Source organism: Erythrolamprus reginae, chromosome 12, assembly GCF_031021105.1.
Source record: "Erythrolamprus reginae isolate rEryReg1 chromosome 12, rEryReg1.hap1, whole genome shotgun sequence".
Lineage (NCBI taxonomy): Eukaryota > Metazoa > Chordata > Lepidosauria > Squamata > Dipsadidae > Erythrolamprus > Erythrolamprus reginae.
This window is the reverse complement of record NC_091961.1, coordinates 16567478-16695799: the sequence shown is the minus strand read 5'-3', so window position 1 is coordinate 16695799 and position 128322 is coordinate 16567478. Positions and strand designations below refer to the sequence as shown.

Below are 128322 nucleotides of genomic sequence, written 5' to 3'. Positions count from 1 at the left end.
AATAATTAACAACATTAATCTCCCCAACAATTCTAAATTCAATTCCATTTATGCATTAATCCAAATCAGTATCACCTACTACATATCTTATTATAATCAATACTTCTAACTTTATTGTAACAGATCAGAAATTCCTAAATTCATATATCTAAATATAAAAAATTATTAAAGTTAAAAAAGAGCAAACAAAACAATACTCCAAGTGTAATCAACCTGTCAAGCTTCCAGTCAGAATGTAGACAAATAAAACTCAAAGTCCTTTTTATAAAAGTTCAAAAGTGAATTTATCAAAATCAGAGCTAGAAGCATCGAAGGAAAGCAAAGTCAGATTTACATCTCCACCCCTTGTCCAGTCAGTGAAGCAGTGGAAGTAATGTGCCAGTGCCTGGAGGCTGGTGGGGTCTGGATGGGTGTCAACAGACTCAAACTCAACCCTGATAAGACGGAGTGGCTGTAGGTTTTGCCTCCCAAGGACAATTCCATCTGTCCATCCATTACCCTGGGGGAGGAATCACTAAGCCCCTCAGAGAGGGTCCGCAACTTGGGCATCCTCCTCGATCCACAGCTCACATTGGAGAAACATCTTTCAGCTGTGGTGAGGGGGGCGTTTGCCCAGGTTCGCCTGGTGCACCAGTTGCGGCCCTATTTGGACCAGGAGTCACTGCTCACAGTCACTCATGCCCTCATCACCTTGAGGCTTGACTACTGTAATGCTCTCTACATGGGGCTACCTTTGAAAAATGTTCGGAAACTTCAGATCATGCAGAATGCAGCTGTGAGAGCAATCATGGGCTTCCCTAAGTATGCCCATGTCACACCAACACTCCGCAGTCTGCATTGGTTGCCGATCAGTTTCCGGTCACAATTCAAAGTGTTGGTTATGACCTATAAAGCCCTTCATGGCATCGGACCAGAATATCTCCGGGACCGCCTTCTGCCGCACGAATCCCAGCGACCAGTTAGGTCCCACAGAGTTGGCCTTCTCCGGGTCCCGTTGACTAAATAATGCCGTCTGGTGGGACCCAGGGGAAGATCCTTCTCTGTGGCGGCCCTGATCCTCTGGAACCAACTCCCCCCAGAGTTGTCCCCACCCTCCTTGCCTTTCGTAAGCTCCTTAAAACCCACCTCTATCGTCAGGCATGGGGGAATTGAGATATCCCCTCCCCATAGGCTTATAAAATTTATGCATGGTATGTCTGTGTGTGTGATTAGTTTCTTAAATAAGGGTTTTTAAAATTAACTTAAATATTAGATTTGTTCATATTGTTTCACTATTGTTGTTAGCCGCCCCGAGTCTAGGGAAAGGGGCGGCATACAAATCAAAGAAAACAAGAAAGAAAGAAAGAAAGAAAGAAAGAAAGAAAGAAAGAAAGAAAGAAAGTCTGAGAAAATGGCACGATACATGCATATATCAAACCCCCTTTTCCAACCCCCTTGGGCAAATGCCCAATCCCTATTGTTCATTACCATCAGGTGGATTCATCTTCACCCTCACGTCACTCTTCTGGAATTTTCCTCCTGGTACCTAGGAAAACGAAACCTATATCTCCTCCCGTGCGCTTCCCTCCCACACCCCTTATCTCTAACCCACCCCGTAACTATTGACAACCAAGTGAAAAAAATGCTGCAGCATAAGCGAAGGTTCACAAACTCCAATTTCTTTAATCTGAGCAAAACCTTGAATCAAACCCTTTTCTTTTTAATTTTTTTGTATCCCCTGCTGGTTGCAGTTCATCATCTCATAATTAAATAATGATGTAATTAGGTCCTCCATATTTTCATTGTATTGTAAATCTTTGCATTGTTTAACATACTGTTTGTTTCTGAAAAGATAGCATATGTATTGGGCAGAACTGAGTTAATTATATTAGTCCGGCCCTCTAAAACCATCCAAATTTCTCATCTGGCCCCATCGCAAAATTAATTGCTCGCCCCTGCCCTAGAGGATAGGGTCAAAATACTGAAAGACTTAGATAAACACTGTGGGCCCAAACTAATAAAACGATGTTCAACGTCGATGTTCACCTAGGTAAAAAAAAACCTAGACACATATACAGATTGGAAGAAACCTCACTTAGCAGTAGTGACTGTGAAAGAGATCTCGGAGTCTTGGTGGATAACCAACTAAATATGAGCCATCAATGTGCAGCAGCGGCTAAAAAAGCCAACACAATCTTAAGATTGTGGGATAAACTAGGAGACTAGGGAGGTATTAATACCACTCTATAACGCCATGGTCAGACCACACCTGAGTATTGCATTCAGTTCTGGTCACCACATTTCAAAAGAGACATAGAAACTCTGGAAAAGGTACAGAAGAGAGCAACCAAAATGATAAGGGGACTAAAAACCAAGACATACGAAGAGAGGTTGCTGGAACTGGGAATGGATAGCTTAGTGAAAAGAAGGGCCAGGGGGGGCATGATAGCAGTATACAGGTACTTGAGGGGTTGCCACAGAGAGAAGGGGATCACACTATTTTCCAGGGCACCAGAGGGCCAGACAAGGAACAACAGATGGAAGCTGACCAAGGAAAGATTCAACCTAAAAATAAGGAAGAACTTCCTGATGGTCAGCAATTAACCAGTGGAACGGCCTGCCAGCCAAGGTTGTGAACACCCCAACTCTCGACATATTCAAGAGGAGATTGGACTGCCATCTGGCTTGGGAGGTATAGGGTTTCCTGCTAGAGCAGGGGGTTGGATTTGTTGACCTGCAGGGTTCCTTTCAACTCTAATAAATAAATAAAGTAAGAGTGGGCCTTCTCCGGGTCCCGTCAACTAAACAATGTTGGTTGGCAGGCCCCAGGGGAAGAGCCTTCTCTGTGGCGGCCCCGGCCCTCTGGAACCAACTCCCCCCGGAGATTAGAACTGCCCCTACTCTCCTTGCCTTTCGTAAGCTCCTTAAGACCCACCTTTGTCGTCAGGCATGGGGGAACTGAGACATCTCCCCCGGGCATATACAATTTATTAATGGTATGTTTGTATGTATGTGTGTTTAGAAAATGGGGTTTTTAAATATTTTTAAACAGTAATTTAGATTTGTTGTAAATTGTTTTCACTTTGTTGTGAGCCGCCCCGAGTCTGCGGAGAGGGGCGGCATACAAATCTAAATAATAAATAAATAAATAAATAAATAAAAGCTAATTCATACCTCTCATTACTCCAATATCAGTAACTTTAACCATAGATGAAAAACAAACCTTCAAAATAATGCTGGAAAAAAATAGCATCAACCTTCAAGTCTTGTGCAATGTGTGCAAATGCAATCCTGATTTTGCCTCCTGATTATCAAGTAGGAAGACCAAGAGATTCCAAGTGAACAACAATCTTTGATATAGGCATTGTTTCCATGGATATGGAACTTCCAATTGAAGGCAATTTCTTTCTCCAAAAGTGACAAGCCATGAAATCATAAATGCAGTAAAGGCAAGCCTTCTGAGAGGGGAGTTACAAGTCAATTTCACCCTTAGGTTTACTATACTAGTCCTCCACTTAGAACCCTTCATTTAGTGACCATTTCATTTAGTGACCATTTAGTGACCATTCATTTTTGCTCTGTTAGGTCTTTCAGTCGATTTTTTTCCCTTTTCTGATGCGCCCGCTCTCCCCTCCCTTCTCCTTGGCTGAGTTACTTCCAAATCGATCTGCCGCCAAACTCTTGGTAAGTGGCAGAAATCAAGAGGGAGGGGCGAAGGGCGAGAATTCAGGGTGGTGTCCCGAGTCCAGCCCAAGCCTCGGGGCTTTGACGTCATGGGCTGAGGTCGCCTGAAGGGGGCAACAGCGGCAGCGGTGGAGTCGTGGCCATCTTGTGCGCTCAAGGGACGACCGGCCAGCCAGAGCCCTCCCCGCTTCTCCCTCCCGGCCATTGCCCACTTGATGGAGCCTGACACCTCCCCCCCAGCGCTTCAGGATCCCGGCCAGCAACTTCAAGAGGGCTCTGGCCGGAAGGGGGAGGAGGTTAGGGCTCTGGCAGGCCGGTCATCTTTTCAGCGCACAAGATGGCCATGACCCGTTCGCCACTGCTCCAGGTGACCCCAGCTCATGACGTCAAAGCCTCACCCTGGGAATCCCAGCATGGGCGGCAAGCAAATGGGATTCCCCACCTCCTTTTGTTTGCAGCGCCATTCCTGAGGCGGGGAAATCCCATCAATCCTGGGCAGCCCACCTTCTTGCCGGGGGGGGGGGGAGGTGGGAAACAAAGCCTAAGCGGGGGAGCTGCGGCATGCACCAGGGCAGGTATTTTGGGCTCGGAGGCGGCGCGGCTCTTCCCTCCTGTTGCGCCCATTGGCCAGGGCAGCCTGCGACCTCCTGTCTCCTTTTATTTCTTACGGAAAAGCTGCGGCTGTGGTGTCCCAACCTTTTCCGCAAGAAATAAAAGGAGCCAGGCAGCTGCGGGCTGCTTTTGCGGATGACGGGAGGGCGGGGCCAGTAGTGTTGGGATTGGGGTTCGGGTTCAGGTTCGGCGAACTTACCCAAACTCCGCCACCAAGTTCATTCGAACCCACCAAACCCGAACTTCGTTGGGTTCGCCCAACACTAATTATAACCAAGTAAGGATCCCATTCTGGAATGGGAAAATCCTACTCAGAAACAAAAGATTTAACTTCCTTCCTCTGCTTTGGCCCAAGAGAAAGCAAGGAACTTTTTCTGTACTACAACTTGGTGCTCTTTACTACTGGTATTCACCCCATAATTTTCTCTGACTCACATTTTTAAGCCAGAAAAAAGAAGTCATTGATAGCTACCTTGATCTCTTGTATTCAAGGGCTCTTTAGACAGGAGTTTCAAGGATAGTTTTTCTGAAAACAATGCTCTTTTTCCCATCTAGTTTTATTTTTTATTTTGAAAAAAATAGGCTTAGGTGATTTCCACCTAAGAAGGAGTTGGACCCTTCTTATTTATTCTCTTTGCAAGAAATTCCACATTTTTACCTTGTGAATAGTTGGTCTGTGTTAATTTAGCTTGTAATTCTATACATGTGGTTGTGGCCTTTGTCAGTTCTCCTCCTTTCACAAATAAATGCATCTGTTTTGGAATCTGAAACTTCCTATTGAAAACAGATATTTCTTATTAAAGCCTTGCACCTAACAATCTGGGTCCTCATTTAACTGACCTTGGAAGGATGGAAGGCTGAGTCAACCAAAGATGCTTTGCCTCTTGAAGCAGCACCTCTAGGACTCATTTCTCTTACCTGCCCAAACTCATCCTGTAGTCTGGGCAGTGCAGAGAACTCAGTGTAGTTCCCAAACTGTAGGTCAGCTTTCTGGAAAACACTGCAGATCATGGTGTGCTCCAGGCACGATATGATCCAGACCCAACCAGCTCTTTGAAAAGTTGATTGCTTTCCAAATGCAACCCATGTAAGATACATTTCAGTAGGTAGACAGAAATGAGAGAGACCTGGAGGGAGAGAATGAGAGAGAGGGTGAAAGAGAGAAAAGAGAGAGGGAGAGAAAGAAAGAAAAGGGAAAGAGAGGGAGGGAAAGAGAAGTAAAGAGGAAGGAAGGAAGGAGGGAGGGAGGGTGGGAGGGAGGAAGAAAGGAAGGAAGCGGTTATGACCTTCACAGCAGCCCCACAATCAAAACCTGGCCACTGTTTCATATTTATGACCGTTGCTGTGTCCTGAGGTCACGTGACCCCCCTTTTCTGACTGTCTCACAAGCAAAGACAATGGGGGAGGGTGGGAGAAGCCAGATTCACTTAACAACCATGTTTCCAACCGATCCATGCCCAGGCATGAAAGTGTGCCGCTCAGACATTATACTTTTCTGCTCACACCAAAAAAAAATTAGAGGGAACATTGTCCATTGTGGGAATAAGTAACAAAAAACTTGGTTACGTGAAAGTGTCCCCAATCAGTCTTGAAACTGAAACTGCTTCTGGTAGCTCTGAACACCTCTGAATATTTTGGATCTCATTGTGATCATTTATTCCCTGCTGAAATGATGCCAGTGGAGGGAAAAGGATCTGCTGCTTCTCAAGAATCTAGACTAGGGGGTCAGCAACCTTAAACACTCAAAGAACCATTTGGATTCATTTCCTGCAGAAAACACCAGGAGCCACAAAACCCTTTTCACACATAAAATGAAGGTAACACTGCATATGTTGTTTTTTACCTTTATGCTATGTATCGAAGAACTATAATGCGTTGCATTTATGAAAACAATGACCTGCTACAGAGAAAACACATTTTTATTTCTGCATGCAACAAAAATATTTTGAACTTCCCCCACCAAAAGATGGGTCAAAAAGCTCAATAAATCATATGCTGGCGGGTGTCACACATTGGTGGTTGTAACACATATTTTGAGCAATAGGGAGCAGCAGCAGGGAAATGAAAGAGCCACATGCGGCCCCAGAGCTGCAGGTTGCCGTCCCCTAATCTAGATTTTCTTTAGACCTGTATAGATCTGTCCTCCCTCTCCATTTCTATATCACCTCCTAGGCCAGGGTTCCCCAACCTGTGGGCCACTACCAACCAGGACCCACTTGCATTTGCATCACAGGTGCTTGTGGATCCATACCTACCAGTAAATGAATGTCAAAAGCTAAAAACCAAACCCACCAATCACCAAATGGGAGAAATAAATACAAGCCATGCTCCTATTTTATCGAGAGAGCAAAAATGTCTTGCTTGTCCTAAATGTCTTTGGATATTCTCAGTCATCCAGGTCATGGTTGTCCCAAAAATGCTTTTTCAAGAGGCAACTGGACTTTGTTTTTTCTGGAGGACATTTTGCTTCTCATCCAAGAAGCTTCTTCAGCTCTTGTTTGACTAGAGTCACTTAGTGACACTCAAGAGCTAATACTCAGGTGAAATAAAATGTAGCTTAAGAAATTACCATAGGTGTTCAGCTATCAATAAAAAGAAATCCAAGGCTTGGTTTTTTACCTATGCTGTTTAGAAATAGTGAGAATTGAAGTCCAACACACTGACGAGCATAGGATGAAATTGATCTGAATCACATTTCCATTTAAATATTGAATGATCCCTGAATGAGATACTGGTGTTGTTGTTTTTTTGTTCATTTGCTTGTTTGTTTTAAATAATGAAATTATTTTGGTACATCCAGGGCTTATTTCCCTGCAAGCTGGCTAGAGGTCAAATACTGCTGTTCCCTCTGTTCTTCAAGGATTCTTCAGTTGGGTTTGAAAAAACAAAAATTCAAGAAGAGAAATTAGCTCTTCTCCCATCATAGAAATATAGAAGATTGACGGCAGAAAAAGACCTCATGGTCCATCTAGTCTGCCCTTATACCATCAAATTGTCAAGGCAGTAATCCAATGTGGTAGCATGTAATCTTTGTGGAAAGGTTTCCCAACATTCTTGAAACAGAGTTTGCTCATTTATCCCATAAGGGTTTCACAGGTAGCAGACGGGCTCCTTCTTGTTTTATTTAGTGTGAAGTTCCTTTTTGTGCTGAGTGATTAGATGGAGGAGATTGTATGTATAGGCATAAGGCAGCATCTGCCATAAATCAGGAACCTGAGCAATCAAAGTATGGGGCAGGAAGAGAAGGAGGAGGAAGGGGAGGAGAGCAGGGGGAGGGAGAGGAGAAGGAGATATTTAATGCTCGTCACTTTCAATCTTATTATAAGAACTTGCTAGACTCATACTGTAGTTTCCTTTCCCAAAGCCATATTGTCTTGCTAGGTTTTCCTTTTCCATGGGAGATCACACTTAACATGTTAGTTCCTGTTTCTTCATGGCTTCCTTGTCCTTCACGCTCTCATGTGGAAGATGAGATAATTAGGAAAACAGATTATCCTGGCATATAAGGATAGCGTCTATTCCAATTCAATGGATGGAACACAAGACCTTTCCAACAGCTTGACTTGGATTTTTACAAATTTATTTATACATAAAAAACATAGAGTCCATTTACATTGCTCACCAGATATTACACTTTAATACATGAAAATCGAGCAAGAGCTATATTGAAGAAAAGACAGTGTAATGGGAAGAGCAGTACTGTGTATAGCCCAAATGATGACTTCTCCCACATACAGTGGGACAAGGCAAGCAAATGACATGCTGGCAATACATACCGTCACAAATCAAACACAATATTTGTGCAAAGATGGCAGTCATTGTCATATTAAATGGGAAGGAGGCAATTTGGCTCTTGAGATGGCCCCTCTAATGCTTCAGAGGACTGGAACCAAGTCATGGAAAGCTCAGTGGCTTTCTTGAGAGCCACAATGGTGAATTATTTGACTTTAGTAGCATGCAATCTCCCAGGTAAGGAAGCAAAACAAGGGGCAGATGGAGATGTCATTGGACACCCCTGGAGTCCATGATCTATGGAAGGTCCATGGTCAATTTTGGAGCTTTCTGGTCATCCTATTTGTCTGCCACTGGGCATCATTGGTCGCTTGCTACATTCAAGCAAATTATCTCTGCATATTTTGTTGCTTCTATCCAGATCAGCGGTCCCCAATCTTTGCACCTTGGCAGCCTGGCTGGGGATGAGGGAAGAGGGGAACTGGGCCATGCAAAGAGTGGACCAGCACAAGTGTAGCTTGATTTGCATGAGCAGTGGCCCTGTGTGAGCAGCTCAACTTGTGCAAGATCTAGTTCAATGGCCCCCAACCTTTTGAGCACCAGGGACCAATTCTGTGGAGAGATACTGCAGGGAGTATGATTTTGTGTGCTGCCTCCATCCTGTGGATGGGGCTTCATTTTCCACAGCCTAGTTTTTGGCATGCCATGGACCAGTGCCGGTTCAGAGACCGGGATTTGGGTATCCCTAGTTTAGATTACATAGATCAGATCCAGATCGAAAAAAGAGCAATCTTGCTAAATGAGATGAACTAGACCACAGCAAGCCATAATATGGCTTGCCCATTTTTTGCAAACAGGTTGCATGAATCCAGCCGCTGTGATTTGTATTGCAGGGGAGCCCAACTAATGTGGTTACGTAACAAATCCTAGTCTTAGTGTGTTATATGACTCAGTTCTGCAACTGTTAACAAAGCATGTTTAAAATAAATTACAGTATAGCAAAATTGTATAAGCTTATTTTGTTGCTGAGAAAGATGATGGATGAGTGGATAGATGGATAAGATTAGAGAAAGAAAGGAAGGGAGGGAAGGAAGGAAGGAAGGAAGGAAAACTGTGGTTCAAAGAAGTGGTAGAATGGAACGTGGATTCCAAAATCATTGATAGAATAATCTATTTTGTACAAACACTATTCCTTAGCTTCAATTTTAAATCAAAATAAAAGGGGGGGGACCCACAATATCACCAGAGACAACTTGCTCTGGAAGTTATTCCAATGCCAGGAATCAATTATCCAGCTTCAGGTGAATATATATGGTCCCAAAGCTATTCATAATATCATTAGTGAAGCAGGAAAAATTGTTCAAGGAACAAGTTAATGCTGCATCAATTTAAGGGGAGTGATGAGATGGGATCACTGGTTTGCTAACCAGATTCTGGAATCATTATATAACATCCAAAGAAAGAGGCTCAATTGACTCCACGATCCAGAATGCGTCATTGTGATGTTTGTCTGAATAATAATAATTAGTTATGCATCCAGATGAAGAAGCCAATAGATAGGTAGATCTCTCTCTCTCGCTCGCTCTCTAATTTGTGGACCATGCTAATGCAAATGTGGGAAACTACCAAAATTCCAGTCTGGGACTTGGGACAAGAATGATACAAAGAAACTAGAGGATAGGATTTGTAGAGTATTGGAGGATAAGGAAAGGGTTCAGTTCTGTTTGTAGTGGCCTCAGCAATTGGTAGCTACAAAATTAGGGGTTCATGTAGCAATCTCAACAGTATAAAGTTGAAAGGCAATTCCACTCTACTTGGCCAATGACTTTCATATCATATCAAGAAAAGATCATGGATATGTCCTTGTATGTCTTCAGGCATTGAGTTTACATATTGTATATTGTATTAGCACCATGAAGCAAACAGCGATCTAGAATCTCTAATAGACATTGATTTTCAAAATTCTCATTCACTTATCACCTTTTAGTGTCTATTAGCACCCTTTTTTCCACCTTTAAGGTCAAGGTTTACTGAGATACTTTTTTCAAAATCCGGGCTGCATTGTATCTCAAGGTTTTGCAGAGTTCATAACATAAACAAATTTGACAAATTCAATTTGCTAAGCCATCACCACATATATGTGACTAAGTTTAAATTTAACCAAGTGTACTGTGCTGTGCAAATATAACAATTAAATATTTATCTGAACCAGTTCAAATCTATGGTTTAGTGTATGGTACAAACCTAGTAAATTGATTAACTCAGTAAATATTTTTACTGTGCTGTATGAAGTAGCCATTATATTTAAGGATATGACTTGTTAGTATTTACAGTGATCCCTCGATTAGCGCGGGGGTTACGTTCCAAGACCTCCCGCGCTAATCGATTTTCCGTGTTATAGTGGTGCGGAAGTAAAAACACCATCTGCGCATGCGCGCCCTTTTTTTTCCATGGCCGCACATGCGCAGATGGTGGAGTTTGCGTGTGGGCAGCGGGGAAGACACAGGGAAGGTTCCTTTGGCTGCCCAACAGCTGATCTGCTCCGCAGCGCGGAAGCAGCGAGGAGCCGAAGATGGCGTTTCCCCGTTGCCCAGGCAAAGGGGAAACCCCATCTTCGGCTCCTCGCTGCTGCCGCGCTGCGGAGCAGATCAGCTGTTGGGCGGCCAAAGGAACCTTCCCTGGGTCTTCCTGCTGCCCAGGCAAAGGGGAAACCCCAAGAGAGCCAAAAGAGCACCGGGCCGGTTGGTTCCCAACCAAAAGAGTTTACCCCGATTGTCCTCGGTGGGGGAAAACAGCGCGTCGCCAGGCTCCCCATCTTCAAGAGAGGCGCGACGGCTAGCCAGGATCCACGCAGGGGAGAAAAGGCGCGCGCTCCCAGCTGCTGCGCCCCGCTTGGAGAGCAGCGGCGAGCAGAGCACAGAAGACGACGAGGCTTTCGAGGGCTCCAAGGCGGGCGGTGGCGCATCCTTCGAGCACGCCGGCGGCGACCCCAAGCTGAAGGCGGCCACCACACACACACACGCCGCCGCCGCCATCCACCCCGCCGGTTTCCCCGCTTGCTACCTCTTCGCCTTCTCCCGCCTCCGAGGCCGACCAGCCCAAGCCGCAACAGACACACACACACATACACGCACTCCCTCTCTCGCGCTCACACAGACGCACTCAGACAGAAAAGAAAAAAAAATCCCCAAAAGAGAGGGACAAGAGGCAGGCACAAAGCGGGGGCACAAGGGGAGCTGCCCGGCAGAGGTTGCTTTTTTTCTTCTCGTGGGCAAGTGGAGGGGGGAGAGAGAAGGAAAGAGAGAGAAGGAAAGAAAGAGATGAGAGAGGGAGGAAGAGAGTGTGAGAGAGGAAGAAAGAGAGAGAGAAATGATAGAAAAAAGGGGAGAAAAAAAGAGAAATGAGAAAATGATTGAAGCAGAGAATGACAGGAAAGAAAGAGAAAGAGACAGAGAAGTGACTCTTGGTGATGACGTATGACGTCATCGGGTGGGAAAAACCGTGGTATAGCAAAAAAACCGTGGAGTATTTTTTAATTAATATTTTTTGAAAAACCGTGTTGTAGCGTTTCGCACTAATCGAGACCGTGCTAATCGAGGGATCACTGTATTTGTTTGTTCAATTTTTATGCTGCCCTGCTCCTTAAACTCAGAGTGGTTACATTTTAACAATAGCACTTTTTAACAGAGCCAGCATATTGCCCCCACAATCCGAGTCCTTATTTTACCCACCTCAGAAGGATGGAAGGCTGAGTCAACCTTGAGCCCATGATGAGATTTTAACCGCTGGCCTGCAGTACAGCACTCTACCTGCTGCGCCACCCCGGCTCTATAATATAGTAGAATGCTTCAAAGTCAAAGTAAGTTCCCACATCTGTATTGAAGCAGTCTACAGAATGTAAAAAGTGAACAGACAACTGTTTTGACCAAATGAACCAGATTTTTTTCTGGAGAAAGTAGTCATTGATGCAGAAAACACCTCTTGATAGACAAATACACAGAGTTTGCTGGTCTGGTGAGGACCAGTTGACCTAATTGCCAGTGCCGGTGATGGGAAACAAAATGTGATTTCTCACAATTTGGATTGCTCTACTTTATTTTGGGCCAGCACAAAAGAGCCATCCCAATTGAATGTCTACCTATATCTAAGGCATATCAGTTATAATTCCCTTAACATATTTGTCTATGGTTATTCATGGTTTATTGACTTAGAATTCAAGTACTCCTCCATATCATGCAGCTGAAGAAGTTTTGTTCATAACATTGGTTTGCACCAGGACAATCAGAGCAGTGGTGGGATTCAAAAATGTTTATTATCAGTTCTCCGAACTGCTCAAAAATTTCCACTACTGGTTCTCCGGACTACTCAAAATTCCTGCTACTGGTTCTCCAGAGCGGGTCAGAAACTGCTGATAACCCACTTTTGAATCAGGGGTGGGCCCCTTCTCATAAACACCAGTCTTAAAGATGTATGGCTGATCCCATCTTCTCCAATGAGAATTGAAGACATGCCAAAGGAATTATACATCTCAATTGCTCAATTATAGGTCTCAGTCTGTTCAGTTTTGAAAATATGAATTTTGCTTCAAGTTTTGTTTACTTTCTTTTAGATGTATTGATAGCAGTGTTAGATTGAAAGTATTTTAAGGGTGTGTGGTGGGAATTATATATTGCTCTAGAATGCTTCACAAAGAAGAACAATCCAAAAGTAAGTCACTATCCCAATTTACTGAGTATACACAAATCACTGTAGTGTTGAAGAGTAATGACAGTCTAGCTCTATATACCAGACTAGGTTAAAATATGACAGGCAAATTTATACTATTTCTTGGGTCATACAAACTGACATATTAAGGTCTGTCTTGTTTAGAGATAAGTAATTCGTTCTTACCAGAAGAAGGAAAATCCACAGGAGAAATGAATGTTATATAGCTGCAGTCCATACAGCTCCCCCCCTTTTTTGCAAAACCCACTAAATAACCCACTCCCTTCCTTAATAAAGTTGTATACTCTGTTTTACAACTTAACAAAGATTAAGAGACAATATGTTCCCCAAATAGCAGGATCTGGAGAATAAAGCCTTGAGTTTGTTGACAGAATTTGAAGACAGAGGCAAGAGAGTAAACTTTATTGGCTTCATGAAGATTTTCTAAATTTGGATCTATGCTAAAGGCTTCAATATATGTTTACTGACAAAATCAGACTGGAGGGCAGGATACCAATACTTCTTACAATTAAAAGTTATATCCAATTTTTCTTCACTATCTCCAAACAATTCACCACAGAAGGGGGAGAAACAGATTATTTTTGCAAACAATTCCTCCTTTTAATTGTGCCTGCCAACAGCTGGGTTCCTGCCCTGATGCAAAATGAGTGGAAGAGCAAACAGAATGGTGGAGAAGAACTTTTATCAGCTCAGCAGGAAAATGACTACTATCATCCAGACTCCCTCTTCTTCAGAGATAATTAGCTCCCTGGGCACAACTGGGTGTTTCATCAGGGACAGGGCTGGTGTCTAAAACTGCAATTAACAATGCAAATTTTGCTAATCAGAAGCATATGTGCACAAACCCAATTAGCTGATTGGCAGACAGAGGGTGACAAATGCTGTTAGACTTAATATTCAGTGACACAAGAGTGTTTCGTAGTTTGTAACGACATAGAGAAACAGGATTGTTAGCCACTTAGGCAAGTCCCAAGGATGCTGGTTGCATGAAGAACAAAAGATTTGCAAAAACAAATGCAAGATACAATACATTATCTCTGAATGGAAGAAAGTGGATGTTGGTTCTTACCTGATACATAATTTCTCATGTGGATCAACGTGGGAGTCCAGGATGGATCATCTCTAATCCTCTAGCTCTATGCATACACATTGCTAACCTTCAGTCTTGAAAGACTATGGTATCATACTCTGGAAAGAGCTCCTAGAACAACATCTAATGTGGCTGAAAAAGCCAATCAAAAGTAGCAATCCCTTCCACACTGAGGGCAGATCCATTCAGTCCCCTGCCCAGCACCGATTTTTCTGGTTCCAGGACTGCCTCTTTGCCACCGCCTGCTGAACACGTATTTCATCGAAAAGGAGGAGGCCATGCTGCGTCTTTAGCCTCCAAGCTGAACAATCAGTGGTCAAGGTTTTCCAGCTGTTAATGTCCATTCCAAAGGCCTTTTAAACCTTCTTACAGATATCTTTATATCACAGCTGTGATCTCCATCTAGTGCACTTTCCCTGCACTAGTTCATCATACAGTTCTTTCAGAATCCACCCATCATCCATTCTTACAACATGCCCAAGCCAACGACGATGTCACTGTTTCAATAGTGTATACATGCTAGAAATTCCAGCACATTCCAAGACTGCGCTATTTGGAACTCTGTCATGCCAGCTGATGCCAAGGATACTTTGGAGAAGTATGGAAGGTATTCAACTTTCTCTCTTGCCATGCATAAAGGGTCCAAGACTTGCTGCAATACAAGAATGTGCTCAGGATACAGACTCTATAAGCCTGGATCTTTATATGTTCTGCCAGCTTCTTATTAAGTCATATTCTCTTTAAGTCTGGAGAATGTGGTGGCTGCTTTACTAATTTATTCAGCTCAGTATCTAGAGAGAGAGTGTTGGCAATGGTTGAGCCAAGATACACAAAGTCATGGACGACCTCCAATTCTTATGCAGATTGTAATATGGTGAGGTGAATCCAAGTCCTGACCCATGATTTGCGTTTTTTCAGGCTGATTGTTCATCCAAAATCTTGGCAGGCCTTGCTAAAACAATGAGTCGTTGAAGGTTTTCGGCAGAATGAGGGAGAAAAGCTCCTCCCTCCGAGCCTTTGAAAGAGCTGGCACCACAGCCACGGTTAGTCAGCAAAGCACTGATCACCAGCCAGCAATTCAGCAAAGCCTTGACTGCTCACCAGCCAGTGAGGTGGCCAGCGGAGGGCACTGTGAGGTCATGAGTTCGTCCAATTCAAAATGCTCCCTTTCTGCTTCATTAAAATAAACTGTGATTGAGGGGAGACGGGAAGAAAGTACCAGGAAATAAATCACACTAATCACAGTAGCTTCGATTTCAGGAACCAAACAAAGCACATCCAAGAGCTGAGACTGCATTGAAAAACTGGAGACCATGATCAGAGAGGCATGTCTTCAGTTATTCAATATAGTCATAGAGCTAGAGAACTAGAGATGACCCATCCTGGACTCCCCCATCGATCAGAGCATGGAGAATCATACATTCTGACATTTTGGAAATCCCCCAACATTTTGGAACTTGGAGCTTCTCCAAGTTCAGAAAGTGCTGAGAACAAAGAGAAAAATGCTTTTGGCCTTGTTCACCCAGAACAATGTTAGTTAAGGCAAGATTTAGAGAATGTGAGTATCTCCTGAATATGGATAGAATTGGGATGCTGCTGTTTGCATCATATAAGGTTCTCCTATTTCACAGGAACAGTAGTAGAAAAGAGTTGTGTAGTCAACCAATGTTTTGAAATCACTGTAAAAAAGAATGCTTATTGGGTTTCCTCACTATACAAACACAGGAAGATAGACAAGCTAAACTATGTCCCACAAAATTATCTATTAAAATACCAGGAATTGAATTTGAAGCTTGAGACCTTCCTACATGAATAGCATCTGTTCTGCCAATGATTATAACCTTTGAAATGTGGCTTTGAAGTACACATTTTTTCAGAATCAAAGAACTCAACCATGCAGGTGGCAGTAAAAAAGCTATTATTATTTAAGTTCTAAACTTCGTTAATTTCTTTTTGTTTGAAACCAGATTTTTCTTTTCCATTTTTTGCATTTCTATTTTTGATATGACATTTTATTATACATGATGTTGCTGTGGAACAGCATGACATGGTGATGAGATGGATCATTTCTGATGTCACACTAGCATCCAAAACTGTTACAATGGGGGAGCAATGTTGTATAATAATAATAATAATAATAATAATAATAATAATAATAATAATAATAACAACAACAACAACAACAATAATAACAATAATGACAACAACAACAACAAGGTTCTTTTTTGTGCCAGGTGCCAAAATAATTTGGCTGCCCTTTAATAGCTACTTTGACACAAGTCCTTTGCTGTTCTGCTTTCTTAAGCGGTCATTAGCAAGGCATAGGATGGTAGCCATATTTTCAATCTTTTACACCAAACAACTGTGAAGACCATTGATAACTAGTCATTGTTAACATTGTTAACAGCAGAGGTTGTGAATGCCTCATCACTTGACACATTCAAAAGAAAATTGAACTGCCATCTGGCTGGGGTGGTGTAGGGTTTCCTGCTTGAGCAGGAGGTTGGACTTGATGACCCTCAAGGACCCTTTCAACTCTAATAATAAATAAAAAATAAAACTCTACAAGGAACATTTCTCCTCAATGGGAAGGAGAAGGTCAAAGCTACCCAAACAGAAATCAGGTGTCAAGAAAACTATTTTTCAAGATTGTCTTCCTGACTGTTTGTTTTGAGGCTGGAGGTAAGGAAGGGAATCTTAAGTAACCAAAAATACTAAACACGGAATCAAATAAATACTTGTTTATTATGGTTTACCATATATGGGAGCAATTTCAAAATTGATAGGGAACAGGACCTTGTTCTTGGTCCCCTCCTTAAAACTTCTGAAAGTAAGAAGAAACCTTTCTATTTAGTAAGGCAGTCTATTCATATATTATTGTTTTACTGTAGTTATAACAATTTTATTGATGTTTCTTCTTTTAATCATTTCAGTTCTCTTAATCCCTCAATATAGTAGGAATTGATACATGCTTCCCCCAAAAATATGACTTACCCTGAAAACAGCCCAATTTTCACAGCTATGCGTAATATAAGCCCTACTGCAAAAATAAGCCCTAGTTAAGCCCCACCCATCTTTTGGTTGTACAAGATGGGGTGAGGTGCAGGCATAAAAAATCAAGCTAAGGCAAGGGTGGAAGGATGGAGCTACTCTACACGCCCTGCACTGCTTACCTTAGGACTGCTACAGCTAAGCCTCCCATGTTCTGACACTGTCACACGATTGCTGGATGCCACATAGCACATCCCACCAGTGCCGCCACACATGTGCAGAATGCCGCAAGGCAATGGCACAATGCCCCCTCCTGTTGCATGCGGCAGCAATGGCATGATGAACCATGCAGCGTCTGCCTGCAAGTGGCCGCAGAAGTTGAGCAGCAGCACAAAATGGGCCAGGATATGGGAGGCTTGGCTGCAGTGGTCTTAAGATAAGCAGGTAAGATATCCCCTGAAAATAAGACTTAGTGCTTATTTTGGGGCTGCAAAGAAAATAAGTCTGAGTCTTATTTGGAGGAAAACATTGTATTTAAAAATAGTTTACTAATGTTTTTACTGTTGTTGATGGCTGCTTTGAACTGGGTGTTGATTTTTTGCAAGATGTATGTTTTAAGTAAATAAAGTTATATGTCTGTCAATACAGTATATTCCTTGGTTCCCTCCAAGCTCTTTTACTTTTTAAATAAGTTTTTAATTTTTAAAACATGGAATGGAAGCTAACATGTTTCTAAAGAAAGCATCACTTTGAGCAAACCCATATTTCCAATTATTTCCATAGACACAATCAGCTCAGAAGACCCAATATGTTTTTTCTCCAGGTCAAAACAGGAAATGTGGAAAAATAAATGCCAGTTATTTGCAAAACAATAATACATACATACAAATATTCACATTTTAAATAAACAACTCTGAACATTCCTATTCAAAAACACAAGAGCATTTCAAAATCCAATTCCCATCTCCATTATAGGCACGTGCACTCACACAATAAATAAAAATATACCTCTTCCAAACTTCAGCTTGTTCAGAAATGGAGGCAAAGGGTAAATAGAAGGGTAAAGGATGGGGAAAATCCAGTAGCTGACTGACAAATTATGGCTTCTGTGACTCTAGAATATTAACCCATCATTTCTGAAGGAGGCAGGTCCTTCATAGATTAATAATGCAACAATGCTACTATCGTTCCATCTGATGCTTAAATATTCAGATAGAATATACCAAGTTCTGCAAAGATGGAACAACTGGTTACCCTTGAGGACCATGATGACCAGCTCTTGCTGGATGTGCAAGTTACTCTTCCTTAACTAAAAGTTTAATGGGTATGCTCAGAGTCCTCTCATGGGGGAATTAAGAGAGTCTGAAAATACAAGCAGGTCTTATCTCATATTATTAATGGCTCAGAGGTTCTTGTATCTTTTCTATCAAAGCTGCTCCTATGTTGGATCATGTTGTGACAGAAAAAGTCAGTTGGGAATTCTCCCTTTTCTTAATGGGTGGTCCTACAAAAGCAGTCAGGTACACCTGGATAAAGAAGTTGGGGGTGGAAATGCATGGACAGTGGCTAGCTTGTTTTGGCCAGACAAGGACCTCCAATAAAAGCACTCTCTGAAGTTACACATAACCCCAAGCAAGATCTTTCTGCAGTGGGCAACACAGCACCCTTCAGATTCAGATTTCAGTGGCAATAATGTCCTCATAAGGAACATCAGTTCCATGGAGATCAAGATCCAAGGGCTCTTTACCATCTTCCCCAGCAGCCAGCTGCTGAAGCATCTTCTCCAGGTTTTGGTTTCTTTTGTACATGTGAAGGTAGCTTTGCTGTAGCTGCTTCTGGTACTGGATCACTTTCTCTTTCTCCTCCTTCCAGGTTTGTCGTTCTTGCTGAAAACTGACTGTAATCTGCTTGTTGCTGTCCTGTTCCTCCTGCAGCTCTTTTTTTAGCTTCTCTATTTCCCTCCACAGGAGTTGGGCATCCTCCACCATGCTTTCCTCCAGGCCCATGGAAAGCACACCACATTTCATCTCCTCCCTGAGGATGGTCAGTTCAGTTCTCAACTCTGCAATCTCCTGTTCCAACAAGTTTACTTTCTCCCTTAGTAGCTCGGACTCATTCTTCTTGCGTTGGAGTTCATTCTCACATACCTCTAGTTCCATGGCTTTGGCATGCAGTGAATCCTCCAAATCCTGAATTTTAATCTCCAACAGTTCCATCTTGGCCCGCAGGTCCTTCAGCTGAGCCTTCAGATTGAGGACCTCATTGGTCTTGCTGATCAGCTCTGACTGGGATTCTTTCAGTTGCTGTTTTAGAAGAGAGATCTCTCCAGACTTCTGACAAACCTGTAAGAAAACGTAAGGCTAGAATCAGGATCACATCTAGATGTTCACCTGCCAGAGACCTAGATTACATTGCAATTCAGTCTGTTGTGCACAGGAAAATGGGTGGTGCAAGTATGGAGTATCAGGTCAAAGATTGCATCTTTTCATGGATCAACTATGAAGATGAAGCTAAGGGAAGGCATGGCCCTAACGAAAGATAAAAGGGCATTTTCTCTCTTTGCAGGCAGCTGGGGGAACATTCTCATTGCATGAGAAAGTCCCTACAACCAGGATCACAAAATCATTTCAATTTGTTACACTTTTATCTCAAATATCACTGCAGGTAACATATGGCAATTCGAAGGCTGTGGCATCTCTACTTTGGGAATTCCATCTAGCATCACCACCATACATCCTGGTTTTTTTTTACTAAAACGTTTTTGGACCGGTATTAATTTTGTCTAAGGGAGCATGATGGTTCAGAGTTTAAAGAGGCTGAGCTTGTCAGCTGGAAAGCTGACAGTCTGGGTTCAAGACCTGAGCACTGTACGACCAGGTGAGCTCCCATCCTTGCCCCAACTCCTGCCTACCTAGCAGTTCGAAAGCATGCAAATATGAGTAGCTAAGTAGGTACTATTGTGGGAAAGGTAACAGTGTTCCACATTTTATATGCCTTGGCATATGGTTATGTTGGCCACATGACCACGGAAATTTATTTGGACAATGGTGGCTCCCTCAGCTAAGAAATGAAGATGAGTACTGCTCCCAGAATTGGATATGACCAGTCGGGAAATTTTATCTTTAATTTTGACTAAACAATATAGAAAACAGGAACAAGTTTCCCCTTTACTAAAGTACAGTACAGTCTTACCTCCCACTGTGTTTCTTCTAGTGCAGGAGCAAAGGTAGTCTTCTCTTTCTCATAGGTCCTCAGTTTGTTCTCCAGAAGGTCCTGCTCTTTCATCAAGTTGGACAGTTCCTCTCGTAGCTGCTTCTTCTCCTGCTGCAGCTGGAATACCTGCAGTTGCAAGAGTTGTTGCACTCGCTGATTCTTCTGAGATGTCTGCTTTAATTTGCTGTTGCATTTCTGCTTCAATCCTTCCATCTCCTCCCGGCAACGCCTTTGCTTCTCTTCATAGCTTTGGCAGGAAGCGATCTCTTTTTCTTCAAAGCTGCACTGGAGCTCCTGCAGCTCACTCTCTCTCTCCATCAGTTTCTGCTCCAGTTCCTGAATGGCGGACTCCTCTGTGGAGATGGGTGAACGAACACAAACACTGTTCTCAGTTATATGGGGATGAGTGGAAGACTTGCTTGGGTTGAGGATCTTGGTGCCCCCATCGGAGAAAGACAGAGCTTTCAAGCTCATCATGTTACTCTCCTGAAGGATGGCACACTGAGTGATGTTGTGAGCAGAGCCTCCAAATCGGTTGATGGGGCCAACAGGAGTAATCAGGGGGTCCAGCTGGTAGCTGCTTGCTGTACTGTGTGTGGGCAGGCTGGACATAGAGTTCCTCCCCGAGTCTGAAAGTCCTCCAGAACAAAGAGCAGGCTTATTCTCCAGATCTTTGGCTTTGTCTTGGGTTGGGAACTGCTGAACAGCATTGCTGTGATCAGGAGAAGAATGGAGAACCGTGTTTGAGTGAGGGAGAACTGGTTGGAAAGCAGTGGCCCTTGCCACACTCTTCTCTGTAACCTGGGCAGAAGGAGAGAATAGTTAATACAGTTTCCTCTATATAGAGAGGTAGTCCTCCACTTATGACCAGCTGCTTAGCAATGGCTTGAAGTTACAAAGGCTTTTCCTAAGAGTACTTGCAACCCAATTTTGAAGCTAGGATGGTCAGCCCTGCCTGTTCCAGTCATGTGACTGCATGGGTATTGGGCAACTGCACTGCGTTTATGACCACTTGTAGTATTCCAAAGTCATTTGACTATATATGCTGAAGGGGTACTTCTGATTTTTGGAAAATTTGGCCTATAGCAAACCAATGTTTTGCTTAACAAACATGGGGTTTGCTCACCAATCACACAAAAAAGTTTACAAAATCTGGCTGATCACATGGGTGATCTGATTTACAGCCATCACAAGTTATGACCATGATGGACAGGCACTATTATGGTTGTAACTTGAGGATTACCTATACTATCATGGGAGTTTCCACTAGCTTCCTACAACATGTTAAAACAGGTTGTGCTTGATTTTGATTGGATGAGAATGGGAAAGAACTGCTGTTTTCATGTTCATTTTTAATTTTTTCACCCGTATATTTTGGGAAGCCCCCCCCCCCCCGAGCCCTTTAGATCTAAAATACTGTTTGTAGGCTTCTCAAATGAAGCAGTTATGTTTATACAACATGCTGCGCCAAGTAAAAGTTTTGTTTTTAACTTCTTAGAATATTATGTGTGAATTTAGCCCATCTATTTAAAGATTTAGGGTATTGTACAAATCCAGGAAACCAATTAATTCAATAGTCAACTTGTATTGTTTGAATAACTGACTGATCCACAGGATAAATATGAGGATATTCCACATTATTTCATCATTTGATTCAAAAGACCAAAAGAGGTCCTTCTATACAGAGGCTGCCCTTAATGTAGTTTGATAAAGACTGCAAATTTTTCTTAATTTTTTAATGTTGATATGGCCACTTTAGGTCATACAGTTTCCATAAGTTTTCAATATACTGGGAAATGGGTTTTCTAGTTTTCAATCAAGCTGATTAACTAGGGTTCTGAGGTCTACAGAAGGGATGGGAGACCCAGGAATCTTACACAAGTCTGAGGCTACCAATTTCCTACCCCTTAATTATAATGATCAAGTTTAACTCAACTCACTAGTTCCAGCTGGTTGGAGCCTGGCTTCAGTTTGGGGGGTGTTGGGGTACCATAATCACCACTGCTTGTCCCAGCCTGACCTTCCAGCTCACCACCTGAGAGTGGTGCATAGTCTGATCGGTGTGCCTTCTGGTTCACTTTGATGTAAAAGAAGTCCTCATTCTTATTGCCTTTGGAGCTGGACTTGTTGTGGCCAGTTTCTTGGGAGAAGCTGAACTTCAGCAGACCATCAGAGTACCTGTTCAGCTTCTTGAGCTGGGATGACTTACGCAGCTTGTACTGAGAGGCCCGACAATGCTTACTGTGGAAGTTGTGTCCAGAGATAAGGCTACTGACGCTTCCCATGATTAAAACCTTGAATAGAGAAGTAGAGAGAGTGTCCAAGGGATATTGTCCAAGGACTGGCTTTTACGAGGCTGTCCTGACTGCTGAGAGGCAAAGGTGGTGTGGTCATAGCCAAAGTCTTGCTGTGCCGAAAAGCAGCAATTCTGGTGGAATGAGAAAAGAACACGAGACTAAATGAGAGGACAGCTCCAAAACAAGACTGTGGATTTGCTTGAGCTTAGGATAGAAGTTGCAATGCCTTCACCAAGAGTAAAAGGATTGCAAATTCATAAATTCAGCAAGGCCAAGTGATGGAGCATTTGAAGTAACATCTGGAAGTTCTAAAGGTTCTCTTTCAAAAGGCAACTAGACTTTGTTCTTCCTTGAAGATGTTGTGCTTCTTATCCAAGAAGCTTCTTCAGTTCTGACACTTCAGAACCGACTTCAATTCATTCAGAACTGAAGTTTTTTTGGATGAGAAGCAAAATGTCCTTAAGGAAAAAGCACTTCTGAGACAACCATGACCTGGATGACAGAAAATATCTAGACCGGGTGTCGGCAATCCACAATTCTGGAGCAGCATGTGGCTCCAGAGCTGCATGCAGTTCTTTGTCTCCCTACTGTAGCTCCCTGTCAGCTGAATCCACCAGTGGCTGGCCCCACCCCTCACCCTCCCCTTCCAGTTACTCCTTGTCTGCCAAGAGAAGAGTGACAGATGGAGACTTTCTCCATATTTCAGAGTGGGAGCAAAGCGTCCCTGTACTTGCCTCTTCTTCTGGCTCTTGTTGGTGCTGCATGCACTTCAGTCGCTCAGGGAGATGCACTACTTGCTCTCCGCCCCAAGACACTGGCCCACTGCTCTCACCAATTCCATAGCCTGCCCGCTGCTCTCGCAGCTCAGTTAAATTTAGCATGCTTCACAATGGGGGAGATAGGATCCCCTCCTCCTCCTGAAGCCCATTACAACATGCAGCCGAAGCTGGGCTGGGCCAGTGTTTCGGGGCAGAGAGCTTCTCAGGGCAGGCAAGGAGTGATTGGGATGGGAGGCCAAGGAGCAGGGCCAGCCAGTGGTAGGTTCAGCCCAGAGGGAGGCAAGCAGGGGGACAAAAGAGATACAGTGATCCCCCGGTTATTGCGTCCCCGACCATTGCGAACAGGGTAATTTGCGATTTTTCAACCCGGAAGTCAAAACACCATCTACGCATGCGTGCCCTTTTTTTCTATGGGCACGCATGCGTAGATGGCGCCCAGCAGATCAGCTGCTGGGCGGCTTCCCTGGGTCTTCCCCCTCTTGCTGGCATCAGCGAGGAGTTTCCCCACCGCCCACGCAAACTCCTCGCTGCCGCTCGCCCGCCCTTCGCCCGCCCACGCCGTTCGCTCCCCCTCTTGCTGGCGGGAGGGCGAGAAGCCCTCCCCAGCACCCGCTCGCCCGCCCTTCGCCGCTCGCCCGCCCTTCGCCCTGGAGAAATTCCAGCCCCCACCTGGTCCCGCCCGATCCTCCTCCCTGAGGCAGCTCGCCCTCCCATGGCCGCTTCCTCCACCCTCCATCGCAAGCCCTCGCCACCGCAGCCAACGCGCGCTGCGATCTTCAAGCCCGGCTCCTTTCGGCCCAGCATCCCAGGCCAAGCAGCTGCCTTCCGTGACTGAGCCTGGCTCGCCCGGAAGATCGTAGCGCGTGTTGGCTGCAGCGGCAAGGGAAGCCAAACCGGCAGCAATGTCGCCGCCGCTGCAGCCAACGCGCGCTACGATCTTCCGGGCGAGCCAGGCTCAGTGACGGAAGGCAGCCGCTTGGCCCGGGATGCTGGGCCGAGAGGAGCCGGACTTGATCCGCTGAGCCTGGCTGGCCCGGAAGATCGTAGCGCGCGTTGGCTGCAGCGGCGAGGGAAGCCAAGCCGGCAGCAATGTCGCCGCCGCTGCAGCCAACGCGCGCTACGATCTTCCGGGCCAGCCAGGCTCAGCGGATCAAGCCCGGCTCCTCTCGGCCCAGCATCCCGGGCCAAGCGGCTGCCTTCCGTCACTGAGCCTGGCTCGCCCGGAAGATCGTAGCGCACGTTGGCTGCGCTGGCGAGGGAAGCCAAGCAGGCGCGCAGTTCTCCGCTAACTCCTAAAGCGGGGAAGTTCGCCAGGAGTCAGCGGAGAATGGCGCAACTGTTTTAAAACGATCGGAGCTTTCCAATGAGTCCCGAAGACAAACGTCAAACTTCCGCGTTTGTCTTCGGGACTCATTGGAAAGCCGCGCGGGTGTTTTAAAACATCCCCGCCGACATGGGGGGCTTGCTAGCACCCCCCCAAACCCGGGTTGGGGGTTTGGGGGGGTGCTAGCAAGCCCCCCATGTCGGCGGCGACGTTTTAAAACACCCGCGCCGCCCCCAATCTTCGGCTCCTCGCTAGCGCTGCGGAAGTTAAAAACACCATCTGCACATGCGCAGATGGTGTTTTTACTTCCGCAGCGCTACTTCGCGAAAACCTGCTCGTTGCGGGGGGTCCTGGAACGGAACCCTCGCAACGAGCGGGGGATCACTGTACATTTACAGTAGTCCCTCGCTATACCGCGCTTCACCTACTGCGGCTTCACTTCATCGCGGGTTTCTGAGGAAGTCGATCGGCAGATTTAAACAGCCTACCAAACTCGATCGGCAGGTTTTTAAAAAAAAAAGAAAATATCTAAAATTGTAAATACTGTATTTAAATACTGTATCTAAAATAAATACTGTGTGGGAAGGGTTTATAAACACTTCAAACAATGAAAACCAACCAAACAATTACAATATAAATACTTAAATAAGTAATATCAGTCGATAAATTCCCCATCGCGGATTTCACCTATCGCGGCCGGGTCTGGAACGTAACACCAGCGATAGGTGAGGGATTACTGTATCTGGAAACCTGAAATGACTCTTGGATTTAAATCATATGGTAAAAAGCAATCAAAGAATAACATTAGCCAAAAAAGCCCTCAACACTCCAACCCTGCTCTTAGAAATGGTTCAAGGGGGAAGACACACACGAGAGAGAGAGAGAGAGAGAGAGAGGGAGAGAGAGAGAGAGAGATAGGAGAGGGAGAAAGAGAGAGGGAGGAGAGAAAGAGACATAAAAAGAGAGACAGGGAGAAAGAGAGATGAGAGAGAGGGGGGAGGGAGGAGAGAAAGAGGGAGAAAGAGAGATAGAGAGGAAGAGAGAGAACAGAAGAGAAGAAGATAGGAGAGGAGATACCTTTTGCCCTGTTTTCTTTTCTGTGGGGAAACAGGTCCAAATGGCTCTTTTGAGTTTTTAGGGTTGCAGACCATGATCTAGACATTTAACAATTGGTAGACTCATATCCCTGGTGGGCAACAATGGTTTCTGTATACATGTCACCTGCCATGAAACAACTCTTTAAAAAAAATATTTCACGCTATTATATTATTTTTTATCAATTATTTATTAGATTTATATCCCACTTGGGCTGTTGGTTTGAGCTCTGACCTTGGCAATTTAGTTACAAATGTTTCATCACCATTGAATTGTGCACTAGTCTGTCAGAGCACTGGCCTTTAAATGCCTTTTTATGTGATACAATCAGTGTGCATGTTGTTTGGTTACTTGTGAGTCATGATCTGACTTCGGACTGTTTGGTCTTTGGTTTTAATCTGTGTGTCTGTAATTTATATCACACAATGACTGTGTGATGTACATTAGTGTTGTTGTTGTCATACTTCTGAGGCATGGTCTGGTTTTGATCTGTTTGAATGGCTGGTTGTTGTTACCAAGACATGGTCTGATTTCTTGCGAACTGATTGGTTGTGATTTTGTTGCGTAGTAAGGTTCCTATATGTTCATTTTAAATGCTATCATCAATATCATGGTTGATGCAGTTCTTTCATTTTCAGCAATTGGTGGACTGGATTGATGTCAATATTTGTTGACTTGTTTTCCACCAGTCAATAAACAGACATATTGGTGGAAAATGTCAGACAGACAATACTTAAAACCAAAGACCAACAGCCAGCCAATAAAAGGAGTCCTTTGGAAGTGCTAGACAACCATATCAGTCAATATAAACCATACTGAACCAGGTGGAAAACTGAAAGATTATACCAGGACTGCTTAGCACAAGAGCTGTAGTTGTACAGTGATTAGAATCTGGTATTGCAGGCTGACTATGCCCACTGCCAGGAGTTCGATTCTGACCGGCTCAAGGTTGACTCAGCCTTCCATCTTTTCAAGATCAGTAAAATGAGGACCCAGATTGTTGGGGGCTTTATGTTGACTCTGAAAACAGAGAGGGCTATAAAGCACTATGATGTGGTATATAGGTCTTAGTGCTATTGCTATCAGAAAAGAATAAGACCACTGCCTTAAGGGACAGAAGATATAAGGAGAGGAAAGGGCTGGGATAAGGTCAGGAGCAAACAATCAGAATAGAGGACAGTTTGAAGCAGAAGCTTTGTTGTTAGTCTCCTGTTTTATTAGAATCTCAGTAAATTGAACACATTCCCTTGGGAATGATCAGATAAGTGATTTTGGATGAAGTCAGGCCTGTGCTGCTTTCTGCAGGGTAGAGACTCTAAGCTTGCCTCCTCTTAACAGCACCCTCCCAGTCTAGATGAAGATTCCACCACGGTTTATCACCCTGGGCCATTACTTTCTGCCACTCAAACTACATTTCCATCCTTCAATGTGATAGAAGATGCTGCCTATGAAAGATTCATATGGCATCTATAAATGCAATGAGTTTGTAACAGCAATATGTAATTCAAGCCATGTGGTAAATTATCTGGGGCTAATCATAAGGTAGATTCATGAATTCATATAGGATATGATGGACTCTTGGCAAGGGATGGGTTGCTCCTTACAAGAATGGGAAAGAATATTTTTGGAAGGTGTCATGCATCACTCATCAGGAGAGCTTTAAACTAAAGCAGAAGGGGAAGGGAAGTAAAAGGGTAGGCAAACATGCACAGCCAATGAATGCAGAGGACAATCATACTGGCCAAATAAAAAGAGAATAACACAGGCATAATATTTGGGAGAGACCCAGAGAAGGCAAGCTAAATCACAAACTAAAATGCTTCTACACTAATTCACATAGCATGGGAAACCAAAAAGAAGAATAGGAGATTCTAACACAAGAAAATAAATATGATGTCATAGGTATCACTGAAACCTGTTGGGATGAGACACATGATTGGAATACAAAGCTTAGAGGTTACAACTTATTTATAAGAAACAGACTTAACAAAAGGGGAAGTACAGTACCATTGCATTGTATATTAGGGAAACATATACCTCCTCAGAGATTCAAATTTTAGAAAATGGAAGCTCTGCAGAAACTATCTGGGTAAGAATACAAGGTGAAAAAAACAGAAAGGACACCATCGTGGAAGTTTATTATAGGCCTCCTGGACAAACAGAAGATATGGACGAACTCTTCCTACAACAGATGACTATGGTCTCAAATAAACATGTTACTGTGATTATGAGGGATTTTAACTATCCAGACATTTTGGGGGGGATCTCTCTTGGGCAAAACTTACGAGTCTACTAAATTTTTATCTTCTCTAGCTGATCATTTTATTTGCCAAAAGATGGAAGAAAAAAACAAGAGGATCTGCTATCCTGGATTTAATTCTTACCAACAAGGAAGAAATGGTTGAGGAAGTAAGGGTGGCTGGGACCAGGGGCTGCAGTGACCATGCAATAATTGAATTCTACATAATAAAGGGAGGAAGACCTGAGAGGACTCAGACTTCAAAACTGAAGAGCAGATTTTGATGGACTCAGAAGGAGGGTAGGAAGAATACAATGGTTGGAAGTCTTAAAGGACAGAAATGTCCAAGAAGGATGGAAAATCTTGCGAAATGAGATTCTAGAAGCACAATCTTCAACAATTCCCAAAAGAAGAAAACACGGGAAGCATCTAAGGAGGCCACTGTGGTTGAACCTGAATCTTAATAACTTACTAAAAAGGGAAAAAAAACACTGTTTATGAAATGGAAGAAGGGGGACATTTCTAAGGAAGAATATAAGGCAGTCTGCAGCAACTGTAGGGCAAGTGTCAGAAAAGCTAAAGCTAAATATGAACTGAGTCTCACAAGGAATGTAAAAAGCAATAAAAGGTTTTGGGGGGTACACCAAAAGAAAAAGAACAGCTAAAGATGCTATAGGAGTTCTACAGAGGGAAAATGGTGAATTGATCAAAAACAATACTGAGAAAGCTGAACTTCTGAACACTTATTTTGCATCTTTTTTTCTGAAAAAGGACATAAAACAACAGCTGGCCTTCATTCTGCTATTGAAGGAACACAAGAACCAAAACACTTAGCGTATATACTCAAGTATAAGTCGACCCGATTATAAGTCGAGACACCTACTTTTGCCACAAAAAAACCTGGGAAAATTTATTGACGAGGATGGAAAATGCAGTGGCTACTGGTAACTTATTAAAATGGAAACCAATAAAATTCTGTCAATCTGCCATCCACTGTGTACCATCCTACAGAAAGATTTACATATTTATTTTTTATTAATTAAAGTTATTTAACCACCCATCTCATGAGAAGTGATTCTGGGCAATTAAATATGCTCTCACTCAGAGTACCAACCAATGTGCATTGGTCTTGTGATTACATTAGTTAGAAAAGAATATCCAGTGAAGACTATGCTTCCAATATTTAACATTCCTCAGAATGTTATGTTTTGTGCCATAACCTATTACAACAGTATATTATTATATTTTATATCTACATATCTATCTATCTACCTATCTATATATTTTAAATTTGCAGTAAGTGACAGCAGTGATTCTGAAGCTGACCATACCATGGTGCTGAATTTAAAATCCCAAGTGGGGAAAATTTTGAGAGATCAAAGACTTTGTCAGCAACAATACAGAATTGAGTGGAAGAATGAAACTGGCAGAGACAATGGTGGTACAGCGAGCTACTCTCAAGGAACAAAAAGAGGCTTTTAGCAACCACTGTTGCCAAGGCCAGCATTTGGCACAGTGAATGAAGAATCAGCTGAAGATGACAGATAAGTCAAGCCCCTGCCACCCCCTTGATTAGTCCGGCAGGCATGAAAAGCTGAAAGGCCAAGAGATAAAACTGAAAATAACCATAGCAATAATTACTAGACAGATATGAATACCCAAATAGTACATAAACTAGATGAGCATGATGTAAATGGTAGTAGGGCACTCCTGAAGCGATTGTCCCAAAGTGCTCTTGGGGAAGCGGCTGAGGGAAGGTGGGGCAGTTGCTGCCTTTGCCCTCTGAAGGAAAGGCAGGTGCTCCCGAAGTGATGTCCCAAAACGCTCTCCGGGAAGCGGCTGAGGGAAGGCGGGGCAGTTGCTGCCTCTCCTGAGCTGAAGGAAAGGCAGATGCCTGCCTTTCCTTCAGCCGGGAGAGGCGGCAACTGCCCCGCGCCTCCCGCAGCCGCTTCTCCATGCGCTTCGGCTGCGTCTGCCTTTCCTGCAGCGGGGAAAGGCAGCAACTGCCCAGCCCTTCCCCCAGCCGCTTAACTGAGTGCTTCGGGAAGGTGCCGCCTCTCCCCACTGCAGGAAAGGCAGGCGCACCCAAAGCGTGCAGAGAAACAGCTGCGGGAGGTGCGGGGCAGTTGCCGCCTCTCCCGGCTGAAGGAAAGGCAGGTGTCTGCCTTTCCTTTAGCTCGGGAGAGGCAGCAACTGCCCCGCCTTCCCTCAGCCACTTCCCGGAGAGCGCTTTGGGACATCGCTTTGGGTGCGCATGCCTTTCCTGCAGCAGGGAGAGGCGGCACCTTCCCGAAGCGCTCAGTTAAGCGGCTGGGGGAAGGGCTGGGCAGTTGCTGTCTCTCCCCGCTGAAGGAAAGGCAGACGCCTGCCTTTCCTTCAGTGGGGAGAGGTGGCAACTGCCCCGCGCCTCCCGCAGCTGCTTCCCCGTGTGCTTCGGTAGCACCTGCCATTCCTGCAGTGAGGAGAGGCCCCATGCTTCCTGGAGCCACTTCCCCAAGAGCGCTTCGGAAGCACCTGCCTTTTGGGAGCTGTAACAGCCCAGCCCCTACACAGCTCGCTTGCCCGAGCAGCCAATTCTTTCCGGTCTCCCGCAGCTGCCCTCTGCTCTAAATTGGAGTCCCTGGCGGCTCTCAGGCCATTGCAGCGCCCGAGTGCTGCCAGTGACTCAAGTATAAGTCGAGGCCTGGTTTTTCAGCCCATTTTTTGGGCTGAAAAACTCGACTTATACTCAAGTATACATGGTAATAGACAGAGAAAATGTGAGTGAACTCTTAGCTAATTTAAATGAATTTAAATCTCCAGACCCAAATGAACTACATCCCAGGGTACTGAAAGAACTAGCAGAAGTAATAGCAGAACCACTTGCAGTGATCTTTGAAAATTCATGGACAACAGGAGAAGTCCCTGTAGAATGGAGAAGGGCAAATGTTGTCCCTATCTTCAAAAAAGGGTAAAAAGGTGGAACCAGAAAACTACAGGCCTGTGAGTCAGACTTCAATACCAGGAAAGCTCCTTGAACAAGTTATAAAGCAGCATGTGTGCCAACACTTGGATAGGGATAGAACCAACATGGATTAGTCATGCCAGACTAATCTAAATTCTTTCTATGATAGAATTACCAAATGGGTTGATCAGGGAAATGCAGTAGATGTGGTATATCTTGACTTCAATAAAGCATTTGACAAAGTATCTCATCCCATCCTTATTGAAAAAATGGTCAAGTATGGGATTGACAAAAGAACAGTTAGATGGATTCAAAACTGGCTTAGTGATCGTACTCAAAGAGTGGTAATAAATGGTTGCACATCCAAATGAAAGAATGTTTCAACTGTCCTAGGCCCAGTGCTATTTAGCATATTTATAAATGATCTAGATGAAGGAATTGAAGGAAAACTTGTCAAATTTGCTGATGACACAAAGCTAGGTGGTGTTGCTAATACAGTGATACTTCATCTTACGAACTTAATTGGTTCCGGGAGGAGGTTCGTAAGGTGAAAAGTTCGTAAGACGAAGCAATGTTTCCCATAGGAAACAATGTAAAATTGATTAATGCATGCAAACAAACAAAAATTCACAAAAACGGCGCTCTGCTGGGCGCCGCCGCCCGGCTGTCACCTTTTGAAACAGCCGGGGGGGCTTCTCGGCATTCTCCTGAACGCCGAACCCGGAAGTTCGGCAAAAGTTTGGATTCACGTTCGGGAGACCGCCAAGAAGTGCCGCCACCCAGCTGTCACCTTTGCAGAAGAGCCACGGAGCTGTCGGCTGGTCGGGAGGCTCAAACAGAGGTGGGGAATCCCAATAGGGAATTCCATGGGCGGAGCTTTGATGTCATGAAGAGGTCCTTCCTGGAGTCCACGTTTCGGCCAGCCAGGGAGGACATCTCCGTGATGTCAAAGCTCCATATAATTTATTTTTTTTTAAAAGCAAACATCAGCTATTGGGAGGGGATGATAACAATCAGGTAATTGCCAGGAAGAGATGACATGTTGAACCCTTTACCTCCAGCAGAAGCAAATTTCCCCGGCTGAATTTTTTGTTTCAACAGATTTTGTAAACTGGGCTCAATCAAGTTAATAATCCACTTGCTTTCCCTGTATTTTCCTGCACTCTTTTAACGTATCTCAACAGAGCTATATAAGTGGGACCTAATTACAAATAATGTCTGGAGGAGCAAACTCCAATGCAATTGGTATGAAAAGCACACCGTATGTTATCATTATCCTCATACTTCAGAAAATGCTTGGAGAGCAAGCAATATTTTCTTGGGGTGAAAAAGATAGGATTCCTTGCAATTCCAACATGTCTTGGCCTGGAAGTAGAGGAGCATATTTTTCCTGAGGCTTACTTAGAAAACTGGAACTGATGCTACCATTGCAGGACCATGATTAATGTAACAATAAAACCAACTATTTAGGTGCCTTGGTTTTTGCTGGCCATGGAGGTGAAAACTGAAAGGCTGTGGTTCTATCTTCCTAGTGGATTTTTCACCTGCTTTCTCCACAGAAACAACATTCAGGTTCCAAGGAGATAAGCACAAATAGAAAATATGAGCCTCCCTCTCCTACCTGCCTTCATCCACCCCTTTTGAAAGCAAACATTTTCCAGCCAAGCAGCTGTAGAAGTCTGTGTGGGAGAGAACAAAGATTGCATGGAGACTTGAAGGAAAAGGTGCCTGAGACTGATGGCAGAAATAACATTATGTAGAGGAAATGGTAGGGCACAGATTCTGTTCGCCCACTTGTGAAGACAGATTTTCAGTTTCCAACCCAATCCAAACCTCCGTTCTGCTTTTCAGTGCTGCCTATTAGCAGATTCTAATAGATAGTTCCTTTTAATCTTCAAGTAAGTCTATAAATTCATGCAGGTAACGAATGGTCTGGAAAGCATCCATCAGGACTGCAATAAAGTCAGAAAAAAAGGCTAAGTCTGTTGGGCATGGAGATAATTTTGAATGGATGGACATATTTTTGAGTTGGATGCAGAAGAAAATAAAGCTGGAATACTGGATTGGACTAACTCTTCCTTTGGAGATATTGAAAAAGCAACAAAATTTGGCTTTTGTCAGCCATCCATTTATAGACCACATTTTTGCACATCAAACATTTATAAATGCTTCATTATGTAAAAATTACATACATACAAATATTTATACAGTTATTAATATGTATCAATTAAGAGGCAACTTATCCTGAAAACATTTTTATATTTTTCTTAACACCTGGCTTCTCATATTGGTTATTGGCTGTCAGGGTTGATAACCTTCCTTTTATTTGGATTTGTTTTATATTTTGTTTTTTTAATTGCATAAATATATGTTAAATAAACAAAATGCAGCATGGTACACTTGGTATAAGATAGTCCTTGACTTATGGTCACAACTGGGATCAGGATTTCCACTGCTAAGTAAGCCGGTTTCTAAGTTAATCATGCCTGATTTTAGAATCTTATATTTGTGAGTGAATCACTGCAGTTATTATGCAAATCCAGCTTCCCAATTTTGCTTGTTGGAAGTCAGCTGAGAAGATCACAAATACCAATCATGTAATCCTGGGATGCTCAACCATCATAAATTGTTGGAGAAGGAGAAAGGTAAGAAAGGGACAATTTCATTGGCAGTTTGAATTCAAACACAGAGCATTCACAGATTAGGCTGGGGAGGAACTACTGACTGGGAAGGATAAAAAGGAGGGGGAAAGCCATTTTCAATTGCACTTTCAGTTCACAGAGGCCAGAGCTAGAGCTCCTGGCTGGGACCTGAGACCTAGTGAGAGAAGGAGGAGAGAAAGGTAGTGGCCTGCACGCCTGATGGCACATGAACCATATAACTACAAATCAAAACTGAAAGGAGTTTGGTAGTGTCAGGTGTTGTTGATTTTCTTGGTAAGTACTTGTTTTTCAATAAATAGTTAAGATGTCTGGATTGGTGCAGTGAAACTTGGGGTGCTGCCCGCTTTGTATAAGGACACCTACTTTATATGGCAAGATCTCTAGGTTGCTGTCCCCTGCAGTCAGTTCTAGTTTGTACCCTGAAGTCAGAAGTGGAAAGATTGTCCCAGCCAAGTGCTGTAATGCAGCCATGTGTGCAGCCTCCACTTCCTCAGTGCACCCCCAGGGAGAAGGGCTGTGTGGACAACTGTCGGTTCAGGAAGATTACATGCAGTGGAGCACAGACAGCAATTTTGGTCTCTCTGTATCTAATTGCTATAATGTTCTTACGAATTTAAATGGTAAGGTTGTTGCGGATATTAGCGAGGCGTCTCGGGCGGAGGATGAGGGGATGTTCCAAGGGGAAGTTGTTGTAAGTGAGGTGCATAGTGTTACCAAACCATCAAGTGCAGTTAGTAGAAATAAAAAGAGGATGAATTTTCTTGTGGGTGACGTAACTGTTAGAGGTATTGATTTGGGACAGAGAAAGAATGTGGTAAAGCTGATGAGGTGCCTCCCAGGAGCCACTGTCAGCAGGGACAGGAGGCGGATTACAAATATTGTCAAGGCTGTGAGCAAAGTTAATAATGTTGATATGGTGGTGCATCCGAGTCTTTGGAGAAGGGCAGTATACGTCAAACAAACAAACAAATCATAATCATAATCATGGCACAAATTATTTGTCCCAGAGAAATGTTAATCTAGTAAAAAGAGATTTCCAATGTCTTAGCGTGGGGTAGGGCAGAATAACTGATTCAGTGACTTTCTCAGAAGTGTTACCGGTTTGTGGTCAGGAGGATAAAACACCTTGTATCGCAGAGTTTAATGTGTGATTAAGGCAGTGGTGTAAAGCTGAAGGTTTTGGTTATGTTAACCATGATGTCAATAGGTGGTCTCATAGGGAGTTGTTTAAGAAGGATGGTTTGCATACATCATACAGAGGTACCTAGGTACGCAGTGAGGAGTTCAAAACTTTTTTGAACAGGCATTTAAACTAGGTAAAGGGGACAGAGATGTGGATGATTTCTGTCCCCAACCAATGAGGATAAAGCAGTTTGTTGAAGTTTATGACAAGGGAGTTGCAAATAAAATAGATGTAGTTGTTGATTTATTTATTTATTTATTCTTTGTCCAATATACAATACATATGGAATGAAATAGACATTAAGTAGTATATATAGGGATAGTAAGTAAAAAAGAAGAGGAGTGGATGAGAGGGAGAGAATATATAGGATATATGAGAAAAGGAAAGGTAATTGGACAGGGGACGTTAGGCACATCAGTGCACTTATGTACGCCCCTTACTGGCCTCTTAGGAACCTGGAGAGGTCAATCGTGGAGAGTCTAAGGGAGAAATGTTGGGGGTTTGGAGTAGACACTATAGAGTCCGGTAATGAGTTCCACGCGTCGACGATTCGATTGTTAAAGTCATATTTTTTACAGTCAAGTTTGGAGCGGTTAATATTAAGTTTGAATCTGTTGCATGCTCTTGTGTTGTTGCGGCTGAAGGTGAAGTAGTCGTTGACCAGAAGGACATTGCAGCATATGATCTTGTGGGCAATACTTAAATCGTGTTTTAGGCGCCGCAATTCTAAGCTTTCAAGAGCTAGGATAGTTAGTCTGTTTTCGTAAGGTATTCTGTTTCGAGTGGAGGAGTGAAGGGCTCTTCTGGTGAAATATCTTTGGACGTTTTCGATAATGTTGATGTCTGAAATGTGGTGTGGGTTCCAGACAGATGAGCTGTATTCGAGGATGGGTCTGGCATACGTTTTGTAGGCTCTAGTCAGTAATGTGAGATTGCCAGAGCAGAAGCTACATAGGATCAGGTTAACAACTCTGGAAGCCTTTTTGGCGATATAGTTGCAGTGGGCTTTAGCACTTAGGTCATTTGATATTAGTATTCCAAGGTCTTTTACTGAATGTGGGTTGGCTGTGAGGGTTTGTTTATTCAGTTCATATATGAGGTTTGGATTCTTTTTGCCGATGTGGAGGGTAGAGCATTTGTTGGTTGATATTTGAAGTTGCCAGGTGTTAGACCAATCTGAAACAAAGTCAAGGTCTTTTTGGAGAGTGAGTGTGTTGTCAGTGGTGTTGAAAAGTTTAACGTTGTCGGCAAAAAGCACACAGTTGCTTGTGATATCGCAGAGGTCATTGTTATTTAGGATGAAAAGGGTAGGACCTAGTACGCTGCCTTGGGGAACGCCACTTTTGACAGGGACGGGGGTGGAAATGGCGCTTCCAATTTTGACGACTTGTTGCCTGTTTGACAGGAATGCGGTAATCCAGTTGTGTAGGAGTCCTGAGATGCCATAGGATTTGAGTTTTAGGAGAAGTTTGTCGTGAACCACTGAGTCGAAGGCTTTGCAGAAGTCAATATAAATTGCATCGATGGATTTTCCTTGATCAAGGTGGGTGGTCCAGATATTTTTGCAGTGAAGTAGTTGTAGGTTGCAGGATAGTTTGTTACGGAATCCAAATTGTTTGTTTGAGAGTAGGTTATTAGATTCTAAGTGTCGAGTGATTGATCGGTTTATAATTGATTCCATGATTTTACAAGGGACGCAGCATAGTGATATTGGTCTGTAGTTGTCAACTAGTGATGGGTCTCCTTTTTTGAAAATGGGGATGACTACTGCTTTTGACCACAGTTTGGGAAGGGTGCTGGTTCTGAAGGATTTTTGGAAGATAATGCTTAGGGGTTCAGCTATGGCAGAAGAAAGTTTTCTTAGGAAGTAAGCACAAAGACCATCTGGACCGACAGATAGGGAAGGTTTGAGAACACGGATTGCTTTTTCAACGTAGTCTATAGTGAAGATGGTTTGGGTTAGGTTTTTTAATGAGTTTGGAGTGCGAGTTGCGAAGAAGGGGGATGAGCCGTTACTGTTAACAAAAACAGAGCCAAAAAAGGAGTTGAAGAGGTTAGCTTTGGATGGGTCATCAAGGTATTCTTTGTTATTGGGTCCTACGAGAGGTGGAATAGGTCTGGAGTCATTGAGTTTGTTGTTGACGAAGTTGTAGAAGGCACGGTTCGATTTGGTGTGTAGGAGGTTTTCCTCTTGTTTACTGTGATAGTTGAGACATTCTGCTTCTCCAATGCACTTGCAAGGAGAGTCCAACATGGGGTAATACTTCAGTCTGATTGGTAGGGACTGAGTTTTAATTTTAATATTAAGTGGGCACCGCCCCCTAGCCCCTCAGTCTAGAAAAACTCAGTCGCAGTATAGGGACTCTTGAGTTATTCTCTCATTCTTTCTATATTTAGAAGGTTTGGTTGTACCATATTGAAATTAATTTAAATTGTTTTTTCTTTCACAGGAAGAAGATAGGATTACAGATCCTCCTTGCGGTAGGGGGTTTATAACCCCAGTGGGGGACACCCTAACAGCCGCTGCTCCCGCCCCCCTCCTCCCTCACAAATGACAGGATCCACGGGGGGGGGGGGCTCATCATTATTTGAAGGGAGCTACCAGGTCACTGACCTTCGCGGTCATACCCGGGAAAAGAAAGGAGGCGGTTGACACTGGGGGGGGGGGTCCGCCAACCCCAGTGAACATACCGAGACGGCCTGACAGGATTTCAAATGGCATGATATGGAGACAGGAGAGCCTCGTAAGCAGCGGTTGCCTTGACAACCAGGCGGCGGCCATTTTTGGAACATAAAAAGGGCGCGTTAATTACGGACGGTTTAAACGGTCGGGAGGTTACCACGGCAACTAGTAAGCCTAATGGAGGAACGCCTCCTAGGACAACGTCATTTGGCCACTTCAAAGAGGTTTGCCTGGTAACACGCAAGCGCACTAAGCACTCTCATTCCGATCGTAACACTTGAGGAGACTTGCTGTTAACTTTGTTATCTGACACCGTAAGTGCAATTAAGACTGATTTATGGCCGATCAAGTCACAGAGGAGGCTACGGCCGCTAGGCCTATTACCCCAAAGGAAAAGGCTAAACCTAAAAAGCCCAAGTCGAAGTCTTTGCAGGGCTCTGCCTTGAGAGAGGCAGAAAAAAAGCCCTAGAGAAGCAGTTAGAGGCCCAGAGACAAACGCCTCTCTCTCAGCACGTTAGTCTTCCATGGGGGAGGCCGGTGTTAGCATGGGCCCCAATGGAAGACTAACGTGCTGAGGATGACCTATCGGGAGAGGAGGACTTTCCAGAGCCCCCGGCATTTACGGGTCTCTTTAAACAATCACTGTTCCGGGTCCTTTTAAATAAGGCCAAGTTGGCTATTGACGAGTCAGGTGAAGGCAGAAAATCTGGGGCTCCCACACCAACCGTCACGTCGGGCCGCTTGTTCAAGGTGCACCAAAAAGAGACTGACAATATTCCATCGTCAGAACTGTTCATAGAAAATGTCAAAAGACCCTGGTTGCACCCTACAGCGGCTCATGGACCTTCCCTAATGGAAAGGAAATTCTACACATTCGATCAGGAAATGGAGTCGCTGGTGTATCCAACAATTGACGAGCCAGTTGCCAGCCTCGTGTCCAATGCCCTAGTTCCTTCGGAGATGGCAGATGGACTAAAGCCGGAAGACAGGAAGGCGGAAAGCTTCGTGCGTAAAACGCATCAGATGGCGGCATGGGCAATTAGAGCAGCGTCTACCGCCTCCTTTTTCAACCGGGCTACAAAGCTATGGATCCAGGAGATTCAGACCAGGGTCAACCCGGAAGACGGACGTCTCCGGCAAGATCTGAATAAGCTTCTGGCCGCCACCGAATTTTCAGCGGACGCTACAGTAGATGCAGCAAAGTTCGCCTCAAGAGCCATGGCAGCGGCAGTTTCATCACAGCGAATGATATGGCTACGCAGTTGGCAGGCTAATGCCAAATCGAAATCACGCCTGGCAGCTGCCCCATTCCAAGGGGAAAAATTATTTGGCCAGGCACTGGATAAGGTCCTCATTGAGGACAAAGATAAGAAAAAAGTATTACCTAGATCCAATAGACGATCTGAGAGGCGTTTCACCCCCTTTCCTCGTCGACAGCCCTTTCGCTCTGAGCCCTCCTCGACCCCCTCCCAGGGTTCGAGACCTTATTTTCAGGGCTCCTACAATCAGGGAGCATACCATACGAACAGATATTTCACTGACCGTAGCAGATCCTCACAACAGGGGAGGCGCCCCTACAGAGGTTCCAGCGCCCGAGGATTCAGACGCAATAAATGACTCTGTAAGTTCTCTCTCCCTCGGTGGCAGACTACGGAATTTTGTCGACTCCTAGGAAGCCACGTCCTCAGACGCCTGGGCAACGGCTACGGTTTCCCAGGGATTGAGAATCGAGTTTATTCGGCCTCCCCTGAATTGTTTTCTTCTGTGTCCATTGACAGTAGACCCTTTAAAGTGAAAGTTGCTACAGCAGGAAGTCAACCATCTCCTAGAGATAGAAGCAATCGAACAAGTTCCACTACTCCAAAGAGGCAAGGGTTTCTACTCAGTCATCTTTGTGGTACCCAAAGCTTCGGGGGGTTGCCGGTTGATTCTAAATTTAAAGCATCTGAACCGCTATGTGAAATACAGGAGGTTCAAGATGCATTCCCTTCGGTCTATCCTCTCATTGATTCGTCAGGGAGATTTCCTAACTTCCATCGATCTACGGGAGGCGTATCTGCATGTGCCGGTCCATCCAGCGCACAGGCAATTTCTTCGTTTCTGTATCCAAGGGATTCATTACCAATACCGAGCGATGCCATTCGGCCTATTGTCGGCGCCGAGGACATTCACCAAATTGCTGGACGTCCTCACCGCCAGCCTCAGACAGCAATCTCTGAGACTCATGGCATATCTCGACGACATATTGGTCCTCTCAAAGTCACCACAACAGGCACACTGGGACTTGGAGTTAGTTTTGCAAACGCTCCAGTCTCACGGATTCACAGTCAACTTCGACAAGAGTCATTTGACTCCGACAAAGCGCCTCGCACATCTAGGCACTGTTATAGACACGGAGCTTTGCATGGTGTATCTATCACCAGAAAGACAGACCAATATACAGACTCTGTTAGACCTTTTGAGAACGTCAGACAGGATTCCATTTTCTTTCCTTTCAAAACTGTTGGGCACGTTAGTGTCTTGCATAGGTATAGTTCCATGGGCTCGACATCACCTCCGCCCGCTCCAGTGGTTCCTATTACCGTTTCAAAAAAGAAAGGCCAGTCACACTCGCAAAAGGGTGGTCCTCAATCCGTGTCTCAGGAAGTCTCTTCGTTGGTGGACATCAAAGGTGATCCAACAGGGTTCATCCTTCCAGGGACATGCACCAGTAGTAATAACAACAGATGCCAGTCTGTCGGGGTGGGGTGCCCACTCGTCGGGTCAGGTGACCCAGGGCCTTTGGACACCTCTGGTCTTACAGGAGGTAAATATCAACTACCTGAAGCTCAGGGCAGTCTTCCTAGCCTTGTGCAACTTTGCCCATCTAGTTCAGAACCAAGAGGTTTTAATCCTCACAGACAACGTGGCCACGAGGGCACATATAAATCACCAAGGGGGCACGAGGTCTCGAAGGTTGATGCGGCAATCGGAGGAACTTTTCAGGTGGGCCGAGACTCACCTAGTATCCCTTACAGTGGAACACATCTCCGGCCAGGAAAATACACAAGCGGACTGGCTAAGCCGCACACTCATAGACCCAGCGGAATGGCAGTTGGCTCCCAGGATTTTCCGGGAGATAAAGCGTCGGTTCGGTCATCCGTTGATCGACCTCTTTGCCACGCAAGCCAACACGCAGCTCCCAAGATTCTTCTCTTGTTTCCCATCAACGGACGCGGAAGCAGTATATGCCCTTCGCCAACCTTGGCCTCGAGGACTGCTCTACGCATTTCCGCCGACATGCATATTACCAAGAGTAATCAAAAAGATTCTTTCAGAACAGGCGGAGGTGTTGCTGTTAGCCCCATATTGGCCAAGAAGGGCATGGTTTGCGGATCTGAAGGACCTGTCCATCTTCTCCATACTGGCGGATTCCAGATCACACAATCTCCCTCAGGCAAGGGTCCATATATCACCCGGACCCACAGTGGTGCCAACTGACCGTGTGGCACTTGAGGGGGACCGGTTGAGGCGTCACCATATTCCGGACACGGTCATTTCTACTATGTTAGCTGCTCGCAGGCCATCGACTAGACGCATATATCAAGCTACCTGGTCAGCCTTTTGTACCTTTTGCCAACTTAAAGGAGTGGACCCACAAACTGCGTCCCCACTCACCGTACTACTGTTTTTACAGGCGGGCCTGGAAAAAGGTCTCGCTCCAAATACTTTACGAAGACATGTAGTGGCTCTAGCCACCATCCTTGAACTGGATTACCACTGCCCTCTAACTAGGCACCCGTGGATCAAGGATTTCTTACGGGGGGCCATTAACATCAAACCTCCGGTGGTTCATAGATACCCAACCTGGGATCTACCTTTGGTCCTACAGGCCTTAACAGGACCTCCATTTGAGCCATTCAGGATGATTCCTTTAAGATTTCTGTCAATAAAGACTGCCTTCCTGGTTGCCATTACGTCTGCCAGGAGAGTTTCGGAGATATCGGCTCTCTCAGTGCGTTCTGACCTTTGTCAATTTTATCCAGACTGGGTTGTGCTACGGCTTGACCGGACCTTTGTGCCAAAAGTGAACTCCTGGTTCCATAGAGCCCAGGAGCTAGTTCTCCCAGACTTTTGCACGCATGGGTCTCACCCGTCTGAGTTAAGGTGGCACAAGCTGGATGTACGCCAAGCTCTCAAAATTTATATTCGACGGACTCAACCATTTCGGTCTTCGGAAGCGTTATTTGTGTCTTTTTCCCAGAGTTCTAAAGGGAATAGGGTCTCAGCCCAGACAGTTAGCCGCTGGATTCGTGACTGTATCTCTGAGGCATATAAATCAACAGGTCAGCAGATTCCAAAGGGAATCACTGAACATTCTACCAGAAGTGCAGCCGCCTCAGCAGCCTGGACCACGCAAGCGTCGCTTGAGGACATCTGCAGGGCTGCCACATGGACGAAACCATCAACCTTTATTAAGCATTATCGCATAGATTCCTTTGCCTCCTCAGAGGCTGCCTTTGGGAGGCGGGTATTACAAGGGGTATGTTCGAACATAGCACCCCTGGTCCAGCCTACCCCTCCCTCTACTTAAGGCTTGGGTATATCCCATGTTGGACTCTCCTTGCAAGTGCATTGGAGAAGGACCGTTGAACTTACCTGAACGGTCTTCTCAATGTACTGCAAGGAGAGTCCAAACCCTCCCGGTTTTGGGACCAGGGTTTGGTACTTGGTTGTTTTTTCCTATTGGACAAGTTATTAAGGTTATTTAATAAAGTTTCTTGGTTCTTTTTCTTACTGCTCCTTCGTATTTCTTGACTGAGGGGCTAGGGGGCGGTGCCCACTTAATATTAAAATTAAAACTCAGTCCCTACCAATCAGACTGAAGTATTACCCCATGTTGGACTCTCCTTGCAGTACATTGAGAAGACCGTTCAGGTAAGTTCAACGGTCCTTTTATTTGTTGGCATATGCTTCTGTATGATAAGGGGCAAATAAATAATGATAATAATTTTCTTCGTCTAATGTGGACAAATGCTCGAAGCTTGAGCAACAAACTGTGAGTTAATGGCCATAATATCTATAGATAATTTGGATCTGGTTGCCATAACGGAGACATGGTTTAAGGACTCCAATGAATGGGAAATATCCATACCAGGATATACATTGTATAGGAAGCATAGAGTAGAGAGAAGGGGAGGTTTTTTGTTAAGGAAAGTCTAAAAGCAACACTAATTAAAAATACACTGAGCCAGAGCTGGAGACTCTCTGGGTTTGCATGCAAACTAAAGAGGGTTCTGTCATTAGAATTGGGATGATCTATAGGCCTCCAGGGCAATTTGAGGATTATGACAAGATGGTGGATGAAATTATACAAATGGTAGTAAAGGGAGATATTGTTTGCCGATCAGTTTCCGGTCACAATTCAAAGTGTTGGTTATGACCTATAAAGCCCTTCATGGCACCGGACCAGGATATCTGCGAGACCGTCTTCTGCCGCATGAATCCCAGAGCTCGGTTAGGTCCCACAGAGTTGGCCTTCTCCGGGTCCCGTAGATTAAACAATGTCATCTGGCGGGACCCAGGGGAAGAGCCTTCTCTGTGGTGGCCCCGACCCTCTGGAACCAGCTCCCCCCCCCCAGAGATCAGGACTGCCCCCACCCTCCTTGCCTTTCGTAAACTTCTTAAAACCCACCTCTGCCATCAGGCATGGGGGAACTGAGACATTCCCCCCCCCTTGCTTTTGTAGCTGTATGTATGATATGTTTGTGTGTATGCTTTTTTATATACTGGGGTTTTTAGGCTTTTTAATGTAAAATTGTTATTTTAAACTTTAATATTAGATTTGTTACTGTACATTGTCTTTTATCACTACTGTGAGCTGCCCCAAGTTTACAGAGCGGGGCGGCATACAAAGCTAGTAAATAATAATAATAATAATAATAATAATAATAATAATAATAATAATAGTAGTAATAATAATAATAATTGTGGCTATGGGTGATTTCAACATGTCTGATGTTAACTGGAATATCCCTAGTGCCCTTACATGCAAAAGTAAGAGGCCCTTACAGGAGCAGCTCTGGCACAGCTGGTTAAGACACCGACTAATGGGGAGAGTATTCTAGATTTAGTTTTTACGAATGGGAATCGGGTTTCAGAAGTTAAGGTGGAAGAAAATTTAGGTTGCAGTGATCACCTATGTTTGTGGCTTGATGTAAAAACTGATTGTGAGCAATCCTATATACAACCAAAGTATTGGATTTCAGAAAAACAAATTTCAATGAAATGGGGAAATATTTAAATAATGAATTAAAGGGGAGGGATAAAATGGCAGGAGTGAGCCCCCAGTGGACTGTATTAAAAAGGCCATCTTAAAAACCACTGGACTGTATGTAAGGCAAATAACTAAAAGTAAAAGGAAGAAGAAACAGCTATGGTTTAGTAAGGACGTAAGGGCTATAGTCAATGAAAAAAAGTCTGCCTATAGGGGTCTGGAAGTATAGCTGACAGAGAGGTGTGTAAAATGAGAAGGAGGTGAAACATATAATATATGCTGCTAAAGCCTCAAAAGAGGAAGAAATTGCCAAATCTGTAAAGAAGGGGGATAAAACCTTCAGATATATTAGTGATAGGAAGAAGAAAAACTGCAGCAGCTCAAAGCTTAGTAATGGGGACAATACATACATTGATGGCAATAAGGAGGTAGCTGACCATTTCAATAGCTACTTCTGTTCAGTTTTATTTTTATTTATTTATTTATTTTTATTTATTTATTGTTAGAGTTGAAAGGGACCATGAAGGCCATCAAGTTCAACCCCCTGCCCAAGCAGGAACCCTATAGCACACCAGTCAAGTGGCAGTTCAATCTTCTCTTAAAAATGTCCAGAGTGTTGGAGTTCACAACGTCCGCTGGTAGGTTGTTCCATTGGTTGATCGCTCTGACCGTCAGGAAGTTCCTCCTTATCTCCATGTTGAATCTCTCCTTGGTCAGCTTCCAGCCATTGTTCCTCGTCTGGCCCTCTGGTGCCCTGGAGAATAAAGTGATCCCCTCCTCTCTGTGACATCCCCTCATATTCTTGTAGACTGCTATCATGTCCGCTCTGGCCCTTCTTTTCTCTAGGCTATCCATGCCCAGTTCCATCAGTCTCTTTTCGTAAGTCTTGGTTTCCAGTCCCTTAATCATCTTGGTTGCTCTTTTTTGCACCTTCTCCAAAGTTTCAATGTCTCTTTTGAAGTGTGGTGACCAGAACTGAATACAGTACTCCAGGTGTGGTCGGACCAGGGCGTAGTAGAGTGGTATTAAGACTTCCCTGGTCTTGGAGTGCATTCCCCTGTTGATGCATCTTAGGATTGTGTTGGCTTTTTTAGCTGCTGCTGCATTGTTGACTCATGTTTAGTTGATTATCCACCAAGACTCCAAGGTCTCTTTCGCAGTCGCTACTGCTAAGAGGGGTTTCTCCCAGGTTGTATGTGTGTCCAGAGTTTTTTCTGCCTAAGTGAAGGACTTTGCTCTTGTCGATGTTAAACATCATTTTGTTGGTATGGGCCCACTGTGTTAGTCTGTCTAGGTCTTTCTGTAATTTTAGCCTGTCTTCTAGGGTATTGGCTACCCCCGCCAGCCTGGTGTCATCTGCAAATTTGATCAGTTGCCCTTCTATTCCCTTGTCCAAGTCGTTGATGAAAATGTTGAAGAGCACAGGGCCCAGGACAGAACCCTGTGGTACCCCACTGCCTACGTTCTTCCATGTGGATTTGGAACTGCTGAGGGCAACTCGTTCGGTGCAGTTGGTCAGCCAACTATTAATCCATCTCAAAAGTCTCAAAAGACAGCTTACAATATAATACTATGGATGGATATAGCATTGCTTCCAGCTGTAGGGATTCAGCTCCAGTGATCTCAGAGGCCGATGTCTTAGAAGAACTTGAACGATTAAAGATAAATAAGGCAATGGGTCCAGATGGCATCCATCCCAGAGTTCTTAAAGAACTCAGATCTGTCATTGCTACCCCACTGACTGATTTGTTTAATCAATCCCTTTTAACAGATATTCCTGATGATTGGAGAATGGCCAGTGTTGTGCCTATCCACAGGAAGGGCTGTAGAGAAGCTGGTAATTACAGGCCAGTTAGCTTGACATCAGCTATAGTTAAAATGATAGAGACTCTACTCAAAAAGAGGATTATTTAGCACCTAAAAACCAATAACTTATTGGACACAAACTAGTATGGCTTTACTGAAGGCAAATCATGTCAGACTAATCTCATTGATTTCTTTGACCATATCACAAAGGTGTTGGATAAAGGTGGTGCTGTCGATATTGCCTATCTGGACTTCAGCAAAGTCTTTTATACGGTTCCACATAAAGAGCTGTTAGATAAATTAGTGAAGATTGGACTTAATCCCTGGATAATTCAGTGGATTTGCAGCTGGCTGAAGCGTAGATATCAGAGGGTTGTTGTTAATGGCGAGTATTCTGAGCAGAGCCTGGTTACAAGCGGTGTGCCACAAGGGTCTGATCTGGGTCCTATTCTTTTTAATATGTTTGTGAGTGACATATGGGAAGGTTTGGTAGGGAAGATTTGCCTATTTGCTGATGACTGTAAAGTGTGCAATAGGGTTGATATTCCTGGAGGCATCTGTGATATGGCAAATTATTTGGCTTTACTAGATAACTGGTCAAAGCAATGGAAACTGCAGTTTAATGTTTCCAAATGTAAAATAATGCATTTGGGGAAAAGGAATCTGAGTACTGTGTTGGCAGCTCTGTGTTAGCAAAAACTTCAGAAGAGAAGGATTTAGGGGTAGTGATTTCTGACAGTCTCAATATGGGTGATCAGTGACGTCAAACGGTAGGGAAAGCAGGGTAGAATGCTTGGCTGCATAGCTAAACAAGCAGGAAGAGGGAGATTGTGATCCCGCTGCATAGAGTGCTGGTGAGACCACAATTGGAACACTGTGTTCAGTTCTGGAGACCTCATCTACAAAAAGAGATTGATAAAATTGAATGGGTCCAAAGAAAGGCTACAAAAATGGTGGAAGGTCTTTAGCATAAAACTTATCAGGAAAGAATTAATGAACTCAATTTGTATAGTCTGGAGGATAGAAGGGAAAGGGGGGGCATGATTGGAATATTTAAATATGTTAAAGGGTTAAATAAGGTTCAGGAGGGAAGTGTTTTTAATAGGAAAGTGAACACAAGAACAAGGAGGCACAATCTGAGGTTAATTGGGGGAAAGTTCAGAAAATATTATTTTACTAAAAGAGTAGTAGATGCTTGGAAAAAACTTCCAGCAGACGTGGTTGGTAAATCCACAGTAACTGAATTTAAACATGTCTGGGATAAACATATATCCATCCTAAAATAAAATACAGGAAATAGTATAAGGGCAGACAAGATGGACCATGAGGTCTTTTTCCGCCATCAGTCTTCTATGTTTTTATGTTTCTAAATACATGCTAGTTACCAAATGTCCTAATCTTGACCACATGACCATGGAATGCTGCAATGGTTGTAAGTCACTTTTTCAATGCCTTTGGTACTTTGAATGGTTGCTAAACCAATGATTGTAAGTGGAGGACTATTGTGCAACCTTTCAAGAGACACTTTCTCCCCTCTCTCCCCAAATTGCAGTTCTATCTTTCCGACCAATGCTGGTTCCAGAAACCATAGAAATAGCAACAGCATTTAAGCTTATATAACACTTCATGATGCTGATACAGCCGTTTCTAAGTGGTTTATATGGTCAGTTTATATTAGACCCCTAACAATCTGGGTCCCCATTTTACTGACTTCAGAAGGATGGAAGGCTGAATCAAACCTGAGCCAGTGAGAATTAAACTGCTGACAGTAGGCAGAATTAGCCTGCAATATTGCATTCTGATCACTGTGCTAGCAGGAACATGTTGTCTTTCTATTCCAGAATAGATATGGTTCTTTTTCTTCTAGTCTGTTTTTGTTATAATGGTGGATTTTAAACATTACACAACATGGCTTGGCTCAATTGGTGGGATGAAATTCAAATAGATAGGAACTTGGTTCATTAATTACAGTGAAGAGCAAGTGGTTGGTTGCTTTATGCCATCTGCTTGAGGAGGGACTGGTGAATCTCTAGGCAGTGGAATACTGACCTTCAAGAATGGTTCAGAATCTGGAGAAGGATAAAAGAAGTGAGAGGCAGCCCAGTTATTAGAGTGCAAATAGGAAAGGATGGCACATGGGTATTTATGGGCCAACGTCTGCCCCAGGGTGTCAAATAATGCTCAGATTTGGAAGAATTTTTTCCTTGCCCGGTAGACAAACACAGGCTGGCTCTTAACATATGGGAGTCTTGCAACTCAAGAGGCACTAATATCAGCAAAGCACCTGGCATTGGAGCAAGCTGGTTATTACAAAAGGGCAAGGCCTGGATCCCATTCTCTGGGTTTCAAGATGGGAACTGCCTTTGCCTCCAGCTGGATGAGCCTTAACGAGATATTCAAGAGCTTGTTAACAAAATTAAGCAATGTTGGAGAGGAGAGGAATAGGATAATGGGGACATACAAGGGGCTTATTAGAAGGTCACTAGAAGCCCTGCTGCTCATTTTTGTGCAGAACCATAAGTGCCAGACTGCTGATATCTCCACAATTGGGTACTGAGACCTATTTATAAGGGAGGAGTGGCACATCTAGGATAGAATTTCAGGGCAGATGTCCTGTGTCCTACTCAGAATCAGCTTGCATTACATTTTACAGTTAAAGAAGTAATAATCATTAGCATCTCAAAGGGAGAAGACGCAAAACCATGAAGTGCAAGCTATTAAACTTAGATGACTGAGTGGGAACATTTTGAGAGAACTCATTTTCCCTCTGGCTCCAGCAAAGCAGTAATGAGTGGGCTTGGAAGGCTTTGTTGGAAAAGTGAAAAGACCCATTTCTTTTCCTAACTGATTATCTTTCTTGCCAATTCTGGTAGTTCTTGAGTTACAACCTCAATTGAGCTCTAAATTCATGTAGACAAGTGAAACATTTGTTTGGTGTGTTTGTCCCATTTCACAACTTTTCTTGCCTCAGTTGTGAAGTGAGTCATTGCATTTCTTAAATTAGTGTTAGTTGTTAAATGAATCTGGCTTCCCCCATCCCACATAACCCAGGGACACTGCAACTGTCATAAATATGAATCAGTTGTCAAGCATCTGAATGTAAATCATGTGACCAGGGGGATACTGCAGCAGTCATAAATGTGACAAACGTTCATAAGTCACATTTTTCAGTGCCATTGTAACTTTGGTTGCTACACGAACTGTTGTAAGTCTATGACTACCTGTATTCTTGCTGAATTTCAGAAACCTAAGTAAGTCTGGTTAACTTTTGATGGGAGACTATCCAAAAGTAGTCCACCTAGGATTGCAAGCAATGCAGGGAAATTGGGAAAAAAACAAATCCCCACCCAAAAAAAGTGACAAACCATCTTAATACTGTTAAAAAAAATTACAGGGACGTGTCCATGAAGTCCCTTTGGTTCAACATTTACCCAAAGAAGATTTTATTTATTATTCAAGACATCCTCCTTTGAACCTAAAGATTCTGAAACATAGGAGAGTTTAATAAACCCCTTTTTATTATATAAATGGATATGTGGCCTGGACCAAAGTTCTTTCAAGGATCAGCTGATCCCATTTATATCTATCCAACTCAACAAAGCAGAGATAGGTTTCCGTTAGGAGTCCCCTCTCTTAAAAGAGGTCCATCTGGTGGGACCAAAAAGGGCCTTTTCTGTGTTGGCGCTCTCCCTCTGGGACATCATCCCTGCAGAAATAAGATTGTCCCACACTTTGTTACACTTCAAAAGACCCTGAAGATGTGGTTTTGCAAATTGGCCTGGGAATCCAAAGTTATATGGAGCCCCTAAAGTGATTGGCTCGAGTGTGGTCACCAGAGACCTGTGAATGTTTTATTTTATTTTTTGTAATATTTTTATTGTTTTTCTTTAAACAAACAAGACAGACAACATTTAACATTTAAAGGAGCTACCATTGCTCCGCTTTTCTTAGAAGTCTAACTAGTACAAAAAAGAAAAATCTAACTATTGTCAGATAAATACAGAAATACAATTTTTAATATTTCTACGTTCTTTTTAAATTTACCTGTGTTTCCATCTTTATGTTATAATTCATATAACTCAAATAAGTTCTCCTGTCTATAGAATATCATTTTGATAATATGATTAAACTAATTAAAGTCAATTAATTAAACAAATAATGAAAAAGCATTTAAAATTATTAATATTACAAAAATACTCTATCATTATACTATTTTAATCTATTACTTTATATCTATTATAACAATATTATATAATAATTAAAATCACTTATTCAATCTAAAAAAAAACCTTATCCTTTTAACTTCTTAATACTCTACCATATATATATTCAATTTAATAAATTCAAATGATTATAAATTTATTCTTATATAATTTTAAAACTATTTTTTAAGATTCCACCATTTATACAGTTTGTCCCATATTTTGTAAAATTCTGTTTCTGCTTGATTGTTCAAGCGTCTTGTCATCATGTCTAATTCTGCACATTCCATGATTTTTTAAAATACTTCTTCATCTTTTGGTATTTCCTTTTCTTTCCATTTCTGCGCAAATATGATCCTTGCCGCAACTAAAATGTGAATTATTAAATAATATATTTCTTTTTTATATTTCATATTTGAGATACCTAGTAGGAAGAATTCTGGAGTCTTTCTAATCTTCTCATTTGTTATTTCCTTTAACCATTTCTCTACTTTATTCCAATAATTCTTGGCTTGAAGGCAAGTCCACCATGTATGAAAATATGTACCAATTTCTTTTTTACATTTCCAACAGGTGGGAAACATTAGGAAACATTTTAGAAATCCTATATGGTGGGAGATGCCATCTATAAAACATCTTAATTTCATTTTCTTTAAAAGAAATTGATTTTGTTATTTTCCAATTATATACCCATAACTTTTCCCATGTTTCCAAATTTATCTCTTTTCCAAAATTTTTGCGCCAACTGATCATATTGTCTTTCAGTATCCAACCTATCGTTCTATAATTTATTAAATGGTACATAAGTTTCCAATTAGTTTCCCTTGATTTTGAGTTAACAATTTGCCTAATATGTTATTTTCTTTTCGGAAAATATAAGTTTTGATATCCTTTTGATATCTAGAACGAATCTGCACATACTGCCACCAATCCAAATCAATACCTAACTCTTGTAGTTCTTGTTTCGTTCTTAATTTTAATTGATTATCCAATAAATCCCTATACAGTGGTACCTCGTGAAACGAACCCCGCATCATACAAACTTTTCAAGATACGAACCCAGGGTTCGGAATTTTTTTGCCCCTTCTTACGAACTTTTTTCACCTTATGAACCTACCGACGCCACTGAGATGCCCCACCTCCGGACTTTCGTTGCAAGCCAAGGGCAGGTTTTTGCGATCCTGGGATCCCCTGAGGCTCCCCTCCATGGGAAACCCCACCTCCTGACTTCCACGTTTTTGCAATGCTGTAGGGAAATCCCAGGAAGGGAATCCCAGGATTGCAAAAACGGGCGCTCTGCTGGGCAGAGTAGGGGGGACAAAAAATGGGAAGAAAAGACTCATGGAGCTCAAGGGAGGAGAAAAATGTGGGGGAGATGAGCAGAGTGGGGTGGACAAAAATGGGAAGAAAAGACTCATGGAGCTCAAGGGAGGAGAAAGGTATGGGGGAGATGAGCAGACTAGGGGGGACAAAAACGGGAGGCAGGGACTCATGGAGCTCAAGAGAGGCTCTTTTCACCTTGCTCCCTCCCCCCACTCTGTTCGCCTCAGCTTTGTCTGGCCACCACTTTTTTTTTTTTAAGCCTTAATATTTTGATTTCTCCTAATGGGCTTGCACGCATTATTGGCTTTTGCATTGATTCCTATGGGAAACATTGTTTCATCTTACGAACTTTTCACCTTACAAACATTGTCCTGGAACCAATTAAGTTTGTAAGACGAGGTATTACTGTATTTCCATATCTTCTCATCTTTTAAAAAGTTCGGGTGTAAAATGGCCTCAATTGGTGAGATCCATTCTGGCATTACTAAGAAATGATTTTTCTTTATTTCATTCCAAACGTCAATCAGTGCTTTTCTAATAATATTACTTTTAAAATATGAATGGGTTTTCAACTTTCCATACCATATAAAGGCATCCCAGCCCAGCATTAAATCGTGGCCTTCTAGATATCACGCCTAATCTACAACCGTTAACTAATCAGCATACCTCAGCTACATCAACGACCCCAATTGTTACCCCACTGACTCACCAGGAAGTTTCTACACAGCAGGCAATTGCTGAGCCATCAAACCACACCCAGCCACCAGTATTTATAGAAGGAAGGCAGCTCAGGTCTCGCAGTGTTCGCCTTAAAACAAGGACAGAAACACCAGCCTGAAGATGACGAGTGAGACCTCGTCGAAACGTCGCCAGAAATTTCCAAATCCTACACGGGAAGAAACCCGAATATACCAAGACCGTCATACATGTACCCGTGAAAATCTACGAAAACAAATATATATATATATATATATATATATTTGTTTTCGTAAATTTTCACGGGTATATGTATGTAGATTGTTCTGAGTTCGGGTTTTGCCCTGTGTAATATTTTGCATGTTTATGCGACGTTTCGGTGAAATCACATTCACCATCATCAGGCTGAAGTTTCCAAGCTTCGTGCTGTTGTAAAATGGAATGACAGTTGCAGACATTCCATTTTACAACAGCACGAAGCTTGGAAACTTCAGCCTGATGATGGTGGATGTGATTTCACCGAAACGTCGCATAAACATGCAAAATATTACAGAGGGCAAAACCCGAACTCAGAACAATCTACATACATATACTCGTGAAAATTTACGAATATATATATATATATATATATATATATATATATATATATATATGTAGATTGTTCTGAGTTCGGGTTTTGCCCTGTGTAATGTTTTGCATGTCTATGCGACGTTTCGGCGAGGAGCCGAAGATTGGGGGGCGGGGCGGCTGTTTTAAAACGTCGCCGCTGACATGGGGGGCTCGCTAGCACCCCCCGAACCCCCAACCTGGGTTTGGGGGGGTGATAGCAAGCCCCCCATGTCGGCGGGGATGTTTTAAAACACCCGCGCGGCTTTCCAATGAGTCCCGAAGACAAACGCAGAAGTTTGCCGTTTGTCTTCGGGACTCATTGGAAAGCTCCGATCGTTTTAAAACAGTTGCACCGTTCTACGCTGACTCCGGGCGAACTTCCCCGCTTTAGGAGTCAGCGGAAAACGGCGCGCCTGCTTGGCTTCGCTCGCCCCTGCAGCCAACGTGCGCTACGATCTTCCGGGCCAGCCAGGCTCAGTGACGGAAGGCAGCCGCTTGGCCCGGGATGCTGGGCCGAGAGGAGCCGGGCTTGATCTGCTGAGCCTGGCTGGCCCGGAAAATCGTAGCGCGCGTTGGCTGCAGCGGCGAGCGAAGCCAAGCCGGCAGCAATGTCGCCACCGCTACAGCCAACGCGCGCTACGATCTTCCGGGCCAGCCAGGCTCAGCGGATCAAGCCTGGCTCCTCTCGGCCCAGCATCCCGGGCCAAGCGGCTGCCTTCCGTCACTGAACCTGGCTCGCCCGGAAGATCGTAGCGCGCGTTGGCTGCAGCAGCAGCGACATTGCTGCCGGCTTGGCTTCGCTCGCCGCTGCAGCCAACGCGCGCTACGATCTTCCGGGCGAGCCAGGCTCAGTGACGGAAGGCAGCCGCTTGGCCCGGGATGCTGGGCCGAGAGGAGCCGGGCTTGATCCGCTGAGCCTGGCTGGCCCGGAAGATCGTAGCGCGCGTTGGCTGCAGCGGTGGCGACATTGCTGCCGGCTTGGCTTCGCTCGCCGCTGCAGCCAACGCGCACTACGATCTTCCGGGCCAGCCAGGCTCAGCGGATCAAGCCCGGCTCCTCTCGGCCCAGCATCCCGGGCCAAGCGGCTGCCTTCCGTCACTGAGCCTGGCTCGCCCGGAAGATCGTAGCGCGCGTTGGCTGCAGCGGCAGCGACATTGCTGCCGGCTTGGCTTCGCTCGCCGCTGCAGCCAACGCGCGCTACGATCTTCCGGGCGAGCCAGGCTCAGTCACGGAAGGCAGCTGCTTGGCCCGGGATGCTGGGCCGAAAGGAGCCGGGCTTGAAGATCGCAGCGCGCGTTGGCTGCGGTGGCGAGGGCTTGCAATGGAGGGTAGAGGAAGCGGCCATGGGAGGGCGAGCTGCCTCAGGGAGGAGGATCGGGCGGGACCAGGTGGGGGCTGGAATTTCTCCGCTGGAAAGAAGCGGCCAGGGCGAAGGGCGGGCGAGCGGGTGCTGGGGAGGGCTTCTCGCCCTCCCGCCAGCAAGAGGGGGAGCGAACGGCGTGGGCAGGCGAAGGGCGGGCGAGCGGCAGCGAGGAGTTTGCGTGGGCGGTGGGGAAACTCCTCGCTGACGCCAGCAAGAGGGGGAAGACCCAGGGAAGCCGCCCAGCAGCTGATCTCCCGGTTGCCATCTACGCATGCGTGCCCATAGAAAAAAACGGGCACGCATGCGTAGATGGTATTTTGACTTCCGGGTTGAAAAATCGCGAAGTACCCTGTTCGCAATGGTCGGGGACGCAATAAACCGGGGATCACTGTATATATATATATATATATATATATATATATGTATGTATGTATGTATGTGTGTATATATATATATATATATATATATATATATATATATATATATATATATATATATATATATATGTAGATTGTTCTGAGTTCGGGTTTTGCCCTGTGTAATGTTTTGCATGTCTATATACACGATTAAAGAACTTTAATATTCTTTCTACTTTTTTCTTCCTTTGTTCTTTCTTTCTCATTAATTAAATTAGAAATATAAAATGTGCTAGAAACTTTGTTTTTCCCCTCCCTATACCTGGTGCCCCCCCAACCTTAATAAATATAGTATATTACTCAATATTTAAGAGACTGATCTTTCTTTTCTTTCTTTTCTCAGTATTATTAAAACTTTGCTTCTATTGACTTCTTTTTCTTTCTTTTAACTTTCTTTTTTCTTCTCATGTTGTTATCAAATTTAAATTGAATTTAAAATATATTTTCCACACTCCTTTCCTCTCTCTCTTATTCTATATTTTTTCTATTGGTATTATAATTGCCAATTTTCTTTGTAACTGTTGAAAATAATCGTTCCAAATATACTATAAGAGATTGTTTTAAGAAAAATCTATAACAAGACTTAAACTCTTGAGATATGAAAGGTTCTTACAGGGCACAAAGTGTGACTTCGGTGACAACAACAACAACAACTCAAAAGCAAACATCTACTTCAACTCCAACTCCAACTCCCACACCCAAAGTATCTCCAACATCATCTCCGCTACAACAAAGGACAATAACAACAATGTTAGCCAAGGAAAAAGAAAAAGAGCAGAGCTAAATCTTCAGTCTATTCAAGACACACTAGCAGGTATCTAAGACTTTATGCAGAAGACACAAACTCAGACAAAAACCCAACTAGAAACAAATAAAGAGGAAGTGAAAAAATATTTTGAAGAAATGAAGCAAGAGATGAAAAATGAGATGGGCACGCTGAAAACAGATATTAAAAAAGAGATTGGTGAACTTAAAACCGAATTTGGTGAAGTTAAAGGGAGTATGAGTGAAATGGACAGAAATATGAAAGCAATACAACAAAATTTACAAGAGAACGAAAAAAGAATAAAAGCAACAAGAAAAAATCCAAGACATGGGTCAGAAGGTAGAAGAATATGAAGAACATAACTATGCAGCCTGCAGAGGCTTCGATGAAGCAATAACCAACCTTGAACTCCAATCCGCATCACATGGCTTGAGATTTCAAAATATCGAAGAAGAAAGAGATGAAGATCTATCAGCAAAAATGGCAGAAATAATAGGTGAAATTTTACAAGCTGATCCAGGAGAACTGATAAGAGAAATAGATGAAGTGTATAGACTTCAAACAGGATATGTAAGACGGCACAACTTACCAAGAGAAGTACACATTAAGTTTGCAAGAAGAATAATTAAAGATGATATCTTAAAACAGGCAAGAAATCAGACCTGGAAACATAAAGGGAAAGATATCATGATTTTGAAACAAGTTCCCAAGAGGGTAAGAGAAAGCTGAAGAGAATATTACTTCCTCACAAGTGTTTTAATTAAAAATAATATTGTTTTTCGATGGTTGGTACCGGAAGGTCTCACTTTAACTTGACAAGCAATGAAAGTCAAGATAGAGAGTGTGGACCAAGCAAGAGCCTTTTTCACACAAAGCGGATTGGACAAGATTGATCAACTTCAGATAGAACTTAAGAGTAAAGAAGAAGAAAGGGGGGCCACTGGTGGAGAAAGGGGAGAAACACAAGAAGTTAAAAAGAAACAACCACAGGTCCAACAAGAATTGGTCATAGATACTAGACTGTGAACTGAAATAAACCAAAAAATACTATAAATAAAGATGTCACATGACTTAATTTTTTCAGTCAATGTTAATGGATTGAATAATCCAAAGAAAAGAAATCAAATATTGACTAAACTCAAGAAATAAAAAGCACAAATAAATATTTTACAAGTTCATATTAAAAAATCAAAGAGAAGCCTTCTTAACAGCTCAAAATTGGGGAAATTATATACTAGCTTGGCAAATCAAAAGAAAAGAGGAGTAGCAATGTATATTGATGAAATAATTGAATCTAAACAAATATATAATGACAGTGAAGGTAGAATTTTAATGGTACAATTGGATTTAGAAACAAAACCTCTTGTAATTGTTTCAATTTATGCACCAAATGATAACCAAAAACAATTCTATAAAGATTTGCATGACAAAATAAATGAATTATCAATAGAAAATATGATAATAATAGGAGATTTTAACGCAATCTCAGATAATCAAATGGATTACACGGGGAAAAAAGAGAAGAAAAAAAGGTAATTCTACCGACATTTTGGAAAATGCGCACAGAACTGTTATTAAAAGATATATGGCGAGAGTACCATTTAAAAAATAAACAATATACTTTTTATTCTAACCCGCATAAAACCTGGTCCAGGATTGATATGGCCTGGGCCCCAGCACATACAATGGAAAAAATTAGAGATATTGAGATTGATACTAATACCTGGGCCGACCATAATCCCTTAGTTATATATTGGAAAGGTAAAAGAAAAACAAATAACTGGTCGATGAATAGAAATATAGTAAAGGATCCTGAATATAAAAAATGGATAGAGAAAGAATTAGAGGTTTTTTTAAAAATAAAGAAAAATAATGATACCACCCCACAAAATCTTTGGGACACAACAAGGGCATATATACACGGGTTAACAATTTCCTTTATGGCAAAAAAAAAAAGAGAGAGAGAAGAAAATACAACATCAAGAATTAGAGGAAGAATTGAAAAAATTAGAATTGCAAATGCAAAAAGGTGAGCATGACGATAAAGTTAAAAATCAGAGAGAAGTAATAAAACATAAACTAAGGTTGATAGAACAAGAATCAATGGTAGAAAAAATAAAGAGAGCAAAACAGGAATATTTTGAGCATGCAAATAAACCAGAAAGATGGTTGGCATATAAACTTAGGAAAGAGAGGGAAAATAAAATTATTAAAAAATTAATAGATACTAAAGGTCTAATAAGACATAGAACAGAGGGGGGAAATTTTATAGGAAACTATATGGGAAGGAAGAAATAAAGGAAGATTCAATTTTTGAGTATTTAAGGACTATAGATTTACCAGTTTTAACTGAAGTTCAACAACAAAGCCTATTACAGAAATAGAACTAAGACGAGGTGTGAATGTTTTTAATTAGACTTTTATTTCTGTAAACCGAGTCTGGAGTCACTGCGAATGAGTTGAGCGGCCATATAAATTTTCTTTATCAATAAATAGTATTGTTTTTTTTCCCAGGCCTTAGTGTGACCAGATCCCCACATTATTGTTTGCTTTAATGTAACTTTTACATAATAAAAAAGCCTGCAATCTCTATGTAGGCTAAGAGGAAAGGAATGAGAGCTTTCAAGGTGTCACCATTTACTTTGCCAAAATCTCTGGAACAACGTGGAACCCCATCCTACAAATATTTGTATATTTAAAGGGATGGCAAGTAATTTCATCAAAGTGATTATAAGAAATCAAAGCTTAAACATAAGACTTCATTTTGGCAATTGCTTCTTTCTTCTCTCATCTTCTTCTGATGGGGCATTCATGAGAAGAATATACAGCCAAGCTCCCAATGAAAGAGCAGAGGCTTAACTGTTTGTCCACATAGACTAAGATCTTCATTACATGACCGTATTCCTTCTACTTCATCATCTCCATTAATTTAGCTGACATCTTTTAGAAGGATGTTGAGTGTGAGGGTCAAAGAACATCAATTGTGGTATTATAAAGCTTGTGCTTTTGCTTGCATGCCTACACACACGGACACTACAAACTGTTGTCATTTGTTAGGGAGAATACTTAAGACACAATTATATCTTAACAGCTGGAAGTCCATTGTATTTTACATTCTCTCAACTGTGAGCACTGAAGAGAATTTGGACCAGGACACAACAGTGGCAAAATCCTTCTTACCACTTCCAACTAAGCACAAAACATTATCAACATAAGCTTTTTAAATAAGTAAACCTCAAGCACCCTGGGAAGAAGAAAGGAAACTGCATCTCTTTCACAGGAAAAGAAAAAACCCAAGTAGCAATAGTAATAGCTTACATAGCCAATGCATTAATGATGATGATGATGATAATGATAATAATAATGATGAACTGGACTCAAGCAGAACTGGACAACCTGGACAGGAAAACCAGAAAATTAATGACGATCTATCATGCACTACACCCCCGCAGTGACATTGACAGGCTGTATTTACCAAGGAAAATAGGCGGCAGAGGACTTTTGCAAGTGAAGCAGACAGTAGAAGAAGAGAAGCATGCATTAGCTGACTACATGAAGGGGAGCAAAGAGTCAGTGTTGATGGAGGTCAACAATAGGAAGCTTCTCAAGGTGAAGCAAACTAAGGACCAGTACAGAAAAAATGTAACTCAATGTCGTATGGACAGTTGGCGGAACAAAGCATTGCATGGACAGTTCTTGGAGAAGATTGAAGGCAAAGTGGGTAAAGAAAAGACCTGGTCATGGCTTAGAAGTGGAACACTCAAAAAGGAGACAGAAGGACTAATACTGGCGGCACATTGAATCGAATCTATATTGAATTTTTAATAATTAATATTTTAGCTAATTTTTTAGAAGGGGTTTTAAACTAATGAATTATTGGGGTGGGTATGATGACATGTATGAAATGAATGATTGTTATGGGTGGGCTGGGTGGAACTTTGGTATGGATGAAATAAATGGTATGAATGATTTGATTAGCCTACCTGACACAGGAGAGGCAGGAGGGGAGGGGGCACCGATGTCTGAGGTGGTAGAGGGTCGGAATATTCCAGTCCTGCTGGGGAGAGGCAGATATGGCGGGGGACACAGAGCTAGCCGTTCCAGGGGAACAAGAGATCGTTGCGTAATAACGATCCCTTGTTCCGGCTCTGTGAACCCAATCCTGGGTGCTGGTGATGAGTGTAATTCTGGCCCTGGGCTCAAGCTGCTGCTACTCAATGCCAGGTCGGTGGTAAATAAAGCTCTCCTCATCCGGGATCTGATCCTGGATGAGGAGGCCGACCTGGCATGTGTTACTGAAACCTGGCTGGGCCCAGAGGGAGGAGTCCCTCTCTCTGAAATTTGCCCAGCCGGGTTTCAGATATGGCATCAGCCTCGACCCCAGGGAAGGGGGGGAGGAGTGGCTATTATAGCCAGGGAGAGCCTTGGCTTGCGTAGACTCGTTGCTCCAGAGATTGCGGGCTGCGAGTCCCTCCTGGTGAAGTTGGACTTAGGGGTCCAGGTGGGCTTGTTTCTCACGTACCTGCCTCCCAGCTGCATGTCACAAGCCCTGCCTGTGCTACTCGAGGAGGTAGCCGGGTTGGCGGTGGGGTTCCCCAGACTTATCGTCTTGGGGGACTTTAACCTGCCGTCGCTCGGTGAAACCTCTGGACTGGCACAGGAGTTCATGGCCACTATGACAGCCATGGACCTGACCCAAGTAGTACAGGGTCCGACTCATGAGGGGGGGCATGCACCCGACATGGTATTCCTCTCTGAGCAACTGAGTAATGGTCTGAGACTAAGGGGCTTAGAAGTGTTGCCTGTGTCATGGTCAGACCATTTTCTACTGCGGCTTGACTTCCTGGCTCCAATCCTTCCCCGCAGGGAGGCGGAACCGATTAAGCTGTTCCGCCCCAGACGCCTGATGGATCCAGAGGGCTTTCAGAAGGCGCTTGGGGTTATTCCAGATACACTCGTACACAGTTCGGCAGAGTCTCTGGCTGAGGCCTGGAACAAGGCTGCAGCGGAGGCTCTTGACCGAATTGCGCCGTTGCGACCTCTCCGCGGCACTAGACCCCGTAGAGCTCCATGGTTCAACGAGGAGCTCCGGGAGTTGAAACGCCAGAAGAGACGTCTAGAGAAGCGATGGAGGAAGAGTAAGTCCGAATGCAATCGAACACTTGTAAGAGCACATGTTAAGACTTACAAAGTGGCGCTCAAGGCGGCAAGATGCGCGTATCATTCCGCCTTGATTGCATCAGCGGAATCCCGCCCGGCCGCTCTGTTTAGGGTGACCCGCTCCCTTCTTAATCAGGGGGGAGTTGGGGAGCCCTTGCAGAGTAGCGCCGAGGATTTTAACACGTTTTTCGCTGATAAAATCGCTCGGATCCGAGCGGACCTCGACTCCAATTGGAATACAGAGTCGACTGACAACGAGTCAGTTGAGGTGACTGGGGCACGTACTTGTCCACCTGTCTGGGAAGAGTTTGATCTGGTGACACCTGATGAAGTGGACAAGGCCATTGGAGCTGTGAGTTCCGCCACCTGTTTACTGGATCCGTGTCCCTCCTGGCTGGTTTCGGCCAGCAGGGAGGTGACACGGAGCTGGGTCCAGGAGATTGTCAACGCTTCTTTGGGGAGGGGGTCCTTCCCGGATCCCTACAAGGAGGCACTTGTGCGCCCCCTCCTCAAGAAGCCTTCCCTGGACCCAGCCATTCTCAACAACTATCGAGTCTCCAACCTTCCCTTTATGGGGAAGGTTGTTGAGAAGGTGGTGGCGCTCCAGCTCCAGCGGTCCTTGGAAGAAGCCGATTATCTAGGTCCTCAGCAGTCAGGATTCAGGCCCGGCTACAGCATGGAAACTGCTTTGGTCGCGCTGATGGATGATCTCTGGCGGGCCCGGGACAGGGGTTTATCCTCTGTCCTGGTGCTTCTTGACCTCTCAGCGGCTTTCGATACCATCGACCATGGTATCCTTCTGCACCGGCTGGAGGGGTTGGGAGTGGGAGGCACTGTCCTTCAGTGGTTCTCTTCCTACCTCTCTGGCCGGTCGCAGTCGGTGTTAGTGGGGGGTCAGAGGTCGACCTCTAGGTTACTCCCTTGTGGGGTGCCTCAGGGGTCGGTCCTCTCCCCCCTACTATTTAATATCTACATGAAACCGCTGGGTGAGATCATCCAAGGGCATGGGGTGAGGTATCATCAGTATGCAGATGATACCCAGCTTTACATCTCCACCCCTTGTCCAGTCGGCGAAGCAGTGGAAGTGATGTGCCGGTGCTTGGAGGCTGTTGGGGTCTGGATGGGTGTCAACAGACTCAAACTCAACCCGGATAAGACGGAGTGGCTGTGGGTTTTGCCTCCCAAGGACAATTCCATCTGTCCATCCATCACCCTGGGGGGGGAGTCACTAACCCCCTCAGAGAGGGTCCGCAACTTGGGCGTCCTCCTCGATCCACAGCTCACATTAGAGAAACATCTTTCAGCTGTGGCGAGGGGGGCGTTTGCCCAGGTTCGTCTGGTGCACCAGTTGCGGCCCTATTTGGACCGGGAGTCACTGCTCACAGTCACTCATGCCCTCATCACCTCGAGGCTCGACTACTGTAACGCTCTCTACATGGGGCTACCTTTGAAAAGTGTTCGGAAACTTCAGATCGTGCAGAATGCAGCTGCGAGAGCTATCATGGGCTTTCCTAAATTTGCCCATGTCACACCAACACTCCGCAGTCTGCATTGGTTGCCGATCAGTTTCCGGTCACAATTCAAAGTGTTGGTTATGACCTATAAAGCCCTTCATGGCACCGGACCAGAATATCTCCGGGACCGCCTTCTGCCGCACGAATCCCAGCGACCAGTTAGGTCCCACAGAGTTGGCCTTCTCCGGGTCCCGTCAACTAAACAATGTCGTTTGGCGGGACCCAGGGGAAGAGCCTTCTCTGTGGCGGCCCCGACCCTTTGGAATCAACTCCCCCCAGATATCAGAGTTGCCCCCACCCTCCTAGCCTTTCGTAAGCTCCTTAAAACCCACCTCTGTCGTCAGGCATGGGGGAATTGACATGTTCCTTCCCCCTAGGCTTATAAAATTTGTGTATGGTATGCTAGTGTGTATGATTGGTTTTTAACTTGTGGTGTTCTTAAAATTAATTTAATATTGGATTTGTCTTGTATTGCTGTTGCTGTGAGCCGCCCCGAGTCTGCGGAGAGGGGCGGCATACAAATCTGATTAAACTAAACTAAACTAAACTAAACAAGAACAGGCCATTAGAACAAATGCTGTCAAAGCCAGAATTGAAAAATCAGCAGAAAATCCAAAGTGCAGACTCTGTAAAGAAACAGATGAAACAATCAATCACATACTCAGCTGCTGCAAAAAGATCGCACAGACTGACTACAAGCATAGACATGATGCTGTGGCACAGATGATCCACTGGAACTTGTGCCGGAACTACCATTTACCAGTGGCAAAGAACTGGTAAGCCCGAAAAAGTGGTCGAAAATGAGCAAACAAAAATACTGTGGGACTTCCAACTTCAGACTGACCAAATTCTGAAGCATAACACACCAGACATTGTGATCATGGAGGAAAAGAAAGTATGGATCATTGACATCGCAATCCCAGGAGACAGCAGAATTGAGGAGAAGCAGCTAGAGAAATTAGTGAAATACGAAGATCTAAAAATCGAGCTGCAACGACTGTGCCATAAGCCAGTGAAAGTGGTCCCAGTGGTACTTGGCACGCTGGGCGCAGTACCAAAGGATCTCAGTGGACATTTGAAAACCATCGGAATTGACAAAATCTCCATCTGTCAATTGCAAAAGGCCGCTTTATTGGGATCGGCAAACATAATTCGCCGCTACATCACGCAGTCCTAGGTGCTTGGGAAGCGCCCGACTGGTGATGAAATACGAAATCCAGCATAGTGATCTCATTTGCTGTGTTGTACTGACATCATCATCATCATCATAATAATAGTAATAGTAATAATTGTATTTATATGCTGATTATTCCAAAATGGACTCAGAGCGGCTAACAAGTGGCATAAATACAACAATAGTAAAACGTGAACAGAATACATAAAAATCAGTAATACAATAAAACTATAATATCCTAAAAGAACCACACACACACTACAATCAATCTAATTCCAGGCTTGCTGGAAAAGCCAGGTCTTAACGGCTTTCTGGAAGACCGGTAGGGAGGAGATGGTGTAAATCTTTGGGGGCAGTTGATTCCATAGGGTCGGAGCTGCCATAGAAGGCTCTTCCCCAAGGTCCTGCCAGCCGACATTGCTTGGTGGAAGGGACCTGGAGAAGGCCGACTCTGTGGGCCAGCGGTCCCCAAACTACGGCCCGCGGGACGGATGTGGCCCACTGAGGCCATTTATCCGGCCCGCGGGTGACTTCCAGCACCATTAACAGTCTGTTACTGGGGGCGGGCAGGGACCACAGTGGTCGGAAGATTGCTGTCGGGGCAGCAGGGGCCCGCTGACATCAAGCCCTGTGCCTGCCAGCAAAGCCCCCCGCCCAGGGAAGCAGCACGCTTTTCAAACATGCTGCTTCCCCGGGCAGTTAGCTTTGCTCGGAGGCGCCGGACTTGACATCAGCGGGCCCCTGCTGCCACAACAACAACACCCTGACCGCCATGCTCACCTTGTATCATGGGGGCGGGGGGCAGCCGCTTGCAAGCCCAGGGAGGGCAACACACGGCATTGGGGCCGCTTCTAGGCTGGTCCCTCTGGTTAAATAAAACAAAACAAGCCGGCGGGGGGAGAGAACGGACATTGGGGAAGCCTTTTCTCCCCTCCCCTTTCATGCCTTTTCGGCTGGGGAGCGAGAAAAGCGGAGATGGGTACATGTTCAGTTTCCTTTGGAAGCTAACAAGCTGCCAAAGGAGTGCCGCCTGCAGAGGGAGCCCCCTCGTGATCAGCCATGGCCACAGCAGCCCTCCTTGCAAGCTGGAGGCAGGAGAGACATGCCTTTGCCCCTTCCTGCCGAGAGGAAAAGCGAACGGCTCTGCTGTGTCGAGAAAGGGAGGGAGGGAAGGAAGGAAGGGAAAGAGAGAGAGAAGTGACTCTTGATTTAAGAATATGGTAAAAAGCATGCAATAACAGGAAAAAAAAAACCAGCCCTGTTTTTGTAAATGGTTCAAGAGTTCACACACACACACACAAACACACAAGGGGGAAGGAGACAGGGATGGAAAAAGAGAGGAGAAGTGAGAGAGGGAATGAGAGAAAAAGGGAAGAGGGAGAAATGAGAAACAAATGAGAAAAGGGGGAGAGACAGGAGAGGTACCCAGAAATGAGAAGAGTGGTAGAAATTTGAGGAGGGATGATTGATTATTAAATATGGATTGGCTATAGAATATTGGTAAAATATTTAAATGTTGTTTAATATTAAGATGTATTAATTTGTAAAATTGGATTAGAATTTTAGAACTATAGAATTACATAGGTAAAATTAATGGAAAATACATATGATAAACAAGGGGTTTATGATATGTACTGTATGATTTTATGAGTTTGCATTATGCATTTAAAATATACTTGGAAATGTAAAAGATTGATGAAAGTTAATAATAGTAAATGCTAAGTGCCTGAAAATTAATTGAGCTTGGAAATATTGAATGAAATTATAGAAAAGTATAATTTATGGAAATATATTAATTGATGCATTATATTTCTATTGGTATTTTACTTTTTCATAGGTTTTTTTTATAGTCCGGCCCTCCAACAGTCTGAGGGACAGTGAACTGGCCCACTGTGTAAAAAGGTTTGGGGACTCCTGCTGTGGGCCCTTACTGGCCACAATGAGGTATGAAGTCGGAGGCAGTCCCATAAATAGTCTAGCCCATTTAGGGCTTTAAACGTAATGACCAACACCTTGAATTGCTTTTGGAGACTGGCCAAAGCAGTTTGCGTAAAGATGGAGTAATATGGGCATAACTTGGTACACACATTATTGCACGCGCCGCTGCATTTTGCACCAGTCTAAGTCTCCGAATGCTCTTCAAGGGTAGCCCCATTTAGAGTACATTGCAATAGTCAAGACGAGATGTGATGAGGGATGTAAGTGACTGTGCAGAGCACCTCCTGGTTGAGGTAGGGACACAACTGGTAGACAAGACGAACTTGTGCAAAAGCCCCCCTAACCACAGCTGAGAGATGTTGCTCTAGCCTCAGCTGTGGATCATTTATATATACATAAGGGGATGGACAAAAAAATGGAAACACCTTGAAAAATCATCAAAATATATTTTAATATGGTGTTGGTCCACCTTTTGCGGCAAATACAGCCTCAATTCTCCGAGGTATTGATTCATACAAATTGTGAATTGTTTCCAAAGAAATTTTAGCCCATTCTTCAGTTAAAGCACCCTCCAGTTCTTTTATAGACAATGATGTTGGAAATCAACTTTTTACTTGAATCTCTAAAATCGACCATAAATGCTCAATAATGTTGAGGTCTGGTGGTTGTGGTGGCCAGATGAGATGCTGAACTTCATTAGAATGTCCCTCGTGCCATTCTTTAACAATTCTTGCTCTATGGATTGATGCATTATCATCTTGAAAGATGGCATCCCCCTCTGGAAACAGTTCTTGAACCATAGGATGAATTTGGTCGGCCAAAATTCCTAAATAGTGATGGCTGTTAATTTTTTCATGAAGGGAAATCATTGGCCCGGCGGATTTCCAAGAAATAGCACCCCAGATCATCACTGAACCCGTCATGTTTGATGGTTGGGAGAAGGCAGTCTGGATGAAATGATTTTTTTGGCTGTCTCCAAACGTAAACACGGCCAGAGGTTGGAAAAATGGTAAACAATGATTTGTCAGAAAAAAATCACACTTTGCCACTGCTCGAGGGACCATTTCTGGTGGTTTCTACACCACTCTAAACACTTTGAAACATTTGTCTTTGAGAGCAGAGGTTTTCTAATTGCAGCTGTTCCGTGGAATCCAGATTTGTGAAGCTCCCTTCAAACAGTTTTTGTGGAAACTGGGTTCTGTACATGTCTATTGAGCTCTGCGGTGATTTTAGGAGCTGTGGTCTTGTGATCCGCTCTAACAATTCGCTTTAGAGTCTCACGGTCTCTCTCAGACAACTTCGACTTTTGACCAGACCTGTGCTTGGCTGAGGATGTTTTTCCTTCTCTTTCAAAAGCAGTCATTACTCTTGAGACATTACCTCTTGAAATGCCAAACATTCAGACACTTTCTGTTATATTAGTGCCTGCCATTCGAGCACCAATAATTTGGCCTCTTTGAAAGTCTGAGAGGTCTGCCATTTCTAGAAGGTTATAACCAATTTCCTTAAATTTCTGTAAAAAAAAAAGGTAGTTTAAAAAAACATATCAAATAACAGAATTAATTTTTTAAAAAAAATAAAATGTCAAGTTTTGATTGATTTGAACATGTTTAAACATTATGATACCAAAAAGTCAAGTGTTTCCATTTTGTTTGTCCACCCCCTGTATATGTATAAATGATTTTTTGTCGAGTCCTTACAAGGCAGAGCCCCAAGTTCAAATCCCAGTAAGGGTGTGGCTACTTGAAGAGGGCAAATAAGCCCAAAATAAATCTATAGTATTCTCCTTTGTTTTTCATTATCAGCAAAAATATGTTACACACACGCACACACACTTTAAATAAATAAATAACTTTTTGAAGACTCAGTAAATTGCTTAGATAGAGCTGAGAAGCACTGTGAAATTATATATGTGTGTGTGTGTGTGTGTGTGTGTGTGTCACGTTACCTTGAATTGATTTCGGAGACTGGCCAATGCAGTTCGCGTAAAGTATATCATATATATCATTTCATAGTGCTTCTTAGCTCTATCTAAGCAATTTACTGAGTCAACCTATTGCCCCAGGTATGTCCTCATTTGACCTACCTGGAAGGATAGAAGGCTGAGTCAACCTTACAAGTGCGCATCAAACTGCCGGCAGTCAGAAGAATTAAGCTGGAATACTGAATTCTAACCATGCAACATCACAGCTCAAGTAATTGAGAGATTTCATCATGACATTAGTTCAAATTACCCCACATGCAATCACAGCCACAGTGAATTTTGCACCTACAGCATTGTGTGGTGATGCCCTTCATTTTTCAACATCAATTGTGTTTGAGTTTGAATAAGAAAAGGAGGAGAAAGGAGGGAAATTGCCATCCTCCAATCAAATTGAATTTACAGGGGCTGGGGAAAGAGCAACTGGCTGAGAACTGTGAGTTTGAATAAGAAAAGGAAGAGAAAGGAAAATTGCCATCCTCCAATCAGTTTGAATTTACAGAGACTGGGGAAAGAGCAATTAGCTGAGAACTGTGAATTTGAATTAAAAAAGGAGGAGAAAGGTAGCAGCCTGCATGCCTAATGGCATGCAAATCATATCACTGAACACTCAACCCCACCCAACCCAACCAGGATACAGCTCTCCCACCACACTCCCACACTCATCTTGCAAAATACCTACAGACACCCTACAAAAGAACCTAACAAATTACAAGCACAACTTCCCTCATTCTACTCTCCCACACCCACCTTGCAACCAACCACACACATGAAAGACAAACCAACCACACACCCAGAAGAAGTACCAACCACACACATGGAAGACAGACTCACCACACAAAAGGATGAGGAAAGAACTGACTTCATGGTGATTTGCAGATTGTGTTCTACTTCTGCCCTCAAACCTAAACGTTACATGCAACAAATGTAAATTTATCCAACTACTTGAGGAAAAAATAGAAAACCTGGAGAAAAACCTAAAAACTCTGAAACACAAATATCAAAACGAGAAAGAACAACAAACTCCTAGCAGAACCAACACCTCAGAGGAGCAAAACAGAATCAACCCCCATAGAATGAAAATGGCTGGACACATGTTTGCATCAGTCTTCACACCAAAATAAACCACCAACCAACAAATCAGTATCACCGCCGCAAAAAACAGTTTTGGAACGGAACTCAACGTAACTAAAATCATAGTAAGAGACTACCTGAGAGAATTCAATGAGTACAAATCGCGAGGACCAGATGGACTACACCCCAAAGTCCTAAAAGAACTGGTAAATATCATCGCAGAACTACTACTTCTTCTCTTCCAAAAATCATGGAACACAGGAGAACTACCGGAAGTTTGGAAACAAGCTGACGTAGTCTCCATCTACAAAAAAGGGAAAAAACAGACCCAAGCAACTACAGACCAATCAGACTGACATCTATACCTGGAAAAATACTAGAAAAAATAACAAAAAAACCACCTCTGCCACCATCTAGAAACAAACAAGATAATAACCAACAGCCAACATGGGTTTGTCAGAAATAAATCATGCCAAACCAATCTCATATCACTTTTCAACACATCAGTAGACCAGCGTAATGCAATAGTCCTAATATACAGTGGTACCTCTACTTATGAACGCCTCTACTGATGAACGTTTTGAGATATGAACCAAGATTTTTTTTGCCTCTACTTCCGAACCATTTTCAACTTACGAACCTGGGCCCAAGTGTGTGCGATCTCTTACTGCATGTGCACTCTCTTACTGCTGCAGGGATTCCCCTGCCTTGTGACTGCCACTGCTGGGATTTCCCCTTTGCTTGCTGCCCCCACTGGGATTCCCCACCTCCAGAGTGCCAACGCCAACTGTTGCTGGCTGAAGCGCCTGGGATTTTCCCTTTGCTTGCTGCGGCAGTCCGGAGGCAGGGAATCTCAGCTGTGGGAAGGATCAGTGTTTCAGCCTCAGACAAGGTTCCCTGGCTCTCACTCCTTGCCCGGCACCTGCTTCCTCCAGGGGAGTCCCTTCAAGGCTCCCCTGTGGTCAGGGCCGCCGATAGGGCAGTATTACCGGTAGTGGCGTCAGGGGCCTGGCCAAATTGAAAAATGAGGGGGGCCCGGCGATTGAAGAGGACGGTTAACTTCTGCGATGTGTTGGTGAGTTGGAGTGCTAAGGAAGCTAATTGGATTCAGTTACAAAATTGTTACAATCGAGACCAGGCAAAGAGAACAGATCAGCAAAAATGCCTAATTTTCTCTATTCTGCCTAAAGAGCTTCATAGCTGCTAAACATGAAGTTTGGATCACAGCTAATTTGGTATACATTTTGATTATGGTGTTAGATTTTTTTCGAAATTGTTCCCTTCTAAGTGTGAGGAAAAGATGTGTTGCTTTGGAGTTGACATGTTTTTTGGAGCCGTCTCGCCATTTTAGATTTGAGAAGCAAACACCATCCGGGATTCAAGAAGCAAGCATTGTGGGAAGTGGGAAGATTTGAATATGCAAAGGAGAAGCTGGGTAGAGCTACTAAGGGCTTTTCAAAAAACAAACAACATCACATTTCCAGACTTGTGCAGAGAAGATCTGAAGCGGGAGTTTGTTATTTTTACATTTTACATTCTAAATTATGTTAAATGCATACACAGTAATATCTCACTGTATGTTTAATAGATATGATAACATCCTAGGAAAAGAAGAAGAAAGAAGAAAAGAGAAGGAAAAAGTGTTGTTCTTAGAGTCATGGGCATGCTATTTGTTAAGAGACATTATACACTACACATTTAAAAGCTTAAATATATTAAGTTATGGAACTTAATAGCAGATACATGCATGAGAAAAAACCTTGAATTTTTTGCACATTTGCTTCACAATATGGATTTGATGATACATGAGGGTATGTTCTTTTTTATCAAACAATTTTAAAATTTTGCAAGCTTTAGAAAATGCTATAAGGAGATAGGTGGAGAGGTTAATGAGAAGAAGAGGGAAGGGTTTTTTGCTCTTCCCTCCTCTTTCTCTTCTTTTTTCTTGCACTGTGCTTTTCTTTTTCTTTTCTTTTTCTTTTAATCCTGTTGTTGTCTTTATATTCATAGTTACCTTATCTACTTAGTGTAATTTTCTATTTTCTGTTCATATCTCTTTGTGTTCTTATTTTTTTATAGATTTAGTTCTATTTTTTTAACTTTCTTATTTTTAATTTTTTATATAAAGGAATTAGTAATTAGGTTTGTAATTTGATTAATTGGGCAATATTTGGTGATCCTATTTGTATTGTTTTTTCCCCCTTTGATTATGCTACCGCAAGATGTTTTCAATTTTTTAGGGGTATTTTTTAATAGGTGCTAATTATCTGTAAAGGGTTGACTTTTTTTTACACCTATGGTGGAGTTTACATATAGTTTTAAACATTATTGCATATAATTTATCTTCTGGTTGTCTGTTATTTAATTTGGTGTATTTGCACTGTTCTGGTTATTTATTTATATGTATGTAATATGTTGATGTCACTTGAATATATTTTCTGCGTTATTAACATATTATTAATCTGGCAAACAAGTGTACCTTGTTGTAGTGGCAGGGTTTAATTTTTTTTTGTGAAAGGTAAATTTAATACATAATTGGTATGTCGCAAAATAAAGTAGTTTTACAATGGCGGGGGGGGGCAGACACTTAGGCTGTATGGGGCCCCAAAATTCCTGATGGCAGCCCTGCCTGTGGTCATAAAGAGGAGAAACGAAGGGGAAAAACTTTTTTAAGCCCCCCCTCCAAAAAATGGAGCCCACGCGAAGCTGTGCTAAGTTTCCCCTCACCTTTGAAAGAGAATTTTTCTAACACCCCAAAAACGTGCTCATGTTCCCTTTTCTGCACTCAGTCCACTCTTGTTTCTTTTGACAGCGGCTGGAAAGCGGTGGGGGGTATTTGGCCCAAAACGCGACTTCCTCTTCCTTTGCAAATCTCCCGCTGCCCGCCCAGTTTCGGGCTAGACTGCCCTCTGCAGACCGTGAGGTGTATGGGAGTGCACTGCCGAGCCTGGCGCAGCCAAATGTCTGGTGCACGCACTCCATCTCTCCACACACCCCATCTCTCTCCATCTCCCTCACGAAGCGCGGCTCCTCCCGAGGGACACAACAAGGAGCCGAGAGATGGCGGATTCCAAAGATGAATCCCCGCTTTCTTTGCCTCCCCCTGCAGTAGTTTAAGTGGCGCCTTTCTGAGCCCGACATGGCTTCTTTCTGAGGCTTTTTTGCTACCTTTGTGGGGTCTACTCAGCAACCCTTAGAGGTAAGGTGCACATGAGAAACGAGGATTCCCCCTTATAGTTCACAGGAGGGAAAATGCAGGGTCCTTCCGAAGGCGAGCGCTTTTTTCTCCTGTCCCCACTCCTCTCGGTCCTATACTGTAGAAACCATTTGGAAAAGGGTTGCCAGAAAGGCATCCCTTTTGGCATCCGGGGGTGGGGGCTGTAGAAACCAGCGGCATTCTTACAGCCGATCATCAGCTGCAGCTCAGTTCTGTACTAGAGGAATCTCCTCGTCTCCTTCCCAGTAACACACTGAACTATAAAGTAAACACACTGGCTGGCAGGCACGATTAGGCTGAGCTCCCTTGTAGCCAGGTTTAACATTCTTACTCAGGGAGCAGTGGCGTAAGGGAGGGGGGAACAGCTGATTTCCAAGGTGTTAGTTTTCAATGGGACCGGCAGATTGTTCCCATTCCTTTGGGGGCGTTACATTTGTTTATATTTTTCCTAGTAATCCCTGGAGATCAATCTTTCCCCCAGTACAGGAGAAAGTCTTTGGAGGAGGGGAGGAAGGATGAGACAGTGGGGCGAGGAGGAGGAGAATGTAGTTTTCAGGTCCACCCTCAACTTTTGTAAAGTAAGTCTGGGACGCTACCTTCAAGAAGACCAGTTCAGATTTAACCTCTTTGCATTCTTAAGTCCATTTAACACAAACCAGCCTTGACCTTGGATCAAAGTGAATGTTTGCAATAATATCAATTTCAAGAAAAAGCTTATTAAATGCTCAAAGATTGATCTCCAGGGATCCGCATTTTCCCTCCTGTGAACTTAAAAGGGATAATCCTCATTTCTCACGCCACTCCACTAAGTTACCAGGGGCAGATTCGTCCCGTTTTGCACACCTTACATCTGAGGGTTGCTGAGTAACCCCCACAAAGGCAGCAAAAAGGCCTCAGAAAGAAGCTGCGGTGGGCTCAGAAAGGCACCACTTAAACTACTTCAGCGGGAGGTAAAGAAAGCGAGGATTTGTCTTCGGAATCCGCCAGGTCTCGGGAGGAGCTGCACTTTGTGAGGGAGACGGAGACAGGGGGCGGACAGACGGAGTGCGCGCACCAGAGATCTCCCAGCTGTGCTAGGCTCAGCAGTGTGTTCCCACACACCCCACTGTCTGCAGAGGGCAGTCCGGCCCGAACCTGGGCGGGCAGCGGGAGCTTCATAAAGGAAAAGGAAGTCATGTTTGGGGCTGAATACCCCCCACCGTTTTCCAGCTGCTGTAAAAAAAAACAAGAGCAAGTGAAAGTTCCCCCAGAACAGGAGAAAGCCTTGGGGGGGATGTGACAAAGGGGTGAGGAGGACCAGGGGGTTGCATGGGAGATAGGATGGGAGACACACATCCCTTCCTCGACCTTGTAAAGTCAGAATAAGCCACAGACACTTTTGTTTTTTGCTCTTCCCTGAAGCACAATGAAGACACGCCAGTATCTTTACGCAGTGCTGGCTTGTTGCGTACTGGAGATCTTGCATCTGCAGGTGAGTGGGTGTATGTGTCTCCCATCCTGTCTCCCATGTGACCCCCTGGTCCTCCTCACCCCACTGTATAGCTCGCATCATCCAGCACCAAAAGTTTAAGTTTAAAAGAAAAGTTTCGGGGACTTTTAGGACCTGGCATGGATGGATACTGACACCCATCGTTCCCACCACTTTCCAGCTGCTGTCAAGAAACCCCCAAGAGTGGCCTGAGCGCAGAAAATGGAACATGGGCATGTTTTTGGGGTGTTAGAAAAATTATCTTTCAAAGGTGAGGGGAAACTTAGCACGGGTGGGAAATTTTCTGGCCTTCACGTGAGCCCTAAACGGACTTGAAGGGACTCCCCTGGAGGAAGCGGGTGCCAGGCAAGGAATTGAGAGCCAGGGAACCTTGTCTAAGACCGAAGCGCCGGGATTTCCCTTTGTCACCACCGCCGCAAACTTTCAAGAGGGTGGAAACCTCGCCAGCTTACAAGCTGCCAGGCAGCTTCCCGCACATGTCAATCCACCCATGAGGCTCTCTCTGGGCAGCCTCCGCTGTCTCCCCCCCTCCCCTCTTCCACCTGTCCCCGAACAAGGATCTGAATGCCGGTGGTAATAAGGCAAAAGGGGTGAGTTTTAAGATTGCACGCATTATTTGCTTTTACATTGATTTCAATGGGAAAAATTGCTTCTACTTACCAATGTTTCTACTTACAAAACTGGTCATGGAACGAATTAAGTTTGTAAGTAGGTGTACCACTGTACTTGGACTTTAGTAAAGCTTTTGATAAAGTAGACCACAACCTACTACTCTACAAATTGGAAAAAAGTGGGATAAACTACAACACATGTAGATGGATTAACAGTTGGCTGACCAACCGCACCCAACGAGTAGTCCTCAACGGATTCAAATCCACATAGAAGGAGGTAGGCAGGGGGTACCTCAAGGTTCAGTCCTGGGCCCAGTTCTCTTCAACATATTAATCAACGACCTAGATGAGGGAATAGAGGGGGAACTAATCAAATTTGCAGATGACACCAAGCTGGCGGGGGTAGTCAATACCCCAGAGGATAGGCTCAAAAGATCTAGATAGATTAGTACCATGGGCTCAAACTAACAAAATGAAATTTAATGTTGAAAAAAAACAAAATCTTATACTTAGGTAAGAAAAACCTAAGACATGCATACAAATTGGGAGAAACCACACTTAACAGCAGCAACTGTGAGAGAGATCTTGGAGATTTTGGTGGATAACCAACTTAATATGAGCCAGCAATGTGCAGCAGCAACTAAAAAAGACAACACAATCTTAAGCTGCATCAACAGGAGGATACACTCCAAGACTAAGGAGGTATTAATACCATTCTATAATGCCCTAGTCAGACCATGCTTGGAGTACTGCATTCAATTTTGGTCACCCCACTACAAAAAGGATATTGAAACTCTAAAGAAAGTACAGAAAAGCGCAACTAAAATGATAAAGGGACTGGAAACCAAGACATATGAAGAGAGGTTGTTGGAACTGGGAATGGATAGGTTAGCAAAAAGGAGGGCCAGTGGGGACATGATAGCAGTATACTGACATTTGAAGGGTTGCCACAGAGAGGAGGGGGTCACACTATTTTCCAGGGCACCAGAGGGCCAGACCAGGAGCAATGGATGGTAACTGACCAAGGAGGGATTCAACCTGGAAATAAGAAAGAACTTTCTGATGATGAGAGTGATCAACCAATGGAACACCCTGCCAGCAGAGGTTGTGAATGCCCCATCACTTGACACATTCAAAAGAAAATTGGATTGCCATCTGGGTGGTGTGGTGTAGGGTTTCCTGCAGGAGGTTGGACTTGATGACCTGCAAGGTCCCTTTCAACTCTAATACTAAATAAATAAATAAATAAATTCACAATGTTCTCATCAGGTCCAACAATGCCTCATTTCGCCCATTACCACTAGCCATCATGTTACTTGCTTGTCAGCATCTTTGCAAATACAGCGACAAGGGACTTTTTGTCCACTGTTTATGGATTTGCTGTGGAAAATTGGCCATTTGTGGATTATTTGACCAATCTTAGTTATGAAAGTATGGGACAAGGAACTTAAGCTGAGACTTGCACAGCCCTCACTGTGGTATCAGCTGAACCGAGAAGGTGCCCACTGTTGGAATTCCATGTGGCAGCTGGATGGATGCAGAAAGATCAAAGGATCTTTACACCCGTTAACTCCAACTGCGAGGGATGCTCCCCTTCTTATCACTGTAGAGTTCAGAGTGCATTAAATCTCAGCTTTGTCACTAATTTATCCCCAAAGCATTATATTCACTTCCATCAGTTGCACTGGCTATGTAGTAGGGGGTGGGGGGTTGTCTGCGAGACTAAATTAAATGCTTCAGAGAAAGGAGCTGTTTTCCATAGATTTAATTACAGTGCGCCCTGTTCCAGGCTGTGTACCAACTGATGCTACAACTAAATTTTACTTACTATATTTATTCAATTTTTTAATGCTACCCTTCTGCTTAGACTCAGGGTGGCTTACAACATGTTAGCAATAGTACTTTTTAACAAAGCCAGCATATTGCCCCCACAATCCGGGTCCTCGTTTTATCCACCTCGGAAGGCTGGAAGGCTGAGTCAACCTTGAGCAGGTGATGACATCTGAACTGCTGACCTGCAGATCTACCGTGTTTCCCTGATAATAAGACCCCCCCGATTGTAAGACATATGGGGGTTTCAGGGGGGTCGGCTAATATAAGCCATACCCCGAAAGTAAGACATATGACTTACTTTCGGGGAAACACGGGGGTATTGCGGGGGGGAGCCCGATGACCCGCCGAGCAGGTGGGAGAGCTCGGCGGCAAGGCACAAAGGATTTCCCTCGAGAGAGAGAGTGGGGGATAGTCGTCGTCGGAGCGCTAAAGACCAGGGCAGAGAAAGCGCGAGCTGCATGCGGGAGAAGCGGAGGAGGAATCAGGCAAGCCGAATGGGAGCCTGTTCTGTGTGAGTCCGGTCCGGGTTTTGCTTACAGCCCCGGGCATTAGCAATAGCAGCGGCGGCAGGAGAGGCAGCCCTTTGCAATGTGGTCCGCCTGTCTCGGCACTTGCAGAGCGAGGGTGTAGAGGTGGGTTTGCGGAGGAGTTGCTGGCGGGGAATGGAGCGAGGGAGGGCAGGGGAGGGATTCCCATTCGGCTTGCCTGATTCCTCCTCCGCTTCTCCCGCATGCAGCTCGCGCTTTCTCTGCCCTGGTCTTTAGCGCTCCGACGACGACTATCCCCCACTCTCTCTCTCTCAAAGAAAAGCCTTAATTTCGTAGCCATCGGTTCATCGGCCTTCCGAGGCTGGAGTTCGTCCTTTTGGGGGATTACGATCGCTTAATCCAAACCACCGCCGCTATCCCCCCCCCCACGCGATTCCTTGCACCTTCTTCCCAACGTTATATCTGCGGTTCAGCCTCCTTCCCCGTCGAGAGAATTCCGATAGCAATACTAAGTTCTTTCCCTTTAAACACAAGCATAAGCACGCGACCCAAAGTAGAGATGCAAAACTTTGATGCGCTAGTTGCGGGAGGTTAGAGTAGCTGGGCTGTTATTGCACCACGTTCAGCGTTCGTCGGTCCAGTTAGGCAGGTGGGGCTGCCCAACTGCGCAGAGCGGCTCCTCCCCTCCAGACACACGCTTCCCCGACATGCGTCTGCGGCTCCACGCGTGCACCGAGGGAAATCCTTTGCCGCTAAAAGGACCCTTTCAATTTTTTTCCAATGTAAGACATACCCCGAAAGTAAGACATAGGGGGGCTTTTGGGGGTAAAAAGAAAGTAAGACACTGTCTTACTATCGGGGAAACACGGTAGCAGTCAGCTTTAGTGACCTGCAATACTGCACTCTACCCACTGTGCCACCTCTGTACTTTTCCTATTACAGAAAGTAGAGAAAATACTCTGCAACCTCAGACTGGAAAAGTGTTTCCATCCTTTGCCCTCCACATCCTTCTGAATAACAGAATAACAGACTTGGAAAGGACCTTAGAGGTCTTCTAGTGTAATCCCCTGCTCAGGCAGGATGCCATATCCCTGTAATGGCAAACCTATGGTGTGAGTGCCTGAAGTGGTACACGAAGCCATGTTGCCTGGCACATGTGGCATCACCCATTCCTCTTCCAGATTTCTGGCATGCATGTGCATGCGATGATCAGCTGGCATTCGTGTGTGTGGCAGTGCCAGAAACCAGAAAAGTTGGTCTTTCATTTTCTGGCATGAACATGTGTGTCAGCCAGGTGATTGGTGCATGTGCATGTGTGGCAGTAACCGGACTTGCCGGATGGAGTACATGTGTTCACTGGAAACTGGAAGTACATTTTCTCGCACATACATGCCCTTTTGGCAACTCCTCTTCCAGGTTGTGGTCCAGATGAGCACACATGCTTCGCATGCTTTGCATGAGAAGTGGTTCCTTTCTGGCACTCGGTGGTGCATGCGCATATGCAGGCTCCCTTTTCGGCACTTTCAGATAAATGGTTATCCAATCTCTTCTTAAAATCTTCCATTGTTGGAGCATTCACAACTTCTTGAGGCAAGTTCTGGACCACGGCTGCTGAAAGTTGTCACCTTAATTTATCAATTAGACTCTTGAAATACACAAATGCTGCAGTATAAATTCTAGAATGGTTGCATTTCAAAATAACAAAGAAAATCCTAACCTTTCCCCCAGATGCAGTGTGCCCTACTCTCTGGGGCCATTATTAGGCCTTTAAAATGTTTCCCCTTCATATCTTACGGACTAGCCTGGGGTCTAAAGATCATGAATGTCATATGCTGGGTTGCAGCATCACAATCTCTTGCAGGCCAAATGCAGTTGGTGGGATGGGATGAGATTCTTTCTTGGGGAAAGGGACCAGAAGTCACAGCTTTGAATCCTAGTTTCTTTTTGAAAAAATGGCTGCCCTCTAACCTTGTTCTAAAGGGATGAATTCTACAGCAAAGCCTGCATTTAGGACTTGGAAGTTTCCTGGGCCACCGATTCACAGGGAGCCAGTGGGCCATTCTCCCCCATCTGTGATTACTCCAAATTACCCACTTGAAGTATAAAAGGGGTAGGTGGGTAGTGAGAAAGAGCCTTTTAATTTTAGATTTGAGAAATTAGTAGCTGAGCCAGGTTCCCATGGAAACTAGGTTCTCTTTGCACACTTTCCCTTTCCACCTCAAAGCAATTTGGTAACCAACTTTATAGAATAGGGAGACAGGCATTGAGCTATTAAACACATTCAGGCCATGGAATCAGTCTTTGGAGGAATCTTCCCACAATCCAATAGAGGTTCGCTGTTCTACTCTTCTCACTGGAAAATTCATCCTATCCCCATGATCTGATGAAGACCACTCCAGCAGAGATGGGACACCAACCCTTTTTTACATGGGATATGGACAGGCTAATTATGCCTGGATGGTGCTATGTATGTGGCTTGTTTCATTTGGGCTGAGTGTGCTGTGAGAACCTAGTTAATGTGGTTTATTGACTAGCAGAGCTTATTAATTCATAAATTAAGAAACCAATTATATTATTTATAGGCTGTCTAGCTGTATCCTGACTGGACATTTAATGCCTTGCTATTGTGATGCATTAAGAGATGACTTAAATAGGCATTGGAATTTTACCTGAACGCCTCTTCTCATACGCAGAGAGGGGGCAGTAGTCACGTGGGTATTGCTTTGCATCCTATCCAATCAGGGCTATGCCTTCAGTCTTTTTTAAAGACCACTGGATCCACTCCTTCCCCAGATTTTCCGAATCCGTAGACTTGGCTTGATTGTGGTGGCTCTCAACTTAGTCGACTCAGCCTTAAGAAAGGTTAGTATAAGAAGGTAAAAGAGAAGAATGAGGAACTTATGACAGACCCACACATGCGTAGAGCTATGCATAGGAGAGAACAACTTAAGACATATTACAGGAGATAAGAGAGGCCACCTGTGGTTGAGTGGGGCTCCAGTAATTAGAACTGCTGATAAAATAGCAGCGTGCTGGCTTAGCCGTTGTGGAAGACTATCTGATTGTAGTTCATCAAGACCGTGCCTTGCTGTATTCAAGACTTTGTTAGGATTTCCGGACTCTGGACTATTGTGAGTATTTATCAGCGTTTGGACAACAGTAGCTGTGAGCCAATTCCCAGTTACTGGGTTAGTAATTGGATTTATTATGGGACATCGTTCTTGGCTTGTATTCCAAATGTGCCTTGTTTGTACAAGAAATCCCTTTGAAGTTTAAAAGAGATTTTTCTTCTCTTCTGTTGATAAAGAACATTTATTTGCATTATATTCTCTCTGTGTGTCTGCTTGGATTAATTAACCGGTAATTAAGGATGTGTGGCACACGCCAGCAGAACAGGGAGGAAGGTTATTACTGCCCTCTCTCTGCGTATGAGAAGAGGCATTAGGTAAGATTCCAATGCCTATTCTCCATACTAACGAGAGAGGAGCAGTAGTCACGTGGGACATACCAAATAGATGCGTCGCTTAAAGGTCCTGAGAAATAAGACGCTCTGTAAGATTCTATGGCTAAAGGCCGCATCCGCAGAGGCATAGCTGTCGATTTTGTAGTGGCGTATGAATTAGTTGGGCGAAGACCAAGTGGCAGCTTTGCAGACTTCTTCAAATGGAGCTTGAGTGGCCCATGCTGATGCAGTTGCTGCACTTCTGGTGGAGAGGGCGGTGATGCTCCTTGCAACTGGTAAGGCAGCTGGTTCGTATACCTTGGCAATAGTGCTCCTTATCCATCTCCTCAAGATGGTGGAAGAGACCTTATGCCTAAGGATCTGGGATGGTAGGCAACAAACAGGGCCTTGGATTGATAAATGATAGGATACGTTTGATATAAATGTGTAGAGTCCTGGTGATGTCCAGAGTATGCCATTTTTGGCTTAAGTGATGGCCTGATCTGGTACAGAAGGAAGACAGTGTGATGTCCTGTGATCTGTGGAATAGAGAGCTGACCTTCGGAATGAAAGTAGGATCCAGTTTGAGGGTTACTTGGTCCTGATGAAAGTGGCACAAGTCCTGTCTTACGGATAAGGCTGCCAACTCGGAAATATGCCGGGTTGATGTACAGTGGTGGAGTACGTCTATCTAAGAATGTCTCTACTTACAAATTTTTCTAGATAGGAACCAGGTGTTCAAATTTTTTTACCTCTTCTCAAGAACCATTTTCCACTTACAAACCCGAGCCTCCGAAACTGTAACCAGAAAAGGCAGGGAGAAACCTCCGTGGGGCGTCTCTAGCAATCTCCTGTGGGGAAACAGGGCCGGAAAAGGCAGAGAGAATCCTCCACGGGGCCTCTCTAGGAATCTCCTGGGAGGAAACAAGGTGAGGAGAAGCCTCCACGGAGGCCTCTCTAGGAATCTCTTGGGAGGAAATAGGGCCTCCACCCTCCCTGTGGTTTCCCCAATCGCACACATTATTTGCTTTCACATTGATTCCTATGAGAAAAATTGCTTCTTCTTACAAACTTTTCTACTTAAGAACCTGGACACGGAACAAATTCAGTTCGTAAGTAGAGGTACCACTATAATTGCCACGAGGAAGGCCAGGTGTTGGAGGGATGCTGTGGCCAGCAGTTCATAGGAAGGACCTGTGAGAGACAGTAGGACCCAAGGTAAGTCCCATGTGGGGTATCGATGAATGGTGGGGGGGCTCAATTGGGCAATTCCCTTAATGAGTTATTGTATTTCAGGGAAACTGCGAAGAGGAATTTGTCTGGCCCCTGTGGTACTGAAGACAGAGCCGCTACTTGCCTGCGAATGGTGTTGACTGACAGACCCTGGTGGAAGCTCTTGATTAGTAAAGAGACTATTCTGTGAAGGGGAATGGAGAGTGGGGAGATGTCCTCTTCGGAACACCATCCACAAAATTTGGACCATGTCTGATTGTAAATCTGGTTCGTAGATGGCCTTCTGCCTTTGCATGACAAGGATGGCATCGGGGTGATGTCCCTGAAGTTCTAAGTCCTGCCTGAAAACCTCCAGGCGGTCAAGTGGAAGCAAGCCGGTGTCAGGACAAAAGCCATCATTTGGAGTAAGAGGCTTTGGCCTACCACAGCAACACAGCATAAGGGAAAGAGGAGGGGTAGGAGAGAAATTAATAGCCACAACAAATTCCTTTCCCAGAGTCCACGGTCATCTTTTGTTCTGCGTCAACTGTACAAAAGAGGAAATCGATGAATCCCTGCACCGGACTGGTCTACATGATTGCACTGGTGGGTGTGGGGATGTGAGATGAACCAGAGGGAGGGTGCAAGCCCTGTTTCCTCCCAAGAGATTCCCAGAGAGGCCCCATGGAGGCTTCTCCCCACCTTTTCTGGCCTTACTTCCTCCCAGGAGATTCCTAGAGAGGCCTCACAGAGGCTTTTCCCCACCTTTTCCGTCCCTGTTTCCTCCCAGGAGATTCCTAAGAGGCCTCACAGAGGCTTCCCCCTGCCTTTTCCGGTTATAGTTTTGGAGGCTCGGGTTTGTAAGTGGAAAATAGTTCTTGAGAAGAGACAAAAAATCTTGAACACCTGGTTCTTACCTAGAAAAGTTTGTAAATAGAGGCGGTCCTGGGTAGAGGTACCACTGTACTTCAAGTCTATTAATACTCTGGCATCTAATATGAGATTAGGCATTGATTTCTTACCTGAACGCCTCTTCTCGTACGCTGAGCAGGTACAGCAGTCACGTGGGTTGATCGCTGTCAAATCCACATAGGATTGAGACTTGTCTTTAAAAAGATCGCTGGATCCGCCCCTTCCCCAGAATTCGCGAATCCATAGACTTAGGCTCGAAAAGTGGTGGCTCAAATGGTGCTCTACTCTCGTAGTTAAGAAAAGAAGGAGAAAGATACAACCATAGTCAAAAAGACATAGGGAGGGAAGTGACTGCTGTACCTGCTCAGTGCACGAGAAGAGGCATTCAGATAAGCAATCAATGCCTATTCTCCGTTCTGAAGGAGTGGGTCCAGCAGTCACATGGGACATACCCAATAGATGAGTCCCTAGGGAGGGATTAGTTGGCTATCATGAGAGATAACGGTTTGGAGAACACTTCTGCCTAAGGCAGCATCCACTGAAGCGTAAGAGTCAATTTTGTAGTGCCTTATGAAGGAGTTAGGAGAGGCCCAAGTGGCCGCCTTGCAGACCTCTTCCAAAGGGGCTTGAATAGCCCAAGCTGCTGTTGTGACTGCACTTCTTGTGGAATGTTCCATGATTCCTCTTGGAACATTGAGGGATGCTGAGTCGTAAGCTTTGGAGATTGTCCCCTAGATCCAACGGCCTATATAGTTGACGAGACCTTGGCCCCCAGAGATCTGGGGTGGAAGGCTACGAATAAGGCTTCTGACCTACGAAAGGTCCTGGTTCATTATATATAGATCCACAGAGCTCTAGTGAGATCCAAGGTGTGCCATCTAATGGAGAGAGGGTGATTTTGGTTGGAGCAGAAGGAAAGCCATACAATGTCCTGGGATCTGTGGAACATGGAACTGACCTTTGGCAGAAAAGTTGGGTCCAATCGAAGGACTACTTTGTCCGGATGAAACTGGCATAAGTCTTGACAAATGGAGAGAGCCACTAGTTCAGAGATACATCTGGCAGAAGTGATTGCCACCAGAAATGCTACCTTGTAGGACAGGTGTCTGAAGGAAGTAGAGCTTAACGGTTCATATGGAGCTTGAGTAAGAGAATGCAGCACTCGAGGTAAGTCCCAGGATGGATATCTGTGGACAGTGGGAGGCCTGAGGTTTGAGATGCCTCTTAACAACTCTTGTATTTCAGGGAAACTATATAGCAGTTGTCTGAGGGATCCTGCCAGGACTGAGGATAAGGCTGCTAGGTGCCGCTGAATGGTGTTGGCGGAGAGACCTAGATGAAAGCATTTCATGAGGAAGGGCACGATCCTGTGAATGGGAATACACAAGGGAGAGAGGCCTTCCTGCGTACACCACTGGTGGAATTTAGACCAGGTATGGTCGTAGACCCTGTTGGTAGATACTCTTCTACATTTTAGGATCACTTCCATGGTGTCTGGATCATAACCTTGAAGGTCTAAGTCACACCGGATAACAGCCAAGCGGTGAGGTGGAACTACTCCAGTTCTGGATGGTGAGAGACCCCCTGCTGCAACATATCCCCCAAAATGGGGAGTCGCCAGGGGTCCTGGACAGATAGCCGTTGAAGGTCTGTGCACCAGGGATGGCAAGGCCAGTGAGGGGCTATCACTATCATCTGGGCCTCCTCGAGGATACTCTTGTGGATTAAGTCTGGCAGGATTGAAATTGGGGGGAAAGCATATAGTAGACCCCGAGGCCAAGGAATTCTGAGTGCGTTGGCTGCTTCTGCTCCTGGGGACGGGACCCTGGAATAGAACCGAGGGAGCTGAGCGTTGGTCACGGTCACAAACAGATCTCGCAATGGGTGACTGAATTTGAGGCAGATCTGTTGGAAAAGGTCCAGATGGAGGATCCACTCTCCAGGGTCCAGAGTTGACCAGGAGAGACAGTCCGCCTGATCATTGAGAACTCCCAATATGTGGTCGGCCGATAGACTGCAGATGTCTCTCCACCCAAAGACCCAGTTTCAGTGCTTCTTGCATCAGGGCCTTGGACTGGGGACGGGAACTTGGAATAGAACCGAGGGAGCTGAGCACTGGTCACAGTCACAAACAGGTCTCGTGACGGGTGACCAAATTTGAGGTAGATCTGTTGGAAAAGGTCCAGATGGAGGCTCCAATCTCCTAGGTCCAGAGTTGACCAGGAGAGCCAGTCCGCCTGAACATTGAGAACTCCCGATATGTGGTCGGCCGATAGAGACTGCAGATGTCTCTTCACCCAAAGACCCAGTTTCAGTGCTTCCTGCACCAGGGCCTTGGACCAGGTACCTCCTTGCGTGCAGATGTGGCTCTTCGAGGCCATATTGTCTATTAGGATCAGGACATGTTGATAGAGGATGTGTGGTTTGAACCTCTTGAGGGCTAGCGACATTGCTTTCAGTTCTAGCCAATTGATTGGTTTGGTTGACTCCTCCGTTGACCACTCGCCTTGGGCTATCAGGCCCAGCAGACTGGCATCCATGGTGATGGTAAACTGATCTGGAATAGGGATCCTTTGTCCAGAGCAGAGGAGGTCCACCATGAAAGGGATTTCAGAACGACGGGAAGAACGAGAATGGAGCGTGCCGAGTTGCTGCTTCCTGATCCCTGGAATGGCAACAAGAGCCATTGGAGTTCCCTGGCATGAAGACGGGACCATGGAATGATGCCAATACAGGACACCATCTTTCCCAGTAGGGAAGACAAGGAGGCAATGGAGGCCTTTCTTTGGGATCTAATTTGTGAGATAAGCTCTTTGATGCTGATCTTCCTCTCAGTAGAAAGGAAGACCTGAGATAGGCGGGAATCTATGACTGCCCCCAGGTGTTGAAGAGAAGTGGAAGGATGGAGCTGACTTTTTTTGATATTGATGGAGAAACCATGGTCCTATAGGATAGACATGGATAACTGAAGGTCTGCACGGATGCCCTCTTTGGAGGAACCATGAATTAAAATGTTATCTAAATAACACAAAATATGAATGGGGGTAGCCTGGATGTGAGCCGTCAAGGTGCCCATGAGCTTAGTAAAGACTCAAGGGGCCGAGGACAGGCCGAAAGGAATGGCCCTGTACTGACAGTGTTTGCCCTGGAAGGCAAAGCGGAGGAATTGTCTGTGGCCCTTTAAAATGGGAATGTGGAGATAAGCCTCCGTAAGGTCTAAGGAAGACATGAAGTCCCCCGGGTGAATGGATGCCAGGATAGAGATAAGGAATGCATCTTCAAATTTCTGTATTTTATATACTGGTTTAATCTTTTAAGATCCAAGATGGCTCTCCATCCTCTGGAGGTCTTAGGGACCATGAAGAGGATGGAGTAGAAGCCAAGGCCCCTCTGGATAGCCCTAATGGTAAACAGATGTTGGATCACCTCCTCCATGTGGAGACGGGAGGAATGGGATCTAGGAGATGGGCAAGAGATGAAATGTTTGGGGGGGATGGAGATAAACTCCAATTGGAGCCCCCATTCAACTGTGGAAATAACCCAGGGGTCCTTACAGGAACTGTGCCAGCTGGAAGCAAACCAGGTCAAGCCCCCCCCCCCCAATGGGAATAGACTGGTCATTACCACCTGGACATTTTTGAGGCTTTCGAGGAGGAATAGCGAGACCCTCTGCCCCTGGGGTTCCTATCTGATTGTGAGCAAAAGCAGGAATTATACTGATCTGAGTTCCTTTGAAACGTGAACCCTTGATCTTGTTGGCAATTGGACCGCCAAAAGGGCTGAAGCGTTTTAGTAGCCTTCTTGGTAGTAGGACGCAGGACTTTCTTCTTATCAGTGGTTTCTGTAAGTAGAGGACCAAGTAAATCATCAAATAATAGCTTATGATTTAGAGGACACAAGGAGAGTTGCCACTTCTGTCTCACTTCCGCTTGCTAGGGAGGGAGCTAGAGAAGCCTCCTGGCTACTGTTGAGGCAGCCACCGATTTAACCGCAAATCTAGAGGATTGCAGTGTGGTGTCCACCACGTACTGTGCTGCTGCAAAGATCTTGTTGAGGTCCTGTTGGCCCCTCAAGCCATCGGGAGGAATATGCTGTTGAACTTGTTGTAACCATAGAAGCATGGTTCTAGTGAAAAATGATGCTGCCGCTGCGCATTTAATAGCCCAGGTGTCAGCAAAGAAACATTTCTTGAGCATTTGCTCCAGACGTTTGTCTTCCGGCTTTAAGACTTTTTCTGCCTCGCCAGGCATGGCCGCTGCAGAATGCAGAGTCTTTACCAGTTTGTCTGCTTTGGGAAAGAGAAGAAGATCCTCATAAGATGGTGAGACTTTATACAGTTTCTTGTCTTTGGAGGAGGAATTGGAGCCCAAGGCTGGGTGATCCCACTGTTTCAATAAAGCGTCCTTGAATAGTTTAGGTATGGGGATGACCTTAGTATCTTTCTGCTCCTCCATGAAGAAAGGGAGATTTTCTTCCTGTGGAGTTGCAGAGGCTGGTGCAGGTTTGTCCTGACCTGAAAGACCTGTGGCTGCCCTAGCTTTGAGCAGGAGAGACTTAAACAACTGAAAGGGAAAAATAGTAGATGGGGGAGTCTTGATTTGAGATTCTTCATCCTTAGAGAGGCCTTGGAATGGGTCATTCCTGTCTTCAGGATCTTCATCATCCTCGTTTTCCTCCTGAGAGGATTCAGAGTCTGGTTCTTGTGGAACTCTGTAGGTTGAGAAAGAACTCATAGGTCTGATACGAGAGTGAATACGAGGATGAGGAGGCACATTGATGGCCTTGAATTTGGCATCAATGGCTTGAGATAAGGGAGAAAACAGATTGCAGTTCAAGAGGAAGGTTAGTAATAAATGCAGATAAATCAGGGGAAGCCCTGTGGGCCCTAGCAGGTTCAGGGTCTAAGGGGCCCTGATTCAAAAGGTCTGGTTCCTCTGGACCTAAGCCCCATAAGTTAGGCTGGGGTCTATTTAGGTTTGGCTCATCCAGAGACAAGACAGGTACACCTTGAAGGAGCAGATCAGAGGATTCTGGGGGTTCAGGTGAGCTAACGTGCACTTGGGCCTGCACTCTTAAGTGTTTAGCTGATTGTTCATGGATTTTGGAGGGCTTTATCCCTTCTCTTTTCAGCTCTGGTGGGCCTAGCCACTGGGGGAAGATGCAAGAGAGGAGGACGAGGCCTGAGGAATGGTTACAATTTCATCTCCAGTAGGCCTAAGGTCCTGAGTAATTCTGGAAGAAGTGCCTCTCTTGGGAATAGAAGAAGCCATGGCCTGAACAAATTACAGGGACAAGCCAAAATTGGGAGAAGTAATAGTATAAGACAAATTAATTCCCAAGAGGAAGGGGCCCAAGCTCCTAGGCCCAGGAGCGTCTGCCACTCAAAGACCATCTGGATCAATCCAGAATTCATGCCATTGAGTCCAGATAGGCTAGGCCTCACTAATTACGTAACCAAGGCACACTGGTTGAGAGGCCTATTACTGGAGTAAAAGCCTGAGACTCTCACAGCCTACTCTGGGCCATGTGATGGACTTATGGCACCAAACGGCCTGTGCTTGGGTGGGCTGCTGGTGCCTGTATTACTGGGCACTGACGGCCTTCGCACCAAGAAAAACTCACTAAAGAGTCAGACTAAGTCCAGGGGATACAACAAGTTCCCTTGTAAAACATCCCACTCCGCAGGAGGTAACAGAAAGAAACACAAGCCAAATGGTAATAAAAACCTCCCAGTCGGGCAGATTTAGAAGTAGTAAAATAAACACAGCCGGCAGCAGTGAAACAGAGCAATTGCGCAATTAGCGATACAGCCTCGCAGCGACTTCTCCGTTTGGAGCTGAGCCCAGGAGGGCTGGCTTGAAGGCTAAATCCTTTCATTTGCTGATAAGAATGAAAAGGGCTGATTACTTATCTTTTCGGTTTGATTTTTAGGTGGGAGAAGTGGAAGGGAAGGTGTCTGGAGAGGAGCTGAGCCACCACGTGTCCTGCTGGTAGGAGGACCGAGCAAATTCTGGGGAAGGGGCGGATCCAGCAATCTTTTTAAAGACAAGGCTCGGTCCTATGTGGATTGGAGAGCGAGCAACCCACGTGACTGCTGGACGCGCTCCTTCAATACGGAGAACAATTACTTCTTCCTATGAAACAATTATTTTGATGTAATCAAGATTTACTTTCAACTTTCTTTATTTTTCCTCTGCTAGTTTGGTCTATTAAGAGACGCGCATCTTCCATTTTCTATTGCCTACTAAAGTGAACAATTATTGTGAAATTCAGAAGTGCACAATGACAGAGGAACATTCACTGAGGAGGTTAATTCCACCAGTACCCTGTAAACCATTTACAGTTAAATATGGAATTAGCTTACAATGCCAGTTAACCTCCTGCTAAAGCAGCAACCTTCTGGCTAGAGTACCAGCTCCATTAATGGCCTATAAATATCATGTATAAGTTCTAAATGTACACTGCAATTTTCATCCCGAATTAGAAGCAGTGATAGCATTTACTTGCTTATGTAATATGGAAGCAGGCCAAATGCACCCATCATGTATCTGGGTGAAATATAAAATTAATTCTCCTTCAAGATATTCTCTGACAGGCAAAGTCTCTGCATCATTTTTTGGTGGACAGGTTAACCGGACATCTATGCAAGAGAAGAGACTGAGAAAGAGAGCACCACCAGGGTGGTTTGTTATGATTGGTTAGATTGCACCAAAACAGAAACATCTACCGCTGGTATATATTTTGGAAATATAACCCAACCACTCCATAGCTGCCTGTAGGAAATTAGCATCATAACTGTTGTGTTTGGCTCTGGGCCAGCTCCTGCAAAGGGGAATTTGGATGTTGGTTTAGGAGAGTCCTCAGGTTCCCAGAGACTTGTCTAACTGCCATCAGCTTCTGACAGTGAGGATTCCTTGCCAAGGTCAGAGGCTGGGGAAGAAGAATCAGATAGAGAGATAGATGCAGCCAGCCCATTAGTTAATGACCCCATTAGTGGGTCATCAGACTTGAGGGAGGTGGATCGGTAGATATTTTTATTTAATTTAATAAATTTATTGTCAATGTCAAAACAACAAATTGTCATTGGCAACGAAAGTCGCATGACACCCAGATACCAGTCCCACGATACATAAAATCAGAATAGGTAAATTTAAAAATAGAATAAATAATAGAATAAAAAATAGAATAAAATGTCCCACCCACTACAAATTCCCCACCCTGAACCACTCAACCATCCACATGACAAACCAAGTAATATTGCCCAACAGTTCATCGATGGTGACCCTTTAGTTCGTTGTTAAGTGCGAGTATAGCTCTGGGATAAAAACTATTCAGGAAACGTGTGGTCCGAGTTCTAGTTGTTCTGTATCTTCTGCCAGAAGGCAACAGTTCAAAAAGATTGTAAGCAGGATGAGAAGAGTCTTTGAGAATGGTATGCACCTTCCTAGAACAGCGAGATGTGAAGATGTCATCCAGGGCGGGTAGCTGGAGCCCAGTGATGTTCTGGGCAGTTTTAATAATTCTCTGTAGAGCTTTTTTGTTCACTACAGAGCTGCTCTCATACCAAGCTAGAATGCCGTATGTCAGGACACTCTAAATGGTGCTGCGATAGTAGGACAACAGTAGATGCTGAGATAAATTTATCTTCCTGAGCATTCTCAGGAAGTACAGCCTCTTTTGTGCCTTCTTCACAAGCATATTAGCATTCATAGTCCATGAGAGGTCCTCTGAGATATAAGTGCCCAGAAATTTGAAACTACCAACCCTCTCCACCTCCTCGCCATTTATGCGCAATGGTGAGTATACATCTTTCTTCCTCCTAAAGTCAATTATCAGTTCTTTAGTTTTTTGGTGTTAAGTGTAAGATTGTTTTCTTTACACCATAATGTCAGCCCTTGTACTTCATTTCTATAAGCAGACTCATTGTTCTTATTAATGAGCTCCACCACTGTCGTATGGACAGATAGATGCCAGAATGCGCAGGCTCATGGCTAGAAGGGACCAACTGTGCAGGTATCATTGGAGATAAGGGAGAACACCTATGGCTGAGGCAATTAGGTTAATGGGATTGCTGATAAATTACCAGTGTTGCAGAGAGCGCATGTGGGAGTTTATCCATTTGGAGAAGGATACGTCGTGGTTGCTTTGTTCCTGGACTTTCACAGACTATTTGGGATTTCACAGTTAAGTAAATCTTGTGAACTCACTCGAAGAGGTTTGGTGGCGCTCTCACAGCTGCTCTTATCTGCTCTGTTTGATTTTGTCTCTCACAGCTTTCAAGGACTGTTATCTCTGGGGTGAGCTAATTTGCTCAGTTTAAAGTGCGTGTGCACAGCTTTATTTTGGATAAACTGTGTTTCTGTTTACTTTATAACAGCATGTGTGTTTGAATTTACATTTCTGACTTAATTGGGGCTCGCAACATGAAGCCCGGCATAACAATAACGATTAACTGTTCTTGATATGCCTCATTTTAGGGGAATCATTGTCAAGGAAAAGTAGCTGAATCTAGGCATTGGGGTGTGGCCAAAGGAATGTTTAAGAGTCTGAACCCCACATAGAATTTTAACTTTAACTTTCAATAATTTTCAGAATCAGTTTGGCATAACGACTAAGGCACCAGGCTAGAAACCAGTAGACTGTGAATTCTAGTTCATCTTAAACTATAGGAGAAGAGTGGGCAGAGCTGGGGAAAGTGGAGTTAAACCCATTATCAGCTTAGAATTGTTGTATTCCCTAAACTGCTCCAACACCAATCCCTCCTGAATTCTGTTGATAAGTCTGGCACCAATTTAGTGTTGAACCTTGGTTGACTAGATTCATGTACAGGGTTGAATAAATCTTTTTTGCTGTAATCTAACAGATAGTCCTGATTCTTTGAACCTGATGTAAGAACAAAGCCACCTTGGTGACTTTGGGCTAACATATTTTTCAGAGTATGAGACGCACCCTTTTCCTCCCTAAAAGAGGCTGAAAATTTGAGTGCATCTTATACTCTGAATGCAGCTTTATTTTTTGAAGCTTTTTTTTTCAGCCCCAACTAGTTGTCAACGATCTTCCCAGCTCTTAACGGCTTGCAAGCTCTTTCATTGTTACTCCCTCTGAATAAGGTTTTTTAAAGTCCTAACCAGGAGATAAAATAATGTGCTGAAGCTGACCAGATTAACGACGCTAGCCAGATGAAAACCTGATTGGCAGATTTTTTCCCCCTCCTATTTTCCTCCCAAAAAACTAAGGTGTGTCTTATACTCCAGTGCATCTTATCCTCCAAAAAATACAGTATTTCCTTCTTTCAGTCCTAAGGAAGAAGTCAAAGACAAACAACTTCTGAAAAGTATTGCAAGAAAACTGCAGAGGCTTGTCCATATAGTTACCAGGAGTCAAGACTGACTTGGAAACACCACCACCCTTTAAAAATGTAGTTATCAGTACAATATTTGCCACCACAAAATAATTAATGAACAGCAATGTTTTCTTCCCTGTGCTCTGATCCAAAGTTGGGGTTCAGCATACTCCCATAACTTCCTAGTTTATGGCTGAGCCCTTAGGGCAGTGATAGTGAACCTATGGCACGGGTACCACAGGTGGCACATGGAGCTATATCTGCTGGCACGCAAGCTGTTGCCCTAGCTCAGCTCCAACGTGCATGTGTGTGCTGGCCAGCTAGCTGATTTTTAATTTGAACAGAGGCTCTAGGAGGGCATTTTTGGCTTCCAGAAAGCGTCTGGGGGGATGGGGGAGGGCATTTTTACCATCCTCTGGCTCCTGGGAAGCCATTGGAGCCTTGGGAGGGTGAAACATGAGCCTACTGGGCCCACCAGAAGTTGGGAAATAGGCCATTTCAGGCCACCAGAGGACCTCTGCAGGGCAAGGGAAGCTGTTTTTGCCCTCCACGGGCATTGTATTATGGGTGTGGGCACTCACGCATGCACAATAGCACACACCCACACTCTTTTGGCACCCGAGGAAAAAAAGGTTCGCCATCACTGCCTTACGGCAATGTTTCTCAACCTTTGCAATTTTAAGATTATCTGGACTTCAATGTTGTCCAGAAATACTGCCTTAGGGTCTAATATCAATTTATTATTCATTGGTAGATTTAGACATCAGGATTTTTTTTTTTGCTTTATAAATGGTTTTTCAATTTTCTCTCTCACCTATTTGCTTCTTTCCCTACATGAAATGAAGCTCTGCTTGCCAATTCTCCTACTTTCCCCTCTATTTAATAATGATAAGAATGAGAGATTCTAAAAAATTAGAAGCTGTCCTTGCTATAGGAACAGACATGGAGAGTAGTAAAGATCAGAAACATTATTAAAAGAACAACTTATTACTAATGGTCTACCTGACAAGTATTGAAGACTTACAATGAGAAGATCTAGCAAGCACTGAATCTTTAAAGGCTCATAAATTCTTAAAATATATCCAGTTACCCAGAATACTCTGTTTCTTGAGGGTTAAAATAGTTTAGAAAGTATTAATCAATGCAATTGTTTTAAGTATTAAACCAAAAAGCATGCATTAAAATTGTATTTTAACAAAGGAAAAAACATTAAAATAAACTTGAATCAGGGCTGAAACCAACATATTTTCACAGAAAATGGAATGCCATTCAGAATGTAGGCAACTGTTCTCTTTTAATTTTAGCAGTGACAGATTGAAAAACATTTGCTGAATGGTTAATTGAATCTAGGAGGAAGGGCCCCTTAAAAGGAAGTCTTTGGATTATCTCAGTGTTTCTCACACTTGGCAGCTTTTTAAGAGAGATGGACTTCAACCCCCAGAATTCCTCAGCCAGCACATGCAGCCTTACCAGCTGCATTATAGTTACATTCTACTTAAGGCAAGAAAATAAAATGGATCAAAAGCCCAATCTTGGAGGGGAGGAGAAGGATACATAGAAGAACATAGAAAAAGAAATGTACAGACTGAAACTGCATCTAGAAACAGGAGAGAGACTATCCAGAGATTTTATGGATGCATCTATATAATTTCCTTATTAGTACAGTAATAGCAATAGCACTTGGACTTACCGTGTTTCCCCAAAAACAAGACAGATCTTATTTTCTTTTGACTCCTGAAATATGGCCTTGGCCTTATTATTGGGGGGGAGGCTTATTATTTTGGGGGTGCAGTAGGTGGCGAGAATGGGACTGGATGTCCTGTCGCCACTGCCCCTCCCCATTCTTTGTGCCAGCTCCCCATTCTTTGTGCCAGCTGGCATCCTGTGCTGCTATGTCAAACCTCATGGCAGTGCTGTCATTAATGCATGTACAGTAAGCCTTGCAGAGTCCTGCTCCGCAAAGCAGTGGCAGTGGCATGACGAGTCTCGCAAAGACTTATTTCTGGCAGGTGGGATATGTTGGGCCACAAGACACATGTCCTACATGTCAATTGTAGTTCCATTGCGTTTCTCGCCGTTGGGTCCAGGAAAGCATGTTGTAAAAGCCTCTTACAATACTAGATAACACAGTATCAACAAAAGACCTTCAAATTTCTAGATTCTATCATATCTCAAGACCTAAAATGGTCACCTAACATCAAAAAGTCATCAAAAAAGCACAGCAAAGAATGTTCTTTCTGCGCCAACTCAGGAAGCTCACACTGCCCCAAGGAGCTGCTGATACAGTTCTACAGAGGAATTATTGAGTCTGTCATTTGCACCTCTATAACTGCCTGGTTTGGTTCTGCAACCCAACAAGACAGACACAGACTTAAGAGGATAATTAGAACTGCAGAAAAAACAATTACAGTGGTACCTCTACTTAAGAACTTAATTCGTTACAGGACCAGGTTCTTAAGTAGAAACGTTCTTAAGTAGAAGCAAATTTTCCCATAGGAATCAATGTAAAAGCAAATAGTGTGTGCAAACCCATTAAGAAAGAAATAAAAGCTTACCCTATCCCAGTGATGGGCAACCTTTTGAGCTTGGTGTGTCAAAATTCGCCAAAAAACCAAGCATAATTCGGGTGGTGTGTCACCTTGAGAAAAAAACACTCTCTCTTCTTTCCTCTCTCCTCTCTCACTCTTTCTTTCTTGCTCTCTCTCACTCTCTCTCTTCCTTCCTATCTTCTCTCTCTTTCTCTCTCCCCCTTCCTTTCTTTCCTTCTCTTCCTTCCACTTTTTTCTCTTTCTCTCTCTCTTTCCCTTCCTTCCCCTCTTTCCCTCTTCCTCTCTTTCTCCCTCTCTCCCTTTATATTTATCTCTTCCTTCCTCTCTTCCTCCCTTTCTCTCTCCCTCTCGTTCACTTTTCTCTCCCTTCCTTCCCTCCCTCCCTTCTTCTTTCCTCTCCTCTTTCCCTCCCTCGCTTTCCCTTCTTTCTCTCCATGTCTCCGGCGGGCAGCCGGCTTTGCTGACCCGCACAAGGCTCAAGCCAGCTGCCCGGGAAAGCCCTGTGCCAGCCAGGAAAGCCAGCTTTCCGGGAAAGCAGCGTGCTTTTCATATGCGCTGCTTTCCTGCTGCAACTCTTTCCTGGGGGGGGGGGGTGCGACCCCCCAAACTGGTCAGATTCAAGAAAAAGCTTATCACGGGGGGCAGGGGGTTGTAAAAATCTAGTTACGAGCCGCCAAAGGAGGAAGCAAACGAGACGTCCACACAGTTCTTTTTTCGGACTCTCTTTTTTGCGAGCCCGGCATGATTTTTTAAATTACAAATTAATAACCCCTCTTGCTCTCCCTCTCTTTTTCTCACTTTCCCTCTCGTTTTCTTTCTCTCTCTCTCTCTTGCTTTCTCTCTCACACTCTTTCTCTCGTTTTCTTTCTCTCACTCTTTCTCTCTCTCGTTCTCTCTCTCTTGCTATCTCTTTCTCTCTCCCCTTGCTCTCTCTTTCTCACTTTCTCTCTATCTTGCTCTGTCGCTCTCACTCTCTTTCGTTCTCCAGAGGCTGGCGAAAGTGATTTTCAGCTCTCCCCATCGCCCTGCCAGCCCGCCCAGAACATTCAAAGTAAGAGCGAAGGTTTTTCTTACTTTGAATGTTCCTGGCGGGCTCGCAGGGCGATGGGGAGAGTGCGTGCCGGGCCGCGCGCCCGACACTGAAAATCGCCTTCGCCGGCCCCCGCTGTGAGAATGCCTGCCGCGCCTCTCTTGCAGCGGAGGAGAAAGAGAGGCGAAGCGGGCGGGCAGGCAGGGGGCAGCGGCGAGTAGCCAGGGGCGCGAGGGGGCTAGAGGCGCGGGGGGCCGGGTTGGTTTGTGCGCGCCCTTGGAAAAGGGTGCGGGGGCAGGCGGCGTTTTGGGGTGCGCTGGCGCAGGCATGCACATGCTACAGCGAACGGTGTGGCACAATGACTGCTGCGAGCGCCAGGGGGGCGGCACACAGTGGCGGGCCAAAACCAGGGCGGGCGCCCCCCCCCCAATTTTCAGTTTGGCCGGGCCCCTGACGCCAGTCCCGGTAGTACCGGCCTATCGACGGCCCTGCTGTACCTGCTTGCAGTCGGTGGGAAATTGGAAAGCGGGGAGATTTGCATCTTGGCCACTCCCTAAAGCTCCCCTTTTCTCGGCGGCCGCGTGTCACCGAAAATGGCTACGCGTGTCAGTGCTGACACGCGTGTCATAGGTTCGCCATCACTCCACTCTTTATATTCGGAGTCACGTAATACACTTCTATTCATGAACCAATTATTAGATTTTTCCTTACCTTTCCAGTATATAACTAAAGGATTATGATCTGCCCAGCTGTTAGTTTCTATCTCAATGTCTCTAATCTTTTCCATTATGTGTGCTGGTGCCCAGGCCATATCTATCCTAGTACAAATTTTATGGGGGTTTGAGTAAAAAGTATATTGTTTGTTTTGTGGGTGGCATTCGCACCATATATCTTTTAGTAGTAGTTCTGTACTTATTTTCCAAAATGTTGTTGGTAAAATTACCTTTTTTCCTTTTCTTTCTTTTTCCCTGTATAATCCATTTGACTATTTGAGATTGCATTAAAACACCTACTATTATCATGTTTTCTATTGATAGCTCAATTATTTTGTTGTGTAATTCCTTATAGAATTGTTTTTGATTATCATTTGGTGCCTATATTGATATAATAACGAGAGGTTTCGATTCTAACTCCAATTGTACAATTAAGATTCTACCTTCACTTTCACTATATATTTGTTTTGACTATTATTTCGTCAATATACATTGCTACAGCTCTTTTTTTTTATTTGCTAAACTGGTATAAAGTTTCCCTAATTTTGGTTTCTTAAGTAATTTTCTATTTGATTTCTTAATACGGACTTCCTGTAGAATATTTATTTGTGCTCTTTGTTTCTTAAGTTTAGTCAATATTTGATTTCTTTTCCTGGGGTTGTTCAGTCCATTTACGTTAACTGAAAAGTTTTTCAAATCATGTGACATTTTTATTTATAGTATTCTTTTATTTCTTTTGGTTCACGCAATCTGCTGTCTAACACCAATTCTTGTTGAATTTGTGGTTGTTTCTTTTTAGCATCTTGTATTTCCTCCCTCTCTTTACCGGTAGCCCCCTTTTCTTCTTCTTTATCTTTAAGTTCTTTCTGTAGTTGGTCTGTTCTATTCAATCCGCTTTGTGCAAAGAAAGCTCTTGTATCTTCCACACACTCTATCTTAATTTTCATTCCTTGCCAAGTCAAAGAAAGTCCTTCTGGTACTGACCATCGGAAAATTATGTATTTTTTAATTAAGACACTTGTAAGGAAATAGTACTCTCTTCTACTTTCTCTTACCCTCTTTGGAACTTGTTTCAGAATTGTAATGTCTTTCCCTTTGTACTTCCAAGTCTGATTTCTCGCCTGTTTTAGGATGTCATCTCTAATTACTCTTCTAGAAAACTTGATGTGAACTTCTCTTGGTAGGTTGTGTCTCCGTGCATAGCCAGTTTGGACTCTGTAAATTTCATCTATCTCTCTTATAAATTCTTGTGGGTCCATTTGTAAAATTTATCCTATTATCTTTGCCATCTTTGCTGATAGATCTTCGTCTTTCTCCTCATTTATGTTTTGAAATCTCAAGCCATGTGATGCGGATTGGATTGATTATTGCTTCGTCAAAGCCTCTATTGATTGCATAAGTATGTTCTTATATTTTTCCACCTTTTGTCCTATATCCTGACCTTTATCTTCCATTGCTTTCATTCTTTTTTCATTTTCTTGTAGATTCTGTTGTATAGCTTTCATATTTCCATCCATCTCCTTCATGCTCCCTTTTACTTCGCCAATTTCAGTTTTGAGATCTCCAATCTCTGTCTTGAGATCAGCTTTCAGATCTCCCATCTCATTTTTCATTTCTTCTTTCATTCCTTCTAAATATTTTTTTCACTTCTTTATTTGTATCCATTTGAGTTTGTGTTTCTGCATAAAGTCTTGAATAACAGCTAAGGTATCTTGGATGGTCTGGAAGTTTGATTCTATTGGAGTTTTCTCCTCTTTTTCTTTAGCTAGCATTGTTATTATTGATCGTTGTTGTAATGGAGATGATGTGGGGGATACCTTTGGAGTAGGAGTTGGAGTTAGAGTTGGAGTGGATGTTTGTTTTCATGTTGTTGTTGTAACAGAAATCACACTTTGAGTCCTAAAAGAACCTTTTATGTCTCAGAGGTTTACAATCTAGTATGCAATACCTTAATTTACTTTCTTTTTCAGTTAATAATATGATTTATATTCTTAAAAAAATACTATAAAATTAAAATAATCAAACCTAGTACTTATGCAATAAAAAGATACCACAATCAAACAGGCAAAACAATCCAGCAAGGAATACCAATATTAATAAACGATAAAAAATTAAAGCGGAAGGGAAGAGAAATAAGAAAAGAGAAGAGTTAATAACAGAAAGGCTATAACAATAATTTTAAAAATACACTCTAAATCAAATATCAAACAATACACTTAACCATGTACTTATTATGTGAATAAAAGAAAAAAAAGGGAAAGAAAAAAGAGAGAGTAAATATGAAATATAGTCTAAAATATGTTATAAATTTGGGGGGTATACCAGATCAAGAGGGGGGAAAGTAATATTCTAGCACATTTTTAATATAAAAAATAAAGAGAAAGGAAATATAGAAGCCAAGATAGAATATGACAAAAGAAGGAGAAAAGAAAAAGGGAATTTAAAAACGCTATATAAAATTATAAAATATGTAAATATGTAAATATAAAGAGCAAAGTTATAGTAAAAACAAAGAAAAAATGTGGATATGTAGATATAAAAATATAAAAAGCTTTAAAAATATATTTATAAAATAGGGAAAAAATAGAAAATGTAGAAAATAGAAAAAAGATTTTCAAGATTTTTTGAGATTCAAACTTTCTTAAAACAATCTTGGATCTTTAATTATTATTTTTTAATTTTATTTTCAAGAAAGATTTATTTTAAAAGTTTATTTAAAATTTTACCAAACTCCTCAGTCCAAATTCCTCAGTCTTCTATTGAACAAAAAAGAAACCCAAAATCCGCAATCAACGAGGGAAAATAAAGGGGAAAATGTAGAAACAAATGTATTGCAAATATAAAAAATAAAGAATGAGAAAAAAGGAAAAGAAAAGCTTTAGTCCATCTCACCAAAATCCTTTTCATGCAAGAAGTTAGAATTCAATCAGGTTAGAAGTTGAAAAGTTAAAATTTAATCCATTGATATATGAGTTCATTGAAAAGGTTTAATCCATACGCCGCAATTCCTTTTAATTTAGTCCACTTGAAGATTTATAGGATCTCAGATAAGTTCATAAAAATTCATTTTATAAAATTTGGGTAATTTATAATTTATATTAGGAGATTTCAGTCCAGAAGTTTGAAAAATCAGAATCCAAAATCTAATATACAATGATTAAAATATAAAAAAGTCTCTTTTTTAAAAAAAATCTAGACAGTTAAACAAAGAGAAGTAGATCTGGCCGTATCTTACTTTTGCGGAAGGATTTAACTCTGAAGAATAAACTTTTTCTCTGTTCGCCTTTTAAGCTCAGGTTCTTCACTTTTTAGGTATTAGGTTCCAAAATTTTACCTCGTTTGTGCTTATATCTTTCTTCTTTCTGTTGATCTTCTTATTGTAGATTTCTATTTCGATTCTTTTGCTTCCTCTGTGAACGGATCGCTATGGCCATGTCCTGGCCGATGCTAGGGTGCGGTTCTTCATGTTGCAGCCATGGGGCTTTCCTTACCCTTCGGGGCAGTGGCGTTCTGCCTCTAGGGATCCAGGAGACCCCCTGTTCTATGCTGAGCCCTCCGGGCTCAAACAAAGCGCAAATCGCACCCTGCAACAAGGAAAAGAGAAGAACAGAGATGGAGCGATGTCTCTGTCCTCCCAGCGCGATCCGAGCATCACCCAGAATTCGAATTCGATTTTTTCTTTAAAACAAATAAAAACAATGATACAACCCCACAAAACCTTTGGGATACAACAAAGGCATATATATGGGGGTAACAATTTCATACATGGCAAAAAAGAATAAAGAGAAGAAGATGCAATATCAAAAATTAGAGGATGAATTTAAAAAATTAGAACTAGGAATGCAACAAAATGAACATGATGATAAAATTAAAAACCAGAGAGATTTATTAAAGCATAAAATAAGGTTGATAGAACAAGAAAAAATAGTAGAAAAAAATAAAAAGAGCAAAACAAGAATATTTTGAACGGGGGGTTTGCGCATGCGTCGGTGAGTGTAGACGCTCTGCTGAACGCTCAAATGAGAAAGTAAACATTGGATTTTAAGCCCTGTCAAACCTCCCGAAGTCTCAAATAAATTGGACTAAGTAAAAAAACTATAAATTTGGAACCCGGAAATACCTTGGGCTTATCGAAGGAGAGAGAAACAACTTGAAAACAGCCTGCTTTCCACTCGGAACTGTGAGTAAACAATAAGTTAAGAGGAAGAAATGGCGGAGGTAGTCGGATCAGAACTCACAGAGAGAACGGATGCCTTGGTGAAAACTTTTGTTGTGATCGGTCAGCAATTAAAAGAAATGCAAGACGTGGTTACTAAGACCGCAACTGAATTGCAAACAGTGAAAATAGAACAACAAGCCCAGGGGGCTAGGGTTTCAAAATTAGAAGAAGAAAGGGAACAGGACCGTCAGCGTATAAGTATGCTGGAGGACAGATTAAGAAGAGCGAATTTACGCCTGAGGGGTTTTAAAGCAGATTTTGCAGATAGTAGAAACATGATCCAAAATATTCAGCAATGGTTTAGGGAGAATAAAATTGAACTGTTGGATCATGAAATAAAACGAGCACACTGGGTTTTTGGAGCAAGAAGAGATGCAAACCAACGAGACATCGTAATTAAATTCCTCTCAGAAAGAACGGCCGAAACAGTTTACAAAGAACTAAGAAAAATCAGTAACCTTACTTTTAAAGGAGCCTCGATTCGGGTTTTAAAAGATTTGTCGGTATCAACCCTGCAAGCAAGAAGTCAAATGCGTTTGATAACAGAAGCTTTGTTTAAAGGAAATGTGCGTTTCAGCTGGCAGTATACGGCTATTGTTGTGGTGTTTCAGGAGGGGAGAATGTATCGAGCCAAGTCATTAGAAGAAGGAAAGGAGATGCTGGCGAAACTTGGTCTGAGTGTGGATTTAAAGCAAAGGCAACAAAAGCAACAGAGGCGATGGAAGAGGGGGGTGCAAAAGGAGGAGAAGGGGGTAAAGATCTCATGGAACTTTTGCAATAAATGTTCAACATTAAGGAGTATGAACTGAAAAAGCAAGCTCTTTTGGAGAAGGAGAAACAAGCCCTGGAATCTTCTAAGATGGAGGCAAGAGTCACGAGGCAGAAGAAGAAATGAAATGTCTGTAAAAAAAATTATTTTTTGCTCTTAACTGTTTTAACTGTTTAACAGTTTTATATAAAGGTTTTATATATTTTATATATTAAGAAAAAAAAGATAAGGTAGGGTCTGTTTCAATTTAATACTTGTTTCAACTTTAATTAAATTGAGGGAGACTTGGGGAGGGGAATGTGGGGTTTTATTTCCATTTTTAAGAAGGGGTGTTTGGGGGGGAGCATTAGCTTTGGTGGAACCATGACCCCTATGGTGCCTAACCAAAGCAGCGGAGGTTGTTTCCACTTTTCTCTCATCGTGAGAGAAATTAGGGGGGAGGCACCTGGGTGGGAAGATTCTTTTATAAAAATGAAAAAACTAACAGAATTCTGGGTTGCAGAAGGGAAATATGTTAAATGGAAATATTATGGGTAATTGAACAATTATGACATTAAATATAAATGGTCTTGCATCGCCTTTGAAAAGGTATAGATTAATGAAATTGGTGAAGGAAAACTATGTGGATTTTTTATTTCTTACTGAAACCCACAAGGGAAAGAAAAAGACTGATAAATTGATTGAGAGTAAGGATTTTTGTATTTTTGAGTCTAGAGGGAAAACTAACAGTAGGGGGGTTGCCATTTTAATAAATCAAAGAAATGCATTTCAGGTGATACAAATAAAAGGGGACAAAGAAGGAAGACTATTATTTGTAAAAGGGAAAATTAATCAAAAGATGATAACATTAGCAGTAATATACGCTCCAAATGTAAATGCTAAACAATTTATTATGAATGCAAAACGTAAACTGGATTTATTTTCAGAGGGGACGGTGATATTTGCTGGGGATTTTAATGTAGAAATAACAGCTAATAACAAAGAAAAGAAACAATTAAATTTGAATAAGTTAAATATGATAGACTATGCTGATAATATGATATGCTGATAATTTAAACAGAGGAACATACTATTCAGGAAGATATAATAAGTTTAGTTGTATTGACTATACAGTGGTCCCTCGATTTACGCGTTCTCGATTAGCGCGAAATGCTGCAACGCGGTTTTTCAAAAAATATTAATTAAAAAATAAGTCCGCGTTTTTTTCCCTACACCGCGGTTTTTCCCGCCCGATGACGGGGAGGACTATTATATACAAAGTTATTATATAATTCTTGTTCCCACAATTGTTTTCCATCCTTGATATCATATATTGTTGTTCTTCATGGCGGCCGCCGCCGGCGCCCGGCCGGGATTGCCAACCTTTCCGCCGCTGCCTCTCTTAAGCTCGCCTGGGGGCGGTTGGGGGGTCGGGCCCCGCGTCTCCTGGAGGGTGGCGGCGCAGCAGCCTGCCTCCCCCGCGCTTTACTGCGGCCGCATCGGGGCGGCGACCTGAGGGGGCACCGCGAGCGGGTCGTGGAGCGGCGGCAGCAACTCCTGAAGGGGGCTCCCGCGCGAGCCAGCCGGGAAATCCTCGCGCCTTCCGCCCGCTCTCCCGACAGGCACTAAACTTCCAACTTCTCCCCGGCGCCGGCCGTGCAATCCAACATGGCAGGGAGCGGAGGCGCGGGCGAGACCAAACGCCGCGGAAAGCAGAGGGGAGGACGCGGGGTCGAGGCGCCTCGGGCCGGCCAGCCCGCGTCGCCGCTTCTTGGCCCAGCACTCCTCGGGTTGGACTCTCTTTCAGCCGCCGCCGGTCCGGAGAGAGTGAGAAAGATTCTCTCTCTCTTCCAAAGGCAAAGAAAGGCCATTCTGATGGCAGTTCTCCTCCCAATTTTCCTTTGGTTCTGCTGTACTGCCACCATCCACATCCTCCAGTTTGTTGTTCTCATGGCGCTCTGGCAATTCTCCATTCCTTTCGTCCTTCAGAGCTTTTAAGAATGACGGTGAGCGGGGCGAATCGGGCGGGCGGGGGGTAGCGGCAAGGAGCCCGGAAAAATCACCATTGCATTGCCAGCCTCCGAATTTGCGTCGCTCCACCTTCTGCGCATGTGCGGCCAGGGCGCGCATGCGCAGAAGGTGTTTTTACTTCCGCATCCAGTATAACGCGGAAATCGGTTAGCGCGGGAGGTCTTGGAACGTAACCCCCGCGCTAACCGAGGGATCACTGTATATTTATGAACAAAACAGGAAACATTCAAATTAAAAAAGCAGAAATTAAAGTACAGTAATTGGATATCTGACCATGCACACATAACGGCAGTTATAAAAATAGACCCCATTGGTAAACAAAGAATTTGGAGATACAACACAATTGTCTCAGCAAGTGAACAAAATAGAAAAAAAATTCAGAGAGATATTCAGGAATTTTATGAAATAAATCAAAATGACGGAATGAAGCAATCAGTTATCTGGGACACGAAGAAAGCAGTTATTAGGGGTAATTTAATTAGCATGGAGTCTTATATTAGAAAAAGTTGGGGGATGGAAAGGGAAAAAAGAATAAGGGAAATAGAATTAATAAGAGAAAATTTGAGAATAACTTAAAATAAGGAATAGAATGACCTGTTAAAACTTAAACAAAGACAATTAAAGGATATAGAGGAAGAAAACTGGAATAATATGAGAGCGGCAGTGAAACAGAGAATAGAAATATGGGGGGAGGGGAAATCAGCCTTACAAATGGCGAACTATCTTAAAAAAAGAAAAGAAAAATTAATAATAAATGGTCTGAAAGATAAAAATGGAGTAATATGGTATTAGAGAATTAGAAAATGTAATGAGGGAATTTTATGTAAAAATGGAGTGATATGGTATTAGAGAATTAGAAAATGTAATGAGGGAATTTTATGTAAAATTGTATGAAAAAGAACATGTTATGTTACAAGAAATAGAGGTTAAAGAAAGGCTGAATGATGAAGAAAGACAAATGTTAAATGCAAATATAACAAGGGATGAAATATTTAAAGTGGTAAAAGAGTTAAAACCTGGTAAAGCACCAGACCCTAATGGATTTACAAGTGAATATTATAAAACGTATATAGAAATTTTGCTACCGTATTTGGAGAAATTGTATAATAATATCCTCATAACATTAGACGTTCCACAAACATGGAAGAACTCTGAAATTGTAACAATTCCCAAACCAGATCGAGACTTAAAAGAACCTGGCTCCTACCGCCCAATTAGTCTGCTAAATCAAGATTATAAAATTTTTATGAAAATTTTAGCAAATAGATTGGAAAATATATTACCAAGGATAATTGGGAAAGATCAGTATGGTTTTATAAAAGGAAGAAGAATATATGAACCTATTAGAAATATAGTGAACGTGCTGCACCATGCTACAAGAACTAAAAGGAAAATGGGATTATTAAAGTTAGATGTTTACAAAGCCTTTGATAAAATAAATCATGAGTACTTGTTCCAACTATGTAGTAGTTTGAATATGTGGAAAAGTTTTTGTCAAGTAATAAAAGAAATATATAAGGAAAATACAGCCTATGTTAGAGTGAACGGAAATAGAACAGAGAAGATAGGAATAAATAATGGAACTAAGCAGGGATGTCCCCTATCCCCGATGCTTTTTGCAATGGCAATTGAAACGTTAGCTAATAAAATTAGAAAAGATAAACAATGGAAGGGATATCAAATAGGAAATATGGAATTAAAATTAAACTTATTTGCAGACGATGCCATAATAGTTACAGAAACACCAATAGATATGATTAAAAGAATTATCATAATACTTCAGGAGTTTAAAGACCAATCAGGGTTAAGAGTAAATATGGAAAAATCAGAAATTATTTGTTTAAATACTGGGCCGAAAGAACAAATTGAAATACGGAAGGTATCGGGTCTAAAATTGGGTAACAAGAAAATGAAATATTTAGGAGTATGGTTATTAAAGAACCCGGGAAAAATGGTGGAATTTAACTATAATTTAATATGGGAAAAAATCCAGAAACAAATTAAGAATTGGAGAAATAAAAATTTGAGAAGACTGGCCAGAGTAAGAGCATTAAAGATGATGATTATTCCAAAAACGTTATACATTTTTCAGGTAATGCATGGAACCTTCCCAATAGGAAAATTAAGAGAATGGGACACCAAATTAAACGTGTGGATAGAAGGAAATAAAAGACCAAGAATTTTTTTTAAAAAGGTTGATAGCCACGGAAGACGGGGGGGGGGGGGGTTGGGGAAATCCCAGCTTGGAGTATTAATACCACTCTATAACGCCCTGGTCAGGCCACATCTGGAGTACTGCATTCAGTTCTGGTCACCACACTTCAAAAGAGACATAGAAACTCTGGAGAAGGTGCAGAAAAGAGCAACCAAAATGATTAGGGGACTAGAAACCAAGACTTATGAAGAGAGATTGCTGGAACTGGGCATGGGTAGCCTAGAGACAAGAAGGGCCAGGGAGGATATGATAGCAGTGTACAGGTACTTGAGGGGTTGCCACAGAGAGGAGGGGTCACACTGTTTTCCAGGGCACCAGACGGCCAAACAAGGAACAATGGTTGGAAGCTGACCAAGGGGAGATTCAACCTAGAAATAAGAAAGAACTTCCTGACGGTCAGAGCGATCAACCAGGCCTGCCAGCGAAGGTTATGAACTCCCCAACTTTGGACATTTTCAAGAGGAAATTGAACTGTCATTTGGCTGGGGGTTGGACTTGATGACCTGCAAGATCCCTTTCAACTCTAATAAATAAATAAATACATTTTAAAAGCTTGGAATTTGGGTGGGAGGAGGAAGAGGAAGAGGAGGACAGTCGTTGCCGAAGGAAGAAGGTGAGGTGAGGGGAATAAAAAAAATCCAAAACTTTAAGGCTGCCTCCCATACACTGCCTCCCATACACTGCCTGCTGTTGCTGCTACTTGCTGCCTCTTCCTTCCCATGCTGAAGGGTTCACCTCTCCTCTTGCATGCTCACTTTGAAGCCGTTGCCTTTCCTTCACTGTGGTGATTCCTCGGCTGCCCAGAGTAAAGGGAGCGTTTCTTTTCTCTGGGCGCTGGCAGAGTGCCCAGAGAAAGGAAAATGCTTCATTCGCTCTGGACTGCCAAAGCCTCCTTAAGCACCACCAAAAGGCTCCTCTGGCAGTCCAGAAAAGCCCGAGATGGCCGGGATTAAAGGGGGAATGGCAGGAAACTGGCCGGGCCTTCGTGCCGCTCTCAAATTTCCTAGGAAATTTTTCCGGGCTTGGGTTCTTAAGTAGAAAATGGTTCTTAAGAAGAGGCAAAAAATCTTGAACACCTGGTTCTTATCTAGAAAAGTTCTTAAGTAGAGGCATTCATAAGTAGAGGTACCACTGTACAACCAATCTGCCTTCCATTTAGGACCTGTATACAACACAAGTCAATAAGAAGGCCATGAAAATATTTAGACACCTCACATCCTGGACCCACACTGTTTCAACTCCTATCCTCAAAACAACGCTATAGAGCACTTCACACCAAGACAATACACAAGAACAATTTTTCCTGAACACCATCACTCTGCTAAACAAATAATTCCCTCACCACAGTCAAAGTATTTACTTAAGTCTGCACTACTATTAATCTTCTCATCATTCCCATCACCCATCTTCTCCCACTAATGACTGTATGACTGTAGCTTGCTGCTTGTATCCTTATAAATTATATTAATATTATTTGTACCCTACAACAATTCAGTATTGTAGCTCATGATTCTTGACAAATGATAGCATGGGCTCAAAATTTTGGCTATACTATTAACATAGACGAATGGAAAAAATATGGACCGTTAATTACAAATTAACAATATCACCCACTTATAAAGAAAATATTTACAAAATGTTTTACAGGTGGCATTTGCCACCAGCATGTTTATCTAAAATGTATCCAAATATATCGCCAAAATGTTGGAAATGCCAAAAGAAAACTGGAACATATTACCACGCATGGTGGACCTGTTCAGTGGCCAAAAATATTTGGAATAAAATTAAAAATTACTTAGAGCAAATAACTGATCTTCAAATTCCTCTGAAACCAGAATTATACCTACTTGGAATTATCAAACAAATATCTAAAGAGGATCGATATTTAATAATAAACATAATTACAGCCACCAGAATTGTTTTTGCACAGACTTGGAAATTAAACTATGTCCCATCAACACTAAATTCAATAAACAAAATTTATGAAATTGCGGAGATGAATAAAATGACATGGGAAATTCAACAAAAAGACAATACTGAATTCTACCAAACTTGGAGTAGACGGTCAATCGAAGAAAAATATTTAAAATCTTGAACATCTATAATGCAGTCAAATCTTTCAAAATTAGAAAGTATATTGGAGGAAAAATTGTCAGCAATCTTGTTATTCCTTGTTATTTCTTTTTATATATTAGATATATAAAATAAAATTGTTGTTTAACAATTAATTTTGGATTTAAGATTTGGGTGATAAGAGTGAAACTAACAATGGTCAAGATTCAGATAATAATATAGAAAATACCAATGTAAATGTGAAATTAATAGACTGATAAAACAAAACTAAAATTAGAAAGCTGTAGCAGCAATGCCAACAAGAGTAAAACGTTGAGTGTTCAAGGTACAATTGTAACTAAGATGTTATTTATATGTTCATATAGATCATGTTTTGTTTTCGTTTTTGTTTATATCCTTTTTGTGGTTTCTTTTTTTCTTTTCTTTCTTATGTATTTCTTTTAATGTAAATAATTAATAAAGATTTTTTTAAGACAAATGTAGCATTTATTTTATGTACATTTATGCACCAAAGACAAATTCCTTGTGTGTCCAATCACACTTGGCCAATAAAATTCTATTCTATTCTATTCTATTCTATTCTATTCTATTCTAGCGAGTTGCAATAAGTTTGCTTTCCTGGACAATGGGAGGAATGCGACAGAGCTACAAGTGTCAGGACATATGTCTCATGGTGGGGCACAACTTGGTAGCAGTTGGGGCAGGGTGGTCAGGGTTGGATGCAAGCCATGTGTCCTACCTAAGACTTGTAACTCAGTGAGTGGTTCCCTGCCCTGGGGGTGGGGGGGAGGGGGTTGTCCACTGGGTGGGAACTACAAGAGGTGCCAGGCGGCTGCTCTCTTGCAAGTGAGGAGGGAGTTTGCAGATAAAGGGAATGGATGAGAGGCGGGCAAGCACTAAAAAATACTGGAGGAGTGGGGCAGCGAGAGAGAACAGAGAGGCAGCTCCCAATCAGCTCAGATGATCTGTAGGTCGGGTTGACCGGGAAAGGGAAGGGCTGTCTCCTGTGCTGCCCACAACCCACAAAATTACACCCACCCACAAAATTAGGCTTGGCCTTCTTTTTAGGGCATGTCCTATTTTGGGGAAAACATGATATATACCACTTTGCAGTGCTTTACAGCCCTCTCTAAGTGGTTTACAGAGTCAACATATTGCTCCCAACAGTCTGGGTCCTCATTTTACCAACCTCAGAAGGATGGAAGGCTGAGTCAACCTTGAGCTGCTCAGAATCGAACTCCTGGAGTGAGCAGTGAGTTAGCCTGCAATACTGCATTCTAACCACTGCATTATCAAGGTTATTTGCCAAATATGGATTGGATTGCTACTTTCTTTTCTAAGACAGTAGTTTCCTCAATTTTCCATTCAGCATAAAATCCTGGTATGAAGTGATGATCTTTCATCCAGGGCCTAACCAGGATCTCTCTTAGTTTTGAGGAATTAGCTAATTGGCTCAACTCCACAAATAAAATAAACATAAAGAACATAGCCTACTAGACAAACTTCCAGGATTGAGGAAAGATTTTGTTGCTTTGCTGTACTTTGACTCTAGTTCAGTCTGCAAGATTAATGGAATAACGGAATAATACCAGAGTTGGGAGGGACCTTGGAGGTCTTATAGTCCAACACCTTGCACAAACAAGAAACCTATATCCTTTTAGACAAGTGACTATCCAGTCTCTCCTTGAAAACCTGCAGTGAAGGAGCACCCACAACTTCTGAAAGCAAGCTATTTCACTGGTTAATTGTTCTCGGTGTTAGGACATTTCTCCTTAGTTCTAGGTTGTTTCTCTCCTTTATTAGTTTTCATCCATTGTTTCTTGTCTTTTGGTACCCTGGAGAATAGATCAACCCCTTCTTTGTGGCAGCCCCTCAAATATTAGAACTGCTACTATGTCTCCTCTAGTGCTCCTTTTCACTAGACAGACAAAGCCAATGTTTTAGTCTTCAGGCCCTTAATTAGTTGCTCTCTTGTTTTCTCTCTTCTCTTCTTTGCTACCCACCTAACTCCCCTCTAACCAGTCGCTTTTCAACAGCCCTTTCCAACCAAGAACATTAGCATTCATCAGCCTCCCACAATGCTCCAGTTCTGCCTGCCAGAATGGAGTGACTAAGGTAGTGGGCGGAAGCCCTGTGAGTTACAAGCCAAATTTAGCAGCTTGTAGTGCCAAACTGGAGTGTATCTTGTCAGGAGCAGGCTGCCTCATGCAGAGAGGCGAGTGGTTTCCACAGCGAGCAAGCTGCTAGGATAAAGGGTACAGTACAGCACAGTTAGGATGTGCAAGACAGAGAGGGACAAAGCGTGCCATCTTGACTCAGACAGAGTCATGAGGCAGCTTGCAACTAACCAACTTATTTGTGCTTTTAGCCTTGGATTTGAGCTCGGGGGAAAGTTGGCTCCGTTTTGTATACTGGATGGGGAGACAAGTCATGTGCTGCAATCACGTTATCATGCCAGTTAATTTTTCCTCCTGAGAAACAATCCTTCTGCCCACCTCTACCCACCCCATGATCAATTCCATCTGTATGTTTCTATAAGAGTAATGGCAGCAGCAGGAGCCAGATAAAGATTTGGCTGCCTAAAAGCCCATCTGTGAGTGAATGAGAAGTAGGTTGAAAGAACAGTTGCACTGCAGGTATCTTCTAAAAAGACACCTGCTTCATTCAGTGCTCCCCAAACCATTCACTCTGTTGTTATTCATCTGATTTACTTTATTCTTCCAATGCATATGGCCACCCATCGTCCAAACAGGGGGCTCAGGGCTGTGTACAATAAAGCTAAATAGCAATATATTCAAAACTGTTATTACTATTTAAGATTTAATCCTCTACTCAATTCACAATCTGGGACTATTAAAAACAGTTCAAATCCTAACCAAGGACCTAAGAGTTATTAATGTAACATCTGAGTATATAGACAGTTCCAAGTAAAAGTGGTTTTTTGCAGTGTCAGAGTATTCAGGCCTAATAAGTTCAAAATTTCTATGTATCTTGGCAGCCCTTCGGGTATTGTTCCAAGGACTTCTATTACTATTGGTACAACTATTGATTTCTTCCTCCATAACCACTCAACATAAATTTGCAAATCACAATATTTTGTTCTTTTTTCTAGCTGTTACTCTTCAATTTATGCATCACCTGATATTGCAATATCAATGAAACAGACTTTTTTTCTTTCCCTCAATAATCAGGCGTGTTGTGGGCCAGTTTGTTGTTTATATATTTTTACATTATGAAGAGCATAAAACTAAAATTAAAAAAAACAAAACAATAACAACATGGAAGCTACTCAATATTTCACCAGCCCCCAGGGACAACCAGGTCTTTAGGGACCTCTGGGCAAACAAAAGGGATGAAGCTAAACTTACTTCAGGGGAGAAAATTCAACAAAGCAGCCACCACAGAAAAAGCACCTCTGCCTAGGATCCAACAAATGTAGTTTCCTAATCAACAGGACCCAGCAAGCTCCCTTCCCTAGCTCCGGAGGGAAGAAAAAGATATAATTGGAAAGAGGTAGTACTGTACCTATTTCCAAGGTTCAGGCTGGATTTGCCATTGCAAGATGGCTACTATACCTACAGTGACGGTGTGAAAGAGTGCAAGGGACAGATGAGTTGGTCACCTAACCACCCTCATATTTTTAAGAGAAGGAAAAAAGCTAATTCCATGAAAATGCTCCATTGGAATGCGTTATTAATATTTGAAACTTCAATGGACTGTAATGCACAGGTGTGCCAAGTTTATTTCTCTATTAAGAAAATGTATATGGTTGCCCAAATAACACATGGTGACTCTGAATGGCTTTTGAATGTTGTAAATTGACCTGTCAAGGTTCCAACTCAGATCTCTCTCAAATAACTTCTTTATTGGGCACATCATATCAGCACAATTAAATGTAAAACCAACTCTAAATGTTTCCTGCAGTTTCAGTATAATTAAAATGGAAATAACTCCCTCCCAAAAGTCCCAGGTCACATTGGTCAATTAGATTAATTGGAGAGCTCTCCAGGCAATTCTTCCCCATTTCTTTCTATCATCTGTAGAGATGACCTTAGTTCTCATGAGAAAGTTCTGTATTTTGTCCAGCAATGCATTTCATCCCCACCCCCTCTGTGTGTGGCAACTGAGGAATAGAAAAATGGCTTTGTCCAGGTTCAATTTGAAGTTGATATGAGCTGCATAAGAAAAAATGGTTGTACCATTTTCAGCACAATTAATGTTGAATCTTTAGAGATCCACAAAATGTTTTCAAACCTGAAATAAGGACGCTGCATGTATTGTATATGCATGTTCCCTGGCTAAAACAACTTTATGCCATAGTGCCATGCTAAGCATTCATGTCACCTTTCACCAAGCTAGTTTTCATGAACAAAATAGGCATTGGATACTCACCTGAACGCCTCTTCTCATAAGTAGAAAGGGGACAGTAGTCACGTGGGTTATGCTCCGTGTCCTAGCCAATCAGACCAAGCCTGCAGTTTTTTAAAATACAACCAGATCTGCTCCTTTCCCAGATTTCACGAATCCGTAGACTTGGCTCGATAGTGGTGGCTCGCAACTTAGTCGCCTCTCGGCCGAAGGTAAAGTATGACATAATAAGGTACAGAATAGGGAAGGAGGTGACTACTGTCCCAATTCTACAGATGAGAAGAAGTGTTCAAGTGAGTATCCAATGCCTATTCTCCATACTGGGGAACGGGGCCAGTAGTCACTTGGGACATACCCAAGAGATGTGTCCCAATAGGGAAGGAGAACTTTTAAAGGTCATGAGAGATGACAGTCTGGAAGACTCTTCGGCTAAAGGATGCATCTGCTGAAGCATAAGAGTCTATTTTGTAGTAGCGAATGGATGAATTGGGAGAAGACCAGGTGGCTGCTTTACAGACTTCCTCCAATAGGGCTTGGGTTGCCCATGCTGCTGTAGCTGCTGTGCTTCATATAGAATGGGTAGTAATGCCTCTAGGTACCGGAATGGCAGCTGTTTCGTATGCTTTGGCAATACTGCTTCTGATCCACCTGCCCAATATCACGGAGGATAGCTTGGTGCCCAATGATCTGGGGTTGTAGTCGATGAAAAGGCCACCCTGCCTTAGGTACATTTGCTATAAATGTGTAAGGCTCTGGTAACATCCAAGATGTGCCATCTGATGCTAGGCCAGTGTTCCAGTCTGGAGCAGAAGGATGGCAAGGTGATGTCATGTGATCTGTGATACATAGAGCTCACCTTGGGAAGAAAGGAGCTGTGTCTGAGGATAACTTTGTCCAGGTGGAATTGGCAGAGGTCTTGCCTGATGGATAACACTGCCAGTTCTGAGATGCGACGAGCAGAAGCTATTGCTACTAGGAATGCCACTTTGCTAGAAAGGTGACGAAGGGAAGCCGACATGAGAGGTTCGTATGGCAGAGAAGTGAGGGATGCCAAAACTTGAGGTAAGTCCCAGGTTGGATAGCAATGAATGGTGGGGGGAGTCTCAGATTAGATATCCCCTTGATGAATTCTTGTATTTCGGGAAAGCTCCAGAGAGGTTCTCGTCTGGGACCTACTAGGACAGAGGATAAGGCAGCTACTTGCCTACGGAGGGTATTAACCAACAGGCTTTGGTGAAACCCTTTCATAAGAAAGGTGATAATTCTTGGCAGAGGGATACAGACCGGAGAAATTCCTTCTTGAAAGCACCATTCACAAAATTTGGACCATGTATGGTTATATATACGGTTAGTTGATGGTCTTCTGGAGGATTGCATGACCAGGATGGCATCAGGTTCATAACCGTGGCACTCTAGGTCCCTCCGGACAACTTCCATGTGGTCAGGTGGAACCAGTCTGGATCCGGGTGCAAAGATGCACCTTGCTGTAGCATGTCCACTGAAATGGGGAGTCACCATGGGGATTCGATGGACAATGCTTGGAGATCCACGATCCAGGAGCGTCTTGGCCAGTGTGGGGCAATTACAATCACTTGGGCTTTTTCCAGGAGTGTTTTGTGGATGAGATCCGGAATGATCGGGATTGGAGAAAAGGCGTAAAGTAGTTCTTGCAGCCATGCACTCCTCAGGGCATTAATCGTCTCTGCTTCCTGAGATGGGAAGTGGGAGAAAAAGCAGGGTAGTTGTGCATTGTCTGCGGTCGCACATAGGTCGACCAAGGGGAGACTGAATATGAAGCAAATTTGAGCAAATAGAAAGGGAAGGAGCATCAATTCTCCTGGGTCTATTACTTTGTGGGACAGCCAATCTGCTTGGAGATTGAGATCCCCTGAGATGTGGTCTGCTGAAAGGGAGAGGAGGTGTCTCTCTGTCCAAAGGCCCAATTTCATGGTTTCCTTCATCAGGGCTCTCGGTGAGATGTTCTCGGTGAATATCAAGACATGGTGATGTTTGATTTGGTGTCTGAAGTGTTTGAGTGCTAGAAATACTACCTTCAGCTCTAACCAGTTCATGGGACGACTGGCTTCTGCCTTCAACCATGTGCCCTGGGCTCCCCATCCCATTAGGCTGACATCTGTTCTGATGGTGGTCTGTGCCAGAATTCTGAAGAGAGTGCCCCTGGCTAGTGCAGAAGATAGCCACCATGAGTAAGACAGATGGGGGAACCACAATGATGCAGTGGGAGGTGCTCTGACCGGATCTCTGAAAGGGTAACAGTAGCAATGGCATGCAGTCTAGCCCAAGGAGTGATGCCTATACATAAGACCATTTTACCTAAAAGGGAGGACAAAAGGGCAATGGGTGCCCTCCTGGTCCGCTGAATCTGAAGGGAAAGGTCCCTGGTGCTATTCTGTCTGTCTTGAGAAAGGGAAACGGTGGACAGGATAGAGTCTATCTGAGTCCCTAAGCATTGAATGGACATAGTAAGAACTAACTGGCTTTTGGCTTCGTTAAATGAGAACCCATGTCTTTGCAGTAAGATCATGGTAGTTTGGCGATCCAAAAGGGTATTTTCTCTAGAGGCTGTGTGGATTAGAATATCATCAAGATAGCACTGAATGTGAATGGGCACCAACCGAATGAAAGCAGCCAGAGCCCCCAACAGTTTAGTGAAAACTCTGTGAGCTGAGGACAACCAAAAGGGCATGGCCCTATATTGGAAGTGGCATCCTTGATTGGCAAACCTAAAGAATAATCTGTGACCTTTAAGAATGGGAATATGGAAATAAGCCTCCATTAGACCAGGGAGGCCATGAAGTCTCCCGGATGGAGGGAAGCCAGGATAGAGGCTAGCGAATGCATCTTGAATTTCCTGTACTTGATATACTGATTTAACCTCTTGAGATCCAAGATAGCCCTCTATTTGCCAGAGGACTTGGGCACTATAAAAAGGATGGAGTAGGAACCTGATCCCCTTTGAGAAAAGGGAACAGGCGGTATGGCCCTGATAGCTAACAAGTGATCAATGGCCTCCTCCATAAGGAGTCTGGAGGTCTGGGACTTGGGAAGAAGACAGGAAATAAAATGCTTGTGGGGAAGGGAAAGAAATTCTAACTGCAACCTGTTGTGGTTCCGTCTGAGGCCCCTCAGGGAACGGCTGATCTTCTGTCGGTTTCCAGCTCAGAGGGAGAGGATGAGGAACAGGAGGTGCAGGCAGACGAGGAGGAGGAATCCCAGGCTGAAGAAGGGGGAGGACAGCCAGAGTCCCCCCAGAGGGAGCTCTCCCCAGCAAGCAGCCTGGATTCCTTAGAGGAAAATGCACAAGCCATAATCGATCTCCGGCAGAGAAGAGCTACACAGCGAAGGGACCAATTGGCTAGGTACTTTCAGCATTAAAGAGGCAACAGCTGGGTTTGGGTGTGGTGCTCTTTGGAAAGGCTAAAAGGCAGACCCACCCTTCCTGGCTTGTGGAGTTTTATCTTTGAGAGTCTTGGGACCTGGCTGTGAACTTTGGCGTCTTGGAATCCTGGTTTGTGCCTTTGACTACTGAAACCTTGGGGTGGGTGTGCCAGCAAGAAGCTTGCTGTATTGTCTGGACATCAGGACTCTGCTGTAAAGTATTATAGCCTGTCTGTTGGGAAGAACAGGTTTTCCTCTGTGTTTATTTTTTCCAGCTATAAAGTACTTTTGCTTGTACCAGCGTGTCTGGCTGTTTTTTCCAGTTGGTGCTGAGGTCTGGGGGAACCCAGACAGAACAGTATAAAACTCCACCAACCACCAGACACCTGGTGCTGATTTTGGAGGGGTGGTTTGGTTGTTTCTTTTTCTTGCTCTCTGCTGCTGGTTCCTTGTTGGACATTTTTTGCTTTTCGGCTTCCTGTTTTTGCCTGCCACCATGGATGTTTCTGCAGCTGACATGCAGGCTGTCTTTGCGGAGTTGCGAGGGGACATTGCTCACTTGACCCAGACAGTCCTGCTATTACAACGCCAAGTGGAGGTTTTGTCCCAGGCGGCCCCACCCCAGGCGGCACCTGTGGTACCTCCTCCAGCACCTTTGCCCAGAAGGAAATGTTTTGTGGCGATGCCGGAAAAGTTCTGGGGGGACCGGCGGCTGTTTTCTGCATTCCAGAGCCAGGTGCAGCTTTTTATCAACGCCCAGATGATGCACTTCCCAGGGGATGACCACAAGGTGGCGTTTCTGTGCAGTTTGTTGGCTGGCCCTGCAGCGTCGTGGGTGGCACCTTACCTGGTCCGGGATGACCCGCTACTCCAGAACTACGATGCTTTCTGTGACCTGCTGCGTCACCAGTTTGCGGACCCGGTGCAGGAGCAGACGGCCACGCGGGCGCTGAAGCAACTACGCCAGGGTTCGCGCCCCCCCTGGCGGACTACATGGCTGACTTTCGGTCTCTGGCCAGGCAAGTCCAGTGGAATGAGGCTGCCCTGATCGAGGCCTTTCAGGACGGACTATCAGACACTATGTTGGATGAACTGGTGCATGAGGTAATGCCCGGCACGTTGGACGCTTTGGAGCGGCATTGCTTGGCAATAGAGGCCAGGCTGTTGGCCAGGGAAGTCCGTCGAGCGGGACGGTCCAACCCACGTGCGTCAGGCGTCCCGTCGACACCTGTTCCGCGGTGGGGGTTGTCAACCGTAGGCACCCCGGCTCCGGTCCCTGCACCCCGACGTTTTTCACCAGCGCTTCCTCCACGCCTGATGGATCGTGTTGCCGCCGGGGAGCCGATGGACGTGAGTTACGCACGACCCCGACAGACCCCGGAGGAACGAGGGCGTCGGCGGGCAGCTGGGTTGTGCTTCTATTGCGGGGCCCCGGGACATTTTGCTGTCGTTTGTCCCCACAAGAGGCAGAGCACGGTGGCTGCCGTCGTTCCCGTACCCTCCAGTTCTCCCGTGCTTCCCATGGCGTCCCCTGTGCAGTTCCAGGAGACAATCCCTTGTGTCCCCGTCCCTGTCATGAACTCTCCGATGGCGGGGCCTTCGTCTGGATGTCCTCCGTCGCCGGAACGATCGGGAAACAAGGGGGGCCCGGCTTGGTGGCAACACTAGGTCGGGCGGGGATCCCACTTTCTTCTGACTCCACGACTCACGACTCCGGACCGTTTCGACACCTGACGCTTGCGGTAACTCTGCATATCGCGCAACGGACTCGGACTTATCCAGCGTTGGCCCTCGTGGATTCGGGGGCGACGACGAATTTCTTGGACGAAGCCTTTGCTCAACGTCATTCCTTGCCCCTTTGTCCTGTCACCCCACCATTAACTGTGGAGACCATTGATGGGCGGGTCTTGCTGGCTGGTCCCATCCGTTTCCAGACCATGCCGGTGCGGATGTGCATCGGAACTCATGAGGAGGCCCTACAGTTTTATGTTACCAAGGGGCTTCATTTTCTGTTTTGTTCGTGAAGAAGAAAACGGGTGATCTTCGCCTCTGTTGTGACTATCGGCGCCTGAACGCCATCACGGTGCGTAATAGGTACCCCTTGCCCTTGATCCCTGAACTCATGGACCGGTTGCGGACGGCAAAGGTGTTCACCAAAATTGATTTGCGCAGTGCGTACAATTTGGTCCGGATGCGGGCCGGGGATGAGTGGAAGACAGCGTTCGGCACGCGTTACGGCCACTTTGAATACACAGTGATGCCATTTGGCCTCACCAACGCCCCGGCCGTGTTTCAACATCTGATGAACGACGTGTTCCGAGACATGTTGGACCAGTTCGTGGTGATTTACCTTGATGACATTTTAGTGTATTCCCCGAACCATGCCATGCATTTGGACCATTTGCGCCGGGTCCTGCTCCAGTTGCGGGAGCAGCAGTTGTATGCCAAGCTGGAGAAGTGCCAATTCTTCCAGACTACCGTCGAATTCCTTGGGCACATTTTGTCTCCAGGTGGCATTTCCATGGACCCGGGCAAAGTGGCTGCACTTCAGTCTTGGCAACCTCCACGACGGGTGAAAGACGTACAACGTCTTTTGGGGTTTGCAAACTATTATCGGGCTTTTGTTCCGGGATATGCCAAGTTAACCACACCCTTGACTCGGTTGTTACAAAAACAAGTCCCGTTTGGTTGGGGGGAGGCGGAACAGCGGGCTTTTGAGGCCCTGAAAGCGGCGTTCATGGCGGAACCGCTTCTGCGCCATCCTGATCCCGCTCGGCCATTTGTGTTAGAGACAGACGCCTCGGATGTAGCGGTTGGCGCAGTGCTCCTTTAAGCCCATCGTCCCGGTGACATCCTGTTCCCGTGTGCTTACTTTTCCCGCAAATTGTCTCCCTCAGAAAGGAATTATACGATTTGGGAGAAGGAACTCTTAACGGTGAAGGCCGCCTTTGAGCACTGGCGGCATTATCTGGAGGGGGCCCGTCACCAGATTGAAGTACGGACGGATCACTGGAACCTCGAGTACCTGCAGACGGCGCGGAAATTAAACCAGAGACAGATCCGTTGGTCCTTCTTTTTTGCGCGGTTCGATTTCCGCATCAGGTACACGCCCAGCGCCCAGAACCCTCGAGCGGACACCTTGTCGCGCAAGCCGGAGTACACGCACCCGAAGGAGCCGGCTCCTCTGCAGACGGTTCTACCCCCTGCAGCTTTGGCTGCCACTCAGGACCCAGTGGACTTGCGTCGCCGTTTACGGGAGGCGCAGCGGGCGGATGGGTTTGTAGCGCAGAGAGTGCGGGAGTTAACACCCAATTCCCCCTGGACATTTCAAGACGGTCTGCTTCGGTACCGGGGGCAGCTGTATGTTCCCGCTGGCCCAGTGAGGGGGTTGATTATGACCCAGTGTCATGACTGTCCAGTGGCGGGGCATTTTGGCCTGTTCAAAACATTGGAGCTGGTCACTCGGACATTCTGGTGGCCACGCATCCAAGATGATGTGCGTTCCTATGTGGCCACCTGTGTCCAGTGTCGTACGGCCAAGGGGGTGACTGGAGCCCCACCAGGATTACTGCAACCTTTGCCCACGCCTGAGAGACCCTGGGGTGCCGTGTCCATTGACTTTGTAACCCATTTGCCTTCTTCAGCTCGCTTCACGGTAGTCATGGTGGTGATGGACATGCCCACCAAGATGGTTCATTTTGTCCCTTGCACTAGGGTGCCCACTGCTCAACTCACGGCCCAAATGTTTATCAGCCACGTGTTTAGGTTACATGGGCTTCCGGATCGGTTGGTTTCTGACAGGGGAACACAATTCACAGCCCGGTTCTGGCAGGAATTGATGTCGGCTCTGAACGTGTCTGTGTGCCTCGCATCGACGCAGCACCCCCAGACCGATGGAGGCACAGAAAAGGTCATAGGGATACTGGAACAATACCTGAGGTGTGTTGTGGCGGATCGCCAGACTGATTGGTCCAGGTTCCTCCCTGTAGCGGAGTTCGCTTTCAACAACTCCCGCCACTCATCGACCCGGCTCACACCCTTTTTCGCCAATTATGGCTTCCACCCTCGCTTCTTTCCCTTGACCCTCCTAGATTCCCCGGTGCCTGCTGCTGAGGACTTTCTCTCGGAGCTGCAGGCGGTCCACGAGATGGTGAAGAGGTACCTGAATAAAGCCAAGGAGGACTACAAGAGGGTGGCTGATCGCTCCAGACGGGATGTGCCCCCCTTGGTGGTGGGGGATCAGGTGTGGCTGTCCACGAAATACGTAGCCTCTGAATTACCCCGACACAAATTAGATCCCCGGTTCCTGGGTCCTTTTCCCGTTGAGTGGGTGATCAATCCGGTGGCCTACCGGCTCACCCTGCCGGCCAACTTGCGGGTTCACCCTGTGTTTCACCGTTCACTGTTAGTCCCTGTCCCTCCCGATTGTCCGCTCCGTCCCAATGTTCCCATGTTTCCTGCCCCGTGTGTTCGTGACCACCTCCCTGAAGCTATGGTACATGACATTGTGGATTCCTGTTGGGTGGACGGTTGCTTCCAGTACAAGGTGCAATGGGTGGAGGGGGACCCTGATGACTGCTCCTGGGTGGAAGCGGCGTTGTTGGACGCTCCCGACCTTATTCGGGATTTTCACGCCCAGTTCCCTCAGAGACCGCGTCCTCTCCGCTGGCAGGTGGGGAGGGGCCTTCCGCGGGGGGATGGTGTTGTGGTTCCGTCTGAGGCCCCTCAGGGAACGGCTGATCTTCTGTCGGTTTCCAGCTCAGAGGGAGAAGATGAGGAACAGGAGGTGCAGGCAGACGAGGAGGAGGAATCCCAGGCTGAAGAAGGGGGAGGACAGCCAGAGTCCCCCCAGAGGGAGCTCTCCCCAGCAAGCAGCCTGGATTCCTTAGAGGAAAATGCACAAGCCATAATCGATCTCCGGCAGAGAAGAGCTACACAGCGAAGGGACCAATTGGCTAGGTACTTTCAGCATTAAAGAGGCAACAGCTGGGTTTGGGTGTGGTGCTCTTTGGAAAGGCTAAAAGGCAGACCCACCCTTCCTGGCTTGTGGAGTTTTATCTTTGAGAGTCTTGGGACCTGGCTGTGAACTTTGGCGTCTTGGAATCCTGGTTTGTGCCTTTGACTACTGAAACCTTGGGGTGGGTGTGCCAGCAAGAAGCTTGCTGTATTGTCTGGACATCAGGACTCTGCTGTAAAGTATTATAGCCTGTCTGTTGGGAAGAACAGGTTTTCCTCTGTGTTTATTTTTTCCAGCTATAAAGTACTTTTGCTTGTACCAGCGTGTCTGGCTGTTTTTTCCAGTTGGTGTTGAGGTCTGGGGGAACCCAGACAGAACACAACCCCCACTGAATGGTAGATAACACTCGTGGGTCCTTAGAGGATTGTTGCCAGGCTGGTAAGAACCAGGCCAAGTGACCCCCAATGGGAATATCCAGAAGGTTACCTTCTAGATATTTTAACAGATCTAGAAGAGGAATTACCTCTCTGTCCTCTGTTAGATCTACCTCTGGTTGACCTGCCAGCTTGGTTTTGAGGTCTAACAGTATACTGACTTGGGCTCTGCTGAAAGCCAAAACTCTGGTCTGATTGGTGAAAGGAACACCGAAAGGATTATTGAAACTTGGCAACCTGCTTGGTAGGACCAGGATCTTCCTCTTGTCAGAAGTCTCTGTCAGAAGAGGGACGAAGAGGTCCCTAAAGAGATTCTTACGTTTGAGGGCGCTAATGGCTAATTTCCACTTCTGGTGGACTCCTGCCTGCCATGGCCTAAATCAGTGGAGCCTCCTGGCCACTATGGAAGTTGCTATGGACTTGGCTGAAAACCTGAAAACCTGGAGGATGGCGTCCGCCACATATTGAGCTGATCCAAATATTCTGTTCAAGTCTTGTTGACCCCGAAGGTCATCAGAGGGAATGTGATGTTGGATCTGTTGGAGCCATAGAGGCATGGCTCTGGCAAAGAAGAATATTGAAGCCTTGGTTCTGATGGCCCAGGTGTCAGCCAAATGGCTTTTCTGCAGCATTTGCTCTAGGCGGCAGCCTTCAGCCTTCATTACCTCCTCAGCCTCGCCTGGCATTGCAGCGGTTGAGTGAAGGGCTTTGATGGATTCATCCACCTTGGAGAAAAACAGAAGATCTTCATAGGAAGGTGCTACTTTGTAGAATTTTTTGTCTCCGGAGAAAGGGCTGGGCCTCAACACTGGGGATATCCACTGCTTAAATAGGGCATCTTTGAAGAGTTTGGGCATGGGTATTACATCAGTGTCTTGTTCTGCCTCAGAAAAGAAAGGGCAAGTTACCTGTTGAGTTGGAGCAGGGGTAGTGGTAGGCAGTTCTTGGGAAGCGAGACCTGTGACTACCCGTGCCTTGTGAAAGAGTGACTTGAATAGGTGAGGAGAAAAGATAGAAGAAACCAGTGGTTTGGTTGGTACATCTTCATCCTCAGAGAGGCCCTAAAAGGGATCCTCCACACTACACAGCCAGGCTACACAACAAAATAGGTGTATTATGAGACACTTTGATATCTCCGGTGAAAAAGGTCCTGTGCACACCAGGCACTCCAAGGGAGACATTGCTAGACAATGCAGTACTAAGCTGCCCTTTTTCTCCAACAGGGCAATGGAAAGCCCAGCACAGATCTGAATAGAAAGCTTCAGGTTTCAAAGGCAAACCAAATATTACATTACAGATATGCTGAGTGCCAAAGTTTGCTACAGCTGCTAATGTTCAGGTAACTAGAGATTCCAAACTACAGGTGTTCCCCAACTCTCTTTCTTATGGCTCTCAGCTGCTGAGAATAGGTAGTCCCCCCCCCTTCCAGGATTTCAGGAATATGGTAAAGTATACCTTAAAATAGACTTAGCATAAGGTTTTGAGGGGCATCAAACTTACCCTTACCACTCATTTTGCCAATCCACTCTGATCCTGTTGACCAAAAAAGGCTAAGCATATTCATTGGCCATCAAAGTTGTCTGTGTTCCAGTTAGCCTGTTGGAAAAGCCCATCAGCACAAAATACGCCAAGCTCTTTTCTCAAATACCAACATCTTGCCTAGAGTAGAGCTGGAGTGTCCAACCTTGCCAACTTTAAAACCTGTACACTTCTACTCCCAGAATTCTCCAGCCAGCATTGTCCATAATCTTACAGTTGCCAAGGTTGGACAGCCTTGGGGTAGAGACTTATATAATGATGGTTCCTTTCAAAAGCAGGAGAGGCACTGGTAATGTAGAATGGTATTAAACTTGCAAAACATTTTGTATTTAAAATGTTTCATGTCTGGAAGGAACTCCCAACCATTGGCAAATGTCCTAAAGCTGTTCTGACCTTGCTGGAGGCGTTCAGACTGAGAACATGTCTGAGTTGGCTGGAACAGTATGGAAGGCTTCCTGTGAATTTGCCAGAACTGAAAACAGGGTCTTTCAAATGCAAAATGTTTCAAAATCAAAATGTTCTGTATACTCCTGGCTCTCATCCTCACAAATTAGTTCAAGGCAAGATGCAACGTGACCACTGCATTCTGTACTGTAGGGATAAGTAAATCAAGTCATGAAATGAAAAGCCTTGCTACAAAGAGGTAGAAGAGTCAGAATAATTTGGAGATAGGTTGCTTTGCATACCTTATTTAGAATACAGAATAACAGAGTCAGAAGGGACCTTAGAGATCTTCTACAGTAGAGTCCAACCCCCTGCTCAAGCAGGAGACCCTATATCCATGGTGGAGAAACTATGACATGAGTGCCACAGGTGGCACATGAAGCCATATCAGAAGGCACATGAGGCATTGCCCTATATCAGCTCCAGCATGTATGTGCACCCTGGCCAACTGATTTTTGGCTGTGGGGAAGGCCATTTCTCCCTCCGGAGTACAAAAAAAACCCCACCCAACAGGCAAACTGGAAGCTTGGAAAATGAATTTCCGGTTTCCCTGTTAGGCTTTTTTTTTTTTTTGCACTCCAGAGCCTTCAGGGAAGCTTCCCTGAAGGCTCCGGAGTGCAAAAACAGCATAACGGGCAAACCGGATGTCCGTTTTCCCAAACTTCTGGTTTGTCCATTTGGCCACTTTTTCACCATCCCAGGCTTAATGAGGCCTATGCAGAGGTGCGGGGACAGGGGAGATTGTGTGCTTGCAGAGGTGCAGCATGGAGGGGGGTGCGCATGCGTGGGGGGAGGGAATGTTGTGGCCATGTGCATCAAGCTAGCACATGCATACATCCCCTTTTGGCATGCAAACCAAAAAAGGGTCACCATTAGTGCCCTGTACCATTTCAGACAAGTGGCTCTTCTTAAAAGCCTCCAGTAATGAAGAACTTCTGGAGGCAAGCCATTACACTGATTAATTGTCCCACTGTCAGGATTTTTTTTTTTTTACAGTAATTGGCAACACCATTACATTCATAGTTCAAGGATTACCTGTATTTCTAGGCTGGTTCCTTCCTTGCTTAGTTTCCATCCATTGTTTCTTTATGTTCTTTATAATGTGGCTTATATGGGTAAGCATTATTTAAGCTTTGGTTGACTGATCAATCGGTTGACTGACTGCTTCAGACAAATCAAATGGTTTGTGGTAAAATTATGCCCCAATGTTTTCTTCTTATAATTGAAATAATCATGAAAACCTTTGTAAAATGTAACTCATTGATTTGTTTGCTGGACCATTACAAGAAAAAGAAGCTAGTCATTTTTAAATTCCTTCACATCTGGACCCTTGATGATCAAATTACACAAAACAAAGACATCCTGTCCAAGAACAGAATGAAAAAAAAATAACAAGAATAAAACTTTCCAAGGAGTTGGTATTTTAGAAATGTGTGGGTCTTATGAACTCAGATTTTCATTTCTATAGAGTTTATACAAGGGAGCAAATTGTAGCCATGGACTCCCTCACAGTGTTCCAATATCTAAGAGGCTGCCACAAAGATGAAGGGGGTCAATCATTCGTCAAAGCACCTGAAGGTAAAATAAGAAACAATGGATGGAACCAATCTATAACTAAGGAGTAATTTCCTAACAATTAGAACAATTAACCAGTGGAACAAATTTCCTCCAGAAGTTGTGAATGCTCCAACACTAGAAGTTGTTAAGAAGAGATTGGGCAACATTGGTCTGAAATGGCATAGAGCAGTGATGGTGAATTTTTTTTTGCTTGGGTGCCAAAAGGCCATGCACACACATGCATGCCCACACCCATAAAGCAATGCCCTTCCCCCATACACAACCCTCTGCACCCTGTCCCTCTCGCACATGCATGCAGGGGTAATTGAATCCTCTAGAGCCTGTGGAGGATGAAAAAAGGAACCAACGTTGGGTTCGTTTTTCACCATTCACAGGCTTCAGAGATTTTCTGAACTTGGGGGAGGTGAAAATGAACTCCCCCTTGCTTTCCAGAAGGCTGAAAATTAGCTGACGCTCAAATAGGGCAATGCTATGCCTGTCCTCAGATATGGCTCCACGTGCCACCTGTATAGGGTTCCTGCCTAAGCTGGCTTTGGACTAGAAGACTTCCAAGGTCCTTTATGACTATTATTCTGTAGTGCAATTGAAGGTCCCTTCCTCATGGACTAGACAAGACGTCACTGCCTAGGAATGGGTGCTGGCAATGGGAAAATTCTGGCGCCAGTCACTCTCTCAGCCCAACCCACTTCACAGGGTTGTTTTATGGGGAAAAAACAGGAGGAGGGAATGTTATGTATGCTACCTTAAACACTGTTCGAGAGGAAAGCAGGAATATGAATATGTTAAAAAACAATACTCTAAGGCAGTGATTTTCAACCTTTTTTTGAGCCGCGGCACATTTTTTACATTTACGAAACCCTGGGGCACATTGAGCAGGGGGGGGGGGCGGCGCTAAAAAAGTTTGGACAAAAAAATTATCTCTCTCTCTTCCTCCCCTTCACTCTATTTTTCTCCCTCCCTCTTCCTCTCCCTTCCTTCCTCTTTCTCTCTCTCTCTCCATCCCTCTTTCTTTCTCTTCCTTCCTTCCTCTCTTTTTTGCTCTTTCGCTCCCTCCCTCCCTCCCTCTGTCTTTCTCTCTCTCTCCTTCCCTCCCTCTCTTTCTCTCTCTCTTGCTCTCTCTCTCTTGCTTTCTCTTGTTTTCTCTCTCTCTTGCTTTCTTTCTCTCTCTCTTGCTTTCTTTCTCTCTGAGCTTTGCGGCACACCTGACCATGTCTCGCGGCACACTAGTGTGCCACGGCACACTGGTTGAAAAACACTGCTCTAAGGAGCCATCAACAAGAAAAACCACACCCCATCAAAAACTGGCAGGGCAAGCTACTATGTACCAGGAGCAAACCCCACAATCCCTTCCCCTGATGATAGTAGGCTGCAAGCAAACAGCTCAGAGAAGAGCAATAGATAAAAATCTATGAGCCACATAAAGTGTCTTTTAGCCACTCCTAAGATGCTGAGGAAAAAACTGACCTTCCCCCTAGAGGCACTTATGAAAGCATTTTATTACAAGAATCACCATTTTTATCACAATGAAAAAGCAAGCAGGGCCAGCAACCTAGGCTCTCAAATAATCATAAATTACATTATTTCTTAACCAAAATAATCTAAATCTTACAGACATCTGAAAAAGTTGCCAAGCTCCAAGATTAACAGGGTTAATGCTTTAGCTCTTTGCTAAAATTCCCACCACCACCACCACATGTCTGATCAATGCTCATGCAAAATTAAATCTGGTTTGATTCCATAGGGCTTATTCAGAAGCTCCCTCAATGAGGGAGCTCTCATCTCTGTTCAATTACTAATCAATGCAATAAAGTTAGTATTGATGTCCTGGAGAATGGGAAATAACATAAATCAAAATATCCTTTCAGAAAACCTTTCCAAATTGAGGGCGACATTTATTTTGCTGCTGTTGGGGGGGGGGCACTCTTTATAAAAAAAGAACAAATAGCAAAACAAACTTGAAATTCAGCATGATGTCATTAGCATTTCCATCTCATTAACCTAAATCAAAATGATTGCTCTACAATGTTCTCTCTGACACATTCAATTTTACAATTCTTCCAGGTCATTCAGGACTAGAAGCTGTTTGCACTAAGGAACCATGTTTGAAGAAAGAAACTGAAAAGTGCTTAACATCCCTGAAACACGGCATATGCAAGACCAGAAGTGATGCTTCAAGATGCATCATGCAAGCAGCAAGCAGCACTGATTCAGTTTCTTTCACCCAGGGCACACAAAGCAGCAAAAAGACACATGAAGAATCCAATCATCCATTCTTTAATAAGGTTCACATGGTCATCCCTGACCACATCAGCGGCTGCGTTCCAGGTGCATTATTCCTGGCCGCGCTGATATGTAAGCTTTTCATTCCCTCCAGCATGTAAGAGAGGCAGTCTTGCACAGAACAAGCCAACTGGCTTCATGTTGGCATCAACAGTTACTAGAAATAATGCCCAGACACATAAATAGAAGGAAAAGTGGAAAAGCCTCCCTTGAAACCAGCATGTACAAATCTCTCTCCCTCTCTCTGAATTTGAAAGCTCAAAGGGGTCTGGTTAGGCTTTTATACATCCAATGGATCTGGCTGATCTCTTTATAGCACTGTGCCTCAACACAACTTATGGCAGCAAAGGTACAATTTACCGAATTACATTCTCTCTCTCTCTCTCTCTCTCTCTCTCTCTCTCCCTCCCTCCCTCCCTCCCTCTCTCTCATACACACACGCACACATCCCGAATTTCCAGGTTGAACAGAGAATTGTCACCTCCCCTGGTACCTGAGCCTCTCAAGTGGAGATGGTTACAACTGAACACACTCATGCATCGATCATTTACCTGCAATTTTGCTCCTAGCATCAACCCTGAATGGTATCCAGCACTCACACTGCAACATGTGCAGACTTGTCTTGTGAACCCTTTGAAGTCAGGGGGAGTCGTGTGTGTAACGCTGAAGCAGGACCGTTGAACTTTGAATAAAGCAAGAGCTTTAAACGCCTCGGATCGCAGTTCCCTTAATTACTAGATGGCTGACAATGCTGAGCGGGGTTTCTGTCACCCGTCCCGAGTACCCCCGTCCCACTCCCAGCCGCTGAAAGACCATCCCTGCCAAGCAAGAAATTAACTGCAGTCACATAAACCGTCCCCCTTTGCTGACTTAGTTAACCCGCTAGGTTTCACATAACGTACTGGTCCATCATTAACCAGAAGGGGCTGCATTCGGAGGATAAAGTAAATAAGGTTTAAAAACAAATACCGAGCCGGTTTACCACCGACCAAACTTCCCGCGTCGGGAAGGCAGCCACACAACAATGCGGTCGACCAAGCGTGCTGTGTGAGCGCCCAGCCTTTTGTTTTGTACACACAGATTTTCCGGGCCGTGTGTTGCGCGGCCGCCCGCGAGAATTCCTGCAAGGAACGTCGGTTACCCCGTCTTCCCACAGTAACCCACGAATTAGGCATTATGGGTTTTTAGCTCTTTGAAATATTAGATTGTATTTTACATTGTTCTTTGTCATTGCTGTGAGCCGCCCCGAGTCTACGGAGAGGGGCGGCATACAAATTTAATAAATAAATAAACAAATAAATAAATCCGTAAGGATTTCCTTGCCCGTTTCCCTGCCCTGCGCTACATTTGCACGAGGACCGCGGAGGCGCAGGAAGCGCCGGTCCTCAAGCTGCGCCCCTTCCCCGAACTGCCACCGCGCGCCGCCCGGATGCTCCTCTCGGGCCGCCCTCACCTGGCTCCGGCTTTGCCCCGCGGGTTGCCCGACGATTTCCCTCCACAGGCGCAAATCCGGGCTAGCGCCGCCCGCGGCCACCCACTGCTGCAGTCTCTCTACCCACCGGGCTGCTTTCGCGTCGCGGCGCCGCTCATCGTCACCCGCACTTGGGGAACTTGGGGAACGGCTGGCGAGCGCGGACCGAGCGGGGCGCAGGAGGGGAGAGGGGACGGGGTTGGGCGGGCCGCGGTTGGGCGTCCGAGGCGCTAATTGGCTGCTTAGCTCAGTTTGGGTACGCGGGGAAAGCGGGCCGGCGGCAGGGGATGGGGGGAGGGGGCAGCCAATCTGGCTTTGTTGAGCCGCTCGCTGGCAGCTGCCAGGCGGGTGGAAGAGACGGGGGGGGGGGGCAGGACAGTGGAGAGAGAGCTGTAATGACCTGTGTCGCCGACGGACGGCACGCGCCGACTCCCCAAGTCCCCCCCTCGCGGGTGCCTGAAGGGATGGGGGGAGGGTGGGAGAGGAGCTAATTGTTCCGAAAGGCAGGAGGGGCTTTTTGCAAATTGCACACCGACTCCCTGTCTGGGATTCTCAGCACCCACCTGCCCCCCGTCCCGCCTTCTGTCCCGGGCCGGCAGCGGGGCGGGGGGCGGACGAGAGAAACGTGCGAATGGGGGGGGGGGTGTAGGGGGTGCGCATGAGCTTTTCTCTCGGCTGCAAAATAGTGTTAAGACGCTGCACCTTCAAAAATTGTGGTGGGGAAGAGGCCGGGGGCGGTTAGATCTGCCGCCTGTAAACTATGGTGTCCAGACAAAACGCAACATCAAAATTGATTCAGTCTGGGACGTTTTGGTAGAGCCACATGCAAGCAACTTTTGAGATCTAGCCAGAAATAATAACAATTTAACTTGCGATTCTTATGTTAATAATTGAAGTTGGATTCACCTAACCTTTCTAACCTGTTTACTACATCATTTTCTAAGTTAATAGTATAATAACACGTTGAACTGGAAACAGTTTGGATTCATAAATATAGTAAGCTACAAAATTGTGACCCAACTCAACCAAACTAAGGATGCACATTATTATTATTATTATTATTAATTAGATTTGTATGCCGCCCCTCTCCGAAGACTCGGGGTAGCTCACAACAACAGAAACAGTACAAATCCAAAATTAAAACAATTTAAAATCCATTAATATAAAAACAATCTTACATCTCATACAAACCATACATGAAGCAGAAACGGCCCAGGGGAATCAATTTCCCCATGCCTGACGACAGAGGTGAGTTTTAAGGAGTTTGCAAAAGTTTGTGAAGTTTTTAACTGATCAAGTGTTTGGGTGAACCGGATTTTTAAGGTTGGAAACCTGTTTTTGTGTTTATTTTTTAAGACAAGTTTGGAGTGCAAGAAGTATCTTTGCTTTTGTTTATATATTGTGGTTGTTAGAAGACATACAAGATGAAAACAGTCTTCCTAGCAGATTTTCCCTCTTCCCTCTCATTTTCTGTAGGAGTCTCTGACATTCTAAAATGGAAATCTTGCACCCTGTGGTCCCAATTCCATTTGAAGTCTCTTAGGCCAAGACTTCCAATAGCAATGGCTCTTATTGATTTATTTTTCTTCCCTGGATTGGAATTGTCCAATCATCTTTCAAAACCTATACAAGTTTTGTTTTTGTTTTTTACAAAAGAAATGAATAGAAAGAGCAAACTTTGGTGTCATCACACTGTTAAGACTACATTTCCCACAATTCCTTTTTTCCCCATAAATTTTATTAGTTTTCATAAAATAGACAAAACTGACAAACAAGCATTTAACATAAAGGTGGGGTTGCAATTTCCCCGCTTATTCTAGAAGATAAATTTCAATACAGAAAAAAGAATACATTGTTAATATTTTAAATTTACTTATTACTTTAAATGAAAAGAAAAAAATTATTTAACGTTATATAATAAATCTTCATATTTAAACAACATCTAACACAAAATTTAAAACATATTCATACTTCTACTATTCTATTCTTTTCACCTTTACTTCTTCTTATTTATCCATATAAATTTCATAAAATTTCCAAATTTCATAAAATTCTGTTTCCTCTAGATCTTTTAACCGTCTTGTCATCATATCCATTTCAGCGCAATCCAAAATTTTATTAATAATCTCCTCTTCTTTGGGGATATTTTCCCCTTTCCAATTTTGCGCATATACAATCCTGGCCACTGTCAAAATATGAATAACTAAATGTAAAAT

General features: G+C 44.2%; 1 protein-coding gene across 1 annotated transcript; it reads right to left on the bottom strand.

The window, feature by feature from the left end:
* Positions 1 to 16554: 16554 nt before the first annotated feature.
* On the bottom strand, positions 16555 to 126251 carry LZTS1 (leucine zipper tumor suppressor 1). Its single transcript, XM_070765540.1, has 4 exons — positions 126195 to 126251; positions 21967 to 22454; positions 20006 to 20827; positions 16555 to 19155 (listed from the first exon to the last, which is right to left on the bottom strand). The coding sequence occupies exons 2-4, from the start codon at positions 22309 to 22311 to the stop codon at positions 18487 to 18489; spliced, it is 1836 nt and encodes a 611-aa protein (XP_070621641.1). The 5' UTR covers positions 22312 to 22454; positions 126195 to 126251; the 3' UTR covers positions 16555 to 18486.
* Between the last annotated feature and the right edge of the window lie 2071 nt (positions 126252 to 128322).

What these genes read in the sequence shown, in the direction of transcription:
- LZTS1 (XM_070765540.1), bottom strand. Translation starts at nt 22,311, where the DNA reads ATGGGAAGCGTCAGTAGCCTTATCTCTGGACACAACTTCCACAGTAAG. An exon ending in GCTCCAACCAGCTGGAACTA is followed by an intron (nt 20,828 to 21,966) that starts GTGAGTTGAGTT and finishes CCTTCTGCCCAG; the next exon opens with GTTACAGAGAAGAGTGTGGC. An exon ending in TAGAAGAAACACAGTGGGAG is followed by an intron (nt 19,156 to 20,005) that starts GTAAGACTGTAC and finishes GTTTTCTTACAG; the next exon opens with GTTTGTCAGAAGTCTGGAGA.